This window comes from Juglans microcarpa x Juglans regia, chromosome 3S, assembly GCF_004785595.1.
Source record: "Juglans microcarpa x Juglans regia isolate MS1-56 chromosome 3S, Jm3101_v1.0, whole genome shotgun sequence".
Lineage (NCBI taxonomy): Eukaryota > Viridiplantae > Streptophyta > Magnoliopsida > Fagales > Juglandaceae > Juglans > Juglans microcarpa x Juglans regia.
In genome coordinates, this window is record NC_054599.1 from 27,000,733 (window position 1) to 27,142,392 (window position 141,660).

Sequence of the window (141,660 nt, forward strand, 5' to 3'; positions counted from 1 at the left end):
TTGAATTAAACTCAATTCATCTCAAATTAATTATTGATGTGATAATTTTAATTTTTCATAAAAAAAGTTAAACTGATCTCAACTTATTTTAATTTATACATTTCAACCTAAAAAATTAAACTCGTCTCAACCTTAACAAGTTAAGCACATCAATGGAATATATAAAATATTACTACTATTCACAACTCATTTCAACATCCAAACGCAACTGTTTGATTCGTCTCCATATGCGTACTAGTTAGTACCAGTATAGCCAAGATTGGTCTTACGGTCATAATGCATGCTTATATATATAGGCCATGATCGGAGAAGATTAGTAGTTGCATTCTCCATATTGGAGTTGTTGAGGACTAGGAGGGAAGAAGACAAATTAACAATTGATTATAGCTTACTGAAATATTCAGTGATGGTTTGGTGTAGTGCATGGGTTATAATATTGATACATCATACATGTATGTATGCATGTGTACGTGTGTGTATATATATATATATATATATAGAGAGAGAGAGAGAGAGAGAGAGAGAGAGAGAGAGAGAGAGAGAGAGAGAGTTTTTTCATTTGTGCTCCGACGAAGCACAATTTCATTCTTAATTATTTAGTAATTATTATGGACATCTTTTTGGGCCCGGGGAGGGGTTTATGGTTGTTGCTTTGTAAGATTTGAATGAAAACAACATGATCCAGTACTCTAGTGGCCCGGAAGGCCTATTTGAAGTTTCAACTAGCTCCTTCTGGACCAACTTTCCCGAGTTAACAAACCATGACATAATAAGTTCATAACAAAAGCATAATGAACGTGGATATTATGCAAGACGCGTGCATGGCACTATATATTAGGACTGCGCAATGTGTGACCACAATTCAGTCAGTCCATAATTAAAATCCATCTAACTTTTTTATAAATAATTAGTTGAAAATCAGTTCCCTGTAATTAACTCTGACGCGTAGTAGGGTTGCTTTTTTTCTTTTTTCTTTTTTTTTTTTTGATAGACGCGGGGTACGTGGGGCTAGTTCAAGGCAAATACACCCATATATATATATATATATATATATATATATATATATATATATATGTCTGCTCATTCACAAATTTATATAAAATAAAATATGTATTCTTTATAATCCTAACTCGAATCTTTCTTAATCTTTTTTAATCTCATGACGTCGTATGCCCTAAACTCTTTTTCTTCGATGCGCGCCTTTGTACGTACCATAAGCTAGCTCCAATTAATGTCTTGTTTTTTCGTCTCTTGATCTTCAGTATCTCCTGCGCCACAATTCCCATTTTCTTCTTCTTCTTCTTCTTTCTTTTTTCATCGATCTCATGCCTTATTACATATACTCACACTCTCACAGCTCTCTAGTATTTTCGTTTTCTTGATCAGTCATTTTTTGTTTGTCACATTTTTCGATTTTGTGTTTGATTTTTAATTAATTTGATCATTGATTTTTAATTATTATTAGTATATAGATTTGAAAATAACAAAACGAGGAGGCGCTTGTCCTAGTGCCGTCGGCAGCGCGCCGGGGGAGGGGCGGGAAGCACCATTAGTCATGGAAGGCTCAATAATTATTTTCCAAACCTCAAACCTTTTTTAATAAAAGAAGGAAAAAGTATTACATTCACGACATGACTTAGCTTACAACAAGAGTACTCAATTAAGGGTACTGATTTATTGGACTCTAATTAAACTTCACAACCACATGTTACAGATATATCTCATTACCAAAACAAGTTTGGCCACGTAACATGACACAGCTAGCTAGATACGGAGAATGTAAAACACATTTATAACTACCTGCAGTGCATTTTATGTAGTTCCAACAATCTGCAGTTAGCACCATATATATATATGTGTGTGTGTGTGTATAAGGCAGGCCTTTTATTTGGAACGACAATAATGGAGGATTACTGGTATTTGCTAGGAACATTCTTATGCCCCTCACCGGGACTTGGACCAGAGTGGTCAATTCCCCCCGAAGTTGGTGGGTATTTATATTTATGTTCTCCAACACTTGCGCTTAACCCTGTACTAGTCAGTTGCACCACCCCCTTAGATAATTCTTCAAAGACAGTACCGTCAGTCTCTGCAGCATGATCACCTGCAGGAAACTCTCCTCCATTCAGTACTGGCCGTACTGGTTCTGCAACATAAATGATGCAGCTCAACCAAAGGAGAACAAGCAGAATAAAGGGCAAGCTGGTGGTAGCTAGTTTGAATGCTTTAGCCATGCTTAGCTAGCTAGAGATGGATGTTAATTTGGAGCTACTCAGGCTTAGGAAATTGATATTATTCTGAGTGTGTATGTGCGCTGCGCTGCCTTTGAAAAGAATGCCTAGTTGGTGCTCTATTTATACTATTTTGATCAGGAGGTAGCTTGTTTCTGAAATATTGCAACGTCGCTTAAAGATATGTGTGAATATACTTATGTATTTGGAACTCATGAGATGTCTCCACCTGTAGTTCATGCTGGCTACCAAAAAAGGTAGACTCATCGCAAAAATGGAACTTGAAGGCGGACACATACGTAAAAGTCTATTTTCGAAAACGACAGCTCTATTAGTCGTTAGATTCGGGCAAGGTCTTTCTTGCTGCGTAAATCAGTTTGCCAGTGTTAACTTAAATTGCAAGTACCACGTCCGGCATCCATACATGCATACATATGCACACACACACACACACATATATATATATATATGTATTATATATACATACATACATACATATATATATATATATGCATATATTTGCCGCTACTAATTGTTGTCCGATCTGCCTCAAATCAAAGAAGAAATAAACCATAAAAACGATTGTACCTATACTCGGTTCAATCCATCGATCCAAACTCGGTTATCTAAGTTAATATATAAAAAAGGAGAAAAAAGCGTGAAGGTAATTAATTTAATAACCCAGGTAACGTTGGAACGACAGCTAGCATTATATCATAATATATGGTTTAGATGAAGTCCATAAATATTCTCAATCTATCAGCATGCATGCACCATGTTACAGTGTAAATCCAGCACAGAAATAGACGCCACTAAAGACTCTGCAGTCAACCACAGTGGAATGTGGCGTACCAAGAAATTGCTTAATTGAGTTGGTTCGTGCATGCATGTGACGTTGTGATCGAGCTAGCTGTGACTAAATGGGGTGACCCCAAACCATATACATATGTAAGCTATCGATCAGCTGCTGGATTTTTCAAGAATAATAGAGAATATTCATTGATCAAAAATCAATAATCAATCACATATATACTTTTCAATTTCTCATGGATCCCTCCTGGCCTCTATTATTCTAAATTTATTTGCTGTTTTCATTCATGGTTCAGCCAATATTCATGCATGATTTTTGAGCTAAAGTCTGTCACCGGCCTGATCAATATGGTCTGGTTGCTGAACTCTTGGAAACAAACCAAACGCAGTTTTATTTGGGTTTTTTGCATTTCTAAACGAATTCAAGACTTGGTACAAATTGCAATTGAGTATATTGGTCGATCCTCAAACTTCCCAGTAGACTTCCAATATCATGACTGCTGCAATGTACTATTTATAATTAATGCATGTATAGCCAATATCATGTTGATCAGGGATTAGATCAACATGAGCTAGTATAAATGTAAATGGCAAAAGCAGAGAAAAAGGATGCATGGAAGGCTTTTGGGTTATATATAATGGAACTGTACGAGGGGAGAAATTTCGAAGATCTTCGGGGCATACAGTATTGTTATAGATCATTTACCAATTCTATAGACTGGTAATGACTGGTGGACTTTTTGGAAAAAGAAATTAATGGGAAAGAAAAGAGGCTAAATCACGTTAGTGAGCCAACAAATTAATGTTAGTACTGTGCGTAAGGGGTAGTACTGCTCCAACCAACTATGACAATTTGGATCTTTAACAAATTTAGAAGCTAGGTGGTGGATCGAACATTTACATTGCGTATAAGCTAGCTATAGATCAGCCTAACAAATTGTGACTACTTTAATTTCTTCCCATCTTCAAATTACATTAATGAATTAGTACTGTGATTAGCCACTTGGCAGTCAACAAAAAATTGCATAAAATTTTATTTTCTTTGAGAATGATGCCATGGCATGGATATATTTTTGTAGTTTCTAGAAATATTCATTAATGGGCATCTAATATTGTCCTAAAAATTCAAGTAAATATATATATAGCAATAAAAATTACTACTGCTCCACTTAAGGTAAATTAATGATCGCTCTCTCTCTCTCTGTGCATAATCCTAATGTTCTTTAACAGACCTGTGCACTAGGTTATTCATCTTTTCTTTGAGACGATCATGGAACTAGCCAACTCGGGAGCTTCCAGGTTCACTGCATAGAAACCTCAGGCCCAGATCCCAAGCACATTAAGTATATATTGATCAAATGTGGTCTTATTTTCAACAGGGTTTTGTTCATTCTTTTTCTTGGATCGATCAGGTTTTGTTTGGAATGTGTTGCTTGGAAGTGGCATGGATAATGTGGGCCAGAGAAGCGACGTATTGGTTGCAAAAGTACTTAATCCGCTTCTAATTTTTGACGTATGGTTTTGATATTGAGAAGTCGTTCATTGGGAGGCTGAGCTTTGATAAAGATCATAACTCTCAATCCGGATTGTCTTTGAAGCTGTTTAATTAGCGATGGACCAATGGTGGAAATGAGAGAGCCCTGGCTCCAGAGCTTGTCTTTCTCCTTTCGAGGGATAGACTATTTTACGTCATGTTCACTTCTGGAAGAATGATGAAAATTGTGAGGTTTTTTGCAGGCTGGAGGTTACATGATTTAGATTAAGGCCCTCCAAGGAGGCCGGGGCGCCATGGGTTGGTTCTTCGTAACAATCTAGGTGTTATGATTTAGCAAATGCTTGGATTATCACATATTTCGCATGATGAGCATACAAATTGATATGTCATTGTCATCATGTCATGACAGTGAAACGCCAATTAATTCTTTTTTAAAATTTGAGAATCATGTATTGACCACTATAACATTATAATATTAACACGCACTAGCTAGCGTTGGTTTTGCAATGACAAAACCCAAGACATGCACGCATATTTACTGGGTTTACACTTTTTAGATTTCCAATTAGTCCAGAGACGTCTCAGTCCATTAGCTTTCACAAACGCAGGCACACTCATGCTTACCCTTTGTTGCTTTTGGGCCAGACCTTCTTCAAAGTTTTCTTAGCCATCTTTGTAACGGGCTTATAAAAAAATTTATTTTTTCTAATTTAATTAATTACTTTTCAACAACATTAAATAATAAATTCTTTAAATTTATTATTATTCTATTTAAATATCTATTTATAATTTTCATATATACAAATAGATAACAAATTCAATCCAACCCAAAGGGTTATCCTAGTTAATAAATTTAAACAATCCCAAATTGGAAACTATAAACTCATAGTTTTTAGTTTTATGCTAGTATTGAAATTCGATTCGAAATTGAAAAACATGACTGCTGGCATGCTGCCCAGTTGAATATTTATCAATAAGTCACAAACTTGTTTTTTTGAAAATAAAAATTAATATTGCAAGGTCTCTCAACAATTGTTTTTTTTTTTTTTTTTTTTATCCTTCCTGCAACAATTGAAATGGCTCAAACCGTGCGAAATGAGAGAGGCAGAAAGAAATAGTGGGAAAAATAAAATAATAAAAAAAATGTTTGGCCAGCCAGTTTCACTGGCTATATTTGGCCAGCCAAAAAGTGGCAAGCTAAATTTAATATTCGTTTACTTCATAAACTCATCTCAATTTATCATTACAATTTTTTCAAATTTCAATATAAAATATAATAAACAATTCAATTTTTTCAAATATCAAAATAATAATAATATTAAAAAAAATAATATTTTAATAATATTTTATCATCTCCACTCAACTCAACTAAACTCAACTCAACATTTAAATGCAATTTACTATAATTTTGTTGAATTTGTTATGGGATATGTTTTGTGCTGACTATTCAAGTTTTAGCTATATTTTATCTATGGCTAGCTCACTACGAGTGCTCCCAGGATTGTTTTCACTTTCCATTATTAATTTATTTTTCCCTCGAGTGGGTCCGTAGCCCCCTCTAAGGACGTGGATATAAAGTATATAAATATGCATATAAACAAATATATATTTGCTAATAGACAGATGGAGAAGGCAATAGTGGTGAAAGATGAGTTAAAATAAATGAAGGGGAGAGAGACAAGAGATGACTATAGGTACATTGCGGGAAGACAATGAGGTACATATATGGATAAGCTAGCAAATGCGTCTACGGTAATGGAATTACAATGACACGAAATGTATCTAGCTCTCCCCAAAAGAGAACACAAATGGATCCGAGAAAAAGGACCATTTAAAATGGAGTCATGTCATCTGTTGTTGCCTGCAACAGCAGAATTAGGACAAGAGTTCTCAGTCCTTCCCAGAGATTTGAAGGCTTTTAGGTCTGTGTCCTCCACCACCCGGGCTTGGCCCTGAGTTACTCGCTGCCTTGTAAAAGAAGCTACGTGACCTTGAGCTACTCAACGGCCGGGCTTCTGTTGCAGAATGCATAGAGCTCAGTAAGAGGTACAGAAAAAGAATATGAAAGAGGGTAATATTCTTCAGACCTCTACCCATGTTAGATATAAAGTATTGCAGTCGAGCTTAAGCTTAAAGGAACACTTTTTTTGGGTGTATTTTTTTCTATTTTCTGTGTGCTTGAGGAGAGAGTGAGGCGGTGGAGTTGTACTTATAGTGTCTCAGACCTTGAGGCAAGGAAGTTAGCTGGCTATCAAGGGAAGGTTAGGACCTTTTGACAAATGTACACACTACTGTTTAAAGGCATGCAGGAATTTAGAATTGTTGAGGTGCCGCCACCTTTAATTTGGTTCATGATATATAGTCACATACCATTATCATGGAATCAGCACATTGCAGGTTCTTTGGAGAGTGAGAGTTTGAGTGCAAACTCGAAGTTTGGTTGTTTCTAATAGTCAAATCGGGTTTTCTTTCAATAATGCTTCTGTAATAGGAATTGCTTGCTCCTAACGTCAAGTTAAAGGTCCAAATTAAGAATAAATTCAAAGAAAATATATTTTTAAGGAAAAAAAAGGAGAAATGTATGACTTAAGAAATCATGCATGTGTTATTGAAAACGATTTATTGGAATTCAACCGATGAATTGAGGGAAAATCAATCGTCCTGAGATTGGTTTTGAACCTAACCACAAAAAGCCATTTCCCAGTCTTGACATCATGTTGGCCTGCCAAATCGCACAGGGTGGAGGGGATCTACGACTTGTAGCAACCATTGAGGCGGCACGAAAGATATATAGTGACATCCACGTTAATTACATCTTTTTTTGGAAAGAATGAACATGGTTCATTTAATTTGTTCATGCAAATTAATAAGGGTGGGCCACAACATCAACATGGTACTAATGACTGAGCCATCGCCGTGAATAAATAGTATAACCTCTCTGTACAGGAATATTTTTTACTCAAATTCTTTTGGAACATTATGTTGAGAAATAATCTCACGTTGTCTATAGATAATGTCTTAGGTATGTTTATAAAGAATAAATAATCATCTATTGTAGAATATGTTTTATAAGATGAGTTAGGCTCATAAATTTTTTCTTGCTATCAGAACCTGCTACAGGATGAATGGGGGCCCACACTACTTATCTTATAACATTAATCAGGAAAAATATTAACCTGCATGTGAGGGAGGATGTTGAGGAATAATCTCACATTACCTGTGAACAAAGTCTTGGATATATTTATAAGGAATGAGTAATCATTTCTTATAGAATCGATTTTATGATATGAGTTAAAGCTCATAAGTTTCTTCATATTATTCTTAACCCAGAATTGGTACATGCATGAACTTCTCAACAGAACTGGTTGATATTTTTGGGTTTAGATGATTTTCCTCATGTTGTTAGTCCTCTTAAGGTCAGAGGATTGGACCTACATGCATGTTCCGGTCATCGATGAAACGACGAAAACATTATTCTCTTATGTATCCATTCCTCTTCTAGATTCACTGAAAATTGTTGTGGATACGTTAAAAGAAAGTTATTCAACAATGAGATTCCTCATAATCTCTCATCAAAATTAGATCGATATAAATTGCAGAGTAGGACTAATTATATAGTTCGTCGACAACCATTTCTATAGCCATCTCAATTCGAAAACAGCGACGTGGAGTAGATCATGACAATGAGAATAGGGATATTTGCTTACTGGTCGACCAATTATCTGCATGAATTTAATATCAGTTGTCGAAAAACTTGCTCTGTTTCTTCCAAACAACATAGTCATGTGGTTGGTTATAATTAACTCTTTTTGTGCTTCTTACACCAGCATAAGTTAACTGCATGCAAAGTTCATATCTCTGATTCACGTGATGTTTACCACCCCGAGCCTCTATGGATGCTTACTCCAAGGCATGTACATGAATTCATAAATTTAAAACTGATTTTATTAGCACATTTACCAAATTTTTTGCTAAAATGTATGCTACCCGAAGGAAGACCTTATACAAATCACGTGAGGGGAGCCTGATCAATTGGAGATCCTTTATATATTTCTTCATGGGACTTGCAAACTTGCACACTAGCTCTAGCTTCGCCTTATAAACTCTCTTCTGTTTTGCTTTTTTTTTTTCCTAATCTAAGAATTAGAATGATGTCATTTTGGATGCAACTTTTGACTTTTGTAACCTCTCATATTCTCATGAGTACAAGGCTATTGGGTAAACTTCAGATACTAGATCTGGGCCTTCCCTACCTTGACCTCGGTATCAATTTTAATTGCACCAAGTTGTCCACGAGCATTGTTGTAAACAATGATTTTCAAAATGCACCTGTTCACATCACATCAGGTAAGATTGTTCATCCAGGTCAGATTTTTTTCCGGCCCGGTCCGGAATCCGGATACCCAGATTCCAGTTCTTGGTCTGGTCCGGATGCTAGTGCTTAAAGCGGGTTCCAGATTGGAAATCCGGAACCCGCATTTATACGATTATGTACACTATTTTCATTTGATTTCACTCTGTTGTCACTCACTCACTCTCTCTCTCTCTCTCTCAATTTCTTTAGGTCATCGACTCATCGCCGTCCCCTCTCTCTCACTCTCTCTTCTCTTCAAGTTTCTGTTTCTCACTTGTGGCTCCGTCGTCTTCTTCTCTCTCTCTTTCTCTCTCGTGCTGAAACCCTACCTCTTGTCACTCTTTCTCTACCGATCGAAGATCTATTCCTCGTGGCCGTCGTCTTCTACTTGACAAAAACCAAATTATATTCTCTGTGTTAGTTCTTGACAAACTGAAGGTTCGTATTTACACTTCCGAATCTAATTTTTTTTTACAGTGTTTTAGATCTGTAAGCATGTGGGGTAGGATTAGGGTTTGTTTTTAAATGTGGGGTTTATTTATTTATTTGGGTCTGTTATATGCTGTTGTTTTGCTAGATCTGCTATTTTTTTCTGGTCTTGGCTTGATTTCTGCGACTGGGTTTTTGTTCTCGCTGTTATTTTTGGGTTTATTTTGATGTGAATGTTTGAATGGAGTAATCTTTGTGTAGTGTTTTTATAGGTTAGATCTCGATTTGTGAGACCTAGAAGGGAGAGGAGTGAAAATATCCATAACAACAGTCTCCTAATAATTTCTGGATCTGGGTTTGTGAGATCTAGATCCTGGGCATAAGTTTTCTTATAACAAATTTGATACTAAACTCGTATGTACTTTTAATTAAAATCATGATAACTCTTCCAATCATGATAATAGATTTTATTTAAAATGTATTGTTTTGTTATGATCTGTCGGCATGTTCCATGCCAGTAGAAGCTCCTTGTAGTCTGTCTCTAGATCCAACCAAATCACTATTCTATGTTTTAGGGTAACAAGAGTTGGTCAAATTAAAATTTTCAAGAAGATTCAAGAAGACATGTAATTGGGAACAACTTGGAGAGTCGATCACATCAATATTTAGCAGTTAGCTACTGTACAAAGGTATGCTTTGTAGATTATCTTAAAGAATGGAGAAGCAGAGTAGATTATAACAGAGTTTAGTAAAATGTTGTTATCTGTATAATATCATGTGATGGCCATGTTATAGGTCTTCAACATGGATCTATCATCTTTTATTCGACTGTTTTATGATCTTATTAAATGTTGCATATTCCTTGTGTCACCACTCATCCATCTTATCATAATCATATAGGTTGTATATTTTCTTAATAAATTATTTGTGATTGCCCAATACAATAATATTACATTATACTGCTTGGTGGATCATGTGAGATTTGGATAAGTGCTATTACATATTTGCATCTCTGCTATTACCCATATACTTGATTTTTATCATTTTGTACTGCATTGTTTGGCTTGATAAAAGAACCGGTGCAACCTATTTGTCAAAGGGTGGGTTTCTGCTCATTTTTGTGGAAAATGTTCTTTGAGAAGCATGATGACTACAAGGTATATGGAATGAAATATTTCTTTCGTTCCTGAAGACTTTTTGACTTGAAATTTTTTGTTTTTGCAGGATCTCTCAATCGAATCACTTGAAGTTGCTATTTGGTTTGAGATTAAATAACAAATAATGTAATAGGTAGTCAGATCACTTGAAGTTGCTACTTGCTGGAATTATTTTGTAATTCATATCTTGTAGTTTTGTATTTTGCAATGTAATGTAATGTGTAAATAACAAAATAGTGAAATATGTAGTGGATTGCATGCAATGCATTTTAGTTTTTCATTTTTATATATTTTTATTATTCTAGAAAATGTTAGTATTATGCTTTTTAATGATGACTCATAAACTTTTTTCATAAATATATGCTTTTATAAAAAATTATGATTTTCAACACTTTTTAAATTTTTTTTTAATAAATATAGAAGAATTATGCTTTTCAACATTTTAATTATAGGCTCTTATAAAAAAAAAATTATGCTTCTAAACCCTTTAAATGAAAAAAAAAAGGGTACAATCTGGGTTCCGGCCCGGGTCTGACCCGGACCAACCCGGTCCCGGTTCCGGCCCGAGTTTCGGTCCGGGTATACCCGGGTTGGAACCCGGATGAACACCCCTAACATCAGCATATAGTTACATATCACAGTAGACCTGTTTGGATACAGAAACGGTTTCATTTTATCTCATCTTATCCCATCTCATCATTATAACTTTTCTAAAGTTCTACACAAAATATAATAAATAATTCAATTTTTTTTAAATTCTAAAACAATAATAATATTAAAAAATAATATTATAACAATATTTTATTCAACTTTCATATAAAACTATCTTATCTCATCTCATTATCCAAACATGGATAAAAGATAATAAACTTTATTGACAGAATACTTAGCACCAAATCAACAACACCATGATTTTAGGAATTGTACATTCTTTCCATAATTTATTTGTTACCATAGACAGCTTAGCCTCATGTATCTATTTATTTGTGAATTCTTTCATTGTAAAAATATGTTCCAGAAATAAGAAAAGATTCATGTTTCAGAAACTTAACATGGTATCAGCATAACCACGATCATTTCTTTGCTACCTAGATGGCCTATTCTTCAAACCCTTACCACCCCTCTTCCTCCCTATACTTTCTACATCCCTCTGATTCTCCTAGTCTTATTCTTGTTTCTGCTCTTCTTACAGGGGATAATTTTCCAAAATGGTAGAAAACCATGACCGGTGCTCTCAACGCCAAGAACAAACTCAGTTTTGTTTATGGCACCCTTTCACTACTCGACCCCAACTCTGTTGACTACACCCAATGGAATCAAACAAAGGACATGATCCTTACCTGGCTTCTAAACTCTATCAGTCCCTTTATCGCCAATTCCCTTGAATTCCACACCAACCCTCGCGAAGTCTAGCTTGATCTTCAGCCTCGTTTTTGTCACGGCAACAATGCCTGTATCTATCATCTCAAACGTGAGTTGTCCTCTCGACATCAAAACACACACTTTGTTCATGAATATTACAACCAGATTAAACAAATCTGGGATGAACTCAACCATTTACAACAAAGTAATGATTGCAAAGAATTACAACAAGTAGAGGATGAACGAGTTTACCATTTTTTGCTTGGCTTCAATGATTCATTCTCACAACTCAAAACACAAATCCTTGCCATGGAACTTCTTCCCTCCATCACAAAATTTTTTTCTATTCTTTTTCAGGAAGAGCAACAACGTCTTCTTTATCTTTAGCCACCATCCACAGACTCGCTAGCCTTCGCCACACACGACCACAATCCCGTGAAGCCTGGCCTCCGATGCTCAGAATGTGGCAAACACAGCCACTTGTGCAACCGTTGCTAGCGGATCATCGATTATCCCTCAGGCCGAGACCCACAATCCAAGCCATGGTCCTCTCTACTTGGCAAACCACCCCCTGGTTTGTCGCCCACCGTGAACAACGCCTACATCTTCTCCTCCTCATCACCAGTGCTTGGTTTGTCGCCGGACCTCTACCAGAAGCTGCTCGACTTGCTCACTCCAACCACCTCCTTAACCAACTTCGTGGGTAGCGCTTTTTCCTCTCTTTTTTTGGACAGCTATCATGATTGGGTTGTGGACAGTGGTGCCAGCGACCACATGTGCCACGACTGAACACTTTTCACCTTTATTTCTTCATCTTCTCCCGAGTGCTGTGTCACATTACCTACCGGCCACACCCTTCAATGCATTGCCTCCCCAATCCGCAACCTCTTTGCTGTCATCGGTAAAGGCAGATCATATGCGGCAAAATGAAAAAACGTGGAAAAAATAAAGAAAGAAAGCAACGTCCCTCACATATCACACAGTCAAAGTAACAAGCTTAGAGTAGCTCCCAGTACATTACAGCTTGTATATAAAAGGACTCCAAGTGATCGTGAATAACCTCTGTAATTAATGCATTTTACCAGTTGTTGCACTGATCTACAAAATAAAATGGCTGGAAAATTTGGGTCTTTTTGTACTGTTGTTCTGATTCTTGTCTTCCGTAGCGTTGTCGTGTTTGGGAGACAACCTCATCCATTAATGAACATTACTTGGAAATTGGCTAGCTCGTTTAGAGCTGGGAGGGATCAGGGTGTTGTGGACAGATTGTCTCTTCAGATGATTAAGCATTCAGGACGACGCCAAAGAGGTGGAGGACACAAATCTCGTCATGCTCGAATCTTAGTAAGGATTGAAGACTCTGGTCCAAGCCCTGGTGAAGGACACAAGAATATTAGTCGCATCCACGAATAAACCTTTGCTAGTATTGAACGTTTTAACTTTCCTTTTCTTTCTCTAAGCGTCGTTTCTTTCCAACAAAATATTTGTGTAATAATGTTTGTTTTGCATTACTTCGATCTTCTGATGTGATGAGAATTCCTTGCTTGCTGTATAATCTGAAAACAATATTCTGGAGTCCGGACTAGAGCAGGCAACTTATATATGGAACGAAATCCAGTATCATCGTTCAACACCAAAATAATGATCTGCATGGATTATACTCTTTTTTCTTTTCCGATCGATCCTGATAGATTTTATTTTGAAACCACAATGATTCAGGGAAGAAAAACGAGGAAAACGTTTTAGCAACAAAATGTTCATATTTTACATTTGGAAAACGTTTTAGCAACAAAATGTTCGTATTTTCTATGATTGTTAGTAAACAGAATGGCAAGAAATTTGAAAGATTGATGAGACGTTCTATTAGGGCTGAGCACCGACAGTTTCGGAGTCGGAGTCGGATTTTTTGACTTTTTTTTTAAATTTTTTTTGAGCTTCATATTTGACCCACTTTAAAAAAAAATTGTGGTCTTTCAAATTTCAATTTTCTCAAAATTACAATCCAAACTTATTAAACTTTTGATTATAATAAAAAATACAACTAAATAAAACAAGTAACATACTAACATACATTCAAAAAATAAAAAGAAAGTCATATTTTTACATGTACTCCCATCGTCCATGATTTCATATCCACATCCAACTAATCACTACAATAAACAAAGGCACCGTATACGAAATGAAGATTAAAAAAAAAGCACTGTATAGTTACTATAGTATACTATTATAATTACTATGAATCTATTTTTAATTATATTATATATATGATATATATTATTATATATGAATATTAAAAAAAAAAAGCACCGTATATGAAATGAAGATTCAAAATATAGTATTACTATTTTATATATAATATAGTATTAATATATTATACTATTAGTCTATTACTATATCTTATAGTATAATTACTAATATTATAGTATCATACTATTAGTATGTTAGTGATTTAATATTATATATATTAAATCTCTAATCTCTTATACTTGATATATATATTAATATATATAAATATTAGTAATACACTAATAGTATTAGTATATTAATATTAGTATTAGTTATACTAGTAGTGACATTAGTTATACTAATAGTTATATTAGTATTAGTTATTATTAATACTATATATTATACTAATAGTGATATTAATACTATATATAGTTATAATGATTAGTATAACTATATTAGTTTTAGTTATAGTGATTTAACATAACTATATTAGTATAAGTTATATAGTGAATCAGTGATTTAGTGTAGGTATAATACTATAAGTTATAACTATAGTCTATAATAGTATTAGTATAAATATTAGTATTAGTTAAAGTGGATTACTAATAGTATTAGTATTAGACCATAAATCTAATTAATATACTAATGTATATTAGTATTACTAATATATTTATCAAAAGAAATATGTTGAGAATTTATTAAGTCAAAAAATATAATTAATACAAGATATTGTTATATAAAATTTATATGAATAATACTTTAGTTATTATTCATTAGTATTATATGTTATTCTAAATTTATAGATTAGTGTTTATCCATTAGTATTACATGTTGATGTTATTATGCACCTTAGTGTTTATAGTATATTATATATACATTAGTATTACATGTTATTATATTTATACATTAGTAATTTAGTGTTACAACTTACATGTAACATGGTGCTAATATTATAAATTTGTAATAGTATGATATTTACATATAGTCATATACTAAACTATTATTATTTATTAGTCAATTTAGTCTATATATTATAGTATAAATATATTATTTAACTAGTATATTATTGAGTTTAACTAACTATATAAGATATAGTTGTATAAAATTTAAATGATTAATATATAGAAAAACACATATATTTTTTATAAAATATATATAAAATCGGAGGCGGAGTCGGAGGACCATGTCGGAGGCGGAGGCGGATTGTCGGAGGCGGATCGGAGCGGAGTCGGAGTCGGTTTTTCAATGACTCTGACTCCGACTCCGACTCCGACTTCCGATAGGGAAAAAACTCCGACTCCGACCCCGACTTGTCGGAGTCGGAGCGGACTCGGAGCGGAACCGGAGCGGAGTCCGATTCGGAGTCGGATTGTCGAATTTTTGTTCAGCCCTACGTTCTATATTCATATATACCGTTAAGTAATTAACAGATAAAAAGATAATCAGTACTGTACAAAGATAAATTCTATTTCATTTGCTGGACTTTGACAGACGACGACAAGCCCATCTTAAGTCAAGAAACTCGTAAGAGCTCCCAACTTCAGCAGCCCATCCCGATCATCCAAAAAAAGAGTCCAAGACCTTTTCCCGAGGCCTAAACGCCCAACTTCACCAGACCTTCCCGATCATTAAAAAAACAAAAATGTAGAGAAGATCTCGGTTCAATTCTACCCAAATTAATAAGCTGTAATGGTGGTGAACCCCCATCATCGTCCAAAAGAGTCAGCCTCCTATTGACCGCCACCGTCCAACACTACTGCACCCAACAACTTTGGACCCTACATCTCGCGTCTTACTCAACTTGTGCTCAAAATTCGCCATAGCTAGCAAAAGACAATAACAACTACGATACCCCGATCGTAAACGGCGCCGCATTAGGAAAGAAAATCTCCTACAGCCTTGCTCCCAGTAAAAGCCAATGCCATTTGTTCCTGCAGGGTGCATGCAGATCAGTGTGTCGTTTTGATCTGAATTTTACTCCTCGCCCATCGTTTGCTGTGTACAAATCAGCCATTTTGTGTTGCTATATATGGGACATACTCCATGTGCATTGTGCTGATGAGGTATTGGGAACACCATTAATATTATATAGTTGTAGACCTTGAATTTTGATGGCATGCTTATAACAACTGCATGGAAATGTTATCTTCCTAGCTTGCTTAATTATGAGTACTTGCGCATAAGTGCCTGCGAACGTACGTGGCCCATATTGCATCGTTATCTTCTTATTTATATATACTTTTCTTCATCACGTACGCTTTAATTATTTGGTGGCGATCGATTTCATCATGCAGTAAAAGTTAAGGCTGTATTTAGATGTAATAGACTTATTACGTGAGATGTGAACGGTCGGAACCCTTATTATATATAGATCAGCTCAAGAGTTGATGCCTAATTAATTAAATTACAGATCGTCCTAATTACAATATTTCACTTCAGAAAGTATTAATCAAATACGGTAAAGAATTAGTACAGTAATTGCACCATATAATTGACAAAATAGCACTATATATATTTTGGACCGCATGCTTTTTATTAATCGAAACATTAATTTCACAAAACTATAGAAGTATATTATTTCTGTTCAAAAATCCCCCTTAATTGCCTTTAATTTATAAGAAAACGTTTGTTAGGGAAAAAAACCAATCAAGCACGTACAGAAAACGGAAAAGTCACCGGGCAAGTTGCTCTCGGTCTCGGGTAATGCGTCTTGAACTCTTTATTATTCACGAGCCGTGTCGAGGTACGTGTCCGTTTCTTCTTGCTACGTCCAATAAAGACACACCACCTATTCTTCTTTTACGTTGGAAGACAGACGATGTGACGTCACTCTAAACATGATTTTGACTGCGTGCTCCATCATCGTTTGAAAAAATTTCCAAATATCAAAAATCTTTAAAAAAAGAAAGAAAAAGAAACTTAGGTTGGGGGCTGGCTCACAATTACCCTCATCACGGGATGGATATACTAGCGTATGATGGTGGCTGACCTCGACAGGGGGTTTTGCAATGCATGGCCACGTACGGCACAACCCTAGCTGGCTTCTAATTGGGATGGCAAATTCACCCGCGCGTCCGTCTACCACTAGTGCGTGAGTTGCATGCGTTGTTATTGTTGTATGTCTTAGGTTTGTGTCCCACCAAACTTTCAATTATCTGTCTTATTTTTAATGATTTGTTAATATTTTTCCTAAGAAAAACATAAATTCGTAAGAAATGGATCCTGAAAATTTCATTGAAAGAGCTAATATATAATAATCAATTATATAATGCCCCTTCACTGGCTGGTAGTCCCAATGATAGCTTAACCTATTTTATGGACTACAACAACTGCTGTTAGAATTTTGTTTGAGACGTCCAACCCTCTTGAAAGATGCGTTGCTCGCTTTGACGGAGATCACGGAGTTGTAGTGCGGTAGAGGATCGATCATCGAAGTAGTGGATCCCATTCACCTACGACATCATCCGTCAGGTTGCTGAGACTTCATACCTAGCTACTAAGCTACTTTCTTATCTTTTGCTTTCACTTTTCGTTTTGTCCAATCTCACTCAATATATACACATACGCCGTTCAGGTTCCCCCTACTCTCTCTCTCTCTCTCTCTATCTCTCTCTCGTGTTGTCCTAGGAAAATGGCCCTTGAACCAGAGAGAACAACAACAGGATGGGCAGCCAGAGACGCTTCTGGGATTCTCTCACCTTATACTTACAGTCTAAGGTAATCTTAATCCCCTCTTTGATTTTCTTTTCCACAGATTTTACGGCACGTTCCTTTGATTGACCTCATTGTGGTTCCTTCCTGAAACGAAAATTCTGGCAGAAACACAGGCCCAGAAGATGTTTACGTCAAAGTACTCTGCTGCGGAGTTTGCCACACTGATATTCATCAGATCAAGAATGATCTTGGCATGTCCAACTATCCCATGGTTCCTGGGTAAACTATATATATCTATGCACCCCAACTTCTATCGTTTACTTTGAGTGCTAGTCACAATTATCTCTCAGCTCTCTCTCTCTCTCTAATATTTATTTTCTTTGCTTTAAATGTAACCATTATTTTGAAACAGGCACGAAGTGGTTGGTGAGGTGGTGGAGGTGGGATCAGCTGTGACCAAGTTCAAAGTAGGAGACACCGTGGGAGTCGGAGCGATCGTTGGATGCTGCAGAAACTGCCGCCCATGCAAAGCGGATATTGAGCAATACTGCAACAAGAAAATTTGGTCCTACAACGATGTTTACACTGATGGCAAACCCACCCAAGGTGGCTTTGCTGGCGCCATGGTGGTCGACCAAAAGTAACAACAAAATCAGAACTCTTCTAATTCTTTAACATGCTAGCTCTATGCCATATCCTGATCATATATCCTACAACATAAAATGGAATCCTTGAAAAGCCGAAGTTTACACTTTTAACACCATTATTTAAAAATATTCTATGACTGAGATTTCATCAATCAATATAATGAATCCACACTTGGGCTTCGAAATGAGCGATTCTATGGCTAAAATGTTTTCAAAACCGTTTTTTTTTTTCCCTCGCAAGTTGCAAAGCAAGACAAGAGTAAATACCTAAGCTTTTGCCTGTTTTGATAGAATTCTAATTAAGGCTCTTTCTGTTTGTTTATAGATTTGTGGTCAAGATACCGGAGGGGATGGCCCCAGAACAGGCAGCGCCGCTATTGTGTGCAGGGGTGACAGTATACAGTCCGCTGAGTCACTTCGGGTTGACCCAGAGGGGATTGAGGGGAGGGATATTGGGGATTGGAGGAGTAGGACACATGGGGGTGAAGATAGCTAAGGCCATGGGGCACCATGTGACTGTAATAAGCTCTTCAGAGAAGAAGAGAGAAGAGGCTATGGAGCATCTTGGGGCTGACGAGTACGTGGTCAGCTCGGACTCGACTCGGATGCAGGAAGCGGCTGACTCACTGGATTATATCATTGATACTGTGCCTGTGTTTCACCCTCTCGAGCCTTACCTTTCTTTGTTGAAGATGGATGGCAAGCTAATCTTGATGGGTGTTATAAATACTCCTCTGCAGTTTCTCACCCCCGTCGTTATGCTTGGTGACTCTCTCTATCTTTCTCGACTGCTCTATAAGTTTTGGTTTCAGTCCTATTCTTTTATTTGGTTTCCCTGGTTTTAACTCCATAATGTTATCTTTTATCTTCCATGAGTACTTTCTATTTGTTTACATGAGTAGTAGGATAGGTTTGCTGGCTATCTCCTTGGGCTTTTATATTATTTAGTCGGTTCTTATTTTCCAAACAATTAAATGCTACCATTGGTTGGTAAAACCATTTGTCAAGGGTTAATTTCTTCTGTTTTAATTAATGTTTTTGGAGGTGAGTCCTCTATTCTCTCTATCTCTCTAAATTCTGACTGAAAATTCTTCTCTGGTGTTTGGTTTCTCCGAATCTTCTGCTAATTGCGGGTGCTCTGCTGTTTCTGTTTCAATAGGGAGGAAGTCGATTACAGGGAGCTTCATAGGGAGCATGAAGGAAACGGAGGAGATGCTTGAGTTCTGCAAAGAGAAGGGCCTAAGTTCCATGATTGAAGTGGTGAAGATGGATTACGTTAACAAAGCTCTTGAAAGGTTGGAGAAGAATGACGTTCGATACAGATTCGTTGTGGATGTTGCCGGAAGCAAACTCGATCCGTGAAAAACCAGGGCACTCATGAAAGGCCTAATCCTATATTCCTATACTGTACTTTAAGATACATGCAGCTAAATGTCACTATTCGCTCCGAGTAGTGTTCAATGTTTTTCTCAAATGATAACAATCTGAGGTGGTGTTTAATTTCTTAAAGATATTGATGTTTTGTGTTCCGAATCTTATTCAGCAATTGTAAACGTGTTGCGCGCAATATGTTTGTTGTGCCGTGTGGCTTAAATGTTGGATTAGTAGCGACAATGTAAGCTTTAAATTTTATTATTTAATATTCGTATTTGTCATAGGATATATTTTAAATATGGCTATCACTTAAATAGGAAGTCCTATAATTTAAAACGCTTCTTTGGATGCTAAGGTGATAACATATAGTTTGTTGGCTGATTGGGCTCTGCTTTTAGTCTTTAGAACTTTAGAGATGGAGGTTCTTTTATTATATTAAAACGGTTTCATCTAATCTTATTATTATAATTTTTTTAAATTTTTATATAAAATATAAAAAATAATTTAATTTTTTCAAATTTTAAAATAATAATAATAATATTAAAATAATTTTTATTTAATTTTTATTTAAAATTATCTCATTTTATTTAACTGTTCAAACAGGCCTTATTTTATCAAATAATAGATAAGGTTCGTACAGCATCTTAGCCGAGTGTTGGTAAACGTCGTTCGTTTTTTGAAGACAGAGAGGGGAAGAAGTCTTAATTATCTGCCCAATAAATCATTTGATAAATCATCTGCCCGTCATCAAACGTTGGCCCCACTTCTATAATTCCTAGCCTTCTACTTTAATGGAAGGAAAATTCTCCTACTTTTTAATGAGATCGACACACGATTTTGCTCAAAAAAGAAGCCTTTTTCAACCACCACAGTTTTTAGGATACATACGAGAAAATTAGCTTTGATCATAAAAGTTCAATCACCTTTGCTATTAGCACCTAGTCCACGTGGTTGGTCTTTTATGGCCTTGAAAACGCAATATGATTTGGCTGATTAAACTCATCCCACCAACCTCATTAGAAAAATCAAAAAGTCTTGCCACTTTCCTGACTAAGCTTGAAAGGTTTTGTTCTTTAGTGTATGCAACCATGCTCGTGGGTTTAAAATTCAAACCGAGCAGTGGAATCAACCTGGCTAAATTTTGGTCAAATTTTAATTAGGTTACATAAAAATTAATTATAATAGACTTAATATATCTATAATATTTTTAATTAAAATTATTTTCACTGCCCAAATCTGACCCTCCCAAGTTGCTTTATTTTAGACATAAAAAAATTACTCTTTCCAATCATGCCTGCTATTCTGATTTCGATTTTACTTCTTCTCTTTAATTGGGTTGATGGTGATACTCTGTGTGGGAAATGAGTTTCTGGTTTCGATCATCTTCAATGGGTTTCTGGGTTTCGATCATCTTGGTCCAGATATATTCTTTTATCTTATAGTTTTCTCAATTGCTCTACGTATCTATATATTTTATTATTATGAGGCTCCATAAGTCGTAAATCTCAGTTGTGCTGAGATTGATAAGAAGTTTTGGTAATTGGTATGTTTGAGGAATCATCGTGTGAAGACCCATACATTGTGATCCATGTATTAAGAAATTGATAGATATTCCAATTACAATTAGAATTAAAATAATTGAAAATGTTAAAATTAATATTTTAATAGAATAGTGATAGATTTGGAGAGTTTGTTATTTGGTATTGTTGAAAAGTAACTAGTTAAATTTATAAAAGTGAATTTCCTAATTAAATTTTGACCAAACTTGACTAAGCCACTACTAATACTTTTAATACAAATAATTTTTAGAAGCCACATCCCAACGGTGAAAAACTGACGATTTATTAGATCCACGTTATACGAACCTGTTATATGAATTTGGAATTTAATCGGTTGAAAAATATGTTGTATTTACACGCTCTTCGAGACTTCGAGTTCCTCCGTAGTCCGTATCAATATTTTTTTCTTTGCCTCTTTCTTCGTTCATACATCATTTAGTACATTGAGATTGTAGGGGCGTCAGACGACGTAAACAAAGCATGGAGAGATGAAGATCTTCAACGAAGTTACTAATGATGAAAGTAACGGATCAATTAAGGCTCAGGATGCATGGTTATGAATGATGTCGGGGCACCTACTGGGTTGTTTGCTAACGCACAAGTAATCTTTTCAGAGCTTGGTTTCAACACTTTTTCAACTAGCTTGAATTGGCTGACTGTCATACTCCCCAAACCACCTACAATGGGTTACAAAGACAGTCATTGGCTTCTAATCAAATCTGAGCAACTCCAGATTCTTAAGAAAAACGAAATAAGCAGCTACCTTGAACATGATTTCCAAACACTAGATCGAGGAAGACACTTCTAAGCATGGGTAAAGTGAACTCTTGAATTTTTGAACCTATTATGATGGTAAACACGTGCCAATATGGGAAAAAAATCAATACATTCAACAGATCCATTGATCAATGTCCCCAATCACTAGATATACACTTAGCTGCCCTCCCTTCACTTGGTTCCAACTTGCATGTCGCAGTTGCAGCAGAAAGATTCCCAGAAAGAAAGCTACAACAGTTGCTCCATGCGGTGCAGCTGCTTTTCCTTTCACGTTTTCGTTAAACAGTCATAGCATTCATCGAAGCCTTCCGTGTGCTGCTGCGGTCCCTGAACTAGTCCTCAAACCTCATTATGTCTGTACCTAAGTGTTAACCTTACTGAATCATAAACGTTGACTGAAGTACAAGTTCATAAAATATCTTGAAGGATTGAAGCCACTCAAAATCACTGCAAATTAAAACAATTTGAATTAGCTGCAATATAATCCACGGGAAAACACAATCAGGCGTCACATTCAACACTTACAAATAGGAGAAAGGACAATGACAGCACCAATGGGATATAGAAAGAAAGTGGTCCTCTCCAGAAAGGGCAACACTGCAAAAGGACACCATATTAAGTTAATGAAGACAATTAACTCACCATATCTGAAACTGAAAGCCATATCCAGTCAAACAATTTACGGAAATCTAAAGGTCCAAATAAACTGGTTTGGGAAAATTGTACTTCACCCCCTCAAGCTACCAATCCTTTTGCACTACGGCCACCAAACTACCATTTTTTTAGAAGCAAAGACACCAACATTATTAAAGAGCGTTATGGGTGCAACCCATCTAATCAGAAAGTATACAAAGGAAAACACCTAGCTACAGTGAGCAGCAGAACAAGAATTCATAAAATCTACAACAGAAGAGAAGCAAGTGTTATTTGGGTGATTGTCCGCTCATACAGGGATTTGAGCATGGAGAAATTCAGTTCCATCAAATCTTTTTCAAGGAAGGAAGAAGCGTCTGGGAGCCAGCACCCCTTCAGGTCCTTCTCCATTATGCAGACGAGACAAAGGGTAAGCGGGGACATATCAAAGTCTTTCAATGGCAAGACCACACATTTGACCACTAAGCACCGCTTTATTCACCAAATACAATAAGGCCTGATGGTTCACAAAGAAAAGAACTTTACACCCAGTCTCCACTTTTTGACTAAATAGATCATGGCCAACAACGCCAGTAACCAAGGCACCAAGAACCCTCTCTATGATGGGACAAAGAAGAGTCTCTAACCACCAGCTGAACGATTACTTCCATTACTGACCCGAAGGACACTAAATTCACCTTTTATCACACAATCTCCAAAATTGTAGGAGTTCTTTTCCTTCTATATATTCCACGTCAAGCACAACAGTCATTGTTATACATCTGCATTCTATTTACTTCCTATTATAACTCCCCAAGCCACCAATAACTCAACCCCCTTTTGTGGCATCACCCAATTAATCTCGACGAGGTGGAAGATCATTGAAGCAGAAAGTGGTTGATAACTTACTTTCTGATTAATAAACTACATGCACAGAAAAATGCATAAATTGTCATCTATACCACATAATAATAAATTTTGATCAACAAACCGATCTGCTTTACATTTTTTGCATCGAAAATTTTTCATTTCACTCATAAAAACTTGTTCGATTTGAGGATCCAAGCCATACAGCCACAAGACCTGTTTTCACTGTGTTCAGAAGAGAAAAGAACAAAGTCCTGGGAAACTCCTGGGTTTTGCTTAAATTGCTATTAATAATATTTTTACTTATCAAAGAATAATATGGACCTGGATTCACTCCCACCCAAACACTCTTCTCCTTGCAAAAAAAAGAATGCTTAAAGCATACCAGTAAGAACAAAGAAGTTAGCTTACCATCATAACCTAGAAAGTTCAGATAATGGTAGTAAGAAGCCGCCGCCATGAAAAGCAAGTTTGACAGCAACATGGGAATGAAACCATGGGCTACCAAAAGTGGTGACAAAAAGTAATGCATGACTGCCACGAATAAAACACATAAGAACGTGCCATTAATCAAGGTTAAATCTAAAAATAAAAACACATACGGTAAAAGAGCAGTTACCATAAAGTAGAACAAAGATTGGGAAGAAAGAGTTGCAATGAACATCAAAAGCGTACAGCCTTCAAACGAAAAAAGTCAGCACGCTGAGTTATTTAGATGGTAAATACATAATAAAAGTAAAAATAGATCGCATTTATAAAGAAATTGAAAGACTAAAATTGGGAAAGCAACAAATACAATATTAGCAAAACACAACAATGAACACACATGAATATATAAAAATTTGATAAACTTTGTTCCAACTAAAACTTGGTTAAACTATAATAAGAATTCAACTTGTAATGAAGTGGGAAACAAAATTTTCCAGACTTGCCATTCAACTCGTTGCTCAACCACATGACTGTTGAAGGGAGCCTCTTCCCGAAGGTAAGAATTAGTCAGGAACCTGAATGGACAATAAGAAATATAAATTGTAATTACAATAATATACTGAACAACATCAGGTCAATCTATAGGGTGAAATAGAACATTGGTGGAGACACTAGAGTAAAAGCATTTCAGCCAAATAAAAAAAAAATTAAAACATCCATGTGGGCTCATTTTCATTGCAAACCATAAAATTACTTGAGATCTTAATTTAGAGTTCAAATAATGTGCAGATGGAGTGAAAAGGGTTACATAAAATAAGGAGCTGATAGTATTTTTATTTTTGTTTTTCTAATAGTATTTGAGATAGAACAATAAAATGGAATACACATAACTGACTCCAATTAGTGGATAAGGATCCAAGCAGCTGACCCAGTTTAAGTGGGATAAAGACATGATTGAATTGAGAATTATCTTAAATTCCATATTTTTTTAGAAATCATGGATGAAAGAAAGCCATTTGTCTGACTGCAAGTTGAGTTTGAGTAACTATATCATGGGGAAGAGCGTTTTGTGCCAATAATTTTCTTTTTCTTTTCAAGAAAACTAAAATTCAACATAGATGTCAAAACATCCTAGAGATACTGCCCCCACAATTAGTGTTTAGCCTGCAAACAGTAATCCATTTTATTATTTTCTTAGGCTAACAAACAATCTCACAATAGGAGTTGCATAAAAGAGAGATGTTCAGACTATGGATTTCGTCAATGTCCAAGGATCATAGTCTTTGCAATTAAAGCAGGAGCTGGACAGTTAATGCTATAGGTCCCATGAAAGACCTGTGCCAACCCATGCCATCCTCTGCAACAATTGCAAGGAATATCAGCGCAATAGCTAGTCCAGCCTTGCAGCAATATCCATTCCAGATTTGTACCTTCCATGACTTATTGAACAATTTAGTAGCAAAGCAGGTGCTCATACTGTTGGTCCCCAAGCAGGTGACTTCAAATTTCAAACTTAGTTCAGATAATAAAGTCATAAACCAGCGACATTGTTCTTGTTGGTAAATATGCAAACAACACAACTCGCAGCAAATTTAGAAGCACCAGCTACTCCCGCAGTTGTCCATCGTGCATGAGAAATTATAAAGCTCAGAAAGGCTGGCATGGTGGGCAATTTTACAGATGTCGGTATTACAATAAAGTACCCCAACAATAAGACAATTACGCAAGCATGATTTCATAGTTAGAAGGAAGTTGCTCTTACCAACAACTTGTAGCTATAACTACTCCAGTTATCAAAAAATGGAAAAGCAATACTGAGATAACTACATAAACAGCATGTGCAGCACTATGGTCATACCTGAAATAAAAGAAAGATAAGAAAACGAGAATCAATACAGATTTTTTTTATAAGTAGAATCAATACAGATTAAGGCTAGGCTTGGATACAAAAAGCATTTCATCTCATCTCATCTAATCATTACAACTTTCCCAAATTCCCACACAAAATACAATAAATAATTTAACTTTTTCAAATCCCAAAACAATAATAATATTAAAAAATAATATTCTAACAATATTTTATTCAACTTTCACCTCAACTCACTATCCAAACCTACCCTAAAGAACTCATGATGCACGACTTGAACAATCAAAAGTAATATATAAGGCAAATAAAATATTTAAATAGATATTGTGAGATGATAAATTACCTATCTGAGAGAGTAAAACAATAACTGAAATGTGTGCTTGCAGCTATTCAGCACCGGGATGAAATATGAGTATCAGATCTATATTAAAGGATCTCTCTCAGCTAGTTTTCATAATTTGCTTGTATCTATCTCTAGTGCCTAGTGGTTGTTAGGGGTATTCAGTGTATACTTCATCTGTACTTGAGCTATTTTCTATTAATAAAATCTTATTCTTACTTAATATATATATATATATATATATATATATATAAGCTCACTCAGCTGAGCATTGAGTAAACCAAACTTTTTGACACTGGTTTTGAAAATGGTACAACTATCACTATTTAGTAGTATTATAGCAGTAGCCATCAAGAGCGAGTATCTTAGAGACTTACGCAGCACAATAAGCCAAAGTTGCAACCATCAAAAGAATGCTGCAGATTACAACAAAAGCAGGATCGTCACGTGCCCATTGATTCTTAGTTTCTGAGACCAAAAACAAAGTAAAGCTTTCAAGTTTCATCTACAATTAGCAGCAAAATTTCATATTTCCATACATTTAATGAGTCTAGACTCCATGGCACTAACAACTAAGAAAGTATTGAGACTGCAAAATATGATTAATGTTTCTCCTTCTCTATTAGATTTTTTTTAATAAGTAATCAGAACTTTAATTGAATAGCACAAAGGCTTAGCCAAAGTACTCAGGATGTATACAAAAGAAACACCCAATTAGGAACAGAAAAAGATACAAGGAAATCATGAAAACCCATCCCCTTAAAATCTATAGCACCTGCTCAAAGAAAGAGAGTGTTGAAGAAGAAGGTTTTAAGCTCTTCCATTGTCCTTTCATGGTCCTCAAGATTTTATAATATTTTCCCTCCAAATACACCACAATAAGCATATAGGAGATATCTTCCAAGGAAAAAAGTTGCTATCTTGAGGTATGAGTACCTAGAATGAATGCCAAAGGGTCATATCTACACCTCTGAGACTTAATTTCGGACCTTCTAGAGATGATACTTTGAAACTTATAGGAAACACTATAACAATAAATTAAAATTACTCTTGGCCTTGGCTCATCTTCATACTTAGCCTGCTGAAGGCGACATCTTATTACAATCATTACAAACTGTTAGTGCGGTTGAAAGCTTTGTTAGTCAGAAAAAACAACAGCTACATGTGATAATCTAATTGTAACACCAGACAACAAATCAACAGCAACAATTACATAACAGTAGCAAATGATATCCAATGGAAAGTGGACTTACGCTTGTGATACTTGGTGTGCTGATAGCTACATCCATTTGAAAGTTCAACATGCAAAATACCTAATCAGTAATTAGCAAGTTTCCATATCTAAACTTGACAAATCTTGTCCATGGTAAAAAAATATAATTAAAATGAAATGAAAAGGTCTCCTCTTACAAGAGTGGGTAACTAATTTTTGTAGTAAGAATATTAATATCAGTAGGAAAACAAATAACAAAAACAAAAATATCTTTCTTGTTCACAAAAATTCAAAGGGTTGTGGATACTTACACAACTTTTGGCGAGGTGCATAGGTGAAGCATTTGCCAAAAGGTATATTCAACATCCATTTGTTGCCACTACAATGAACCAGCCACGAGCAGAAATGAATACACGAGAAAAAGATTTTTTTTTTTTAAATATAGGGCAAGTTGAGTGTGGGTTCAATCAAATTTCAAATTTCCTAAAAAAATTGACCCAAGTACACGGGACATGTACAAGAGCAACCAATGGAATCTATTACAATCAACCAATGGAATAAACAGGAGTAATTTTTTACCATTACGAAGGGAATGTCCAATATAGCAACGGCCAGAACAGCAAATAGTAAATGAGAGAGCGAGAAAATTGCAAAATCATATCAATAGACCACTTTACGCAATTTTATACCTTAGTACTGTTGCATTAGCATACAACATTATCGATGAGAGACAGATGCTCTTTTTCTCGGATTTTTTTTCCCGGGCAACAAGTCCGATACAGAATGTAAGAAAAAATAGTTAGACAATAAGTTCACCTAATCAAGATTACTAGCACATAGATAGCTAACATGTTTATGCTGATTTAGCAGTGGATGAACCGCTTGATCATCATCAACATCAATCGGGGACTTTTTACACGAATCGAGCAAATAAGCCAACAATGAAAATTTACCGAGAGTAGAAATTAACACTCAGTAAACTTCTAATTCTAGAACAATAAACCATACATCATTTCAAAGAACCAAATGTTCAGGTCATGATTGAATATAGAGTTGGCTCGCCAGAGTGTGTACAATAATACAATTCGTATATCGAGCTCGTGAACATGATGCATATTCAGATGATAATTGTGATAAGTTGGAAATTCGATTGGGATGGAAATCAGATCCACTGAGGAAAAAAAAACTTGAGAGAGAGGAACCTTGACTATTCGGCGGAGGTACTGAAAGAACATTGGGTTAGATCGAGATGTAGAGGACGACGAGCGCCCTTTCGATACTGTGGGCAACATCTCCTTCTACCCTTTCGACTTCGCAGATTCTTCTTCGATCGAGGAGCTCTGAATTTTCCACAGCCCTCGCTCTCAGATGGGAAGAAAACGTAAAAACGACGCCGGCTGGTGAGCCAGTTAGGCCGATAGATGGATTCTATCTTGGGCTTGGGAGGGACAAAATTTTGGTTCGGTCAAGTCGATGCGCCTAGCGCCACAGATGGATTCTATGTTGGGCTTCCCGTAGGGCCCAGGTTTTATTGCTTGAACTGCTTCTGTACACATGCAACCGTCGAAGGCCGACTGTAATGTCTGGCAATGATCCCCTGGTTGAAAGTGTAACGTTTGATCCGGAACATTTGTTAAATTCACAAAGTGATATAGTTTTATATAATATATTAAATCTATTTTATAATTTAACATATTACATCAAATTATGTCAGTCTTTAAATTTTATTTTACAGAATTTCTTTATAGTTAAAAACATCTTTCTTTATTCTACATTGTTCCTGTAGATGTATATCCTTTTATTTTACTTGTAAAAGTATTGGCATTAGATTTATTAAAGTCATTTTCAAAATTTAATAAAAAGTATATATTTTCTATAAATTTAAAACCTTTTTTTCCTTAACCCTACATTAGATTAGCTATTAGATTCATCAAAATAATAATATAGTATTATTTTTTTAATAATAATACTTTTATTTTTTTTTTCATATTTTACAATTACACTAACTATATGTACATTAATAATTTAATTTGATATTTAAATTATTGTTTCCCAACTAATGTATGTATATATTAAAGAGAAACTCTATTTGCAGTCCTAAGTGAATGATTGTGTGTGCAGTTTCATTTATGAATAGGGTAAAAAAAGAAAAATCATTATTTTAAAAAAATATATTATTATAATTTTAATTTTTTTTAAATATAATTGTATGAGCTTGCATGAGCAGTCCCAAATAAAGACTGTATATAAACTAACTCTATATTAAAACCGGGTATGCTCAACTAGATTTATCAATAGAAGTTGCTGTCATTCACAAAATACTATTCCAAGCATCAGTGATCAGCACACGATCATTCCATAACAATCCAACATTCAGATTTATCAATACAATGTGCTACCATTCACAAAATACAATAACACAAGTTATAGATCAGCCCACAAAAGGTTAATCTTTCCAAAATCAAGTCCCAATTCCAAAATACATTCAACCCAGAAAAAGTTAACATTTCCGACAAGTCACAATTTCAAAATACTTATAAAAATATATATATATATATATATATATATATATATATATATTTACCATTCATAGTGACTGCCCAGCCCCGTGCTTTATAAGGAAGTCTTGTCGCTGGGCGGCCCCTAAAAACTGGAAATCTATTAGTTTGGTTTACACGACAAAAATCCCTAACAAATACCGTATAGAATAATACTTTAAAACATGTTTGTGTAGGAAAATCCATTAGTTTGGTTCAATCCTTTACTGAGTCAAGAACAAATTAATTTTAAAGGGGAAACAAAAAGGACAAGAACCCATAAAACCCACTCTAATATTCAATAAATGCAATACACAGAGAATGAAACTCATAGAAGGGATTTATTATCGAGCCTTGCTAGGTACAAGCAATTTGGCACATCAAACTGCATATCAACGCTGACATGACTTTTTTTTATTGAAAAGAAAAAATAAAAGAAGAAAAATTTTGAGAGAAGAAGAATATCATCTGTCTCACGAAAATTATTTTCGTCTTCAATTCGCACAGTTTCATTAAACAGTTGCCTTATATGTCAATATTGGTGTGCGGTTTGGTACGCGAACTTGCTTGCAATAAGACTTTTCCTTTATCATAATTGTTTAGTGCAAAAGCCCCAAATGAGCTTGAAGTTCTATTTATTAATTTAGGGTTGCAAAAGAAAAAAAAAATAAAAACAGAGACAGAGGGAGGGAAAGAGACAAACCTACGGAGAAGAAGGTTGCGCGACCCAAGCTAGAGCACAATTCAAGAAGCCCGATTCTGCAATGTGAAAATTTGAGGAAGAGAGAAAGAGAAGCCCGATTCCATCACTGTGAAAACGAGAGGAAGAGAGAAAACACGCGGGGAGGAAATAAAGTGAGAGAGGGAAATGAAAAAAAGTTCATTGGGAGATTAAACCGTGAACAGTAACATTTCATAATTGAAGGAACACATCTATTTACTGTAATTCAAAATTTCTAACTCATTTTTTTAACTAATCTAATGCAGCTGTGTTTTGATAAAATTTATCATATTTTATATTTGATTAGACTTTTGATGAAACTAATATCAATGCTCTAATATATTCAGTGACAGGCTTTTCCATTTCTAGAAGAGAGTCCAGGATGAGAGAGTTTTCCACCCATTTCTTCCTACCTCGTATAGAAACAAGACAACCCAAGTGAAGTAACAGTCTCTTTTTTTTTAATCTATCATATATATATATATATATATATATATTAAAAAAAAGTAATGCTCTTTCACCCCTTTTAAAAACATTAGCAAATTTTGTTTTCTTTGAAATAACAAAAATGCTGGATATAGTCGATCCATATAGTCGGTGCATAAACGGTGCTAATGTGGAAAACACAAAACGCACCGTTTCGTTTAACAAAAACACCAAAACTGTTTTCCAAAACCACACCGTTCGAGGCATCCCCTCCTCATTTCCCTCTTTGTGATTCTTCTCTCTTTTACAAATTTTGAAACTAGGTGAATGCTGTAGGAGGAGAATAAAAACACCTAGAAGAAAACAAAAATTAAGAATGAATCCAAGGAGAATGAATAAACATTGAAAAGGGAAGCGTGATCACTATCTGTAAGATCTTAAAAAAAAAATCACTATCTGCAGGATACCCAAAACTAATTCCTATGAGGAAGTGCAGTGCCCATTAAATATAACTAAGTCCAAAGAAGCCAAAAGATTGAAGACTCACCAACTAACCAACCCACTGCACTCAAAGACTGTGGGAGTGATGGAATACTAAAATAAAGTCGCTCTGCACTTGAATCAAATCATAACAAAGAATAAGGGAGGCTTTAATAGGATGGGCGGCAAAGAACGTGAGCAGAGATTAAAAGGGGAACCAAAAGCTTACTACATATAAAATATGGGTTTTGGTGGAGGATTCACATACCAGAGATAGAGAGAGAAAGAGAGAGGTGATGATGACAAATGAATCTTTATACACGCATGCAAGTGCTTTTGGTGTTTTCTCTATCACATGTAAAAGGCTTGTGAGGACCCTGCCCCCTCCCCCCACTCCAACGGCAGCAACTTCAGATAGAAAGATCAAACGGTGTAAGGACACTCAAAGAAGCAGAATGGCATACGGATAGGTGATTTCGAAATCCAAAAATACTAATTTGAAGTCCAGAAATGGAATTTTGATGATTTGAAGCCGAAGACTCACACAAGGGAGATGACGGTGTCAAATGGGTGAGCACAAATTCACTTGAAAACCATAACGCAAGAAGCCAAAGACCACAACACCACGCAAGTAAATGATCTGAAAGGAACAATACCACGAATCAAGCTGAAGACGAGATTGATGAAAGCTTTTGACCAGAGCACCAAAGCGAGAACCCATTTCCTTAGAGTTCTGTTTTGTTTTTCCTTTTTTTTTTTTTTTTAATAATAATATCAGCTTACCGTTTATATGTGTCGATTGTATGTAGCAGTTTTGGTTAAAAAAATGTAAAATTTATTTTTAAAAACATGATTTTTTTTATATGTATTTCATATTTATTTTTATTTAAATGTATGAGATTTATATATTTTATGATTGTAACTATCATTTTTTTTGTATGAAATATTGTGATTATTCCTTAAAAAAATAATTATGATATTCATATTTTATGATCCGTTTTAAAATCAATTATAGTGCTAATTCCGTTCATAATATTATTATACACGTATAAGATTAAGAGTAACACTAGAGCCACCGCTAGGAGCTCTTGCTGGGGCCTATCGTTAGTGTATTTTATGTGTTTTTTTTTTCTTTTTTTACATACATTTTTTTAACACTTTTTAGTATTTTTTTTAAAATACAACTTCTTTAAAAAACTCTTCTTTAATCACGAAATAAGAAAAATAAAAAAAAAATCCCAATGGGAAGACTAGTATTGTTCACAGATTGATATAAAAGATAAAGCTAAGTTGTTTGATACCTATGTTCCAATGTCACCGATTAATATAGAGGATAAAGCTTTAAAAAAAGAGTAATTATACTCATTATCCTAACTATCATCATCATTTTATCATCTCATGATGTGACATTAGATAATTTGAAACTATTTATTATATTTTACTCGTAAACCTATCAACAGATTGGAGGCATGAGTATCGGTCACCCTTACAGCACCCTAATATCAAACATGAACACCTCCAAATTAACAAAACCTATCGTATCCATATATATAATTGCAAATAGGATTAGATAATTTGATTTTAGTAACCAACTTGCACAAAATACTTACAAATCCCCTTAAATATATAATATGATAAGTGATAATCATGATACGTGACATAATCTTATTGTTCTCGATCGTAATTTGCATCCCAAATTGCTTGTAACTATTATGACAATAAAATCGTTCCGTGTCACACTCTCTAGCTAGCCTACGTATCTTATTGCTTGTGTTGCTCAAACTTCAATTTGACTCTTCTTTTCCTTGTTTTTTTGGTCTAATCATATTTTCAGATGCACAGAATAGTAACCATTTGTCTTACTATATGAACAATGAAATCAGTAGGATTAGTTTTTTCTTTCTTCTTTCTCATGTCTTTCTTCTTATCATTAATTCTGATACCAAAAGCCAAAATATTTTGAGATTCCAATCAAGCAATCGTGGAACTTCGATCTTCTACTTACAAGCTGCCCCGATCGATGATGATTACTATGGTTTATCTCATATCAATACAATATATAAAAACATTTAAAGTTGAAGCTCGAGCTTTTATTTATTTTTATATAGGAATGGGGTTTGAATCTTGATTCTCTCGTTTTGGCGATCAGATCTTATACCATGGTCTATACCGTTTAAAAGACCTTCAATTCTATGAAACTAATGACATGCATTACTTACTATATAACACTTGAAAAAGAAAGCTCTATCTAGTTTCATATCCATCAAAGTAGTTAGGGACACGTATTATAACTTAAATCACAAACAAAAAACAAAAAAACATCCTCGATCGATCCTTCGACCACGTACAAATAATATTTTATTATTCACATGTTATTTTTTGTTCCCTACCTCCTTTTAGGAACATATGGTCCAACAAGCTGTATCAATTGTTGCTCATAGTTTGTTATTTTAACCTTAAAATATGATTAAAACCAGCATTTGATTGATTAATAATCAATGTCTATTATTCAAGATGTTCCGATTCATCCTTAGTACGGTGCCTAATGATCAAGGCCGCAACATGTGCTGTACCTAGGGAAAAGCAATATCCAAAATTCTCTAATTGAAAAACTTACTCTTTCTGCTAGTAACTCTCGTTAGAATATTATTAAATTATTTTTTTAAAAAAATTTTATTTAATAATTAAGTAAGTATTTTTTAATAATATTATAAATTAAAAAAATATTTAAAAATATTAAAAAAATACATTAAATAAAAAAAAAAAAAGAAGAGTAAAATCAACTAGTGAGATCTACCAGCTGTGGCACTAGAAGTCTAGAACCACCCTTTTCTAATTGGAAAAGAAAACTTCCTAGCTAGCTAGCTAGCTTATTCTCTAATCCACACCACGTGTGAATTTTTGCATGCTATTAATTCCTTGTTATTTAAATAGAATTCACATAGCTTGCACACTAAACTGATTTTAATATTGTTCTTCAACACGTGTGTGGCTGGCCCACTCACCCAACTTGAGAAATATTTGTAGATTGAAGTATAAAAGGCGGTTTCAATTAATATTTGTAATAAGCGCGGGGGCGTGTCCATGTAATTTAACCAATCTTCTTCCACGCAAACGCAGCTACACAGTACCGGAGCGCACATTCGAATCCTCAGGTGGCGCTAAAGGCACAGACACCACGAAACCGTCCCTCAAGACAATCAAAACCCTCGATCAAATTCTTCTTCCAAAACGAAATTTTGGGGTTCGGTAAGAAATTAGGGTTTTTTTTTTTTTGGGACAGCGAACATGCCTACGGCCAGACCCAAGGAACTTCAGGTGGTTGCTGCGGCGGTGGACAAGTCGGAGCCGTCGACTGGGTCTAATGCGCTTGCGGAGTATGTCCCGCCTACTTTTAAGGAGGAAGAGGAGGACCTGGAGATCAAGCTTCGGCGGATAATCGAGAACGTTCCTGTCCGTTTCAGCAACACCTCCGGTAGCGCCGCCGGTTCCGGCTCTGGCGACTTCCACCAGGTATAGTTTTGGAAAATCTCATTTTTTTCTTAAAAACTCTAAACTGGAAGTTGATGTACTAAATTAGGTGTTACCTTGCACTTAGGGGAATTGGTTCATTTGATTGCTTGCCATTGAGTTTTTTACAGTGCATTGATGAAGCAAGGGGCATGCATGAGTAATATAGAGATAGACTTGATCCTATCAATCTACAAGATAAGTTTATTATTACAGAGGATAAACACGATACAAAGGATAAGCACAAGTTGTTAACTAACTGATAAGGCTTGATCAACGGCAACAGAGTCTTGATAATGATTAGTATGCTGTTGACGTAGGCTGCCAGGATGATGAGGCTTGTCTGAAAATTGATCCAGGCATTGTTGGTCCTAGCATTGAATCCTGTTTGAGACAAGTGGCCGAGTAGCGAGTAACCTTATTAGTGAAGAGAAATGCTATCAGGAAGTCTTACACCACACACCTCCACTTAACTAACATGTGATTTGTCATTTTTTTCCTTCTATTTAAACACACACATATTTAAGTATTAAGATAGAAGGACAAAAATGACAAATCACATTTTGATTAGATGGATGTGTGTGGTGTAAAGCTTCCATATAGTATTTTTCATAAGTGAAAACTGACAAACTAGTTATATAAACAATAAAGAGTGCATTGGTAGGTTAGGCAAAGCCAAAAGTCTTTTTAGGTGTGGTTGGGAAAATATGAGGGCGAGTGGGTTCCTATTTTTGTTGTCAAAAAGATAGAAAGTGCAGGGGTAAGCTAGACCCTAAAGATATACCAAACTTGGGTTAAGCCCCTCTTTTTTGGAGACTAGAGAGTTTAAACTTGAGATGGACAAAATCTCTTATTGCAAAGTTGTTGTCGATGTGGGTGAGTGAAGGAGTTTGATGTCTCAAGCACATCAAATGGAGAAAATATGGTATAGGCTTGTCAGAACACATGGTGCTGGGAACAAGGGTGAAGAACACCGCCTATGGCTTTGATTGTAATAACTTTGCACATCCACATCCCCCCTGTCACAACATTAGATCTAGGGTTTGTGTGAATGAAGAAAGGGGGTTCAGGACAGAGGAAGTTTTGAGCAACTAGAAGATAACTCACTTGGCTTTCTGTCAAATACTTGAGTTTAACTGAAGTGAATGAGTTGAAGCTGGGCAGGGCTCACAGGCCAATGGGCTTATATGGTCCAAGACTATGTTTAGTTCTTATTTTCAGTTCTTGTTATTTTCTTTTATATGGGCCAGGCCGAATGTAGGCCGGTTGTTGCATTTCTCTTTTATGCCGATTGTTTAAGTAGACTTAGGACCTGTTTGGGAACTGTTCTCTGATATTCTCATACTACTTCACTACTATTCTCAAACTATTCACAAATTATTTCACTACTATTCACTGATCATCTTAGATACTTTTAGTATCCAAACGGGCCCTTAATGGCCCATTATTCAGGGTACGTAGGATTTCCTTAGGGTATATGTGTACCCAAGCACGATGCGTTGTAAGCCATTCTGGAACTTTATAGAATTTTCTTTTCCAATCACTCTTCTCTCTATTTCCTTTCCCCGTTTCACAAGGAGGAGCTCCTCTTGAAGAGAACAGTCCCATTCTTACATTTTGTCAAACATTCACACCCAACCCCGAACCCACCCCCCCCCCCCCCCCCCCCCCCCCAAAAAAAAAAAAAAAAAAAAAAACTCTATTTTATATGTGTGGAACTGAAATGGCTGTAGATTGGTATTCATTTTCTTGCTTGAACCATCTAGCTTACATTGGACCTAGCTACATGCTGACCTCATAGATTATGGAATTTGTGACCCACTCTAATTTTTTGCATCCTTTGTTCTTTCAAGTATAACCACTTACATAAATGTAAATACATGCACAAGTTGTGAGAGCTGTAAAGTGTTAAGCTTTTAACGGAGATCTGATGTTCAATATGATTCTTAATGCCTGACATATAACCTATTGGCTGAAAAAGGAAAACACCATTGGCTGATGGAATTTTTGACAATGCACAAAATTATTAAACAATTTGTTGTGTGTTTTAAAAATTAGCAATTTAGCACACAATCTGGAGCCTTCATCGCCCCTGCATTGATGAAGGCTCCAGTTAGAGTACGTTAAGTTTCACATTCTCCCTCTCTCTCTCTCTCTCTCTGGCTAAAAGTTTCGCATTCTCTTTGTTGCAATAACTCTCTCCCCTCTCAAATACCACATCAACTATGAATTAGGGTCTTTGTTTACCTATCAAAATAAAATGAATTAGGGTCTCTGTTACGTGGAGAAACCTTCTTAGATCAACTTGATGAAAGAAGGGATATGCTTGGGAAAAAATAATATGGAGCTTTATTCTTTTCATCATTACTTTTAGTCCAATGATGAATTAATTCAAAACATGTTGATATCATGCCTCATAAGATATTGTTATCTTCTTGGACGTTGACTGTTTGCATGACATGTGGATATATGAGTGGTTATGACTAGTTGGAGAAGCTTGCTGACATATTGTATTTTCATATATCATATTTTGTTCTTCCTTGAATTGCTGGTACAACAATATCGCCAAACGAGACGGAAAGAACAAGATCGGCTTGCTAGGATGGATGTTGACTAACAGAGAAGGAAAGAATTGGCTGAATTCCACATGAGAAGGGAGGAAAGAATGAAAGCTGCCAAGGAACGGACAGCGAAGAAGCGTTTGAAACGTCAAAAGAAAAAACAAAGAAAAAAAGAAGAAAAGCAAATTGAATGAAGGAGAAGAGCATCATAGAGAAGATTCTTCAGACGATGAAGGGAACTCTGATGATGGTGAGGATGCAGCAAAATGAATGAACAAGCTCCTGCCAAAGTCTTGTTTTCCAGGCTTGGTCCAAAGATTTTACGTAAGCAGCATCTTCAAGTGAGAAAGACTACGGGGCTCGCCTTAATTGGGATTTCGGTTGCTGTATTCTACTTTTTATCATTGGCGTGAGCTGAAGTTTCCTGTAGAGTAATTTTATATATAATCGTGAAATGTGTAAATATCGTGTAGTTATTTTGAAAAAGAGTGAGGTTCATTATTAAAAAATTAATTTTTTTTCGTGGAGGTTTTATATTTTATTTTATTTTTTAAAACGATTACATAACGGTTACATAATTCACGGTGACAAATATTTTTGTTCTTATTTTATTAAACAAATTTTTGTTATCCTTCTTGCTTATGTACCATTTCTCTTCATTGCACACCTCAATGTCGATTCCTGATGGTTCACGTTACATTCACTTTGCTGCTCTAAATGGCATAGTCCGAATCAGAATAAAGTTGTTAATTTCACCATCACGAAAGGGAAACCCTAAAAAAAAAAAAAAAAAAAAGAAGGAAGAAGAAGAAGAAGAAGAAGAAACGTTCATGTTCTCAAGATTTGAATATTGCTCCACATAGTATGATCTGAGTAACGATATACATCACTCTTATCCTATTTTAATCATACTAAGTAGTATGTGACACATTTATTACTATTAGATGATAAAAAAAATATGTAATAAATGATCATTTAATAGTGATAAATATGTCACATCATACTTAGTGAAATGAAAGTAGGATGGTAGTATGGTGTATAAAATTTTCCTTGTTCCAATTAAACTAATTTTTTTTTATAAGTAATAATGATTTTATTTATACGAATGAAATAGGCATCACTCATGTATACAGGAAGTATACAAAAGAAAACACCTAATTACATTCTAACTAAGGAAAGAAAGTCATGAATATTATTTCCATCAAATACAATGGCTAAAAACCATAGTATTAAAGTGCTTATAAAAAAATTCTGCAACTCCTTCTCATGCCTCAAGTACAATGGCTGAAAACCATGGCATTAATTCTGCAATTAAACTAATTTATAACATCCTTATCAGTTAATGCCTTTCCAAGTAGCATCAAATGTTCAGGTTCTCAAGATCTGAATATTGCTCCAAGTAGTATGTTCTCAAGATCTTAGTAATGATTTATATTATATTCATCCTATTTTGATCATACTAAATAGTATATGATACATTCATCACTATTAGATGATAAAGAAACATATAATAAATAATTATTTAATGATGATAAATATGCCACATCATACTTAGTGGGATGAAAATAAGATGTTTGTATTGTGTATAAAATTTTTCTTGCTCCAATTAAACTAATTTATAACATCCTTATCAGTTAATGCCTTTCCAAAATTACATGGAGATGAAGTTTTAGGATGCGTTTGGTTATCAAACTCATCTCAACTCATCATTACAACTTTTTCAAATCCCAATATAAAATATAATAAATAATTCAACTTTTTCAAATTTTAAAATAATAATAATATTAAAAAATAATATTATAACAATATTTTATCACCACAACTCAATTCAGCTCAACTCACTTTAATATCTAAACACACCCTTAAAATTAATTGCAGTAACGCCATCACCGCGAGGGAAAAATAGAGAAGGCATGCGGTAACAATAAATCATAATCATTTTTGCGGCATGCGGAAGCAAGATTTTGGTCGCTGCAATAACGATTGAGACTATAAAACGGTTAGCATTTACAAGTGGCTCAATGCGCAAACGGGAAACTCGCCTGGAAGTCTGAAGCCCCTTCCCTTTGTACGTTTCTATTTCTCGTCTGCCCGTTCCCTCTTGTATCTTCACACTCTCCCTCCCTACTCTCCTCTATCTCTGTGTCTTGTTCTCTGTGTGAATCCCTAAGATTAGCGTCATGGTCGACGTTCATCGGGCTCTCGGCGGTGGTTCAGGTTCTCTTCCGCCCCTCTCTCCCTACGTACATATATTCATACATATTCGTCGTTCTAGTATTCGCATTCATTCACGTATATATACATATATACATATCTATAGGCCCGCTATTTGCTCATCCGTCGATCGGGTTCCTCATATGTTGCATTGCTCTCTTAGTGATAGTTGGCGGAATTCCTTATTTGGCATCAATTCCGTAACCTCCGTCCATTGAGCGATTCTCGTTTCTCCTTTTTGATACAAAATTTTGGAGTAATTTCATTTGTATAATGATTAATGAACCAATCAACCAATTAGGTATTGAGTTAGCTAATTACTTAACTAATTATATGCATTTGGGTTTTTCATTATGATAGTTGCCGATGTGCTGCTGTGGAAGAAATGCCATGGAGGGGTTTTGGTGCTAATCTCTGCCACAATATTCTGGTGCCTCTTTGAATTAGCTGGCTATAACCTTCTATCATTCGTGGCTAATGTTCTATTGCTTCTGGTTGTCATTCTCTTTTTTTGGGGAAAATCTGCTTCTCTTCTCAACAGGTATTTTCCTTTTTGTATATATTTATGGTGCGTATATGTTACTTTGGTTATCTCTGATATCTTGGTAACTTTGCAAGGTTCTCGTTGCATTAATGGAAGATGTTCTTACTGAGAAAAATATTTCAAGGAAAATGATAACTCTAGACTATGAAGGGATTATTTATCGATATGTCCTGAAACCTCTTTGACTTAAAGAGATTAGTATCACAGATTCATGGGAACCATCCCGAACGATAATATTTTGGTTGAACCAGATACAGAGGCATGTGAAAGATTAAAATTTCTGCTGAATGATTCTACTGAAGTAACTACAAGGATAAATGGAGCAATGGAAAGAAAATGGAGTTATGGTTCCCATGGAACAGTTTATTGTGATGCATGATGCTATCTTAGGCCTTGGATTAGTGAACAAAAATTTACCCTTTTGCGTGGTTTTTGTTTTTCAAAAATAAATCCTATGTGATTCAGGCCTCTGCCTCCCCTTCCTGATATGGAGATTTCTGAGGAATCTGTTGTGAAGGCGTCTGAAGCACTCCAAGTGTGGATCAATCCTGCATTGTCAATTGCACATGACATTGCGCATGGGCGGAACTTAAAACTTTTTCTCAAGGTTGAGTGCTGTTGACTCCAAGTCGCCATTTTTTCAACTTTGCCTAATTACAAATGGTTTGCATCTGTTAAGTTGGGGTTTGGGGTTTCAGGTTGCTATTGGCTTGTGGATAGTATCTTTTATTGGTAGTCTCTTCAACTTCCTCACTCTGGTCTATATTGGTGAGCTGCTTTGTTGCCCATCATTATGATTTTTAATTATTGTTAATAAATGTGTACTTCTTAAAAGAGTTCCTTGACCGTCAATTTAATTTCTGCAGGGGTTCTTCTTAGTCTTTCAGTTCCTTTGGCGTATGACAAGTACCAGGACAGCATTAATCCAAAGCTGTTCAGGATGCATGAAATCTTGCAGAAGCCATATAGGAAAATTAGTGATAATCTTCTAAAAAAGATTCCAATTTTAAACAAGGAAAAGAAGATAGACTAGGTAAACATAATCTCTCTCTCTCTCTCTCTCTCTCTCTCTCTCTGTGACACTCAGAGTTGTGTAAATAGTGCATTGTGGATTGTAATATGCATACTACTCCAAGAAATTCCTTCATGGTTTCCTAATGAACGTAATTTTAATCCACATGCAGTTCATTGATTTAGTCACAATGATTATAGGAAAATCCTGCAAAGATAAGAGTTACAGCAGAATGGATTAAAAAACCATATAATGTTTTATACTGTCATCTTTTTTTATTTTCTTGATTTTAAAATTTAAAATTCATTTATCTAGACAGGAAATATGTTGTTGGGGATTTCTAGATTAGATGATATAGATGGTTGCTGCTAAAATGGCGATCCATGATCTAACTAGTTTGTGCTCCCTTGTAATGAATACTAGCATATCAATTCCAATTAGTATATGGATAACTTTTTGCCAGCGCTGATATAGTTTTTTTTTGTCTCCACTGTTGATATTATAATTAAGGAAGATAAGTGCAATGAGGTCCACTAGAGGTGGCTTTATCCATTTGAAATCAAAAGTACATCAGTGATGGCAAATTATGTCATAGATTAGGACCCCTATTTCTGTCGGAGATAATTGTACCGCTAGAACTTTTAGCAAATTGCCCTTCGTTTTGAATTGTATCCTATCTGATTAGAAACTTTGCGTTTCCTGGCCTTTCTCAAATGACACTTACATTTTTTTAAGGAGCCAGCTAGGATGTTTCATTACCTCTTCTTTCACAAATCTCACTTTTCTGTGAATACCATTCAGCACAGCATCAAAAGGTAAAATCACTCGGGTGTTTCGTAGAGTACAAGGACTAGCATACTGTGTTATTGCTGTCTTGTGGCATCCGTCTTGTAGTGTTATATCAAATGAAGACCTCTTATCTTTCCCACAATTTGTCATTACCATTTTTTTTCGAGTTGGTACTTCCGAGTTATATTTTTGTACTTCATTTGAAATCTTGTGTAATTTAGGGGGTTTTTTTTTTTTTGGTGCAGGATATCGAGGAGTTCAGCAAAGATTCATTAGGAGCGTAGAAATGGGTTTTGCAGGGATCCTGTCAATTCGTAGTAAGTGCTGGCATGATTCAAAATCTTCTAACTTCCAGTTATCATAACAATCAACCAGGAACAAGGGTCACACCAATAGATTTGGTAGTGTTCAAAAAATTTTTTTTCCATAGTTGATCATTTTTGGAGTACGGTTATTTGATTATGCCTTTTGTGTTGATCTGCTCTGTATGAATTGCCCCATATGGCAAGGGGAAAACTTCCGCTTGTTAATGGAAGGTAGAATTTTTAGGTTCCCTGTCATGCTTCCTGCATTCTATTTTCTCAATAGCTTGTCTTCCTGTTGATCGAGGCCTATTACTTGTAATCATCAGATACCACCGTCCAAGGATCTTTTAATTATGGTGGGTGGAGGGTTCTCGACTGACCAGCTAACTTTGTACAATTTTGCTCTGTATTCCTTGTGAGGTGGGTTAGGGTTTACACTTATGAGTTTCATCCACTTAGCTTCTTCTTAATCACGTCTTAACACTACGTATTAGTAAACGGGAATTGAATCGATGCAATTTAGATCAAGTAAATGGGATTTTGGGTTAAGGGTGTTGAATTTAATTGAATGGGAACAAAGAAAATGTGCTACTTTATTCTAGTTTACTTGCAATTTGAGCGATTATTGCCAGTAGAGTGAACGCAAGCAAACCAGTTAGACGATTTCTAGGGCAACATGTTGAGGGTTGTGGCAACTTCATAAGTTGCATTGCATGTGTCTTTTCCCTGGAAGAGCCCTTCATACAGATATTGGAAATAGGCCATCAACTTTATGTAACGACGTACCCCATCACTTAGAAGCTCTAAATTCTTCCCACGAATTGGAATTACAGGTTTTTTGTGAATAATTATTTGTAATTAGAAAGAGTGGTTGCAAGATCTTGGAATGGAAATGCATATAACTTTTGAGTTACCACACAGAAAAGTGAATATCTAGCATGAATATCCATGGCAACAAAAACACGATGTCGCTTCCAACTTTAAAATACCTTGTGTCGGCTACCTAAACGACAGCTTATGCAACCCTAGGAACTGGAATGCTTTCAGAAGGTGGTAATGTCACTGATCGCAACAACTCTAATGAGAAAACAAGCCCCAAGAAATGCGAAAGGATGGTGTTTGCTGATGCCTGCAAATAGAATAAACGGTTGAGGATGGTAAAAAAAGCATTCAATACTAACCTAAATGTCTCCAAACTATTCAAAAGAGTAGCTTGACATGTTAATATCCTCCAATCAAATATGAGATTTTACTGATCCAAAGCGCCAATGAAATTCTATATGGGGAAAGTTGAATGAAAACCTTTTAACTTGACAAGTTAAAACTCCAATTCCAGGATTTCAAAACTCATCATTACAGAGTAGAAAACAGGCAACTCGTGTTGCAGGCATCAGCAAACACCATCCATACACGCTTATGTGAATTTTTATTTGAATGTTTCATTTTCTCCATGGTGTTAAAGTCTGTTGCTGTTATACTTCTTTCTGAAATTAGGAAGAACATTGTCTGACAAGCCAACAGCAGCAGAAAGAGCTACTTCTTTCAAAACATCATTGGTTTTTTTTATTGGAAACTTATAATTAAGTCAAACGAGTACCTGCACCAGGAATACGTCCAGTGCCAGAACAGGACTGTACCCAGGAGCAAGTCCTTGGGAGTAAGGGTTCACTGAGGATGTAAGAGCTTTGGCAACCAGCAATCCGACTGTGGCTTGCATACCAAGAATGGCAGCACCCAATCCAAGTAAGTTTACTACTATGCCATTTTTTAAGCTTTTGATGACATCTGCACGAGGAGGAGCCTGATAATCACAAGCAATTAATAGAACACAGAAACTTAGAAGGTCTCATGAGCAAAATACTAAAACATACGTTCCTTGGAAGCAAACCTAGGCAACAATCATTGATCCAAGCTAGGTCAAGCTTTTAACTTGGTAGACATAATAAAACGAAGAATCCAAAAAACACGAGCAATCTGTCCATGGCTATTGTAACAAAACTTCAGCAGAATTTAAGCAACAAAAGAAAAGATTAAATGTGTAATTTGTCATTGGACATGATAAACTCGGATTCTACAAAATTACATCGTCTTATGCAAATGTATATTAAAACACGAATGTCTAATCAATTTGAAGAAGGTAGAATTGATCCAAAAACAGCGCTTTCACCATCGAAAAACGAAGTCCAACGAGGCTTATACAATTTAGTTAGAAATCCATTCATTTTCACAGCTGATGTCATATGCAGTACTACAATAACTTCAAGTATCACAGCGAAATCACAGCTAAAACTAAAAGTATCAAGCCTTACTTTTGAAGGTTCATTGGCAGTTCTTCGAAGATTATCTGAAAGCCGAACATAACCAAATGACCAAAATACTGAAATGAACGCCGCGGCAATGCCAGCAGCAGTAGCATAAAAAGTAGCCGGCGACGTTATCTTCCCAGTAACGACGACTGAAAACGAAAGAATCACAGCGGCCACAACGGTGCACACAAGCTGTGCCCAAAATCCAATACTACCAAATCTCTTGAACTGCCTTGAAGTGTTCGCTAATCTTTTTGCCACCTACAACATCATCAAAATTACTTATCTTCGGCGCCCATCAAAGTGGGAAACCCTAATGCTCCGAAACGGCAGCAACTTCTATACACATCCTATGTTAAAATTATCGACTTCGATTTAGAAACATTTCCAAAAACCTATTTGGGCAAAAGAAAAAAGAAAGTGCAAATGACATAAACTGAGTAATTAAAAAGAAGTTTTTCTTTTTATTTGTTTCGCTACATCTTATCAGCAACCAAACAGCGCATATTTGAAGTTTAAACAAGGTTAAAAGGAAAACTAAGGGAGAAAGAAAGAGAACCTGAGCGAGCTTTTCCTTTTCGGCCTCAGCGTTTGGGGAAGAGAAAGGTGGGGAGGAGCTTTCAGAAGCTCTTACAGTGAAGGAGAGCTTCTGCCGAATGTGATTCGGAGCAGAGTAAGAAGGCGAAGGAAAAGAAAAGGGTGGTTGGAAGGTTTTGGAGGAAGCAGAGTGAGAATTTACAAGTGGGAGAGAAAAATAAGAGACGTGGAAGGCCGGGGTTGGCCGTCTGGGGAGGAGAGAAGTGAAGTAAGATCCCGCTGACACCGCCGTCGCCGGCAGCAGTAGCGTTTGCATAGTTGGATCTTGGAAGTTGGAAGAGTCCGAGTACGGAGAAGAGAGGCCGGGAGAGTCGAATGTCGATAACTAGCTGAGCAGCCTGAGCTGAGCTGGTACCTCTTTAAACGTTTCACGTGGCTGGCTACCATATCAAATACAAATCCTTTTTTTTTTTTTTTTTTTCTTTTTTTTTTTTCCTAACTGGGAACAATAAAAAGTTAAATAAAATTAGAAACTCAACAGATGTCAGAAATCAAGGAAATAATTTATTTACAATCTTCTTTTTTAATATACTTGATACATTATTTAAGTGGATTTTGTGTTGACCCACCAAAGTTGATACAAAAACACCACAAACTAGTACAAAAATTTATAAAAAAAAAAAAAGAAAAAGAAAAATTGAGTTTCCATTTATTAAAGATACGTTTGGTTATCAAACTCATCTTAACTCATCATTATAATTTTTTTAAATTTCAATACAAAATATAATAAATAATTCAACTTTTTTAAATTTTAAAATGATAATAATATTAAAAAAATATTCTAATAATATTTTATCAACTCAATTCAATTCAATATCCAAATACAGCCTAAAACTTTAACTGCTTTCAGGAAAGAAACGCCTAGAGGGTAAGGTATCACCGTGTGACTAGGAAGTGAAGGAAAGAAAGGGCATCCCAAAAAGGCAAAGAGATCTTCTCTAGGACATCTCTTACCATTCTGCAGATAAAGATGCACCAATCTTGGACCTCTATTGTACAGCGATCGTACCATTGAAGTTATATAAACATTAGTGTCTGGAAATTTTAATTGTGTCGCTTGGACATCAGGGCAGCAGAGCCACTTGTTTGTGCTTGGCAAATTTTTCCCATTTCCGAAATATGTCCCGTCTCCAGATGAAGCTATCCTTGGGTCATGTTCTGCCTTCCCCCAAGTTCTTCATCAGACTTGGTAACTACTCATTCTATTAACTTCTGTTTTCACTTGGTAACTACTCATTCTATTAACATCTATTTTTTTTTTTTTTTGAAATAAATCTGTAATTTCATTCAGTGTATACACTTCTTTTGGACACTCTTCTATCCATACTTTCTCTTCCTCACCCGTAAAACCTAGTTTGGCTAACTGATGAGCTATAATGTTACCCTCTCTTTGTATATACTGTATATTCCACCTGTTTCTGCTCTGAAGGACTCTCTTTACATCTTCTATCAATTGCTCATACCTCATATTCCTTGTTAATAGCCTTTATCGCCTCTAAAGCATCCCCTTCAAAAAGAACAAAAGAACAGATGAGATATTAAGTTCAGCACAAAGTGACATTGCCCTCCATAGCGCCAAGGTTTCTGCAATTAAAGGGTGTGATACATAGTGCTTATTCATGCACAAAGAAGCTAAGATCTCCCCCTTTGAATCTCTGATCATCACTCCTCCACCCATCTTCTGGTTTTTTGACTCAAATGCCGCATCCCAATTCACTTTAATGCTACTACCGATTGGAGGTTTCCATCTTACCATGCTTCTGTCTCTTCGCACCATAATCTCGGGTCCCTCAGAATTACTTTGTATCCCCCGGAATTCTTCAAGGCTATCTCTAGCTTGTTTCACCACCACCCTGGGACCGGAAAAAACTTTTCAAAAATAAACTTCTTCTAGTCCATAGCCTTCTCATTATGGTTGCCACAACCTCCAAATCCTCCTGCTGCAAGTTCTGAGTAAGCTTTACCCACATCTTGAGTATATCGTCTTCATTGCAAGACCATTTTTGGATAGGACTCAACAACCCTGCCCATACATCAGATGCAGCTGCACAGCTCCACAGGATATGGCATATTGATTCCTCCTCTCCTTCACATATCGGACATCTAGCATCTTCTATAATTTTCCTCTTCATTAGGTTCACTCTTGTAGGCAAGCTATCATTTAGAGCTTTCCAAATGAAAGTCTTGACCACTCTAGGCGTGTTCATACTCCAAATAGCTTTTCAGCTCTCCCTATCCCCTGAGCAAACTGAGGCTTCGCCAAACTCTCTTCTTCTAATACTCATTTCCAAATGATATGCATTCTTAACATTAAATTGATCAATCTTTGTGTACCTCCAGATTAGCCTATTCTTTGTGTACCAAGCAAAAGATTTTTCCAACATCTCAATCTCCCTCTTCTTATGGATGACAGACTTTATATGCTTTCCAGCGAGTCTGCGATGCCACTCTTGAGCTTTTATTGCTGTGACCAAACCACTTCAATATAGATAAAACCATAGAAAATTCCCAATTACATGACCCAAAAAATAGGGAATTTGGTTCAACTCCAATGCTGAAAGTGAAAGCTCTTTTTCTTCGAAGTTTTGTCTCGTTCCTTGTATATTTGACTATATTCAACGTATGTGCATCACATTTTAATAACCAAAACATGAACTCGTGACTATGATCAAAAGTACACGTCCTTTGCCCCCTTTAGGGCTCGTTTTGATACATAAATCATCTCATCATTACAACTTTATCAAATTTTCACACAACATATAATAAATAATTGAACTTTTTCAAATCTCAAAACGATAATAATATTAAAAAAATATTCTAACAATATTTTATTCAACTCATTTAAAATTATCTCATCTCATCTCATCTCAGTCTAATCTTTCCACTTGTCTACTGATGTGGGTTATTTTTTGTTTTACAGTCAAGTCTATTTTATCCCTTATCAAATACAATTCAGAAAAATAGGATACCGAGTACACATGGGATATGGTCCATATATTGAACTCTAGCACCAGTAATAAAATGGGGAATGAGATCCACTTAGAAAGTTGAGAGAAACCAAAGTACAGAGGCTTTATTGGTTTGTGGCCCCCTTAATGAGATGTTGGTCATTCATCTGTTACATGTAACCAAAAAGAGAGCAGAATATAGAAGGTAATTGTGAAGGAATTGCTAAATGCAGTGCATTCTGCCTAATGAAAGGAAAAACTGGAAACTATGTATAAACCCACGAGAGGTAGAGAGGCAGGGAATAAAAATTGAGAAGTACTGACTACAAAAAACGATTTCATAAACATAAATTTAAAAATTAATATATTTTTATATGATACGATCGATCAAAATACTTTTATAATCGAATGCAGTAAATCTATAAATTTACTTTGCGGGGAGTGAATTAAAAATTTCGGGTCAATACTCCATAGCACATTAGACTTCGTTCTTGGCAACATGATATGGGTGCCAACTCACTTGGGCGTCTTGTAGCAGAAATGAGATTCCTCTCTGTTTTACCTGCCTGACTCGTGAGTACACAGATAGTAAACGGAGAGGGTTTGCAGAGGCAGTACAACTGTCCCCATTAAAATTATATTTCCCATGTTCAGGAAAGTTCTCCATTCATTATTATTCACAGAGTTACACCGCCCGTTTTTGCTCTCTGCATCTTTCTGCAACTCAACAACTTTTCCTCCATTCTCTTGTACTAATCTTATACAAATTACTAACTGCTATTTTTCTCTCTACACTTGACTTCAGAGTCGGTGTCTTTTAGCATATCACACCTAGTTTTCCTCCATTTTCACTCGCTTATACTCCCAATTAAAGATTTGGTCACCAAAACAACTTAACCATAGTTGGTCACCATATCCCTCCTTCTCTGTCTCTGACTCTATTTCTTCACCATGACCTTGAAGCTACGGTGCTGAACTAGTTCAACAAATCATGAGTTGCAACACCAAGAACCTCCATTTCTGGTGGAGAATCACTGCCTCTGTTCTCCTTCTACTTCCCTCATTCGCTCTCAACTCGGATGGGATCCTCTTGCTTTCCTTGAGATACTCAATCCTCAGTGACCCACTATCAGTCTTGGAGAGCTGGAATTACAACGACGAAACACCATGCTCATGGACCGGAGTCACCTGCACGCCGGATACGTTTAGGGTCACCAGCTTAGTCCTCCCCAACAGCCAGCTTCTGGGTTCAGTCCCCGCCGACCTCGGCATGATCCAACACCTTCGCCATCTCGATCTCTCCAGCAATTTCTTCAATGGGTCTCTGCCCAATTCAATCTTCAAGGCGTCAGAGCTTCAGGTGCTTTCCCTTTCAAACAATGTCATCACCGGTGACCTACCAGCTGAGCTTATAGGTGGGTTAAGAAGCTTACAGTTGCTGAATCTTTCTGATAATGCACTTTCCGGGAAGATACCTCAAAATCTCACTCCTTTGCAGAATCTGACCGTTGTTTCTTTGAGGAGTAATTACTTTTCCGGTAGTGTTCCAAGTGGTTTCAACTCGGTTGAAGTTTTAGATTTGTCTTCGAATCTGCTTAATGGCTCTTTGCCTCTTGGTTTTGGTGGAGGTAATTTGCGCTACTTGAACCTCTCTTACAATAAGATTTCAGGCAAAATCCCACCCGAGTTTTCAGAACAAATACCGCAAAATTCTACAATCGATCTCTCATTCAACAACCTAACCGGACCTATTCCGGATTCTCTGGCTTCGCTCAACCAGAAAAACGAGTTCTTTGCAGGGAACACGGACCTCTGTGGCAAACCTCTGAAGAACCTTTGCTCGATTCCTTCTACTTTGTCTAATCCTCCCAATGCCACATCCACTTCTCCAGCAATTGCGGTCATACCCAAAGTCGTTGGCTCAACCCCAGTAACAGGCTCACCTAACACACCAAATGGGGCCGATCAGAACTCAGCACAAGGAGGTCTAAAGCCCGGGACCATAGCCGGAATAGCTCTCGGAGACTTGGCCGGTATAGGCCTCCTTGCAATGCTCGTTTTCTATGTCTACCATCTGAGAAAGAAAAACAACATTCTCGAACCAAAACATGCGGCAACGAAGTCAGAAAAGAAAGTAGAAGCGAGCATCAAACACGACACGGTTCACAGAAACCCCATGACTTGGTCCTGCCTAGGCGAAGAGACTTCAGAAGCAACCAATTCTGATAGTGACCCTGATATTAAACGCAAAGTCGGAAACGTCCATCCAAGCGGGGATCATGATCAGAAAGGTGAGCTTGTGACAGTGGACGGAGAGACAGAGCTGGAGCTGGAGACTTTACTCAAGGCGTCGGCATATATGCTGGGAGCCAGCGGGGCGAGCATTGTTTACAAGGCGGTACTTGAGGATGGGACTGCGTTGGCCGTGAGAAGGATAGGAGAGAGCGGGGTTGAGAGGATGAGGGACTTTGAGAACCAGGTCAGGGCCATAGCTAAGCTGCGCCACCCCAACTTGGTACGGATTCGTGGGTTCTACTGGAGAGAGGATGAGAAACTCGTTATCTATGACTATGTTTCTAATGGCAGCCTTGGGAGCACCAGCTACAGTAAGCTCCCTCTTCAATATCTTTTTTTTCTTTTTATGTATATTTGCAATTCTCCGTTTTATTTTCCAATGGCACGCATGATTGTCACTGTACTGAACAGTCGAAAAAATAATAATAGAACATTAAACAGTAATAAAAAATAGATAAATAAATAATAATAAAATTAGATAAAAAATAATAATAAGAGTATTTGAGTTAATTGAAGTAATATCGTTAGCAAAACCTAGAATCTAAGCTCAGACTTTAATATCGGTCCTCGCAATTGACTCGATGCTCTAGGCAGAGTTAGCATGGTGCTCCTCTCTACTGGGCCCAAGTTAACGATGGATATCAAAAAGTTAAAATATACACCAACTACTTCTTAACAACCTGTGTACAACTCTGATTTAAAATAATATATTTTTTAAAATTTTAATCCAACTTTTATTTTTATATAATATTTTAAAAATTATATTTTATTATGAATTGTGATAGAGTTGTATCCCTGTCACTACTCATAAAAAAAGAGAGAAGGAAAGAAACTGATCTAGTAAAAATTGAGTTTATCCCTATATCTATTTATGTAAATAGAAAAATTAAAGAAACCATTGATCTATTTACTAATGTCTTTGAGCTAGTATTTTTGTGCATAATTTTCTCGAGCCATTTGGAATGGGATTTCGTATATTCAACTCACATTTTCTGCATGAATGGCTGCAATTACAGCTAAATAAAACAAATTTTCATGTTCTTTGTTTTAATTTCCTGATATTCAGGAAAATCAGGCTCATCACCAAGTACTCATCTCTCTCTTGAGGTCCGGCTGAAGATTGCAAGAGGAGTAGCCCGGGGACTGGCCTACATCCACGAGAAGAAACACGTGCATGGCAACATTAAACCCAGCAACATCCTCTTGAACTCTGACATGGAGCCGATAATCGGAGACTTTGGGCTGGAGCGCCTCGTCTTGGGCAACATGAGCAGTCACAAAGCGATCGGTTCAGCCCGGTTTTTTGGAAGCCATGGCCAAAGACCCGCAACAACCATTCGCGAGGGCATGCCAGATTTCCCCATCACTGGTGCCAGCCCCCACACACCTGCGGGAACGTCAGTGGGAAGCAGTGCATCTCCTTATCAAGCACCCGAGTCCCTCGAGAACCTGAAACCCCATCCCAAGTGGGACGTGTACTCATTTGGGATAGTTTTGCTTGAACTTCTGACTGGGAGGGTGTTCTCAGAGGGGGAACTGGAACAGTGGACCGCGGCCGGTTCAGTTGTAGAGGATAAAAACCGGGTTTCGAGAATGGCTGATGCGTCAATCAGGAATGAAGTGGAGGGCAGGGAGGATGTCATGTTCACGTGCTTCAAACTATGTTTTAGCTGCGCTTCTCCTGTCCCCCATAAGAGACCCACCATGAAAGAAGCCCTTCAAGTCCTAGAGAGGACGACCCCATACTATGCTTAATTAGTGATGTATTTAGGACCCACGAAAGGTTTCTTGGGTTGTTTTGTGTGTTCGTGTTTTGTTGAGTTGGAGGTTGGACAAAGAGCTAACATGTGTGAGTAATATTAATTAGAATTTAAGTGTTGTATGTTTGGCTGATTAATATTAATTAGAATTTTCTACGTATAAGATACATCTTTGTGATGATTATAGCATGGTTTTTAATATATATATTAATTCACATTGATTTGTAAAGAAATTGATTTTTATAATTCTCTTTATAGATCAAAATATCTCAACAAAATTTAAAAACTACATGGATTCACAGACAAACTGTAGACTGAATATACAATATTGACATGATTTAAAAAATTTCCTACCATTGTTTCAAGCAAAAGACATCGCCCATATCCCATACAAAAACTTCGTGTAATATTTATTATTAGTGTAGCAAGTATTTCAACATCTATCACATCCATTATAAAAAAGATTAGTTAAGTTGGTATTAAGATTGTTGGCTTGGCCTCAATGCTCGTGTGTACATTTGGATTATTTCAAACTTTTGCAAATATAAATGAAATTGTATGTCAATAATAATAAAATAGTTTGAGTTAAGATATTTTTTGCGTTTTAAAAAATGAAAGAAAAAAAGTTGAATAAAAATATTATAAAATTAACAAATTGTTTGAATATTATTTTTGAATGGTATTTTTATTTTGAAGTTTGAAAAATTGTATTTTTTTTAATTAGTTTTGAAGTCTGTAAAAATTGTAATTATTATAAAAAATGGAATATTTAAAATTAAAAAATATTTTGTATTTACTTGATGGTTGAAAATGAAGTTTTGATGAATTTTGAAATTTTTTTATTTCATCTCATTGTAACTAAGGCTTGTTTGGAAATAAATTTTATCCAAAAATTCTTATCTCATCTCATCTCATTCCCAAACACAATTTAAATAAAAATATTTTTAAACTAATTATTACAATTTTTCAAACTTTCAAACACAAAATAAAAAATAATTCAACTTTTTCAAATCCTCAAACAAAAAAAATATTATAAAATTATATTCTAACAATATTTTAATTTTATAATATCTTTTATTCAATTTTTTCTCTTTTCTTTCCCAAAACTCAAAAAATATTCAACTCAAACTATCCCACTACTATTCACAAACTATTTTACTATTATTCATAAAATTTTCATCACATCTCATCTCACTACCCAAACGCTATTGGGGGTGTATGTGGAGATTAATTTTGGACCTGAGAATCGAGAAACAAAGTGTTTGATTGATGTGCGCTCAACGTGCGCTCAAGCGAAGCTCAACCCATGAGTTCACTCGAGTCTCGTGCAATAGTGAGTTCGAGCAAGACACAAACTTTAATGTTTGCTCGAATCCCGCTCGACACTCTGCTCAAGCCAATGTTGATTTGGTCATTTGCTCGATACGCGCTCTACATTCCACTCGAGCGAATAACACAGATTTTTCTAGATTAGGATTTCTATCGCCGTTTGATATATATATATATATATATATATTTCTTCAATTATTGGAAGCTATCATTTGATATATATATATATATATATATATATATGTGTGTGTGTCATATTTGACTTGTTTTGTACGACTTTCAGCATATTTTGAGAGAGAACAATTGTTTAGTAAGTGCATATTATGTGAGAGAGTAAAAAGTCCTAGAGAGTGTGAGTTGAGATTGAGTCTGGTTAATAAGATTTCTACAGCTCTGTGGATAAAGGCAATTTGTCGAACTACGTATATTATGCGTCGTGTGCTTGATTGTGATTGTTTTTACTTTATTTGTCATCGTTGGTGTGTATGTTTTGCACAACATTACACAACAACCGGTATCAAGAGGTAATGCCAAATCTGAAAGAGAATGATGGCTGGAGATAAAGTGAACGCACCTGGGATTGAGAAGTTCGACAACACTGATTGTGAGTACTGGAAGATGCAGATCGAGAATTATCTCTATGGAAAAAGGCTCCACCTTCCACTGTTGAGAAAGAAGCCGAAGAGCATGGATGATGCTGAGTGGACCCTGTTAGATCGACAGGTTCTAGGGCTTGTTCGGCTAATCTTGTCTAGAACAGTGGCACACAATGTCAATAAGGAGAGAATCATGGTGGATCTCATGACAACTTTGTCAAGTATGTATGAAAAGCCGTTGGCGAACAATAAGGTGCACTTAATAAAAAAATAAAGAAATTGTTCAATCTGAAAATGTCAGAAGGTATGTATGTAGCCCAACACTTAAATGAATTTAATATAATCACAAATTAATTGTCTTCTGTAGAGATTGAGTTTGATGATGAGATCAGAGCGCTGATTCTGCTGGCATCACTACCAAATAGTTGGGAGACCATGAGGATGTCTATGGGTAGTTCAGTTGGTAAAATGAAACAAAACTACGATGACATACGTGAAATGGTCCTTGCTGAAGAGGTACGTAAGAGAGACTCGGGTGAGATCTTGGGTTTAGGATCTGCCCTGAATATTGACAATCGGGGCATAGGACATGACAAGTCAAGCTCCCAGAGTAGGGAAGAGCAAGATGAGATCTGGGCAGCAGATCACGTGCTGAAGTTGTGGCAAGCCGGGCTACATCAAGAAAAACTGCATGAATCAAGAAAGTGCTGAGGATAATGCGGTGAATGTAGTGGTAGAAGAAATTCATTATGCCTTACTTCTTGCAATGCACAGTTCGATTGATGATTGGGTGTTGGATTCAAGGGCTTCGTTTTATAGCACATCACATTGAGAAATCATGCAGAATTATGTTGTTGGTGAATTTGGGAAAATGTATGCGGCTGATGGAGAGACACTGGATGTAATGGAAGTGAGTGATGTGCGCATTACACTTTCAACCAGGAGCGTGTGGACTCTACAGCAAGTCAGACATATTCTAGATCTAAAGAAAAACCTTATCTTTGTGGGACAGCTTGATGACAGCGGTTATGCAGTAGTGTTCTCTGGAGGAGCATGGAAGATCACTAAGGGTGCGCTGGTCTTAGCGCATGGTAAGAGATCTAACTCATTGTATTTAACATCAGGGTCTAGTGATGTGTAGGAAAATACAAGAGTGCAAAAAGACAGGCTTGATTGCGCGAAACATGTGAGGAAGCCAAAAGAAGTCAGCTTTGTTGTTCCTCATGAAAGCCTGGGAAAGTTGGCTAAGGTTGCCAAGATCGGTTCAAGACTAAATACTCCTAGTGTAGTGGGAGTTGTGAGTCATCATGCGGATGTGCTGACTAAGGGCGATATATGTGAAAGACTGAAGTCGGGCTTGACTTTAGTGTGTCTTCTGGCTAGAAGACTGGAACTGTGAGTTGCAGAGATGATAAAGATTGGCTGGAAACAGTGGCTGGCATGTGGAGACCTAAGCTCCAAGTGGGAGATTGTTGAGGTGTATGTGAAAATTAGTTTTAGAGCTGAAAATCGAGAAACAGAGTATTTGCTTTATATGCACTCGACATGCACTCGAACGAAACTCAACCAATGAGTTCGCTCAAGTCCTCTGTGACAATGAGCTTGAGCGAGACACAAACCCTAGTGTTCGCTCAAGTCTCGCTCGAGCCAATATTGATTTGGTTATTTGCTCGATGCATGCTTAACACTCCGCTCGATCGAATAACGTAGATTTCGTCAGATAAGGATTTCCAGCGCCGTTTGATATATACGTTATATTTGACTTGTTTTGTACGACTTTATGTATATTTTGATTAAAAAAAAACAATTGTCTAGTGAGTACATATTGTGTGAGAGAGCAAAAAGTCCTAGAGAGCGTGAGTTGAGATTGAGTGATTATAATCTCTTTTAGTTAATAAGATTTTTGCAGCTCAGTGAATGTAGGCAATTTGTCGAATCATGTATATTGTGCGTCGTGTACTTGATTGTGATTGTTTTTACTTTATTTTTCATCGTTGATGTGTGTGTTTTTGTTTTGCACATTATTACACAACAAACATAACCTCTAAACAAGCTTAAGGTTGTGTTTGGGTAGTGAGGTGATCTCAGATATTCTGTAAATGATAGTAAAAAAGTAATAAAAAATAACGATAGAATATTGAATAATAATGAAAAAATAATAAAAAATAATGATAAAATATTTAATAGTAGTGAATAATAGTGAATAATAATAAAAAATAAATATAAAATAATAATAAAATAATAAATAGCACCTAAACTAGCCCTAAGTAATAAGAAATTTTGTCCTCAACTAATCCTTGTATTACAGTAGGATTATTGATGGGTTTGGTTTGTCGTTGGATCATAATGGATTAAGTTGGTGTTGGTTCTTCCTGAAGACATCAAACCAACTCCTAGAAGATCCCACAAGTACAACGGAGTAGAACAGAACTAATCTATTAGTTTAAAGGAGGCCCATAGGGACCAGTACCACAATTCGCACACTGTTGGAATTATTTGGATAGATAACTTGCCGACAAATTTCTCATGCGTTTTGCTACTGTGTCAAGTTACCCAATGCCTAATAAAAGATGTATTGACTATTGAGTGCCATTGGCCCAATTTGCATAAAGAAAATAGTGCCTACCCCAACCCAATTACGACATCCCATGTGGCGTTTTATTTTTATTTTTTAATATATATATATCACTGAATATGCTTTCTACTCACTAATCATATTTCTTACCTCACACGATAATATTTTAATTGAAAATTTTATCTTTCAAATTAAATAATTTAATTGAAATCAATAGTGTAGAAAATGTGTTATACACTGATTATAAATAAAAATTTGTAGGGGATGATATGATGCGTGCACAATTTTCATCATGTACAATGGAAGAAGTATCTAGTTTGAATTTGAACAGAAACAAGATCAAATATTCATGGATATACGGAGATCCTTGTAGTCCAAGTGAAAGTGATTGCCATTTCTTCTATTTTCAAACCCCCACCAACCCATAAAGCATATGCCATTTCCATTTGGGTATTACACATATTGATGCTGCCTTTAATGCAGAAATTTGCTGCTGTTGTGACCGTTCCTACCACTCACTCGACTAGATGGGCGTGGTGGATGCATCCCCAAATATTGTTCACCAACCATTTAGGATGGAATTCAGCTTCTCTTTGAATTTTTATATTTGATTTAGGACTTACGCCAACTATTTAGGTAGTTAGACAGTGAGATGAGATGAAATGATTTTAAATAAAATATTTTTAGAATATTTTTTTAATATTATTATTCTTTTAAAATTTAAAAAAATTAAATTATTTATTATATTTTATGTGAAAATTTATAAAAATTATAATGATAGATTGAGATGATTTTAGTATCTAAATTAAGTCAAATCTTATTTAGATTCAGAGATGAGTTAAGATAGTTTTAGATGAGTTAAATAAAATATTATTAGAATATTATTTTTAATATTATTATTATTTTAAAATTTAAAAAAATTGAATTATTTATTATATTTTATATAAAAATTTTAAAAAAAAATTATAATAATAAAATAGAATGAATTAATACAAATGAACTAATTGTGCCGCGAATCTCACATCATTCGTAAAAATAAAAAAGAATTATAAATAACATCACCTCAACCAATGTGATCAAGCATAATCAAGGCTGCGAGCCTGCGGTTGGTAGCTTACCCACTCGGGACCCCACGGAATTTGTAATTTTGTACGCAAGATGAGCCTACCTACCCAATTAACCGAGCCACCCGGTTTGAGAATAAGGTGGGATTCCTGCCCCTGGATCTAGTTGCCGGTGAATCACTGGGCAAAAAGCAGATTTTGGAGAGATTATTTCGTCGATCTAATAGCAAGTGAATCACTTGATCAAAGCGCCAGTAGCCGTTTAATGATTTGGTGGGATCTACAGATATCTTGCCTTGTGTCTTGACTCACAGTCTGGCAACCATTTTCGACCCCAACTCTCACCATCGGGAGCGCGTGTGGAACTACAATTTTCTCACTCAAGCTATAAATTCTAGCCAAGTTCCAACCATGCCAGTTCGGATCTGTCTCAGGCTCTAATAAAACACATTCATAGTCCTGCGTAAGCGTAACCCCTGTCAATCTCACCTCACGTTCCTTATAGGAAGTAGGAACCCAGCGAATCTTATTTACTCCCCAAACCAAACCAGCCCCCCGACGGCGCAAGTTAGCCAACCTCGTATTACCCCCCCCCCCCCCCCCCCCCCAAAAAAACCGGCCTGTACTTCCCCACCACCGGTTATGGCTACCTCCTCATCCCAAACCCTCCGGACCCCATTTCTCAAGACGCCGTCTCTTAACACTAAACTACCGCTCTACTCCGCGTTTTCAGTTGCGATCCATCCCACCCGCAGGTCAGTCAAGCCGCTCGTGGTGGTTGTCTCCGCGGCGGCTCTTGGCGGCAAGCCGACCGTGCTGGTGGCAGAGAAGTTGGGAGATGCCGGAATTGAGTTGCTGAAGGAGTTTGCCAACGTGGATTGCGCCTATAACCTGAGCCCCGAGGAGCTGTGCACCAAGATCTCGCTCTGCGACGCGCTGATCGTCCGGAGCGGGACCAAGGTGAGCCGCGAGGTGTTCGAGTCCTCGGCCGGGCGGCTCAAGGTCGTCGGGAGGGCCGGCGTGGGCATCGACAATGTCGATCTAGCCGCAGCGACCGAGCACGGATGTTTGGTGGTCAACGCCCCCACCGCTAACACTGTTGCCGCCGCCGAGCACGGTATCGCGCTCTTGGCTGCCATGGCCAGGAACGTTGCTCAAGCCGATGCTTCTGTTAAAGCTGGTCAGTCTATATATTACCCTTTTTTTACAAGGGTACTTGAATTGAATTTCTTCTGGACATTTCGTCGATTTGTTTTTTCGGTACAATTAGGAAACGGGTTTGAAACCATTTTTTTAGTGAGTAGTTAGTTGTGTTTGGAATCTGGATGGCATTTGTTTGAGTTCTTTTGCTTTGAAAAGCAGGGGAAATTAGTTTAGAAATGCATTTCTCATACAGATCTGCTTTCTTGCATTTTAGATTCTTTAATTTGTGGGGTTTTTGACAACGAGCTTAAAAAATAAAAGCACGTCTACATGGTGAAAAATAGAAGATTTTTGGCGACCTTTTTATTTTCTCTGAGATCTTTGGATGAAAAATCGATGCTTTTTAGGTGAAGGAAGGGATTTCACTAATCGTTGAGGTTCCCTAACTTGCTTATATTGATACCGGTTATTCTATAGATTGTTTTACTGTATTATAATATGTTTGTTTGTCAAGTAAAGATAAGTAATCAAAAATATTTTTAAGATATTGGCTTCAGTTTCTGGTCTAGAAACATAAATACCTATAAATTACACAAGTTTTTTATTCCAGGAAAATGGCAGCGGAATAAATATGTAGGAGTCTCACTTGTTGGAAAAACACTTGCTGTGATGGGGTTTGGAAAGGTTGGATCAGAAGTTGCCCGACGTGCGAAGGGGCTTGGTATGCATGTGATTGCGCATGATCCATATGCCCCATCAGACCGTGCTCGGGCAATAGGAGTAGACCTTGTGAGTTTTGACGAAGCCTTAGCAACTGCAGATTTCATCTCTTTGCACATGCCTCTTACTCCTGCTACATCAAAGATTCTCAATGATGAAACTTTTGCAAAGATGAAGAAAGGAGTTCGGATTGTCAATGTTGCTCGTGGGGGAGTTATTGATGAAGAAGCTCTAGTGAGGGCACTGGATGCTGGAATTGTTGCTCAGGTTCTTACATTCTCATGCTTGAAGAACAAATTCTTATTGTTGAGAAAGGTTTATAACATGGTCTATTTGTTATAGGCGGCACTTGATGTTTTCACACAGGAGCCACCACCAAAAGACAGCAAGTTGGTTCAGCACGAGAGAGTTACTGTGACCCCTCATCTTGGTGCCAGCACAATGGAAGCTCAAGTGTGTTGAATGACTAGTATTTTTTATATTCGCTAGCTTTTTCTTTGACCAAGTTAACGTATATGTGGGTTTATGTGCAGGAAGGGGTGGCCATTGAAGTAGCAGAAGCTGTTGTGGGAGCCCTGAAAGGGGAGCTTGCTGCTACTGCAGTCAATGCCCCAATGGTTCCTGCAGAGGTATTTATTTGTGTCATCTTTCTTTGCTTTCAGTGTCAAGATCCAGTGCTTTATTTAAATCTCACTTTAGAATTTAATGTGGCCTCTGTCTCATTTCTTTTGTTTTATTGAAAAACATCCTGGAGTTATACGTGTATTGCATGGGCAGATTAGTTTTTGATACTGAACAAGGTGTAATGCGGGTATTAAGTAGACATTTTCTTCGCTGTGTGAGTTTTCTGTAGTTATTTTTTCTGAAAGTAAGGCCAATAGACTATAACAGTTTTAGTTTTATTTGGCAAAGGAGAAATCTACATCTTGCATCCTCGAGCTATCTTCATTTTCTTAATTTGCATCCTAAACTACCGAATTTTGATAAGTTGCCAATTTGTTGAAAATGGATAGCATATTGCAACCATGGTCAGTATTCTGGGTCTGTACATATAAAGGTTGCAGATAAACCATTACATGTGATGCATAAACTAGATTTCATTCAGTTACTTAGATTTCACAATTTTATCATTCCTTATCAACTGCAGGTGTTAACAGAACTGAAACCATATGTTGAACTTGCCGAGAAACTGGGTAGACTTGCTGTTCAATTGGTAGCTGGAGGAAGTGGCATGAAAACTGTTAAAGTGACCTATGCTTCTGCTAGAGGCCCCGATGATCTTGACACCAGGCTTCTTCGTGCCATGATCATCAAGGGTCTCATTGAGCCCATATCCAGTGTATTTGTGAATTTGGTTAATGCTGATTTCACTGCTAAGCAGAGAGGTCTCAAGATAACTGAGGAGAGAATCAATCTAGATGGATCGCCTGAGAGTCCACTTGATTTCATCCAAGTCCAGATTGCCAACGTGGAATCCAGATTTGCCAGTTCTATATCTGAGTATGGGGAGATTAAGGTTGAGGGACGCGTGAAAGATGGGATTCCCCATTTGACAAAGGTAGGATCTTTCGACGTTGATGTCACTTTGGAAGGTAGTATTATACTCTGCAGGCAGGTCGATCAGCCAGGTATGATTGGAACGGTTGGGAGCATTTTGGGTGAGGAGAATGTGAATGTCAACTTTATGAGTGTTGGAAGGATTGCCCCCAGAAAACAAGCTGTAATGGCAATTGGGGTGGACGATCAACCTAGCAAGGAAGCTTTGAAGAAAATAGGCGATGTTCCAGCCATTGAAGAGTTTGTTTTCCTCAAGTTGTAGTGTCATCAATATTCCATCTTTCTTCCCTATGGCCCGCTGATGCGAATCACATAACCACATCCTACTGCCGATTTTGAGGATTTTTTGTGTTGTAGCTTTGAGGAGAAGAGAACATTAGTTCTGCTTTGCAATTAAAAATTTTGTGTTTTAACGAGTTAGTAATTTCCTTTAATGAAAGTTTCTGTTACAATATTTGTAGCTGTAATTGTATTAATTGATAGGTGCATGTGGTGCTCAGGGCGCAGTCAGTTGAAACAATTGGATTGGGGTCAAATATCCGCCTGTCCGGAAAACTGACCCAACTTTCCATGCAAAATCCCGGTGGCTGTGACCTCGAGGATAGTGTTAGTAGCGTTCACGTCGGTTGGTAAAAATTTAGTTAAGTTTTACACGTGAGTTAAAATAAGATGAGTGAAGATAAAAATTAAATAAAATATTATTAAAATAATATTTTTTAATATTATTATTTTTTTGTAATTTAAAAAAATTAAATTATTTATTATATTTTGTGTAAAAATTTAAAAAAAATTATAATGATTAGATGAAATAAGTTGAAATGAATTCAAACTGAATTTTAGTCAAAAAAATATTTTTTCTATTACAAGTAAATATTCTTTTCTTTTAAAAAATACTGCATAACTATATCTATTCTTTTTAGTTTGTACCATTCCGTTTAGTTAATATATTTTAGCAATCAGATTCTTGAAAATTTATCTGTTTTAAATTATCAAATTTGGAAAAACGTATTTTTTTAGATAAATAGAAGATTTTTCTTTCTAATTATTATTCAACTCAACTTGAATGAAAGACAGTTTTTATACGAGGAAATGAAAATTTATATTTTATTTGAGTGGAGAGAAGGTGAAGAAGAGAAAAACAGGTTTAACTTAGGGAAATGATATTTCCACCTTCAAATCTTACCGAGGATTTATACCGATTATTATTTTTAATTAATGGTTGGTGATGTATTTTTTAATGAATTTATAATTTCTTTAAAAAAGTTTAAGGAATTTAAAAAATGCGTGAAAACAAAGTTTGCACTGCAAGTACGTGTCCTTGCCGACGAATGTCTGCCTTGCAAAATCAAAACATGGATTTCAACCCTTAATAAGAAAACTTTCACATCCTATCTCATTTCATTTCATCATTATAATTTTTATAAATTTTTACATAAAATATAATAAATAAATCAACTTTTTAAATCCCAAAATAATAATAATATTAAAAAATAATATTTTAAAAATATTTTATTCAACTTTTAACTTTCATCTCAACTCATCCTCACTATCCAAACCTAACTATTCGACTCCCATTTCTCATTGAAGTCACCAGAATGCTAATGTTTGGAGCACGAGATCTAAACAATCTGGGTTGTCTTGTATGGTAACTATGATGTTGATGTAACCTAGGTTTGGGGAAAAAAAAGAAAGATCTATACAATCTAAATGATTCTTTTTCAACTTTTCATCATCTGAGTATCCTATTATCAAACTTCATCTATGATCTATTTGCCATTCACTAGATTAATGCACACTGCCAAATTTTGTTACTGCGTTGCTTGATGCCAAGGAAACGTCCTGGCGAAAGCTGGAACCTCTGCTGTTGAAGTCGTGGACAGGGAGATTGGGAGGTTATGTATTGCTAGGTAAGCACCAATTCCAGCAACATAGCCTGCAAAAGCAAAAGCGCTCACCTGCACAGAGGACAACGACTTCTTTTTACTAGAAAGAATAATATAATTTGGTTAGAAAAGAGTGTCTTCATAAAAACAAATCCATACCTTCCGCAGGTACCAAAAGAAATCGACCTTTTCCATCCCCATGAATGCAACTCCAGCTGACGAGCCAATAACTAGCATGGATCCACCAGTGCCAGCACAATACGCAATCATCTGCCAAAACACAGAATCTTGGGGAAAAGTGGAGAGATCATACATTCCCATTGCTGCCGCAACCAGTGGAACATTGTCTATAATTGCTGACACAACTCCTATTGCACAAGCAATCACTTCAGTACTAGGAATATGAGCATCAAGGTTATTTGCCAATTGCCGAAGAATCCCTGCAGCCTCAAGGCTAGAAATTGAAAACTCAAATTTGTTATAGTGCACTAGTAGTAACTTCAGGATGTTTCTAGTGCGTGTGTGCACCCACAATAGGTAGCAGATACATGTTTTTCTAAAGTCATAATCATATACCATACACTATGTATCAGTTTATTGTGTAGCATAAAAACCAGTAAACGAAACGTACTCACCTGCTAATGGACAAAAGGGTTCCAAGTATGAAAAGAGCTCCTTGATAGTCAATCCGTGATAAAGCTTCTGGTACTTTTAAATTTTGCCTTTCAGATTCACCATTGTGGATAGCATCAGTCAGAATCCAAAGAACTCCAAGTCCAAGTAGCATACCCATGTAGGGAGGCAAACCAGTTACGACCTTGAAAACTGGAACAAAAAACAAAGCTCCAATACCTACTGAGAAAACAAGCTGTCCTCGAGGAGCCATCTGTTCAGATGCCAAAACATTGAAAAAGTCCTGTTCCTTCCCATTAATGTTACTGCATGGAAGAAGAGACACTCATATCATTTCATCTGTAATCCAACAATTCAAATCCAACCTTTCAAGACTCAAATTCCCTGGCTTTGCTTTGACAACTCAGGACGAGTACCTAGTCAGGGAAATAAGTGCCAGAGGGACAGCTAGAGAAACGACTGAAGGAACAAACAAGTCCTGTCAGAATAGAAAATGCTAGTTAAAACATCATCTAGTCAAAACGGTGCTTTTGTAATTGAAACAAGCCCAGTCATTGTAATTGAACAGGTATATCTCAAGTGATTGAAGAATCTAATTAAAGAGGCCCAGCAAGGGAGTTGGTAAACCTCATGCTTTATGAGATTTTCTTATCGCAAACAAAAACCCCGGTTCAGGTCAGTAAATCTAATATTTAGCTATGTACACACATACATATTCAGGTCAGTAAATCTATATGCTTGCTTTTAATTTCTATTAACTTTGTCTTTTAATGACCCAAGGCCGGGAAGGCAAATTAGCTAATCCAGATGTTTTAATTGGACCGCCTAAGTCTCCAACAAACAGATATACGAACATACAAAATAAGAGCAAGCATATTCTTTCATGGGATCAGTCTTTTAGGACGATGTTAAAAGACCTTCATTGTCTGTAAAGTGGATAGTTGACCATGTATCCACAGCATAGTAGTGGTAACATCACCAATAGGCGTCCATGCACCACCTGCATTTGCCGCTATCACTACAACAGCTCCTAAAAGCCTGCCAATAAAATCCAAATAAGAAAGGAAGATTTACCAATCAAATTAATATCTATAAAAGAAAAATCAGAAACAGCTATATGATAATTTAGTAGATATAAGATAGCAAGTGGGCATCCTTTGTTTTCTTTCTTTCTTTCATTCTTTTTTTTTTTTTTTTTTTTTTTTTTTTTTGAGGGGGGGGGGGGGGGGGGGGGGGGGGGGGGGGGGGTTATGTTATGCATCCGGTTTTAATGTGAGAGGGACCTCCTTAAAGACATTAAGCCAATCTATTTGAACACTTCAGCAGATAGAGGTTTCTGAAAATCATACGAGTATACTGATCTCATCATCTGCACTTCAACATGTACCCATAAAGATTCTTAGCAAAGGTGAGGTTCATGACTGTTATGTATGAAGGCATTAACTCCTCGAAAGTGTGCTTCTTCTTGTTCTTGATTTTTGACAGAAATCAAAAGTTGATAGAAATTCTCAATAACCTTCTAAACACTCATGGTCATTTAAGAGATAGTGGTTCAGATACGGTTAATGCATTGGTTGGAAATGCAGTGATCAAATCAAAAGCCATCTATTTAGAAGATTATGAGAATCTTAGAAGAATGGAAAATCCTCGAACGTACAGATCAAGAGCAGGATCTTTATCTTTCTTGCCAATGGTGACAGCAGACTCCACAATCCACATACTTGACAATTGCCATGATTTTCTGCTTTAGTAGGTATAAGGGTGTTGGAAAATATGAATAAAAGGAATCAAACGTCCTGATCTATCAGTTTAACTCTTTAAGTAATTAGTTTGTTAACATGGTTAAATATCCTGATACGAGTGAAATATACAAGCAATAAAATAGGCCCCCCTTGGGAATATGCTGGATTTAAAATATCAACTATTAATGCAATGCAAATTCCAAAAGGCATTCTCAAGAATACCTTTCAAGCAACCATGGCCTTCAACTCTAGGCAATATTATATATATTATAATAATATACAAGTTATTTATAATAACTTGTATATTATTATAAATAATTTTATTTGAATGGACTAATCCAAGAGAAAATAGTAGAGTAGTAACATGCAAAACTCTTGATGATATCAAAACTTATTAGACAATTGAATAATAATCAGAACATACCTGCGAAATTCTGATGGAGGTACTAGTTTCCGCAATAATGACACCATGACAACAGTAGATGTCAGGTTGTCAAGAACAGAACTAAGTAAAAATGTCACAAAGCCAACCTGCAATTTTCATGACTGTGTCAAGTGCCATCGTGATAAAGTAAATATAATGGAGAAAAATAGGGCTGATACTGCAAACTCAAACTAAAAAAATATCAAATATAATCTCTAAGGTTCCCTGCAGTGAAATGCATAGTTTCGGAATTTTTTCTAAAGAGGGACCAAACATCATTATTACGACAGACAATTGACAAAATAACAGGAATGTTAAGAGTCTATCTAAATAGAGTAATATTACATATAATAGTGAAATACACAAGTGCCGTATAATCGTTTTGAAAAAAAGTGAGGTCTATTATTAAAAAATTAATTAATTTTTCATGTGGGTCTCATAATTATTCACTTTTTTTTAAAGTGATTGTACGACGCTTGTATATTCATGACTGCAATTATCATTTCTCGTCCAAATAACAAGAATCTTGAGACTTTAGTAACGACAAATGATTTATATAGTTTTACAATTGAGTTTTATTACAAATCAGCAACTGTTCACATCACACATCCCACATCTAGAGCTTTTTCTTAGGGTGTAGGGGTAGGGCTGTAAATGAATCAATCTGTTCGATAGCCCACTCGGTACTCGCTCGATTAAACTCAAATTGAACTCGACTCGTGAAAGAAAAAAATTTGTTCGTGAAAGCAGATACCTGCTCAATTTGTAAATGATATATACTCGACAAAACTAGACTCGATTAAAACTCATTCATATATTGATAAATATATACATATATATATATAAATATGTATTAGCTAATAATATAAGCATGTCACTTTTATAATTAAATATATAATATGTAATCTAATTACATATGTCTATATAGTGAATATACTTCATAGGTATATTTTATAATTTGTATAATAATTAGTCAATAAAATTTAATAATTTCATATACTAGTATGTGAGAACCATATATGAAATAGATATATGTTATCATATTAAGTATATGTATTAATAATATATGTAGGCATATAGTATATTGTTATTTTGGATAAATATCAACTAGTTAGATATTAATTATTTATAAATTTTTTAAAATTTTATAATTTAATAGAGGTTTTACTTGTTAGTTGTATAATTCAATATTAGATTTTTTATTTATTTAATTTATTAATTATTAAGTCTTATTCAAGAAATAAAAACATAAACAATTCGAGCTCAAGCTCGGCTCAACTCGACTCGAATTCGTTCCTCGACTCAAATTCGTTTGTGGAACGAACTCGAGCTCGAGTTGAGAGTTTAGCTTATCAAGTTGAGGTTGAACAAAACAAAAAAAAAAATCTCGAACTCGAGCTCAAGTATTTTGAGTCGAGCCGAGAACGGCAAGCCAAAGACTGATTCGGCTCAGTTCGATTACAGCCCTATGTAGGGGTGTTTTTTATAGGGTGTATGAGTATTTTTCATAAGGTGTGAGATGGTGAATAGTGGTTGATGAGAAAAAATTTTCTTTAGAATTTGCAAGCCTAGCCGTAATCTTTTTTAAAAAGTAGATAAATATGAAATCTACATAAAAAAATCTATTTTTTTCAAAGAGAGTATAAAACTTGCACAATCTAAGATTGTACCTAGTCATTACTGATAGGTAACCAAAAAACCGACTAAAAGCATTCTCATTGACTTGATCAAAATTCAATGATAGCTAAATTTTAGCCAATATGTGCCAAAAAATCACCACATTAGATTGGGGATCTCTACAAAATTTTAGACTTCTACTACAGTGATTCTCTAAATTTGCAGGTGAACAGTAGATTAGCCAAATATTAAAATATTCAATTCTCACTCCTCTCACAAAATATGTAGATATTTTTTGTAATTAAGAAATTTGGTTCGATTTATTATTATTAAATATAAAATGTGATAAAAATAAATTAATTAGTTAATATTAATTAGAATATTAATTATTAAGTTAATTATAATATAATAATAATTATTATTAATATTTAATATTAATTTAATATTTAATAAATGTGATAAATATTAATATTAATTTAATTAGAATATAATTAATATTTAATGTTAATTTAATATTTAATAAATGTAATAAATATTAATTTAATTTAATTAGAATATAATTATTATTAATATTAAATTGATAGAATTATAAAATGTGATACAAATAAATTAAATACACAAATTATTAAATTAATAATATTTTATTATTATATAAAGAGTAAATGGCTAATCTAATGTAGAAAATAAATTTAAATAAAATATATAAATATAAAAAAATGTGATATTGATTAAATTTTAAAGATAAATTTAATCAAACCAATAAAAATGATATAACATGACGACTTTATATGACATTGGACCATAGGCAACAACTGTTATATAGACTCCAATAATAAACCTGATAAATAAAACTCCTACAGAAATCGAGATTGTCACAATACCCAAAAAGAAACAGACTACTCACCAACCAGAGGAGAATCCTTGGCTTTCGAGTGGTTATATTGTCAGTAATTAACTTAAAACCTTGATGAGCATTAATTATCTCTACAATGGTCATGGCGCCAAGCAAGAAAAACACAATTTCGCTGACTTCTGCAAACGCATGTGTTAGCTCTGAAACGGCTATCTCAGTTGAAGGAGCCTGAACAAGTCAAAACACCCAAAGCATACTGCATAAAGTAAGTTAAACGGGTACAAGGACTTGAACCAATATTTAGCCACGTCTGTATAGTAACAGTCGTTGAGACAATGGGTTGTTGTATCACAGGATGCTGAGAGCAACTTGCCCTAAAACCACTGGAGGTAAGTGAATCAAATATATACAATAACTACATTAAAGAATACGGCTTACGAGGAAACCTATTACTTAGACCCTACTAAACATATGGAAAAAGGTGTATTCTAAGGAAAAAAAACCACCTTCAACTCTCAGTAGAACAACACTCCCAACATCCTGTTACATCAAAATTATGGTTATAGACAAATTAAAAACTATTTCAGCACCCCTAATATCTGTAGCTAATGATTAACAATGTTTTTCAACAGCTTGATATGATTTCACCCAATCTAAAGCTAAATACATATGATTTTTTTTTTTTAACAGTTTGATCTGATTTCAAACCTTTAGCAGCTATTTTTGTCAAGGTCCGGTATAAGAGTCGGTCAGCACAAGGCACCTTTGGTTTATAAATCCCAATATCAAAGACAACAAACTCGGCAATGATGTCACCAAATGAACTTATCATGGACGCTATAAATCCTGTTGAAACTTAGAAATCAGATTAGGGAAAAATGCCATAAACGTCATTTTGTTCTAAATTTACTTTACTATGCCAAGAAAACTTGTTGGACTTGGAACACGATGTAAACAAAAGTCAAGCACGAACTAAAGCCCACCAGGATATAATATGAACCCTTCATTGCCAGCAAAACTTACACAATTTTTCTATATACAATCGTTAGATACAATCGGTATGCAATCGTCCATCTCACGTCATATGTATTTTATTTTTTTTCTCCTTTCTCTAAACACACATGTTCTTTCTCATTAGCTCTCTCTCATTAGCACGCTCTCTCTCTTATCAACTTTTTCTATCTCTCGCTACTCGGGTCATTTGGGTTGTCTCTCTCTCATCAGCTCTCTCTCTCATTAGCTCGATCTTTCTCTCTCATTAGCTCGGTCTCTCTCTCATCAACTCTCTCTCACAACCCAATAGTATTTCAAATTCGGGAGGTTTGGAATGAGTGGTTTCCACGTTAAATCCGTTTGCACGCCGTTTACACCAGGCGCTTGAAACAAGTATTTTTCAAACCTATATCACAGGAGAAGAAACAGTATAGAGGTTGTGCCTGGACAATTTGTCCGGCAATTTCAAGTAACAAATTATGATCTTACCCCGATGCTACGCACAACCCATAAGCTCACGGCCATCAGTAATCCTATTCCACTTTTATTGAAGGCCAGAGAATGTTCAAAAATGATGCCTGCATAACCTATTCCAAATAGCAATGCCATCGCAACATCCTACAGTGCAAGATTTGATCACATCATCAGAGGTTAGTACTCAACGTCCATAAATCCCCTTTCTCCTTAAAGGCATGTAATTATCGTGGGAAACCCACCAAAAAAAAGCTTACCTCGATTCTATACACAACCCGGAAGCTCGCGGCCATCGGCAAGCCTACTCCACTTTGATTGAAGGCCATAGATTCTTCAATAATGATGCCTGCATAACTTATTCCGAATAGCAATGCTATAGCAACATCCTATAGCATTAGTAGTGGGAGACGAGCCAAAGTAAGGAAGCAGCGACGAAACCACGGGGGGAGCCAGGGGCCCCCAAAGATCTATAAAGACATTGAGCTTACTTTTCCTGTATCCCTTTGGCTTATCCCCTCTAAAATAGTTAGCATCCGTGCTAACAAGTTAAAAAGAATGACATTTTTCTTTAAGCACGAATTTGCCTTTTCTTCCTCATATTAATTTCCTTAATTCACACATTTTCTATGTCTTTTTATAAATTGGCCATTACGATAATGGCTTCGTTCCTGCGAGGAGTAGGGATTGGGTCTGAAGGACATTCGTACGAAGAGATGAAAGAGAGAAGTAATCGCTTGTTGATATTTTGGATTAGGTACAGGCGGACCCCAACCGAGAGTGGACAGTGGACACATCGGAGCTTTGCTTCTCAAGGCGACATACTTAAAATGAAGTAGAGAACGAAGAAGGTGGAGGAGGGGCTGGCTTTGGGCGTGTTTGGCTGAGTACATAGTTATTGATCAATGATATTGTCGTGAGAATAACTTATAACCGATGTCTCCTACAAGTGCTTATTATCAGAGACTAATGAGGATATGCCACGTAAGGAATTTTGAAAACACCGGTGTCTCAGCGTTACAGGGAATCCTTTGTGCATTCCCCCATCCCTTCTCTCTCTCTGCTCTTTCTCTCTCCTGATCCTTCCATATGCAAAAATCCCTCTTTCACTCTCTTCTTCCCTCTCTTTTTCTCTGTAATCACCAGCTATCAGGCCATGGCCGACTCGAACTCCTTCGTTTTTAGAACATTACCAGCTTCTTCTTCTTCTTTTTCTTGCGGTAATCGTCTCTCTCTCAAACACACACTTGCTACTGATCCAACTAATTATAATAGCATTTTTACAATTTTCCCACGATCATGAACAGTTGATGTCAAAGCAGGGGCGGAACTAAGATTTGGTATCTGGGGGGGCGATCGGAAAAGTGTATGGTATGTGTCAGCATAAGTAATATGTACTTTTTGCACGTAATTATATACAAAAATAATCATACGTCATAAAATTATACAATTATTCTCGGCTTACTCATTTTTTTAAGTTTTAAGAAAAATTTATAGATCAAGAAAAAACTTGAAAAAGTATCTAATAATATAAAAGTCGTTAGAATTTTATTATATAATTGTATTATTATTAATAAGTGAACAGAAAAAAGTATGTGAATAACTAATAAATTCTTCACAAAAGAATATAATTTATTCACATACTCTCTCTATCTCTCTAGAAACGTCTCATCAATCATTTAACTAGATAAATCTGTTGCCTCTCATATGCAAGAATCTTCCAGATTTGTTTTAACTATTAGATAAATTCTCTTGAAACTTCTAGCTAGTTAAATGATTAATATGTGATTAAAAATATATCAAAGGTTGTAAAGTAAGATTATGTACAGGTGATAGGCAAGAAACTCAACTAAGTTGAGAATGACCCAGATCAGAAAAAAAAAATTAAAAAAAATGAGAAAAAAAATTAAAAAAAAATCATGTAACTATGTAAGCTTAGAAAGATGAGAAAAATTTATATGATATCATTGATATGAAACTAAACAAATCGCACAATGCACAAAAAAAAAAAGTAAAGAGAGATAGAGATGTCAAATCAATGCTATTATATTAATGGAATTAAGGATATTTGAATGATATATATTGTGTTTGAGTGTTGGGGGACAATCTTAAATATTTTAATAATATTTACACTTAAAATTGTAATTATACAATATATATATAAGCCTAATTTTTAAAACTTTTTTTTTTTTGGGGGGGGGGGGGGGGGAGTAGCCCCCAAGCTACAACATAGTTCCGCCCCTGTGTCAAAGCCAAACTCCGCCCTCGAAGTCGTATAATCGTGGTGAAGGGTGGTAGGAATCGCTGCTTGGAGTCGAATTTCCTTGCTCCGATTTCTTCCGGATTGCAGTCTTCTAACACTATGAATTCGACGGTGTTTTGCATTATCATTGTCTACAAATGCTAAACCAATCACTGTGCCTGGTGGATGTGATCATCTTGTTCGTGGATCGAACCTCTGGTTCTTTCATGTGTATGTGTGTATTTCGTTTCATACACAGTACATCCAAGTTAATTTGTCTAATAATATTCCACTATCTTTTTAAAAAAATTGATTTAGATAAAAAGGTCATGCCATTGAGCTCAGATCATGCAGATAATTCATAGAAAGACACTCAACCCAATCAGCAAGCAATTCAGAAAGAGATCGAGACGATTCCAAAAATGGAAGAAATTTCTGAATCTGTTTTGTCTCCATGTTTACCACTGATACCCATTTCGCAAATTCTGAAAGGCATCATCCCTCACAATCCTCATCATTTGTTGTCAGATTTCATGTTAGGATTTTCGTGAAGGAGAGAGAGAGAGAGAGAGAGAGAGAGAGAGATTTCTGGTAATGGAAGGTTCGGGAGAGAGAGAGAGAGGGGGGGTGGGGGTATGCACAAGGATCTCCTACAGCGCAGAGAGGACAATATCTTATCAACCCCTTACGTGGCATATCTCCATTGGTCTATTGGTCTCCGTTAATAAGCACTTGTAAGAGACATCGGTCCGAATCGTTTCTCTATTGTCGTTGCTACTTGCATGGGAATTAAGCCGAATGGTTTGTGTGGAAAGTCTGGAAATAGTTGAGAGTCTGTTGCACGGTCAGTGACAGTACTGTAACATTAAATTTGTCGTGGTTTGATGATGCTAATTAAGAACGGTAACGAGACGTTTACGATTTATCTACTGTCCATCTACCACTTCAGTCCACGTAACATTTTTTTTTGTTACTTTTTTTTATCTGCTTTTTCCACTGAATTTCAAAAGGCATGTTAGTGTCCAAAATCTCTCTCCTCTTGGCGGCGACGAGCACCCTCTCCCCACTGTTCAACGGCGGCGTCTCGTGACGAGATGCACTTTCCCACACAATCTCTCTCTCTCTCTCTCTCTCTCTCACACACACACAGAAGCCCTCCTCGCGTCACACCTCCCTCCTGCAACCTCCAAAAAATCCTCATTTTCATCACTCTCAAAACAGCATTATTTTTCACTGAGCTATGTGGGCTTTTTGGGTTTCTTATCTCATTAATTTCTCTACATCAAATCAATATACCAAAACAACATCACATAAGTTGAAATTACCTAAACAAAAACAGAAAAAAGAGGGGCAATTCGTCGAACCTTTTTATCACTACACTACCGACAAGAATGTCAAAGCCAATCCAATCCACTATGGCAAAATGCCACAATTCAAAAGACTTGTAAAATACTTCAATCTCAGAACCTACGGCCAGGTTGAAGGAACTTTCGCGGCAGGCCAGCTAATTAGAGCATCCTTAATTATTAGTCAAAATTAAAAGACATTTTTGATAAATATAAAAAAAATTTAATTTTTATTATTCCATTCACATAAATCTCCACATTATAATAACTATTTTTTTATTATATAACAATAAAATAATATAAGATGAATTTAGTTTTGATTATTCACATCAAATCTCTACACTGAATTATCTATTTATTCATTATATAGTAATGAATAACTAATAATTTTAAAACTATTTAATTTTTTTAATTATTAATTTAATTTATTTTATTATTCTACCTATTATATATTAATTAATAATCATATTCTAATTAAATTAATATATCACTAATTCAAATTAATATATCAATTGTGATAAAATATGTAATAAAAAGAAAGGGAGAGAGAAATAAGTGATAAAATATATACTTGATGTACGTACAGTAACCTTCAAATTTAGAAAAACTTTTGAAAGTCACTGTAACTAAATTCCAATTATTTAGAATTTAACTAATCCATTGTGACTTGTGAGCATATTTTGCTCTCTAATAGCTAAATATTCAATAGATTTAACTTTTATCTAATCCATTGAGGATGCTCTAAGGATTCGTTTCTTTTCACAATTCCTCTTAATTCAATTCAACTCATCTTATCTAATCATTACTTCTTTTTTAAATTCTCATATAAAATAAAATAAATAATTTAACTTTTTTAAATTTCAAAATAAAAATAATATTAAACAGATATATTCTAATAATATTTTATTCAATTTTTAATTTTAATCTCAACTCATCTCATCTCATCTACGAAAACAAATGAGGCTTAAATTGACTAGGTACAATCTTTTAAACCTATTACTGATAATAAGGGAATAGATAAAGTTAAGAGATAAGTCAAGAAAGAGACAAACCAAAAGAAGTTGGTTCAAATTTCTAAAAGAAAAAAAGTTTCACAAGACAAGTTAGACTTAATTACTCCAAGAAAAAAAAACTTCTATATAAGGAGGGGACTCTTCATAGATTGAGAGAAGCACTGTGTCTCTTTTTATTTATTTTTATTTATTTATTTATTATTATTTTATGGATAAATTATGGGTGTACAGGAACCTACCAAACTGGCCGCAATCGACAAGAACCGATGAAGAATCGGCTGGCATGCAGAGAATATTTGCTCAAATCGAAGTTGGTTGGTTTGGTCCCAGTTTGAACCACTGTCAAACTGCCGAACCGGCCAATGGTATATATAAGTTTCAGTTTTATATATGAAACTACGATGTTCCACTTAAGTTTAAATAGAACGGCATTGTTTATGTCTGTAGTTGTGTTTTAAACACAACTAAAACAACACCGTTTGGTATTAAACTAAAAGTCATCGCTCGTTTCATCCTTAACAAAAAAAAAAAAAAAAAAAAGTGGAACGACACTACTTGATTCGATATTATATCGTCTTCTTCCCTCCCTCATTCTTCCCCGATTGAATCTAAACGCGAGTCTCTTGATTGTGAAAAAATATTTTTTGAAAATTTTTATGAGATCTCTTGACTGTACAGCGTTGCACATAGCTAAATCTAATTTATTGGATGTTCCCAGGCGGCAGAGTACTTGGGAATTGGATGATGTGTAAGACATTTCACACTTTTGAGACGAACTAGACAGCTTAAGTTCCACCGATATGGCAGAAATGTGCAAGGAATTGCACTTCTTCATCAACACTCCAAGCTTTTTTTCAGCTTTGTTCCTCTCTGCAAGCAATCTCCCTCTCAGGCACTCACAGTTCTCGAGCCGGCCGCCTCTCCTCCTGCTAGCACTATTTCAGATCACAATGTAATATTTAAGAAAGAAAAAAAGATAAGATGCTAAGAAATTTGGTTTTTCTTCCCCTTTCCTGACTTGTGTAGATAGAGAATGTGCAAAAACAAAAAATGATGCTATATTTTTTCTGTTTTTTTAATTCTGTTTTATCTGGAGATAGGTGGACCACTTCAGTGTAAAAATAAATACTGGTACACAATCAATAGCATTTACGCACACACTTTTAACTCATCTTTGAGGAAAAAAAAAAAACTAGCCAACTTTGTGCATGCCCTCGATTATAAAAAAGAAAAGAGGGATTAATTTTAATAAATCTGGGCTAATTTAGACACCTGTAAGTGTATTTAATAAAAAGATGAATTGTGATGGTTTTAGATGAGTTAAATAAAATATTATTTTAAAATTATTTTTTAATATTATTAATATTTTAAAACTTGAAAAACTTGAATTATTTATTTATTTTATATAAAAATTTAAAAAAAATATAATTATAAGATGAGATGAATTAAAATCACATCCCAATCCAAACCCATCTTATTATTTTCCTTTTAACAACCTTACCAAAAAGAAAATCTTACCTATGATTTACGCAACATTGTTGATGTGATGTGTATAGATTAATTATTAAAAAACTAATTTACTGAAAAATATATTTTGCATTATGCATTCAGATCATTTCTTTCGAGAAAAGTACGTAAATTTAAGATAATCAATTTTATTTTTTAAAAAAAAAAAGTGAAAAGAACTAAAATTATATTTAAAATTATTCTAATTTATTTACTTGTTTTGATCTCTTTGGCTTAATTTTCTTTTTCAAATATAAATTATAATGTCAATAAATTATAATTTTAAATTATAAATTATTTAAAAGTGATACTATATTGACAGATAATATTTAAAAGCTGAAATTAGGAAATAATTTTAGTATTGACAAATAATTGATATTGTAATCAATTAAGGAAAAAAAAACATTGTCGCTAGTTCTGTCCAAACCTTGTTGCCTCTCATATTTCAAAAAAATAAAATGTTCCAATACCACCCAAATTCTGAAGTAGGTATGGTACACGTGTCACGTTCCCATCTCCGCATACTGAATAGTTGTCATCTATCAGTTCTATCTTCACAAAGCTCACTTCATTTCGATTGCAGCCGAGAGGCGAACTCCGTGGCGCCACTGTCAACTCCTCTCCAATGGCCTTTGTAGCTCCAATCTCAGCGTCTCTCTCCCTTTCCTTTAGCGGTAACTCTCTCTCTCTCTTCCCCTCTCCCTTCGGGTTCTAGAGTTCCCATTTGTCTGGGATAATAATGGTAGATATTGTGGCAGATGTTCGTGCTTTTAGCTCTGCCATGGCCAAAGCCCCTGCTGCAACTCCTCGGCTTCCTCTTTCTAAATGCTCACCAACTGGGTCTTCCTTCTCTACCGGTTCTCCGCTATGTAAGGATTCTAATGCTTTTTCCCCCATTTCATCCAGTTTTTCTTATTGAGATATTATATACGTCTCTAAAAACGAAATTTTGAAATGTTGCACAACTAGTTGGAACCCAAAACTTCTTGTGAAAAAAATCACTTTTAAAAGGCGAATATGCAAGCACCCTCAAGGTTTTATAATGAAAGAAATTACTGCACAAACAAGTATCTTATATGGGCTGGAATGATTATCTTAATTTAAAACTTACGACATACTACCGAGGCTGTATGTGCGGCTGTTGTCGGTACAACTTGTTCAATAGAACAAAATTGCAACCTTGTGAGTTACTGCCCATTATGCTTAAGCGGGTAAGCAGTACTTCCCCTCTCTTCACAACTATCTTTGGGAAAAAGAAGTCGCAGTTTCAGTATAATTTGCTTAATTTTGTGACATATTTACGTATGGCCGGGATTCTGTTGACTCACTTTAAATTGAGTATCCGTTTCCTTCTTTTCCTGCTAGGATTTGAAATCTTGTATTTTACACATCCATGCGATCGAGTCTTACATGTCATGGTTTTAGCACTAACCCAGTAGATCTAAGTTTTCAAGAGAGTGCTTTGGATATTAGTCTTGTTCATTTTCCCTTAAAGTTGCTTGGTTTGACGTATTTTTATACGTGTAAGTTGTACTTGTCAAAAATCTGTGCTTTATATTTGGAAGACCAAGAAAGTGCTTTCAAAACGCATAAATTACATCCTACCTCCTAGAACGTGTGACATATTTACGTATGGCCGGGATTCTGTTGACTCACTTTAAATTGAGTATCCGTTTCCTTCTTTTCCTGCTAGGATTTGAAATCTTGTATTTTACACATCCATGCGATCGAGTCTTACATGTCATGGTTTTAGCACTAACCCAGTAGATCTAAGTTTTCAAGAGAGTGCTTTGGATATTAGTCTTGTTCATTTTCCCTTAAAGTTGCTTGGTTTGACGTATTTTTATACGTGTAAGTTGTACTTGTCAAAAATCTGTGCTTTATATTTGGAAGACCAAGAAAGTGCTTTCAAAACGCATAAATTACATCCTACCTCCTAGAACGTGTGACATATTTACGTATGGCCGGGATTCTGTTGACTCACTTTAAATTGAGTATCCGTTTCCTTCTTTTCCTGCTAGGATTTGAAATCTTGTATTTTACACATCCATGCGATCGAGTCTTACATGTCATGGTTTTAGCACTAACCCAGTAGATCTAAGTTTTCAAGAGAGTGCTTTGGATATTAGTCTTGTTCATTTTCCCTTAAAGTTGCTTGGTTTGACGTATTTTTATACGTGTAAGTTGTACTTGTCAAAAATCTGTGCTTTATATTTGGAAGACCAAGAAAGTGCTTTCAAAACGCATAAATTACATCCTACCTCCTAGAACGTGTGACATATTTACGTATGGCCGGGATTCTGTTGACTCACTTTAAATTGAGTATCCGTTTCCTTCTTTTCCTGCTAGGATTTGAAATCTTGTATTTTACACATCCATGCGATCGAGTCTTACATGTCATGGTTTTAGCACTAACCCAGTAGATCTAAGTTTTCAAGAGAGTGCTTTGGATATTAGTCTTGTTCATTTTCCCTTAAAGTTGCTTGGTTTGACGTATTTTTATATGTGTAAGTTGTACTTGTCAAAAATCTGTGCTTTATATTTGGAAGACCAAGAAAGTGCTTTCAAAACGCATAAATTACATGCTACCTCCTAGAACGTGTTGTCATGTTAGTCATCTTCTCTCCTTAAGAATCTACTCCTTTGTCCTAGTTCTTATGAGCTCATGAGCTTAATTTGGTTTTGAATGCTTTCTTGACACTCTACAGATTTAATTTTATTAGAGTTTCATTGCTCTGAAAGCTTAAGAGTGCATATATGTCATCAACATTCCTGTCTAAACTTGGTCATTCTTCCCCTTCTTTAATTTTTTTCTTTCTTTCTCTCAAATGGTACTCCGGTTTTCTATTCCCAATCCCCTTAGTTTCTGTATGGATGCTATATATATAAGACAACATGCAAATAGAAAAGTTTGAACTATTTGTAAGTTTAGTGCCAAATTTTCCCCTTTAGTCTTGGAGACTGAGGGATCATTTTCTTAACTTTTAAGTTAAGCGGGTGGGAGCTGATGCTTGCTTCCATCTGTAGTGATACGAAGAACTTATTGTCAAAAGAAGCCTGCCCTCAAAGCTATGCGGCCATTTTCCATCAGATGTGAGCAAAGTAGCAAGGAGGCAAACAGTACTGTGGATGTATGGCTAGGCCGGCTTGCAATGGTTGGCTTTGCAGCGGCTATTAGTGTTGAAATAGCAACAGGCAAGGGACTCCTGGAGGTATGTTACGTACAATAATTGGCTTTGCTGAGGCTCTTAGTTTAATTTCAAGCCTTGTTATTATTGCCATTTGTCAGTGTGTTAGTGAGCTGGGATACAACTTGCAGTTTTATATATAAAGCCCAATCAACAAAAGTATCACAGCATTAAATTTGTTTAGAAATTAAAATGAGTGGACTGTCCAATGATAAATATTTAACATAGGATCGTGCTACGTCCACCGCTCCCAGCTACCACTGGGAGCTACCGTTAGTATAATTGTTCTTCTTCTTTTTGTTGTCTTTTTTTACATGTATTTTTTTATACTTTTAAATATTTTTTAAAAAAAATAAAAAAAATCACTATATTATTAAAAAATATTTCTTTAATTACTAAGTAAAAAGAAAAATTTAAAAAAAAAAAAATTCCAGCAGTAACACCAAGCTGTAAAAATCAGTGGTGAGAGTATCATTTTCTTGGTTCCTGCTAGTTATTTTGATATGTTTTTTTTTTTTTGCTTTTTTTTACATGTATTTTTTTATCACTTTTAAATATATATTTTTTAAAAAAAATTCACAACATCATTAAAGAATAATTCTTTAATCATAAAGTAAAAACAAAAAAACAAAAAACAAAATAAATGCTAGCGGTAGCTCCTAGCGGGAGCAGGGAGCGGAACGCTTAGCATTTTCCTTTAACATATGCTGAAAAAGTTTAATAAATGCGCTATATATGGTGTTCCATATTACATTAATTTACATAAGCTCATAAAATTCTAGCTAAGTTGCTTCAATCTATTAACCACTCGTAGGAGACAGCAATGATTATCTTTGCTTCTGTCATCAGAAGTTTCATTTATAAGTTATTTGTTTAAATTAAAAACTGAAGAAAAAACTGGTTTAATCATTTGAGGGAAGTGATCTCAATAATCAAACACCGATAACCCATCCCTCAAAAAGAAAGATACACTGTCCATCTCTGATTGAAATCCTATTAATTAGGATTGCCTTAGACATTCGATGATGCCTGAGCTATTTTCAGTGCTGTAGTCCTGTTTTTCCGGTCTTGGGAGCCTTCCAGCCAGGAGGCTTACAAAGGAGATTTTACAGATATTCAAATACTTTCTAATTTATTATAAAAGAGTCCTAAAGCAGTAATCAATAAGACTTCTAATCTTGATCTACTCCTATTCAAATAGTAGATAAGATCAACCACTAACAAGTAATCTAAAACCATCCTGACTGTATTGATTCTCCATAATTACTTACATACCTAGCTAACAGGTTTCTAGCTCTAGTCCTAAACAAGTGTTTTATATAATCCTAATATCCTATGATTGATCTGTAACCAGAAATGCTATTGCATCTAGTCCCATTAAATTATTGCCATATCCATAATTGGAGATATGGGACACGCTGCGGAAACGTGAAGTGCTGAAACGCCGCGTAATCATTTTGAAAAAGAGTGAGGTCTACTATTAAAAAAATAATTTTTTTCATGTAGGTCTTATGTTTTATTCACTTTTTTCTAAGTGATTACGCAGCGGTTGCACTATTTATTGTTGCAAATATCTTTTCTCTAAAATTGAAACTCCCACCCTTCTCTCTTCCTTTGTCTTTCTGTAGGGAGAAAAACAAGCACACAAAACCATTTTTTAAGTTTTTAAGTTTGATTTGCTTATCAAATATTAAGAGAACAATGCAACTGTCATAAACAATTATTTTATAAAATGCTTGTATGTCTTATTATTATTATTATTATTATTTTTACAGAATTTTGGGCTCACATCTCCCCTGCCTACAGTAGCCTTGGCAGTTACCGGATTGGTGGTCATTTTAACTGCAATTTTTATCTTCCAGTCTGCTTCAAAAGATTGATCGCGTTTCAGCTAGGTTGCTTCATTTTGTAAAGTTTCTAATTCTCTGTTCTTAAAAATCTACTAGATTGCGATTTTCTTCTTTTGTTATGAAACTGTATGCAAAGGCCAGTGCTTTATTCCATGTATTTACTATTTTCCAATGCAATACTGAACGTTTTGTCCAAATTTATGTTCTCTTTAGAAAAAATATTTGTTAGAATAGTGTCATTTTAACTATAGTACTCTTATTCAATAAAATTAAAATACCGAACTTTTTTTTTTTAATCTTTTTTAAAAAAAACAATTCCTCTACAGACAGGTTACTTTGCGTAGGAGAGCTGCACAGGATGCCATGTCAGCGTGTTTTAGAAAAATAAAAAACAAAATAAAAAATAGAAAAAGCATAGGAAATACATGAAAAAGAAACACACGAGAGAAAGATGCAGTTCTCGTTCTCCATTGCGCGTCTAGCATATTTTACCGCAACATTTCATGGTCGTAGGTCATCGTCGACATTATCTCTGGCAATTTTGAACACTTCATCTCTATCAATCTTCATCATCATCATCATCTGTGATAAGTGGGTTCATTTCTCAAAAAAAAAAAAAAAAAAAAATCCTCTCCGTTTCTCTCATTGTAAAAAAAACCCCCCATATGTCCGTCTTTGTTTCTCTCTCCCAACCAAAAATCCTCACGAATTCTAAGCAACGGTTCTCTGTCATGGACTTATCGTCGGGTAATTCTTTCTTCTCACTTACAAATTTTTTCTTCGGTTTGTGATATTGGGTTTTCTTTTATGATAAAAACCAAGCTCATGATGGTTTCTTGGTCATTCAGTGCATGGGACCTGGGTCTCTGAGAAGAAGGTGGAGTTGGGGGAATGCGTGGAGCTAATGTAGGATGATGCGGTGAGGCTAGGTGGCTCTAGCAGAGTCTATAGGCAACATTGGATTCCTATGATCCCTGCATATGATTTGGAAAATCCATTCGTGCCACCCGAGTTGCATGTATCCATGACTAAGGAGAAAGCAGAGGAAACTTATCAGGCCTCACAGCCTCTCTTGGCTTTACTATCACTACCCAATGAAGGAAATGAAGATAACTGTACAGTAGAACAAACCCATCACGGGGCGTGACATGGAGGAGAGGAGGAGGGAGATGGAGGGGGATCACGAGATGGGTTTCAAAAATTGGGAGGGGAAAGTAAAATTCTAAAGCGCACCGTATTGATTTCCACGTAGATCTCTCGTGTTTATTCGTGCGCATCCCTACGCCAACTCTCCTCGGTTTTCCTTAAAAAAATATAGTGCTCTTATCCTTGTGCTAGTGCATGAAACAACATACGAAAAATTGGATAGGAGGAGACAAAACTGACGAGATGAACATTGATTTTCGGATTTGATAAAAACAAGTGCTCGTATAAAAGATTCAAACAATAAAAATCTTCTATCGAGCGAGAGGATTCCTGCTTTTAGTCATTAAAAATTGGTGATTGTATAAACAATTTGTACGTCAATTTTGAAACTTGGGTGTTTTTTTTTTTTTTTTTCAAATAAACTAGATGGTTGGATTGAATCTCTCAAATTAGTCTCAATTGCAAACTCAAAGAAGCAGAAAACCTTGATCTGAAATCCTTATTTTATCTTGTTCAAAAGATTCAAAACGATCCGATCTCCCTCTCTCACCGTTGCTAGCCGCAATCAACTTTGATCACCGCACTGATTCATCCCATCTGGTCTCCCTCTCCTATCTATGGCATGGACAGCCTTTGCAGCTTCCTTTCCTGATCACCATCTCCAATACAATCCCACAGCTAAAACTATCTACTTTAGAGGTGACGGACGGACGATCGCACGGATCGAACACTCAGCCATGTAACCGTGTATCCTCTCATACTTGAGAAGCTTGAGTTGTTTGATTCACCTCTATTTCGTAGTTTAACAGGCCAACAAAAGATGTTTAAAGATTTGACATCACGGTGAAAACTCCACTACAATGTAGTGCCATTTAGATAGTGAGTTGAGATGAGAAAAAAATTAAATAAAATATTATTTTTTAATATTATTATTAGGAAAATGCTACAGACACTATTCCCCCTTCTCCTTTTTGCTTCCCGCTTGATGTGGGTATGCCCTGTGGCATGTTTTTTTTTTTTTTTTTCATGTTGCCCATTTAGATAAAAAAGGAAGCAAAAACAAATAAAAAAAAATGCAGAGAGAAAATGGATACCTGGGATTCTAGAAGACGGCGTGGAAAGACTAAATGGAATGGGGAAAAAGGAATGAAATGGGGAAGATGACGTAGGAAGGGGGAAAAAAGAAAAAAAAAAAAAACATGCCACGAGAAGGGGATACGGTGTCTGTAGCATTATCCTTATTATTATTTTAAAATTTGAAAAAGTAAAATTATTTATTATATTTTATATAAAAATTTGAAAAAGTTATAATTATAAAATGATATGAAACATTTTCACCATCCAAACGAGAGGAATGTTCTTGGACACCAAATCATGTTTACATCAAATTAAACGCCTTTCTATTTCATTTTCTAATATGAGATTACCCGGATAATGCATGTAATTTGATTGGTTTTTATTAATTTATAGCAGCAGGTACATCCAGACTAGTCCTGCCATATCCGGCCAAAGACTATTTACGAAGGACTATTCAAAATCATTTCTATCAAGCCTGGTTCTTGACCAATGTCTCTTACAATAATAGGACTGTTTAGTTTTAAGACATGGAAAATCCTACCAAATGCGCGGCCTTGGTCTACTTCAGGACCGACGAAAAATTATAACTTTCTTTGAATGGTACTCTTGATCCAATAAAAGAAAGAGAAAAACTAAACTGGTTAGACAAATGATATCAATAGAAAATAGATACGAAACAAGCCCAGTAGATAGGTTAACAAGGTGAGCACATCTCACATTCAGAATGTGCAAATTCGAATGTTGAAGGCAGAAGAGTCCAATATGGACAACACAGAAGCAGAACAGCAGAAGCTTATCTTTTAGATCACACGACCATCGATTGGGGTCCATCTATAGACTTAATTTTCTTTCCCTTTCTCTTCTTTCCTCCGTTTTTGTTACTCCTTTTCTCTGGCTTCTCATCTACAATCGGTTGTGTGCTTTGTAGGTGTTGATGAATGGCGGCAAGGGGATCTGACTGGAATGCAGGATGGCTAAGAACCATGCTTAAGTGTTTTCCTTCCTTCAAGCTGATCGCGATGAACCCATCATACATTAAGAAAGACTTTAGCACATAGTATAAGGAGTCAAGGACTAATTAAACCTTACAACTTGATGTATATCATGGAAGTCGAGAGCTCACATTAACTTTTGCCTGGATTTACAATTCAGCTTTAACTCAGTTGGTTGCCTCTGGGACTTCAACTCAGGAAGGAACTCAGAGAGAGAAGAGAGATCATATGCTTTTAATTTCTTCTGCCGGCTTCGAAGTTTCTTTTTCTGACAGAACATAGAATGGACTATTACATAATATAGAGTACCAACACCATTCAAATATGTTTTGCAAGTGCCACTACCTATAAGTTGAGGGTTTGAAACAGAAAAGGAAAAAAAAATCATATATATCAAATAAAAGTGTGTAACTTTAGTATGCCATTGCGACTAACAAGTTCGGAACTTGAGGAACATGATACAGTACAAAGATTATCCCCAAAAGATCAGTTTGCTCAACAAAAGGTTGTAAGGATCTATTACCTTACCAATGGACTTCTGAGCACTCAAGGAAGCAACAGTCTCTCTAACCTCTGCATATTTTCAGGAAAAAACTGAACTAAATATATAGGAGAAAAAAAGGGGTTTAAATATGGATATGAATTTAAACGATCCTAATAAACGATCTCAACGGTACCAATACCAGCCAAATTAATTCACCAAATGATCATTTACTGACAAGGAAACAAAAGGAATCTATATTCCTTTAGAAAAAAAAGGCAACGAAAAAGTCCCACAACACCAAACAAGAGTATCTATCATGGTAAAATACAAGCTCTGAAACTACCATCAACCATGGTATTTCAGTCTCCTTAGATACTAACCGAACGTTATTTTTACTCCAGAGCTCATGATTGACAACACTGAGAGCAATATTGATTAGTAATTGCAACTACTATCGCACGCACACACAATACAACATAGCAGGAAAAAGAGAACTTGTTGTTTCGTGATATAAAAGGAATCCAGACTTACTGCCATAGAACTGGCGCTTCTTCTCGAATTTGAGGTCCGCTTTAGACATTGATTGCGGTCTGCGTTATATTTCACCATTACAGTTTACAGAGCAATATTTTTATCAGAGAAAAAAATAAAGCAGATAATTATGATGAACCAAGTACGGATTGAACAAAAAAAGAAACGAAATTAAACGAGTGCCAATGTGATAAATATCCTTACAGCGAGCGTGACTTCCCCATGACTGAAGACAGGCGAATTAAACTGGGAGAGACCTAGTAAACGGTGAGAGAGAGGGATACGGACGGAGAGGGCCTACAGCGTGTGGTGTTCGCAACGTCGGGGATCGTCGCGGCACGAACCCGGGACAGACGGCGTGAGTCTGTGCGCTGCGGAACATCATTAGAGGATGAGAGAGAGAGAGAGAGACGGGATAGAGCGAGAAATAGAGGCACGGACTGAGAGAGAAAGAGAGAGACTTACCGGCTTCGGAGACGAAAACTAGGGACGGAGGGCGTCAGCGTGAGGAGTCCAACGGGAAAAAGATCGCGGAGAAGGGAGAGAGAGAGAGAGAGAGAGAGAGAGAGAGAGGGACGGAGAGGAAGGGGGAATTACCGGCGCTGGTGCATTCTGGACGGTCGAAGAGGAATAGAGGCGTCTCAGCAAGAGAGAGCGCGGCGTAGACGAGCTGGCGAGAGGGAGAGACGGAAGAGAGACAGAGAGGGGCGAGAGGGAGAGGGAGAGAGAGCGAGAGACGTCGGCCTGTGGGAAGAACAGGGGAAGAAAAAGACCTTCTGCGCCTCCTTTTGTGTTTTCACTGGTGACCTGGGTTTTGGTTTTAGAAAAGGATATTGGGCCTGGGACCTACGGGCCCGGACATTACAAGTAGGCTTCAATATTTATAAGTAAAAGGCTTAAGCCTAGATGACCCAAATTCACTTAACCGGGCCTACTGATAAGTCAATTTCGTGTTATTAGGGAGAGCACGCCTCTTTCGTTTTATGATTGAAAAATGTTCAATTTATAACTCTTTTATTACTATTTCATAATGAGTATATGACTTAGGGTTTGCCAAATTAATTCACCAAAGAAAAAAACTACTTTGCCTCTCAATTGTACCGCTCAATTTGACTGCTTGACAATTTTTTTTTTTTTTTTTACTTAGTAATTAAGAAAGTGATTTTTAAATGTATTGAAATATTTTTTATAAAAAGATCAATATTCAGGAATTGCCCACGCGACCCCTCATCCATTAGTGCATCCATTAAGTCAGAAATGCTGTATTCAGAACCTCGTAAATCAAAGCCTTACTAGACTAGATAGGGGGCAAAGAGGAGCTGTGAAATCATTTATCTTTTTTCCTTTTAGCTCCAGAAGCATCCCTGCCTTAAGAAACCTACGCAGTGCTTCGTCGTAGGCTCCAAGTGTGGCTGCTCTTTGAAGTTCCTCGTAGACAAACCTGACGTAGTCAGGGTCCTCCTCGTAGGACAAGTAATGGGCCAATAGGGCCTCCTCAGAAGGAGTGGCCGCATAAGCGGTTGTTATCCCCCATTTAAGGGATAACCAAAGGACTAGGAAAGATGGTCCGAAGAATCTCGATAGTAGTTCCATGAACAATCCTTTGCGGGATTGGTTATTTTTTTAAAATATTTAAATATATTAAAAAAATATGAAAAAAAAATTTAAAAGAAAACAAGCTGTCAATTTGAGCGGACGGCAGAGTAGCCCGACTCATTTACCAAATGATCATTTACTGACAAGGTAAAAAAGGGAGCAATATTCCTCTAAAAAAAGAAAAGGCAACGAAAAAGTCCCACTATACCAAACAAAAGTATCTATCATAGTAAAATACAAGCTCTAAAACTCCAACAAATATGATATTTCGATCTCCTTAAATACTTGAATTTTATTTTTAGGGTTATCATATGCTCAAGTTGATGTATAAAATGTACCATCCACATTATTTAAATAATAATATTTAATTTATCAATTCTAAATTTTAAATTTATCTTCCAATTTAAATTATGTTGTATAAATATTTTATTAAATATAATATCTATACCGATTTATAAATATAGTTTTTCTTATTTTTACTCCAATGGGACTCATTACTGGCAACACTGAAAGCAATGTAAATTTCACTAAATGGTGAAACGGGTTACTGGGAGTTGCATAAAATAAAATAGATGAAAATGATTTGTCCTAGTACGCATAAAAATTAGTAATTGCAACTAGGGTTATTGGTAAAGGCATTGAGTTTAGAAAATATATTTGCATCAGCCAATAGCCGCAGCTCGCGCAAGCTGCTGCGGTAAAAAAAAAAAATATATATATATATATATATACATATATATATTGTGAGGTGTGTTGTGGCTATAGGCTAATGCGTTTAAGAGTATGTTTTTTTAAGTGTAAAGTTTAAATATTTTTGAATGCAAACAATTTTTAAAATTCATCAAAATGAGAGTTTTTTTTTTAAATTATCTAAGATACACGCAAAAAATTGACTCTTTATAAATAAAAAATACTTTAATTATACAAAATTAATCTCACACACTCACGCATATTTCGAATTTTATTTTATAAACCAAATATTTTTGCTTAATGTTCCACCCTCGCGTGAATATATTATTGTTTCTCGAAAATGGCCTTGGGTGGAGAGTCGGAGACTAGAGAGTGGGCATCATACGTACCCCTCCGAAAAACCCACTGAGAACCTCCGAAAAGAAGAAACAAAGCAAGGAAAAACGGCGAACATGGACGGAGGAGTGACGTACCAGCGTTTCCCGAAGCTGAAGATCCGAGAGATGAGGGACGACGTCGTGAAGTTCGAGCTGCGGGAGACAGACGCCAGCATGGCGAACGCTCTGAGGCGCGTCATGATCGCGGAGGTGCCCACCGTGGCCATCGACCTAGTCGAGATCGAGGTCAACTCCACGGTCCTCAACGATGAGTTCATCGCCCACCGCCTTGGACTCATCCCCCTCACCAGCGACCGCGCCATGAGCATGCGCTTCTCCCGAGACTGCGACGCCTGCGATGGCGACGGACAGTGCGAGTTCTGCTCTGTCGAGTTCCACCTCCGTGCCAAGTGCCTCACTGACCAAACCCTCGACGTCACCAGCAAGGACCTCTACAGCTCCGACCACACCGTCGTTCCTGTCGATTTCTCCGATCCCAATGAGCCCGGCGAGCAGAGGTTAGGAAAAACCTCATTTTTTTCTTGGGGGGTTCAAGAATTTATCCTAATGATCTTACTATTATACCCCTAAATTTGTTAAATTTCAAATTTTAAATTTTTTTCTCAGAGATTGTGATGGAGCTATTTTGTGGTCTTTCGGGTTATTCTCTGTAATTTTAGCAAGTGATTTTGTAAAGATGATAAAGTTTTCTTAGAGTGAAAAATTGGGTTTTTAGTAATTATCTATAACATATAAGAGGGTCTTCTTCTAGGGCTGGTGGAGCTCGGTTTTTATGTCTGGCCAAATTGCAACTGTGTACTATAGATGACCGCATTTCTTAATTAGCGATGTGCCATGTGGTTTCTGAGAATGTCCAGCAAAGGAAAATGAAAGTTTGAGGATTTGTATTGCTCGTTGTTTTATGTATGTATTGTGCAATTGGAAAATGCTAAATGTATTTAAAAAAAACTTATTTCTCTACGTGTCAGTTATTGATATGCTGAAATTTATGAAATTTGAAATTAAAAAAAAACTAATAAAATAAGTCTTGTAATTAAAATTGTAAGTAAGAGTGCAAGTACATTTAGCACTACTCTTGTGCAATTAGAGGACTTTTTGCAGGTTTTTTGTCGGAATAATATATACACCGAATTTCTTTACTCAGTTTCTTGGTATCCTACAAAGTCTTGAACACTTGGTGAATTGTAATTTTAGTTTTCATCTTCTTCTACTTATGTTTTATTGATTTTCTGCTGCAACAGAAGTTTTGCTGTTCTTTAATCTAATAGCTTTTCATTCACCATAACAGTAGGGCACAGCCGTTATTTACAATTAAGGATTTGAAGATTGTTATATTTGAGTTAATTTATATTGTCTTTAGGGGGATTATCATTGTGAAGTTACGTCGTGGACAAGAGCTCAGGCTGAGAGCTATAGCCAGAAAAGGGATTGGTAAAGATCATGCAAAATGGTCGCCTGCTGCTACTGTCACATTCATGTATGAACCAATGATTAGAATTAATGAAGACTTGATGGAAAATTTATCGCTGGAGGATAAAAGAAGTTGGGTTGAGAGCAGTCCTACCAAAGTGTTTGACATCGACCCTGTTACCCAACAGGTTGGTTGTTTTCAAATCTGAAGCTTTAAATGTGCATTTGTATATGTTCTTCCATAAAGTGATTGCCTTGGTGGACTTTTTTTGTTAAGGACACCATAATTCACTTCAATTACTTTACTTTCTTGTATGGAATTATCAAGTTGCTGTCCCTAGAGAAGAAAGGAGATCAGAAGGGAAGGTGGCATAGATGGTGCTAGCTATTAGCTCAAGTATGTATAAATAGAGTTCTATTAATAGTTAGATATAGTGGCCTTTGGTTGGATGATGTTGGCTCTGAAGGAGCAGAAATGAGTATATTTTGGAGATATGCTCTAATGTTCGGACCAAGTTATGGAAAGTCAACATATAAACTGTAGTTTCAAAACCCTAAGACTTCAGGTTGGCATATCTCAATGTCTCCAGTTAAATGTGTGTAGCAGTTATTAGTCGCATGTGCTTTTGTGTCTTCTCCTCCTTGGATCATGGTGTAGGACAAACTAAATGTAACTATATAATTGGACTAATTAATCCATGTTATGGGAACTTTGGATGAAGAAAAACTGCTGCTGTTAACTGGGCGAAGAAAATTTTGATTGCGGAATAGCTCTGGTAAGCATGTGTAACAATATGGGGAAAGCACTGGTTACACTTGCGTTATAACCCCAAAAAGACTAGTCAGCTTGAAGCTTCTCTAGAATCACTTGTGGCCCAATTTCGCCTAGCAAGTAGCCAATCTGAGACTTTGCACTCATGGCTACTTTTATGACATACCCACTCCATGTGGGTTACTCATCTTCTCAGTGCAGAACTAGCGGGTTACAAGTATGCATGGTCTAGCGAGACTAAGTTGACTAATGAGATCTAGTTTCTTGGCATCTACCACCTTGCAATTTCTATGATGTGCAATTATCTTTAGACAGTAGAATTTGGTGTACGTTTTCTGATTTTCATGAGATAATTGGTGGCTTGTTATAGTTTTGCTATGTGTCCTATGCTAAAACTAAACACTCTTCTTGAAGAAAGAGGTGGAATTTTAAAAGAACAAAAAAGTTTTGAAATAAAGTGTGAAGACTTAGAAAAAAGGGAAGATCTTTTAGTTATTGATGTTTGAGATTTTTTCATGGGGATTATAGCCTGCATTGGATAAGATATTTCTTTGGTCAATTGTAGTTTTGGGTCCTAACTCAAACGGTGTATTAGGTCAGGTTATACCACCAATGTGGCACTATGCTTTCAACTTCTTATATATACATATATGGGGGGACTTCTTTCATATATTTATGGCCTTGACTGTATTGAAGTGTGCACTGCTCAATTATAGGACATAACCCCTAGGGGTTGGCTCAAGTGGTAAAGGCGTGATATGCTCCTTCTAGGTCTAAGGTTCAAATCCTCTTGGGTGCAAACAATTTCTAGGGTCCATTAAACTGGGGAACTTCCTCTTGAATTACCCTAGGTGCACTTGCAGGAAATTCCTTGTCGAGGGCCTGGGCCTGTGCATCCGAGGGATTAGTCAGGACTTTGTTCTTGGACACCTGGTGCCAATAAAAAAAAAAAATTATAGGACATGCTCAAACTGAATAGACTTCTTTCTTGTATGAGAATGGTTAGGTGGCTCATGTAATAATGGATTGTTTGATAGATTTGCATTTGTAGAAATGATGCATGTCTATACAGATACCCATACAATGAGCATGGAATTTTATTTTAATAATTATTGGCCCGGTTCACTTGGATTTGACAATCTATGTTGTTTGGGCTAGTTACAACTTTCCTCACCTTTTGGAAACCATCAACAAACCATTGGAATTAACCCCATCCATAAAGAGGCAGTTCAAAATTACCCCTTGTCATATTCTGATTTCTTTCTGCACTATCTGATGTGTCCTTTCATTGGATGCATTGTTTTTCATCGTAACAGGCTTTTACTTCTTTTTTTTTTTTTATTAGGTTTTAGTGGTTGATCCTGAGGCATACACTTATGATGATGAAGTGATCAAGAAAGCGGAGGCTATGGGGAAGCCAGGGCTTGTGGAGATTGAAGCCAAGGAAGATAGTTTTATATTCACTGTAGAATCTACTGGTGCAATCAAAGCTTCTCAGTTGGTACTCAATGCTATAGAAATCCTGAAACAAAAGCTGGATGCAGTTCGTCTGTCAGATGATACTGTAGAAGCTGATGATCAGTTTGGCGAACTGGGTGCTCATATGCGAGGAGGATGATCCAGTTGTTGAAAGAGGAATAATCAAATGATCCTTGCAGATTCTAGGATATCAATTGAATTCCATGCACTTTGTGGGACTTGGCAATAGTACTAACTGCTTCTTCCTTCTTTAATTTTTGCTGTGGATGCTGCTCACCAGAAGAGAGGGGAGGGGGGGAATGCTGTGGAAGCTTGATCTGTTTCTCTATCAAAATATGCCCTTGGATCTTTTGAGACATCAACTTGTGTTTTTTTTGTGAACTTGCGTCCCATTGCACGTTACCTACTAGCAAGACATAAATACAGCATGGTTAATCTAATTCAATATAATTTCTATCTGCTTTTGGAAATCGAAAAACTTCAAATTTTTTTTTTTTAGTTGTCCTTGGAGATTTATGGTTGTCGTTACTATACGCACTCATGTTTCGGCTGAGTCCGGATGATTCTGTGGCAATGTAATTGAAAACTTAGGGCCAAATCATATCTTGTTGCTGATATCTACAACCCCATTTGGACTTGGATTTGGACGGTCAGGCATGGTTGAATGGGCCTGAGTTGCAACTTGCGAATACAGTTATTTTCTAAATCAAGAAGCGTGCTTGGTTATCAAGATACGTATTGTACCTACGAAACGGTATGGAAACCTCCACTTATCTTGTGTTTGGACGCTACAGTAAACTGTATTCAGCACAATATTATGCAATTAACTAATTTAAGCCATAGCACGCCACCATTTTAGTTTAGGAACCATTTGTGGGAGTTGGTTTCCTGCAAATATTACTCCTAGGTATTCAATTCAATTATTGTTCCTACATCTCAAGTTGAAATGAAATAACAGTCCCAAAACTTCACCAAATCCTAGCCATTTTTTTTTTATCTCCCCCTTCCTCCACCCCTTAAATGTGATAGATGCATGATCTTGTTCACCTGTGTACTAGGAACAATTCACGGGTTCTGTCTCTATAGAACGTGTGGACCAATTTATATTATCTTATCTCCATTCTGGCTGCAGCTAGGGCGTGGTCTAAAGCCATGCAGGGCCACTTGCGACAGTATAGAAGTTGTGAAAGATCAAAAAGAATAAAACTTAATTCTGTGGTTGCCCTGATGATCAATAACAAGGCCTGAAGTCCTCCAGGATTAGATTTAAAAGTTAAAACCATGAAAATTATGACGTCACCATCATGATCTACATCCTCATTTGCAATTCTAGTGGTGCCCTATCTCTTCGGACTGACCAGCTAACACAAGGGTCCTCGACTCATAGTGTACGTAGTGGTCCTCATGAAGTGTTGGCCAGGAAAGTAATTTCATCCTGTAATATTGAGGTGAGGTTGTGGATTTTGACAACTGGAGTCGTAAATGCCTGAAAACCATTTGCAGAAGAGGACAGTCCCATACAAAGATGATTTGTACATGATCGATCGTGGAGTATTATCCGCAGTATAAGGACAGATATAGCAAGCACATGAATAGATCCCTTCCCCCCAAAGAAAATGCATGCATGGGAGAAGTCTTAAAGAACAATGAGATCAGTAAAAATATGGTCTGGTTTATGTGATATACTTTCCATTCCTAATTAAAGTGAATTAATCAAAATGTTAATACTGCGCACCTGAAACATAGGTCTTGTATTAAATCCCTCCTACTTTAAATATATGTGGGTTTTAGTTTTACTTCTCACGTAGCAATTAACAGTACCCCTTCATCTTCAAGATCCTGTTAAAAATCATAAACATTTTTTTTTAGACATTTGTTGTTGACGATAGGGGTTGGGTCATTCTAGCCTGTCAAAAAGATACCCAAATCTTTGTCTGCGAAGCGAGTCATGCTTGCAGGTGGGCAACCAATTAAGTTTCACAGATTTTGGACATGCCATGGCTGAAACATCTAAAACTTCAATCGTCTTTTTCTTTCTGACTCTCTGAATTGACCCTTGAGGCCTAAAAGGCATTCTACTTGGGATAGAAATAAATCTCACAGGAAAAGTGAGTTTTAATAAAAGAGACCTATCATCTTCGATCGCATTTAACACACCCTGCAGGGAGGCAAGGACCACATAAACGCAACATGCACTGGCTTTGCAAAAAGAGTTCATTTCAGTGTACGTATATGTAATTTTAATACTACTGATAGAATTGTAGTTTTTTGTACGTTTTATAAGAAGATAAATAGTTATATGAAGTCCCTCTTGAAGCTCTTGGGGAGTGAGATATTTTATTGCACTTCTATATTTATTAATTTTAAATACGATATATCGATGCCATTCAAGTTAATTAGGTAAATTATAAGCCCTGTTGCTCATAAACAGACAGAACTCAGTTCACTAATTAGTTTGTTTGCTGATTGATCGCCCTTGCTTATCAACTACACAGAGTCAAAAACTCACCAATCAACAGCTATATATTACGTATTTGCACAAGTACTGGTCGGATCAGGCCGTAGTTTGTCGAAGTCACTGCTGGCTACTTAATAAAAGAACCTAATAATGGTCAATGGTTGATCAGTCAACACTGGGCTTATAAATTGGTTCAGTCAGTTAGCTGGTACAATAAGCAGGCTTGATCGTGCAGCGTGGAAGAAGAAGAATCTTAATTTCTAAATCATCACTGGGTGTCAGTTGGCAACAAATTGATAATTGGTGCTAAACTTGGGCAATTAAGTTGCTTGGATATAAACGTACGGTTTTTCTGTCATATACTATATCTAGTCATGTACTATATATATATATATATATATATATATATTAATGAAGTCGAACATACATTTATGTCAAGTTTTTATGGAGATGATCACTTGATCATTTAAGATTAAAAGCAAGTACATCTAGCTAGCTAGCTAGGGCAGATATGTCTATGCTAGCTCGTGATTATTAAATTTTTGATTGTACAAGAAGAAGGCAAGTTTTTTTGTAGACACACTTGTGGCTAAGAGTTGTATGTTTTTGGCATTGCATGAGATGGTGACCACTTCAGAAGAAAGGGATCGATCCATAAGCAAAGGCAGCGCATTGGATGCCGATCGATAGCTAGCTAGCGTTTGTATGAAATATTTTTAACTATTTACAGACAAGAAGAAGAGAGAAGCTTGGATCAATAATTTGAATCACGCATCAGACATGCACTGCAGGCTAGCTACTTGACAGTCACCCCCTCCGTCCCCAATTCTGATTTGATCTGTGGGGGCCATTCATGCAGGGAACGTCAGCTCCCTGGAGCTAGCTGGCCCTTGCATGCATGTGGTTTCTGGGACCATCCGACCGTGTATATATATATATATATATATGGATATTGGATAGTTCATGTTCATGGGAGTTTTTTTAATTAGGGCATGCACATAATAATTGACGAGGCACTAGCGCTAGAAGGTTCTATCTTGTAAGACATTACCCCTTTTATATGTTTCAGAGAATAACATTTTTACCATTTGAGTGATTGGGCCCTAAACTAATTAATCCCTAAAATATTGGATAATAATAAATTAAAGAACTAATATTAATGAATAGTTGACATGATATATTAATATATCATGTTGGACCCAAATCCGGTAGCAGTGTACGTACGTACACTTTTGGGGTATCATATTATATATGCAGATACTCTAATAATCCACTTTGGATTTTTATTTTCTCAAGCAAAAATTCACTTCCCTAATAATATACCCTATCATTTAAAGATCGATGCAAGAAAGCAAATCATTTGTTTTCTGCTAGCTAGGTCTACTTAATTAATTCCCACGTCAAGTTCATATTTTGAGGACATGTTATTGAAATTAGTTGGGATCATCAGATATAAGAAAGCTACATCTTATTGTTATATCTAATTAAATTACATACATATATATATATATCATTTATTTGAAATGATTACATGAATCTTAATTAGCTCTATGGATTGCAGATATGCACACCTTGTCATTCCCGTCCTGCATGATGTTTCCATCTTCCACAAACAAGCAACCCCTTTATAAATATCGGCTGCATGGGACTTAAATGTACGCGCGCGAGAGCTACATCCTCAAATGGTCCTCGTCTTTGTCGTCCTTTACTTTACAGTTGTAAGCAATAAAAAGGTATAAGCTGAAAACTACTCGCAGTTTGGTTCGTATTTGATTTCTTGTGACTTTTTTGATGAACGAAAGACACCCAACAATGACATGAAATCGGACCATGCACCCAGCTTTTTGGCAAAAATTAATAATTAACAAAAATTACAGATCAAGACCCAGTTAAACCCCAATTAACAATCAATATTATTATTCTAACTATCGGCATGGGGACAGACTGAGCTTTGGTCCTTGGGAGCAAGCTAGCTGTTTCCCTTTGAAAAAACAGTCTCTCTCTCTCTCTCATGATCCATGATCACGAGCATGAATATAGCCACCTATACTCTACCAACCTTAAAGTAGAAAACAAAAGGACCAAAGACAATCTTCCTACAAATCCAAAGATCCTTGCTTGTCTCCCAATTTCAATATGTATCCACCCACTTTTTCTCTTTTTCACCTTTGTTAAGTTGAGTGCTCTATCAAATGAGACCGAAACCGAAAAACCAAAATCTCTCTCTCTCTCTCTCTCTGCCAGCTTTCCCTTGTGGGAAGACTTTTTGATTCTTAGGTGAAATGTCATTTCTTCCGGGACTAGGGTTTGTGTTAATTATTTTTATTACACATCATGCAGGATAATGATACTCATTATTAATTATGTCTTTCTAGCTAGCTAACTGCCATGCACCACTTCTTTTTTCAAAGACATATATATATATATATATATATATATATATATCAATATGAGAAATTCTTCCCATGTCATGTGCGTTCGCATGCATGCAGCTAATTTGAAGTTGATTAATTGGCAAACAAAAGAATTCCTGATCAAAGCCATGTGAAATATGGGGTGAATAGGCGCACGTATGTGACCGCGGTGGCATGGCTCGAACATTAATTATAGATGAGAATTTTTAGGCCTAATTATTTGGATTATAGAGCTTCGTCGATTTTAATAAAAAATAACATTAGATATAACACCTGAAAAAAGCTCAGGAACCTTTTTTAATTGGGCTAAAAAAAAGGGAAAAGGAGGGGAAAAAAAAAAAAAAGGCAAAGAAAACAAGCCAAAGGAGGGTAGGCATGCTCGATTTATAAGAATCCACTAAAACCAGCATCATGAATCTCCACGCAATACAGAGAATTAAAAAAAGGAAGGAATGGACAAAGTCACAAGAGGCTGCATGTACAGAACTAACTTTATATATACGTTATTAATGCATGGGGTATGCCCTTTTCACATTTACGTACTCATTTACAATGGAAAGATTTAGTCTAATCCAATAATTAACCATACATATACATACATACATACATACATACATACATACATATATACATATATACATATACATATATATATAAAAAAGAGAATTAATGATTGGACAGAGTAAAGTCAGCAATATATACATGATCATCATCATCGACGATCAGTAGTTAAAAGTGGAGGTGGTAGTAAATTAAAGCAATTGCAGTACTATATATATATATATATATAATATATTCGCATTCTTCATGATAGTGCTGTATATATATATGTATGACCAGTGGTAACATGCACTCATCATCATAGAAAAAAAGTGCGTGCCCTACACATGATAAGAGCAGATCGATCGAGTAATCATCAGCTAGACGTTAACACAAGCATAGTACGGTTTTTTTTTTTCTTTTTAATTTTTTGAGCTAGCATGAATGCATGGAGCTTGCTAATGCGGGCGAGATCTCTAGGAGATCATAGAAGCAGCACCGATCTTTATTGCCATTATTTAACTATATATATGCATTCTTTGGTTTATATAATAAGTTCATTAAGTAGTCTGATCTTCTTTCATGAATATAATCATAGACCTCATTTATGTTTATTTTTGTTAGCTATATCATCGGAAAAACTGTGATTATTTAGAAAAATCGATCCTGCATGAATTTTTAATTTTTAAATATAAAATGAATCTCAACAATAAATATATGTATATGTTGAGGATGTGTTTCACTGTTATGCACTCCCGATCTCCTACAACAAAAAAGTAAGAGGGCTTGGGGGTTGAAGGGGACCTCTCCGATGTCTAAGTCAGTAATGATATAAGTAGTCTTAGAGTCAATTGTTCGAGAGAGTTTCATTAGCGTACCTGGATCCTTTAAATAGAGTGTTTGTCTTCTTAAGATCACCTAGACTAATTGTCTTGCTCACTATTTGAAATTTGAATCTCGATTCCTTCAAGCTATCCACTTGTTTTGAATAAGTGAAAATATCCTAACGGTTCCAGTATAAGTAGGCGGGTGTTCCCTTAACGAACTGACATGAGGCCTATTGGGTCAGGGGGACGTTTAGGCCTTGAGTGACTTGTTGGGCCCTCATGGCCTAGGCCTAAGGTGGCACCCTACGAGTCCTTATGGTGGTATTAAAGCCTTCCCAGTTATCCCGTGAAGTCTTATTACATATGGTATGATGGCATTTTTATATTAAGTGTCTTTGAACCCTCTCGGTATATGATTGTAGGGGAAGCAAGCATATATATTTATATATATATATATATATATATATATATCACCTGTCTATCCACTACTTTCCCAAGTGGGAAACAGTTTTGCTGCGGAAATTAAAAATATTTTAGCTATACTGTTATATAATGATGATCGATGCAGCAAAATTAATGTCTCTATATACGTACCAACTAATAAAAATTAATTAAGTACCAAATCCTGGCCGTTGGCACCGGCCTAATCATATATAGATACTGCCATTCTAGTGTTAGTCGACCGTCATGATTTTAATCTGAAATCCCCTCTTTGTCATGAAATACATGATTATGCAACTAAAAAGAGAAATGACTTTTAATTTTTACTCTATCGATATCCGTACGTACGTATGAAGTAATTAATATATCCGAGAACTCTATAGATCATAGCATTAGCACACGTCCATGCTCAATTGCTTGGCATCGTCGAATGTATTGTGGGCATACTCCTCGGCGCGCAAAGACGACAAACCTGAGATCGTAGAAACATAAGCATATGATTTGGCTCCTGCATGCACTTAATGCCAAAAATCCAGAAAATCTACTGAGATGGAGTAATGTGAAGTGAAATCAGTTCATTCGTTGATTTACTTTTGAATCTGATCTGGCTACCGGCGAACTTCCGACGTTGGGTGGTTTTTTTCATGTTCGAGATTAAATTATAATTTATTACCTACGGTCGCTCAATCGTTCACCAAAAAGGAAGGAGTGCGGCTCGTATAACGAGGTCAAACCCCCACTATCAAAAAGTCTCCTATAAACCAAACCCTCCGAAATCCCACTTGCCGACAGCCTGTAATTTCTTCCTTCCGCATGATGCATGCAGTCAAATCTATTCCCCCCGTTGAATTTGTTTCTGCCAGAACAGTTCATATATATATATATATATATATATATATACATGGTTAATTGGTACATAACGTTGGATTAGATTCAAATCAAGGACAGTACCTCTCTTAATGTCCGAGCGTACGTACGTAAAACTAGCAAAGGCTTCTAAGCAAATGAGAAGTGATCGGAGATCATATATGAAAAATAGTCATGATTTTATAATAGAATTAATATCATATAAATTATTTAATTCTGTCCAGACAAAATATGTCTAACGAGGAGGCTTCCAGAAAGAGAAGAGAGTGCCAAAAACATATACACGAATATACTTATTATCTTCAATGTCACTGATCTTGTCCCTTCTTTTCCTGCAAAGTGCCATCCATCTCCATAGCTGCATGTGTTTCCTCTCCAAGACGTACGTGCATGCATGAATATATGCTTGACATTGTTGGAAATGCAAAGATGGACTGGAAGCTGGCACGGCCTCTCCTCTTTTTTCTTTAATATTTTTTTCTTTTTTCTTCTCCCTTATAAGCGGAATGCACTCTAACTTCGTTTTTGGGGTGGTGGGGGCCTGGGGGGAGGGAGACAGGGATTATGGATGGCTGCTAACAATGCCAACGGTGACCCGTTTGAATGTTGATAATTTCGTTTGATGTTCATGGGTTCTGCTCTTCTTGAACAGAGGCTCTGACGATGAATATACCGAGGAGGCCGACCCCACAGCGCAAGAATTGTTGGAGCTATCAGAGGTAAAAAGGGCATCAAGTACACCATTTGGGCTGCCAGAATTAGAAATTTCTTCATGCTTGCGCTTGTGAGGGTTGTTGTGTCCGCAATTATAGGCCTTTGATAGCTCAGTGATCATGACATTATAGCAGTCATTCACTTTTTCCTGTTACAATGCAGTTCGTAATCATAGCTCAAATAATGTGTATTAATATCTTCACGTTTGAACTTAAATCTGGACAAACATTAAAGAAAAGAAAAGAAAGTCATATATATAATATGGGCGCCAGAGATATACCTTGCTTATTTTAAGGACGCCCAGAAGCTGGTTTTTGTATTCTATGGGATTGCACGGTTCAACTTGATCTATAACGTGCATCATAGTGGCAGCAGCCAAAACAGAAGGAAGATAACGGACGAATCTTGAACCTACAATATTTGACAAAACGTAAACTAACTGGAAGTCAAGGGTCTCTTTCTTTGTTTTTTGTTCTCTGCGATTTCAATTTTTCTATAAAATTTAATTATTTTATACTTAAATATTATTATCATTTTTATATTATAGCCTCATGTTAATGGCTCGCTTAAGGCCACAAAATATATTGATCAGCCGCCCCAGCTGGAAAGTACTAAGCTTTCGTATGTCATTGATACTGCCCGGAGAAGAAGACCGGTGGAGGTCATGGAAGTGGAGGTGGTGGTGTTGTTAATGATAGTTTAAAGGGTAGTGAAAAATATATGCCAAGCAGGAGGAGATGCTTACCCGAAACCACAGACAGGAGGAGATGCTCACAGCGTCTGAGGAATTCCCAGTGGAGATGTGACTTCATTCCAAGCCTCCTTATGATGTGGTCAAGAAATGAGAGTGGGGTCACAGGGTGCATCTTCCATTGAAGAGTGGAGAGCACCAGGAGCTCCATTCTTTGAATAGTTTTGGCCTCAAAAACATAATTTGTATCCTCCACCTGAAACGAAACAAAACCCAGATTTGTTCCTGAATCAACAAAAAGACACCAACGTAGTACTTATGATACATGTGTTGGCTGTGGTTGAACGTACTTGTAGGTCTAAGAGAACGGGTACTTGGGTCTCTTCTACTTTTGCAGCCAAAGAGAGACAAGCCACAGCCACAAGTTGGATCATCCACGGTTTCTCTCTCTGAAAATGAAGGCTTGTGAGGAACCGATCGAGATAGTTAATGGCTAGGGTTGCTGTGAGAGCCGAGAACCCATAATGGACATTAACTTTGAGCATCCACTCTACAGCCTCACGACGAGCCACAGAGATAGCAGAGTCTGTTTCCGCAATGCTGTTATCAAGATGAGCTTCTTCTTGTTCTTTGCAGAAGAGAGAAACAAGCTCTTCATCTTCCCAGAACAAATCTTGCTCCAACATGAGCAAAGGAACAAGAGAAGTACTGTTATTAACATTAATGTTTTTGCTGCTATATATCCTACTCTCAGTACTCTCCCCTTCTAAAACTTGCTCGATTTCTTCCTCCTCCTCCCATGTCTCTTCCTCGCAGTACAGAGCATCCAGCAAGGATGAAGGGTTTTGTTCTTGTTGTTGTTCTATTTGTTGCTCGTTTTGTAGTTGAATTGCCATCTTCTTCTCAGAAGAAGAGGTTTCAGTCCTCTATTCGTTGTGAAAAAAAAAGGTCTGTATCGCCCCCATCTCTCTCTCTCTCTCTCTCACTCAATTCTCTGTGGTTGGAGTGCAGAGACCAGAGAGAGAAGCTTAAAGCAGAGAGGGAAAAGGTGAGAAGGAATTGATTTTTAGCAGAGTGGGTTTCACGCTTGTCTTTATTTACATTATATATAGATATATGTATCATGTATGTATGTATATGTATTGGGGTTTGGAATTCTTTTGTGCTTTCGGTGTGTTTCGTTGGCGGGCAGAAATGAAACGGCACACACACCAAGCCGGACCCCATGAAAACAACCTCTTAATGGAAGCTAAATAAAGAGACACTGTGGATTGGCTGTGGAAAAATAAATCAGAGAGAGAGAGAGAGAGAGATAGAGTTGTTTGAATAGGGTTTTCAGTTTTGTTCGAATAGCGTGTCTTGTGTCATGTTACTACGTTAGATGTATCAATGTGTCTGGATTCGTGCGGATAAGACATACATTAACAGCCAACAATTTGTTAGATGTTTCTGTTAACATGTAATAAATAAATTTGTTAGATTCGTATATGATTTTTTTTTTTTTTGGTAGGGTATATGATATATGATATGTCGTTCTCTGTCGTGAGATTTAAACATAACTTTAAAAAAATTCCGATACGATTTTCTGATCTTGTAATTTATTTCTGTTTTCTTTTTCTAATTTACGTATTTTTACTTTTTCATGGGACTCGTGGACCCGACACACTTGGTTTATGCCATCTTTAGCTTTCCTGATCTCTATTTCTTTTTCTCGATTGCAAAAATCCTTAAGCTCATCATCATGTGCCGTGTGTTAATCTTGTTTCACTCTACGAATCAATAAAAACATTAATATCAATGTTGGTGTTTGCCTTTCAAACTCTTTAGATAACTCTTTAAAAAAAAGGGCCGGTATTTTTTAGTATTGAGGTTCATATTTAATCTATATTCCCATATAAGTTAGGTATGCATCATGATTACAATGTATGCTCTCTGTTTCCGTAATTTACTTTTTGATCATATTATAATATAATGTTATCTAGTAGCTATAAAATTCAGGGAATTACAAGACCTCTTTCTGGAACTGTCGACGTCTGTCATTATAATGAAAGTTGATGGATTTTAGATAACGGCATTCCCTTTCCAACTAAGAATTTAGTTTTACTGAAAAAAGAACTAAGAATTTAGTATAGTCAAGGTTTCCCTTCCAAATTATAATTATAAAATGAGAAAAAACAAATGAGAATAAGCTGGAAGATCAGTTTTTATTTTATTTTTGTAAGTAACAAAAGCATGAGAATATAAAAGAGACTGAAGAAGATCCAATGAAAGATGAAGAAAAATCACCCGTTATAACTTTAGAAAAATGAAAAAAAGAAACATATTTTGACTTTTGGACAATGCTAAATTTTGGGAACATAAGCCAATTTGTTAAATTTTGGGTTAATTCTTGAGATTTTAACTAAAACCTGAATATAGATTTTTTTTTAATGATCTCGTACAGGTTATCTTAAGGAAAAGAGCATTAAAATATAGAATTTTAAGCTTCCATATACAAGGCCAGAAACCAGTTTTGGCCCAGTAACAATCGATGGACTTTCCACCCTCAAAAATAAAAAGGAGGTCCATGACTCTTCCGGGCATCTACCAAGCCAATATTAAAAAATAAATAAATAAATAAAGTGTGAAAAGTGAATCCATGTAGCTAGTAATATGTGGAGGTAAAGAAAAAGAGGTAATTTAAAGTGGTAAAGCGTTATGTCCAATTGGCTTCCTCTGTATAAAATAAAAACACAACAGGATAATACAAATAATTTTGTTTTATCATATGCACATATAATTTTGCTGTGTTATTAACATGTTACAGTTTTTGTTGTTCATCGGAAAGTAATAAAACAAATTCACTATTTTGAGTCCCATGATATAAAAACACTTCTCATGTCTAGCCAATTTTTTACATGACAACACAAAACACCAGAACCAGACGTATCACATTACCAAGGAAACTAAGGGATTGAACACGACCTCGTAATAAGCAATTGGTGCATTTACAAGCCATGTTATGTACAGATCATTTGAGTCCGAGGCAACAATGTATACCTGTGGTTTACTCACTTTCGTAGTCCTCATCATCTCCAAATGTGAAAACAGAAGCATCAGCTGCCATTGCCTTGAATTCACTTTCTGTGTTGGGCACCTCAAGGACTGAGACAGCTCCGGCGACAGCATCACTCTTACTCTGCCCATCAACATGCATCTGTGTGGAGCCAGCAGTGTTCCCCAGAGATATATGTTCGGTTGCATGACTCACACTTGCAATTTGATCTGAATTTGTCTTCGTCTCAGAACTGGAGATGGTATTGGTGACAGTTCCTCCTTCTGCAGAAGCAGCTTCTGCTTGCCTGCTCTTCGAGGAACCAGTTTCCTCTGCCTCACTATCTGAAAAGACATCATCTTTATCTTTCTTTTGGTTTGGTCTGGGTGCACCCTTATCAACTGATGCAGTAGTAGTGCCCGAGCTTTCATCCGTTTTCTTAGCAATAGTTTCAGTGTTAGGTGTTGTAGGGACAGTGCCGTTATAATCTACAAGCACAACCTCAACCTGAAATCCGGGGGAAGGAAGTTTCCTCTACAGAAAGTACAATAAAGAAATATTAAATGGCATAACATGCCAATCAACAAGAAAGCTAATAATGCAGTAATACTAATGAGGGGAACCAACTCTTTCAGAATTAATATAACTACATCTTGTGGAGAAAAGCATGTAAGTGCTAGGATCTAAGTGCTGTATGTGCAGATCACCACATGATAAATGTTTTATTTTTACCTTGTCAAACCCGTCGAGATCATTTGTGTTTAAAACTTTTCTATTTTCTGTCATTGTTGTGTTTAACCAACTGAAAACCAAAGAATAAACAAATTTCAGTTTCACATGAAAAGTGTTTGACAAAGTGATTTGCTAGGAAGAAGCTGGATTACAGACAAGTAGAAATCGCCTTGGCGGTCGTGAAAATGGACTTTGAAGTCCCCAGCCAGCTCTGTAAGGCCAGGCTCCCCTGGCAAAGTGAAGACCATTACCCCCTTCTTGGGTGCATTAAACCAAAAATCTTCTGGCTGCAGGAAATAGAAAAGGGGCATGTAATCTCAAATTAGTATAGTACTCCAAATCCCAAACGTAAAAATGGAATATCATCAAGACCTTTTCTTTAGATTCCTAACTAGTTGCTAGCAAACAGTAAAAAAGACCTACCGAAAGATCCTTGGTTCGTGGATGACTTTTTGAGGAAAAGAGAACACCTATGCATTGAAAAAGCATATCAAAGCAAATCCATACAGTAGGCATTAGGGAAAAATATAAAGCAAAATCAGTGAGCAAGAATAATGATATTTTATTTAAAAATAAGTTTTGACGCCATGCAGTGCTTCAGAGATACCAATTCATGACTAAGAAGAATTACACCAATTGTCCCTTAAACCTATCAACTGAGTCCATTAAGCATACCAATGCATGATTAAGAAGAATCCGTAACAAGTCAAGTCGTTAACAGCATGAAAACTCAGAAGACTCAGGGGGGGGGGGGGGGGGGGGGGGGGGGGGGGGGGGGGGGGGGGGGGGGGGGGGGAAAGTGACTTCAAGAACCAGTAGCACAAATTCCCACACTATATTATGAGATTGCATAGAACTCTTTTTGGAAATTAGCATACAATAGTCTATGGTGATCTTCAGATGTTGGTTCCTTTCAAGTAAAAGCATGTCTAAGTAAAATAATTAGTGAGCTAAGATTTTCAAAGAAAGGAATAAAATTGATAAAGGTTGTAAAATGGGAGGTTCGGCCCCAGGACAGGGCGGTATACAGGAGAAAAAAAATCTGGAAAATGAAGAAAGAACGAAGTAAGAGAAGAAACAGCTACCTCCTAGATTCGAACAGCTCTAAGAAATCAAGAAGAGAAAGAGCAGCAATTACTTGCATCCATTTGGTCTATAAAACAAAAGCTTAAAATTCTAAGCATTCTTCTGACCTCTCCCCAGATGCACCACATAGGACAGGAAAGTGCAGTCTCACAAATATCACCACACATTTCATGCAGAACATCAATGTCCGTACCTATAAACCCAAACAAATGGTTCTCATTGGCAAAAGTGTAAAAAATGTGCCACCCATCTGCATCAATGAGCTATCAGTGCCAGGACATGCCAATGAGTTCTTGCTCAATTTGTCTGGTGCTGTAAGGTTATGGAATACGGCCTTGAATCAACTTGGTAAAATTCTTCTAGACACCCACAAACTTAGGTTGTACAACAACAATTAAAACAATGCTCCAGAGTATGTCAAAAGAAGAATATTAAAAAAAAAAAAAAAAGTATAGAACCAATATGTGTATAGGTAAGTTTGTATACATGCATGTATATGCACAAGCACTGATGAATATCAGGGGGAAAAACATAAGGAAGGTATGGCAAATAAACGTCAGTATAATATAAATATCATAGAAGAGTGGAGGGAAGGGAGGAAAACTTTCAAACAGAAAAGGTATGCCACAACGAACCATTATGATCAGAAACAGTAATGGAGGGCCTGATCCAATAGGGACATCTGTGAATTCGAAATCCCCTAAGCATGCACCTGCACCAGATGTGATGTCAATGCCCTTGTAAAAACCTGAAGATGCTACAAACAGATACGAAGTCAGAAGTATACCTACGCCCAGGAGGGGTTTCACCATTGAAGTATGTTAAAATACGCTCAAAATACTTGACGTACCTCTGAAGAATTAAAAGGAAAAAAAAAACATATACCTATCAAGTAGAATGTAAAGAAGCTCGGCAATAGATAAGATATAAGATCAAAAAAATATCACAGAGAAATGAAAAACTAACAATCTGACTTGGCAGAACAAGCCCTTTTCCATCGAAACATCTTTTCTGATTGTAGTAGTCAATTGACTCCTCAGCAGTTGGGAAGAACTGCAAAGAGATTAAAAGCCCATGTTGAAACAAGCCATGAATTAAAAAAAAAAAAAAAAAAGTGATTAAAACTTCCACCGTGATCATCATCACATAATTCAGTAACAAAATGAATCCTTGCCTTCAAGAATAGAAGAAGACTGGAAATCATCAACCCTGTTCTTGCCATTCCAGCCTTGCAATGCACAACCACAACATTCTCGATATCCTCCTTCAACCATGAGTAAGCACTTTGGCAAAATGATATTATCAGTTGAATTGGGGGGCAATTATGGTCATTAAACGGGAAACAAGCCACCTGTAGAAACATTTTGATATATAAAATATAAGTAGCAGTCAACTTTTTTCAAATGCTTTTGTGTCAACCATTGTCATTTGTTTTACCATGTAGGACCACCTAGTGGGGAGTCATCTTTTTGTCATGACAAATGTAAAATATGCTTTCTTCACTAGCTGTCACTTGAGAGCTATGTGCAATACCTTGCGAAGCTCAATCAGAGACAAGGCAAACATGCGAATGGCCCAATACACTAAGGTCTATGATGTACAAGGAATGTAACCCTATATTTTCCACCTAGTAAATTAAGTAACAAATTATGACACACCTTTCCTTCAAATAAGGACGCATCATACAGCCTCTCAGAACAAAGATTGTACACTTTGTACTTGTCCTGCAAATGGAACAAGTAATACAATTTATTCCAATACATAGCAATAAGACAATGAAAAAATTTCAGAGTACAAAAATAGCATTTAATTTATATTATACAATTGCAACAACAATGATAACAGATAAGGCCAGAACCTGCATACTGTATCCAATGGACAAACTAACAAGCTGAAAAGTAGGCTTACAAAATGTTTACACTTAAACCAAAGAAGGTCAAAACAAATTCGATTTACATATTTATTTTTTAAAAAAAGCCATATCCAGTCCACTCTAATCTTGACAGAATAGATGAAGAACTTTCTTTTTCCATTTCTTAGTTCATTGGTGTTGGATATTCCACCACAATTAGCTATAATTATTAAAAAAGAACCGTGACCTAGCTGAATCCAAGTAAAATGAAATGAAAGCCAAACACTTCCAATACACAAATTTGAATAACAATACCGCTCTATGACAATCTCATAGTCAGGAAAACAATTGCTATATAATTTACAAGAACCAAACTATATGGTAATGACACAACAATATTGGGTACCGGAACTTTGGAATAAAATCTACACTAACAATGAAGCATTCAAGAGTATTATGTATCTTTATTCTACAAGGAAGCATTCTAAAAATATTAACATGCAGAGATGTAATTAAAATGTCAATAATCAATAAAATGTAGTTGTAGTTACCTTGTGATGAGTTTCAAAGAATTTGATTACTTCTTCCATGTGGTTTCGGTAGAACCCCTGATCACATATCAAGATAGTTTGAAAACTCGTGTATAATTGAACAGGACGTGGAGACTCAGCTGTGCAGTTCAGATGAATTGTTTACCTCAACATAACCGAAAAATCCAGAGCTCATATCACCAGCAGGGAACCCCATTGCAATTATATTCTCAGTGATATAAGTCATATCCAGATCAAATCCTCCTTCCTGAAGAAAGGTACACCAGTCAAGGTTATAATCACATTAGACAAATACATTTTTTTGATAGGTAATAAGAGATTTTATTCCAAGTAAATAGGCATAGCCCAAGTACACCAGAAGTATACATGAGAATACACCTAAATACAAACTAAAGCAAAATAGAAGACAGACAAATACATTACAGATAAATGAACATAAAATATAGCCAAAACTGCAAAAAATTACACATTTAGGATTGATCCCCAAATAAATTACAAATATGGGTAAAAACCAAGGATAAAAGTCAAATAACACTAGGAACCCACCTGGTATCTTCGTTTATTTTGAGAGACAACATGCCGAGCCTTCACCTGTACAGCCTTTACTGCATTCTTAGAAGAATCTACTAATCCTTTTGTAACAGTTCCAATAAAACCAGGTTGTGCAGTCATTGAAGTTCCGTCAGAACTATGGTCTGAAGAAGGGGCTTTTGGAGACAAGCGCAATCCTAATCCACTGGTAAAACGTGCAAATGTTGACTTTCCAGCATTTCCAGTTGGAGACTCAACTTGTGTGGCAGCCAATGGCTGAGGAATTTTCAAACTTTTGGCCCATGCAGATATTGCAGAAGGAGACAATTTAGATGGTACAACACGGGGCGAATTATCTAGTCCAGAATCAGCAGCAGCTGGAGTTTGTATAGAAGCTGGGGGTGGTGGGTCAGGAGCTTTAAGAGGAGGTGAAGCTGATGAATCGGCAGATTCTGAATCCATTCCACAACCACTAAGGTTTTGACAGATACCGTTGATAGATGTTCAATGTCCCAACATAAAAGGTGTCTATAGCATCTTGCAATTAAAGCTGCAACTAAAGAATAACAATGAATGAATGGATAATTTAGGAACATCCTAATAAATCAAGTTTCCTAACACTTAAAAAAAAATTCAAGTTTCCTAACTTTCCTATATCTGCATCAATGTAGATCACAGGTTTCCTATTCAAAAACAGCTATTAAGATAGCAACATTCATATATATGATTTTATAAGGACTTTGGTTTTGGGATTTATGTAACCCCCAAAGCTCTTCCACTGCTTGTAAAACGTATTCCTCCGCCATAATAGATGGTTGTCAATAAAATTTGGGTTACCATCTCTCTTCTAAAAAATAAAAAATAAAGATAGCAACATTCATCAGGATCAACCCTGCAATTACATCACCGCATTGGTAGACCTAAGAGAAGAAACTGACCTCAAATCATTCTTCTGAGACGACCAAAAAACCTCCCTAAATTCTATGCCGAAATGGTTAAAAGAGTCCAGGCCAAAGTGGACAACAAGTGCCCAAAAAAACATAATACAGGCATCAAGGACTATGCTCCCGTTAAGAAAAAAAAAAAAAAAACTTTCTCAGAGCAAAATGAAAACAAATTTCGCTTCGAATGACAGAGCTTTGAGAATCCACTCGCATACAATGTTGCCAATCAATTCAATTCAACTCCCTGACACAGCCAATCTCCCTTATGCCACAGCTAGTTACAAATAATTTATAAATTAGCAATGGAATTAAAAACCGCATTCAATCGTTAAAATTAAGCCAAAAATATATATATATAAGAAATAAATTATTTGAAAAATGAACCAAAGCTTTCTAGATCCATGGGCATGAAATTTTGATTAGGCGAAGTTTAAATATCTTACCGAGATAGGAAGGCGAGCCTATGGAGTTTCGAAAGCTAGTTAGGGTTCGAGAGAGAGAGAGAGAGAGAGAGAATAATCGGACGGTAATGAAGATGATGGAGATGGGAAGAGTAGCCTCACGTGGAGCTTCGGTTGGTCAACCCATCGGAAGGCGGTGATTTCGGGAGCGATTGCCATGAGATTTTTAGATGGTAATCGAACGGTGGTCAAGATTCAGGGTTTCCACGATGAAGCTCGAGGCAAGCACACTATTATTCTTGGTACCTCTTAGAGCATCCCATTGCGTTCCCTAAAATTACTTTTTTCTTATAATTTAAGAAAAAAATAGGAAATACTCTCAAAACTTCCTTCCATCAATTCCCATTTTAGGGAAAAGATTTAGAGAATAAATAGTGTTTGGGAAACTACTATTCATTCCCTAAATCACTTTTATTAATATTTTATTCATTTTAATTAAATTAATTCTTCTTCCAATTATCTATACTTTTTCTCGTACTCATATTTATTGTAATTTTAAATAATAGTTTTAAAAATAATTTAAATAACTACGAAAATATAAAAAATAATAATTTTAAAAATATTAAAAATAATTTAAATTTTTATTTAAAATATTCACTAGAGTAATAGTTTAAAACAATAAAAAAAATATTGAGTATTTAAATTTGTAAATGAAAGTGAGAAAAAAGTAATAAAGAAATAGTAGAGAAATATTATTTTAAAAGAATAGAGAATGAGATGTAGAAGGTTTTTGAAAGATGAGTAAAATTTAAGAAAAAATTTTAAGAAATATATTTTTTAACTAAATTATAAAAAATTTTATATGAAACTCAATGTGAATGCTCTTATTACATACAAGTGACGGTAAACGCCTATTTTCAATATATTTTTCTTTCTGTTTTATTAATATTCTTCTATCGTTTATTTTTTTGGGGGGTATATTTTTTTAGAGCTCTTTTATTTATCATTTCTACACATCACATTTTTTTTAAAAAAAATTATAATTTTTTTTAGTTTTATTCTTTCTAAACTAATTGAATTATTTTACTCATCATCTATACACCACACATTTTGTAAAAAAAATAAAAAATAAAAAAATTATGTATAATATATAATGTGAGTAGAATTTTTCATTTTTCTATAGTTAGTCCAAATGAAAACCTTATTTTTAATAAAACTAAAATTAATCGCAATGTAAGAGACAAATAACTTCTTGGGTCAAGATCAGGAATAACGTCGTCTTCCTCGAAAAAAAACAAACAACGGGTGGCTTGAAAATTTAATAATGTATTCTCATTTTTCTGTGGCAACATATGCTAAACAAGATGGAGTTTCTTAGATAAAAATGTCGTAGGATGTTATGATCCGTCGGATCTCTAGTGACAATAATGGCGGGTTGCTCATTACTCAATCCACATGACCACACTTGTACCATTTTAGGGGTTGTTTGTATTTTAAGGAGTAATTTATAATTTTTTATTATCCACTTACACAAAACTCAATGAAAGATCAAAAACATATCTTAAAATCTTTTCCGAGAATTTCTCAAAATTTCCTGTAACCAGTCATGCCCCTACACCGAGACTGTCAGCCACATAAGCACATCAGCATTTAAAGACTCAGCGCTTGGATTTCTTTTTAAAAGGTTCGCCGGCTGCTGAAATATAAGCTTCAGCATTGATATTCTCAACCAATTTTTGCTTTCCAAACGCCTTAGCCTTTTCCTGTAGAGCAGGGAATTACATTAAAATTGAAAAGTCTCAAAACGTAAGACGCCTGAATCTCATGGTCTGGCAATCTTATATTACCTTTAGAGACATGGCTATGGACGCCACATATTTGGTATCATCCTCAGATTTTGTATCCTGGATTCTCGGCTCCTGAGATTGCCATGACCAAATTGTTCAGTCATTGGAATAAAAGATGAAATCAACCATGAATCAAGATGACAATAAAGTGACAAAGGAGTGAAACCGCTTCAGAATCTGACCTCCGGGGGAATAAATGCAGCTTCTCTTTTTCTTTTGTTTTCTGTGGTTTTCTGTGCCTGCTGCTCCTGCTTCTCTTGCCACTTCTTCGCCGATTTCTTTTTCTGAGACATGAAGAATTCTCCACTTGCCAATTGTTCATCGATCTGAAAAATACGATAGAAATTGCATATCATATATACTAATACTATCTTTTAGGCAAGACAACAAATTAGATAAACTCATAAAAGAGACATAGCATAGGAAGGAGTCTCGGTGCTCTAAAAATAAGCAAGGAACCCACAGAAAAATATTTCACCCAACCAATTTAGCAAGTAAATCCATGTCTCCACTCACAAATCGACAACCAAGCAAAGCACAAGGAAAAGAAAATTTGACATCTTTTTTATTCTGCGTACCAAACCTATGGTTAAACCTTGGAAAGATACACATCTTTGCAGCCACCTTGTTCGTATTAAATACAGATAAAAACCAATAGTCACAAACACCATATTCAAAGGTGCATATAATCAAATTGTGCAATATAATCACAGACAGTAATAATCACTAAACAATTAAAAATTCATAATAACTGCTGAAATTTGTATCTTTATCACATGCAGAAGAAATTATTGTTCTAGGGGTTTTCAGACCTAAGATATCAAAATTGAAAGAAAAGGGTTCTCGCCTTTGGTGGCAATGATGGAATAGTGATGATGATAACAATACATTAAAGCATTGAATATCTTGCAGAAATCTAAAACGTGTAGATACTAGAAGCAGTTCTCTCACCTTCCTAGGCTGTTGTGGAGGAGGGAAAGGCGTATATGGTTTCTTCTCTTTAGTCTTAACCTTCTTTTGTTTAACATTTTTCCTGTGTGAGTTATAGAAGTAATGTATACAAGAATTATATACAGCAGAAGAGATTGAAAAGAATAGATTATGTCCATAAACAACAAATAATGTAGTAGATTCTGTACTTCTTGAATTTGGGAAGAAACCTATCCCAGTTTTCATGTGCAAGTGCAGGATCCTTTTCAAGTTCTTTCTTCATCATAAGAACCTACTCAGAAAAGAGAGTTTGAGAATGTTTTTTTTTTTTTTTTATAAGTAAGAGATCAATATTATATATATGAGTGAAGAAAACATAGCCCTTGTACACACAGGAAGTATACAGAATGACCCCTAATTACACTCTAAGAGCAATAAATTAAAGACAATAAATCATGCACATTATCTCCATGCAATACAATAGCATAAAACCAGCACATTAAAGTGTGGAGAAAAAAATTCTTCAAATCGGCCATTGTGCATTCCTTATCTTCAAAGCATCGCGCATTCCTTTCTGACCAAATGCACCACATAATGCACAAAGGAATCACTTTCCACACTGCACCAACTTGATGACAGCCTTGCATCTTCCTCCAACAACCCAACAAATCCACCACCCTCCTAGGCATAACCCATGCAACATCAACCCTTTGAAAAGTCTCATCCCACAACACCCTTGTTACCTCATTGTGTAATAAGAGATGGTCCACAAATTCTCTATTTTTTTTACACATATAACACCAATCCATCACTACACATCCTCTCTTCCTCAGATTGTCCATGGTCACTATCTTCCCAAGAGCAGCATTTCAAACAAAAAAAGCTACTTTAGAAGGCACACAAATCCTCCAAATATTCTTCGAGGGAAACAGAGTATACTCTTGTGTTGTCAAGATGTTATAATATGCCTTCACTGTACATATCTTGTGACCATAAGCCCTCCACATCAATCTATCTCTCGGCGCCCTATAAGTCCCCATAGAATGTAATAGGCTAAAAAAATCTGAAACAATAGATAATTCCCAGTCATGGAAATCTCTAATAAAAAGAATGTTCCACTGATGCGCCCCATGAGCAAATGACCGCACATCCGCCACTGAAGCCTCCCTATTACCTGCAATACGATATAGAGCCGGAAAAACCCTTTCCAATGCTTGATCTCCACACCACACATCCCTCCGAAAACTGATTTGATTGCCCTCACTAACAACAAAGCGAATTTGATTTACAAAACTTGGCCATCCCTTCCTTATAAATTTCTATACACCCACACCATACCCCCCCTCTCACTTCGTTAGAACACCACCCACCCCCAGCGACACCATATCTAGCGTCAAGTTTGAGAATGTTTACATATCCTCAAGGATAAATAACTATAATCGTAATAGAGGACTAGTCAATTCACCTTGATATGGTATACAGGATGCATTCTATTTAGTATGCAGTCTTCCACAATCCTCCTGACTTGCTTCAAACCTTTAAATGAACCCATAGCACAACTGTATTGCCCTATGCATTCACAATCAACAAGAAAAGGAATTCATTTCATGACTCTCCACTTTGCCCAAGGAACAACAAATAGCAGCAATTGACCTCCAAACTTAACAAAGAACGGTAACAATCACCTGAACTTACTTATCAAAAAAAAAAAAAAAAAATCACCTGAACTAGAATATAGCAGCCAGTCAGTATTTCGAGTGCCTGTACTGTCACAGTTATCATAGTTAATAAGCTACTGGAAAAGAACTTAAAAACTCTAGTATGAATAAAAGAGAAAAAAAATCTGACAGCATACAATGTCAAAGCATGCCAGCCAATTAGCTAAACACTGTTGTTTTTCCTTTCTTTTTCTTTTTTTTCTTTTTTTTAAATTCAAGCTGCAGGAGATTATCAAATGTAACCACCATACACACCTTTGTTTTTTTTATAAGAACCACCATACACACCTTTAAAGTAGAAGAATTAGGACCAACAAGATGTTGCCTTCGTTTCACAAATCGCTCCTGCACACAATTTCAAAAATTAGACCAGCCCTAAACTTGTAAATCCTAAGCATTACAGTCTCCGAGAAGGGATTGACTTGTAAACAATAATCTTCATTTTTTTTTTTTTCCAAAACTTGAAATTGATATAGTTGCGTGCTTGCACGGTGAAGTTTATGTTTAATTAAAAAACAATCATGCATTAAAAAAACGTACCAGCCAGTATGCACCTAAATTAAGTATTTCTCACAGTTTCAAAATATATGAACATTGGCATTTCACTCCCAAATCTTTCTTGATAGGAGACAATTTTTTTCATGTTTACAACAGCCAAAATATACCACTTTATAAACTATTGGCAAATATCATTAACTAACTTCTTTCCAAATAGATAAAAGTTTGGACTTCTTTGTACACTATTCCTCACGTAGTCATGTTAAAAAAAGAGAGAGAGAGAGAGAGAGAGAGAGAGAAAAGAAGAGAGGTATTAAACAACTCTCCAACTTGATAAATCAAAGTTCATCAAGCACTATAGTAACATACATTGTGTAACTTGTTTTCATCAAATTTTAATATTTCAATACCGCCATATCATTTGTATGATTCCACATACATTCATGTAAAGTATATGATCCCACACATTATATGGGTTAAAACATGCATATATTGAACTATCATGATAATGGAATTTGATGATACTAAATTCCTGCCAGAATACAGGTTTTCACACTACATGTACATGAATGTCCATCAATGAAGTGCTAAACTCTCTTACAATAAGCACTCATGCACAGAGTCCTTCTTGTAGCATTAGTATTAGGATTCCTAATTTGACTAGTAATAGTAAACGAAAAATCTAATAAAACCAAACTTGGACTCAAAAATAAAAATAAAAAAGACTAAAACCAAGATATTTAGAAAATTCTCCAAAACTCTAGACTCAATGCAATGGCCAAGATATCTTAATAGCAACAATGGCAAAAATTACGCCACAAATGGGAAAGTTACAGATTTTTCCGAGGAGAATACTAATAAAAATCCAATTGAGAACACATTTAACACAAATCCTAGTGACTTGACCTTAAAACTTACTCTTTTCATCCAATATCATACATGCATTGCACGCATGAAAAAATTTCAGTCACCAAAAATGAAAATTAGTGTAAAAGTAGAAAACACAGCAACTTGATCTTTCTTCAACGGCTATACCACATACCTTATTGCGGACCAAGTTGGTAATCTTGATGATGTCACATTGTATTTCATCATCAAGAATTTTTATTGCCTGCCACCAAAATGTTGTATAACAACAAAAAATTAGGCAATTAATGAAACCTGCTCACAACAGAGAGCTACTAAGGTAGTTTCAATGAAGACAGTTAAGCACATGAATTAATTGAATATCACTCTGTGCATCCTTTTCATCAAGAGCTAATAGTATAAGGAAAAAACCAATACCTTGGTCACACCCTTCTTGTGCTGCAGAAAATTCATACAAAATAGGCAAGAAAACGACATTGAAAGGAGAACTCAAAATTGTACCTGATGAACAGGAACACTTCTTGACAAAAGCTTAATAAGTTCCCTAGCCTTAACGATAATATATGGGTCCCTAGTCTTTCTGGTTGTTGATACTGTCATGAAACCCTCAATCTGACCAGCAATAAATCATACAACGAATAAATACAAAAATATAAACATCCGGCCATCAAGAACAGAAATAAATTGCTGAAAAACAAAATTGTTGAAGAAATCCCACAATTTGAAGTTCCAGCTACTAGCAAAATGGAAATGGGCAATGGGTACTTAAGAAGCTAATAAAGGTGAAACCAGCAAACCAAAGAAATGACAGATGACTGCCAGTGGAAAAAAATAAAATAAAATCTGGATAACCTAGTTCGGAAATGTTTGATATAACTGGATTGGTGACACCCACATGTGCACCCTATTTTCTTCTAGAGTGGCACAAAACCTGATATGAGTCATAGTTGGTAAAGCTTTCTTTTTAAAATTTTCTATTAAAAGATTTGCTAAAATGTCATGAAACGCGGTATAAATCCAAATTACATAGATGGGACGAGAGCAATCTGATACAACAAAGAAAATTTCAATCGGATTCTACTACTCTCTTTCCAGCGCACTTCTTGCTCCTCTTCTGCAGATTTATCCAACCATTTCCTTTTTTTTACTAGTTTTACACCCAAATTGACACAATAACTCATTAGAATCGCTTCCCAATTATTCCTCAATCGCAACAACACGCCTTTTCTGCCATAAACCCTAAACTGACCAGTCCCGAACCACCACCCTAAGCGAGTACACTCCAGCTTCATTTCGCAATAACAAGGTAATCAAAAATCAGTTTTCATGTAAATAAAAAATCAGTAATCCGTTCACGAAAAAGAAATTGATGGAAACTCACCAGATTAAGTTCACACGAAATACAATACTCTTTCAAAGCGGATTTCACATTGGGCCAAACCTCTTGCAAGTATTTTTCTGAACAAATTAATTGAAGAATCAATTCAGAAATCTCAAATCAACTAAAAATGCCCAAAAGAACTGGGGTTTTAATTACCTCTGTATTGAGGGAAGAGCGTGGAGAAGGAGCTGACTTCGAGCAAACCGGATTCATTCCAGGAGGGTTCGAACTTGTCGATCTTCCAGTGGTCGATGTTGGGGTCTTCGTCCCATGGCTTCGGCTTGTCGTGCTTCCCCCTGTGCTTATTCAACTTCTGGGCCACCAAAGCGTCGCCGTCGTTGTCGTTCTCCATCGCCCACTTGGATATTGAGCAATAGACAGGAACGCTTGTCGGCGATTCGAAGCCGAGGTTTAATTATAAACCCTGGATAGAACGAGAGAGAGAGAGAGAGAGAGGGGATTGTGAAGCAGAAGGGTTTTACAGACCGTTACACAAACACAACGGAGCTGGAGTCAAAGATAGAGCCGTTAATTACCTAACTTCATTTGGATTCATTGTGCTCATAATTTTAGGCTAATCGAAGAAGGATGGGCTCCGCATATAACTATGAGACCAAATCTAACCCAACAAAAATACAAGGCCCATATAACGTTTCCAAAGCCCAAAATATCAATACCGGTTGATGGATGAGGATTGAGATCCATTATAAATGCTGTACTGTAAAGATCTAAATCCTAATAGATTTTATCGAATTTAGGTCTCGTTTGTTTTCAGGAAACATTTTATCTCATCTCATTTTTTTTTATTATTATAATTTTCTTAAATTTTCACATAAAATAAAATAAATAATTCAACTTTTTCAAATCTCAAAACAAAAATAATATTAAAAAATATATTCTAACAATATTTTATTCAACTTTTTAACTTTAATCTCAACTCATCTCATCTCTAAAAACAAACGAGCCCTAAATTGATTTTGTAAAAGGGAAAAGAGATGAGAGTTTATATAGTATCAAATTTCAAATTATCATGGTTTAATTAAATTGTACTATAAACTGTAAAATTTAGCAATTGACACCTAGACTTTCTAAATTTTTACAATTTATGCATATATGCTTAAGATGGGATTGACAGATTGTGTCACATGCATGTCCTATTTGTTATTGATCTCAACAATTGTATCTTTAACGGATCAGATAAATTGTCAAAATTAGATAGTTTAGTGTGTCATGAGTTGTCAATTTTGATAGCTTATATCGTGTAATTTTTTTTTTTTTTTTTTTAAAAAAAAGTGATATTTCAAAGGTGTAAAATGCAATTCGTCCCAACATTTAATTTTAAAAGATATGGGAGGAGTAAGATTAGATTGTGATCTTGTAAGTACAAAAGAAGCGTAAGATAAAGGAGTTGTACTTTATATGAAGAGTAACATATATATATATATATATATAATGTAGATTAAAATAAAGAAAAAGCTTGTAGACCATGCAGAGCCTTTTAAAAGTTGAACGGCAATCCTTGAAAAAAGGAAGGCTTCCCACCTAAAAAAGCTTTGTGAAGTACTTTATGATGACCATCCGAAACATTTAATTGGGATAAAATCAAAAGGCTTTACATTTGCTTTTGCTTCTTTTTTTTAATGGGACGGAAGCTGCATGCATGCAGCTTTAATCTAAAAAAAACTCCGACAACATTAAATGACCACACATGATATATGGAGATTATCCACCAATTGTAGATGCATGCATGGGACCGAATCAAATCATCAGCATGCAAAACATCAGCATACTTCCTTTTGATCTACTTTCAACGTCGACGATCCTAAGTTAATATAGATGCATTTTTTTAGAAATATTTGTTTTAAATTGTTCATATGTTTTTTTTTTTTCACATATTCAATAATTAATATGCCACTTTTTTCCTGGTTGCGGTTGCTGCCATTTTAAGCCTCATCAAGCTCGACCACCGTCCTGGCCGACCTCGGTCTTTGAGACGTTGGTTAATTTTAGTGCATGGCGAAAATGGCCGGAGGTGTTCGTACGTAGATGCACTTGAAACACACGATTTCTATTTTGTCCGAGATTGATCGCACTGATCTGATACTCAAACTTCGAGTACTCTTCCAGAACGTACCCGGCCCGATCGATCGGATTTTTGGAGTCCAAGTACAAAAACAAAAACGTCCCTAATTCGAAGGAAAGCAATAACATCATGGCCAGCTAGCTGCATATTATTTTACTATAAGATTCCCAAAAGCCAGGCCACATGGGGTTATGTTTGTTTTTATTTTGATGGGGCAAAGGGTATTTTGTTTTTGTAACATGGTCTATGTCATGCATCGAAATGGAACGAATAAACAATCCCTAGTACTGATCTCCTCTCCCTCTGGCCTCTAATATTTGTATCAACTTTATCCTATATTTTGAAACATGTTTTTTAATTTGTGATGATTTCAAATATGTCCCGCAATAATTGTCATATGAGTCCAAATTTATAAGAAGAGCAAAGAATTCCACTGTCCATTCAATCATGTACACGTCATTGGGCTGTCGGATGCAGTACCCAAGGTATAGACTGATCATTGTAGAGTTGCCATCGAGAAGTTTGGTGCCTTACCCAAGGGGTAAAGTAAAAATATTTACTTTTGGAAGGGCCAAATTAATTGGCTCGATAAGAAACAGGTCAAAAATTATAAATAAATCTCATTAGTCATATTTAGATTATATATATATATATATATTGCGAGAGGTTGAGATCCCAACAACTTTTCCAAAAAAATGAAACAAAGAGAGAGTCGTATCTTGTAATTAGCTCATGTAGAAATGGACATGCATCTTGATAAGTGGTTGAAATATCAATGGCGGCGAATGTAAGAATCTCAAATTGTTTAGATTGGCTGCAAATATCAGATATCCATTAAATTAAGGCTTGTATAAAAAGTACGGTGTCTTGTATATAATTATAATACTGCATGTATGAAATTATTAAGTAGTTTAATTATTAGCTAGTTAATTGGACCACAAATGGACACAAAGTCTGAATTATTTGTCTCATTAATGCTGAGCTCGCTCTAGTTTGTTCAAATAATTATATATATATAGAGTAGGTGATATCCTTTCAATTTAAAACTTCTATATTTATATAATATTGGTAAAAATAAAAAATAAAAAACCTCTGTTTGGTACCCTCGGCGGGAGCCCCGGTGCCTATCTTCTATTTTTCAACATTTATATATATATATATATATATGTATGTTTTGCTTAGCCGTGCTGATCTTCAATTATGTTAGGTTTTCTTAGATGTTGAAATGAGATGAAAAATCAATTAGTGATAATGAAATAATTTATGAATGATAATAAAATAATTTAAGTTTAAGATATTTTATGAAATTTTAAAAGATTATAAAAAATATATAAATAAAATTAATACGGCAGATAAAGTTCTAGATTTGTCTTTTGCCTTGGCAATCAATCAAATTGCAGACTATTGTTCGAGGGAGGGGGGCCATTGAGCATAGACTTTTATGATTGTAAGTACAAAAAGTAGCAAAATTTTGCCGCTGCACCAAGTTAATTGAAGAATTTTACTGATGTTTAGTCCAATTCCTGTGAAATATTGAGAACTGGAATCCATGCGATCAGCAGCAAGTGGAGTTCCACGCCAAAATCCAGGACCTACCAAAATTCTTTTTTTATTTTTATTTTTTTAAAAAAAGGAGGGAGGAAGCTAGGAACCTGTGAAAAACAGTACGGAAAAAGTATGTGGGGTAACAGCAATGACAAGAAAGTGTTTCACTAGTGAAAATGAGAGGGCAACTATACGCGGCCTCTAACCCGGACAAACTTTTCCAGCAGTGCTATCTGTTTTGCCCGTGAATGGAAGAGAATACCTCTATGACTTTTCTCCATGCAGTCTACGCCGCTCCCTCTATATAACATTACCTTGAACTAATCTACTGATCTTGAGAGTCCCTAGCTAGCTAACTTGCACAGAGAGATCAGAGATGGTCACCCTCTCGTTTTGTGTTCCATTTCTTTTGCTATCGACATGCTTACTTCATCAATGTTTGCACTACGAGGTGGCTGCTGCTGATCCTGTCGTTGGGTCCAATAGAGAAGCATTGGAGATAATCATAGGTGGTGGTGGAGGTGGCAATTATCCTGCTCCTTCTCCTGAATATGTAGACTGTCCTCCTCCCCCGCCGCCCCCATCGCCACCTCCTCCATCTCCGCCACCGCCCCCATCGCCACCTCCTCCATCTCCATCTCCACCTCCTCCATCTCCGCCACCGCCCCCATCGCCACCTCCTCCATCTCCATCTCCACCTCCTCCATCTCCACCACCACCATCGCCCCCGCCCCCATCGCCACCTCCTCCATCTCCACCACCACCATCGCCCCCGCCCCCATCGCCACCTCCTCCATCTCCACCACCCCCGCTATCGCGACTTGAACTAGTCAAACCCGTTCTTCGAAGATTTCAAAGGATGGCTACCTCAGACCCACAGGGCATTTTCAAGACATGGACGGGCAACAACATATGCAAGTGGAAGGGCTTATTTTGTGACACACGTCCGGACTTCAATCAACCAGCTCTTGCTGCAGTGGACTTCAATGGCTACAAGCTTGGCCGTAAGGACGGCGGCAGCCTCCCTCTCACTGGCTTCATGGACGAGTTACCAGATATAACCGTGTTCCACGCAAACTCCAACAATTTCACCGGCGGCGTCCCCAAGAAGATCATGACACTAAAGTACTTCTTTGAGCTTGATCTGAGCAACAACAAGTTATCCGGCCAGTTTCCAATGGAAGTTCTTGGAGCCACACAATTGACGTTCTTGGACCTTCGGTTTAACTCCTTGTGCGGAACAGTTCCACCTGGAGTGTTCAACCTAGACGTGGACGTGATCTTCATCAATAACAACAACTTTGTGCAAAGGCTTCCTGACAATCTTGGCTCCACACCAGCTCTTTATCTCACTTTTGCCCACAACAAGTTCACGGGGCAAATCCCACGAAGCATAGGCACTGGCAAGACTTCAGAAAACCTCATTGAGGTGCTCTTCTTGAACAACCAGCTCTCGGGATGCTTGCCACCCGAGATTGGCCGCTTGAAACGGGCAACCGTGTTTGATGTGAGCATTAACTGGTTGACAGGTCCAATACCCCAGTCATTTCAGTGCCTGACGAAAATAGCATTGCTTAATTTGGCTCAGAACCAATTCTATGGGGCGATCCCGGAGGCCATCTGCAAGCTACCTGACCTGTCTAAATTCACGTTATCACACAACTACATCACCGAAGTCGGCCCCGAATGCAGGAAGTTGATAGGAAAGGGCATTCTTGATGTTCGAATGAATTGCATTATAGATCTTCCAGAACAGAGATCAAAGAAGGAATGTGCTAATTTTTTCACCAAGACGGCCAAGTTCCACACCTGCCCCAACGATAAGATGTACCTGTCTTACATTCCATGCAAGCGTAAGTATTATTCAGGTTCGGATCATCAACCAACGGTTGCAGCCACTTCGCCATTGTCCTATGACGCTCTTACGCCGCATGGGTCGTGATTTTCACGCTCTTTAAATTGACCAGCTCGATTAACGAAGATGGGGGTCATCGGGGGTGCCAGCTTTGCTCTTTAGTAATTACGTGTGTCTATATATATATATCATTGTCAGTAATTGAAAAACAATAAGTTCGTGAATAAGCAGTACTACTTTAATTACCATAATTATTTGGCATCTTGATCATGAGCAGATGCTAAATTGTATTCCTCATGAGCAATGTTTTCCGATAATGTATGAATGAAATATAATTAGCTGGTAAATGCCATGGTTACGATTCCTTTGCTTCTCGATCGTTGAGTGGGACAACGACTTTTCTTCTCCATAATGAAAATATCTAGTAGCTAGGGATATAAAAAAGACAGCATCCCACGAGCATGGGCTAGGCTGTACTGCATCGCCCACTGCCCATGCAAATGTACACGGGAAATGTTTGGAAACTATCCATCAATTATTAAAAAAATGATTACCAATAAATTTAAGTATTTTTTAAAAAATATTTAAATATATTTAAAAAAAAAATTACAACTACGCTAAGGGCATATTTGATAGATATATTTAATTTCGATTTAAATTAAAAATTCATCTCAACTTATCTTATATCATCTCATCTTTACAATTTTTATTAAATTTTTACACAAAATATAATTAACAATTCAATTTTTTTAAATTTTAAAATAATAATAATATTAAAAATTAATATTTTAATAATATTTTATTTAATTTATCTAAAATCATTTTAACTAATTTCAACTATATCTAGATTCAAACGAGCCTATAGTCATCCTACTATTGTCCATATATATAGGATCCTCACCTCCTTTATTTTAATTCTCTTTAGTCTTTACATTTCTAATTTCTTTATTAAGGGAGTTGATTTATTGAATAATGATAAGATTATTATCCTATTAGTATTCATGTACTATTCTTCTTTTATTCGATTTTTTTTAATTTTTAATTTTATTTAATGATTAAGGAAGTGAATATTAATATAATTATATATTTTTTTAATTTTTTCTTATATTGATAGTTATATAATAGATTGATAGTTATATAACTTAAAATACACTTAAAGTTATATATCACTACCCTTATTTTTTTAAGACAATTGAAAGCACGTAGTCAGAAAAAGAAACTTCGAGGAAGCGCACTTTAGGTCAGGAAAGACGGGGGATAAAATAGGAAGGTGGGTCTATGGAAGTAGGTTGACAGTGTTGAAAACGATAAAACAGCGTCTAATCTGGCACTGACTATCAAATTCATTTTTCTTTCCCTTTTTTAAGTATATATTTAGTTTGTATTTGTTCCTATAAAAAATACGAAGATCATTACGCTTGGATTGTCTGAGATGTGTGCCACTAAGGTCAGTGCATTTATGTCTAGGTCCCAGCGTTTGAAGGATATCATTGTCATTTCACATCTATTAATCATGGGTTTTCAACGCGGTGTGCACGTTAAGTTTTGTAAGGTCTGTCTGTTGCACGTCTATCCTACCACTAACAAAAGTTAATAGCGGACAGATGAAATGACACCTTCCACATTCTCTATTGCTGTTTTATTATTGAGGTTTTTTTTTTCAATTTTGTTCTTTAAATTTATACTTAAAATTTTAGAACATTCTTATATAATTTAAAAGAAAATAAATTTAATCAATCAATAAAATCATATAATTTTATTAAAAATAAATTTTATTTTATAAAAATCAACTAAAATTAAATTTATTTTTAATTAAATTACATGATTACATTAGTTGATTAAATATTTTTTTCTAAAATATACAAAAAATATAATGATCTGAGATAATTCAAATTCAAAAAATAAAAAAATAAAAAAATATCTAAATAATAAAAAAGTAATGAAGAAGGTGTTGCCTTTTGATCAATACTGATTACTTAGTACTTGGTTTCTCCTTCCTGATTGGTTTCTTCAACCTTAATTTGTTTGAAGAAATGGGTTCAATCATTAATGTCTCTTTTCTTAAAAGGAACTAAACCAATAATTAATTTGAACTCTCTAATACTAAACTTAGAAAAATAATTGACCCCTGGCTCACGTTACTCCTTTTTATTTTTCCTCCTTCATATTAATCATCGCATGCGACCAATTCATCTTCACTTTTGTCGGGAAAAAAGATAATCATTATCGATGGTTTCTTCTTAAAATAGTTTTTAGAAAAAAGAAAAAAGAGAATCATATCACTTTGCAATGCTCGATCTCTTGTCATTCCCTTGTTTCCTGGTCTGATGTTGCATGTTCACCACACGCAATAGGCCAGAGCATACCCATCATGCTTCAAATTTACAATTGGACTCAAATAGTCAAATGATAATGAGAACTGCTACATATCAGCCTTTAGAGCATTGGCAATGAACTAACTAAATGTCAATGTAAGTCTAAACTTTAACTAGATGTGAGAAAAAACTTATACATTAGACTATCTAATGGTCCAAAACTTAAGACTTTATGAATAGTAAATCTTAAATTCTCTCCAAACATAACTAGCTACTATTCACATTATTTCTACTAATTGATAGAGTAGAAATATTATTTCTACAAAGCATGAAGATCTAAGAAATATATAAATTGTATTTATAAAAAAAAATTAAAAATAAAATAAAAAATAAAATATTATATTATTATTTTAACTTTATAATGGCTAGTCCAATGTAGACTCACATAGTCAAAAGTTTATATTATAACCAAAAGTTAAGATTCTAGCCAAACTTTAGACTAGACCATTGCCAATGCTCTTATCCTGCAAGCATGCTACGATAATCGAAAATGCATTCCGAATAAACATTCCGAATAGATTATTTTATTTTATTATTATTATTCTTTTATATTTTTTTTAATCATCATAAATATTTAAAAAAAAATAAAAAATTCATAATATCATTAAAAAATATTTTCTTAATCATTAAATAAAAAAAATTGATTCGAAACACAAATTCGACCGTTTTCGTGACAAAAAGTATTTCATAATTTTTTTTTTTTTAATCTTTTTATCACACCCATCACATCTATCTAATTTCAGTCTCTCCCCTCAATCTCTTTCACTAAATCCTATTTCTCTCTCATCGACCTCTCTTTCTCCTCAAGCTCTCTCTCTCACCAAGTCGGCTCTCTCCTGCAGCTCTCTTTCTCTCCTCGAGCTCAGTTTTAGGTTGATTTGATTTTCAATTCTTTTTTTTAGCAGCACCACACTTTCCCAAAAAAATCCCGAATACACTTCTCAAAAACGGCACATTTCACTTTTTTTTTCATATATTTTTTTAATCTTCGTAAATATATTTTAAAAAATTAAAAAATTCACAATATTATTAAAAAAATAATTCATTAATTATTTTAAAAAAAATCATTTAAAACACTTTTTGAGTCCGGGATGTTTAGTATTTCTCTTTTTTTTAATCAAATTTTTTACATGCAAAGCAAAAAACACTAGTAAAAAATAAATGAAAAAAAATATTTACAAACCTGTTTATTAATATGAGAAACATGCGTGGAGTTTAATTAAATAAAATAGAGCTTAGAATTAAAATTTAAACTAAAGAAAAGTAGTGGCCTGGGGCACATAACGCCTGAACATCTTGTTCTGCTAGATACTAGGCTTTCTTCAGAGTTGGGTCAGGCCTAAAACGGTGTTTGTTGGGATGAAAGAGGGCTCTCACAAAGAAGAAACGAACGCAGACGTCAAAACAAAATAAAGGGCCTGCAACTAGGCAGATTAAATTCAATATGATCTCGCTTGTACAAAGAAATGCTCCTTTCCATTTTTTGGAATTTAATGATAAGTACAATAATTAGATGCGATTTCAATTCTATATTATCTTAAATAAAGTCTTGGACCTTGTTTACATTTAAAATTCATATCAATTCATCTCATCTCATCTTATCATTATAATTTTTTCAAACTCTCACACAAAATATAATAAACAATTCAATTTTTTCAAATTTCAAAATAACTTTTTCAAATTTTTACATAAAATATAATAAATAACTCAATTTTTATTCTACTATTTACAAACTATCTCACACATTTTAACTCATTTTTAAATCTAAACAACTCCTTAGAATTTCCACCCCCGACCCATTTATAATTTCAAAATTATGCTTTTTTTAGCCTCCCATTAAAAGACAATTAGTATTTTTTTTTTTTTTTTACCTCACTAGTGTATGTGTCATTTCACAAGTAATAAAATTCACATATACAGGCTAGATATACAAGTAATAAAATTCATTATAGAATTAAAAAATTATTTGAAATATTTGTTTACTATTAGTTTTATCTTAAATTTTGAAAAAAAAATAATTTTATTTTTTGTATTTTAATTGAGAGTTCGAGAAAATTTAATGATTAAGTAATAGTTAGAAAAAAAAATTAAAAACATTTTATATTTAAGTAATATTTAAGAAGTAAGTTATGCGATTCACATGCCAGATTGGTACGTTAGCGTAGTAGATCAGAACGATACTAATATGATATTTATCAGAAAGAAATGAAATTATAAATATTTTTTATAACAATGTTAGACTTTCCTAGTAATTGCCGTGTAGTTGTCGTGTGGCAAATTGGAAAGAGAATTTCTCAATATTTCTCTTAAATAAATCTGAGTGGAAGACCTCTGTTGACTTTTCTTCTACATGAATGTAGGATTGTTGCTTACGCTCCCTCTATTTAACAGCCCTATCCTTGATCTATGTACCATTAAAGAGTAGAGTCCTTAGCAGGAAGAGATCAGAGATGAGGAGCATCACCTTCTCTGTTTCATTCTTGCTATCTACTTTCCTGCTTCATCTATGTTTGTACCATGAGGTGGCTTCCGGTGATCAAATTATTGGGTCCGATAGGAAAGCATTAGAAATAATCACAGGTGGTTATGGTGGCGGCTATTACCCTGCTTCACCTCCACCCCCCGAGCATTGTTCTCCTCCTCCTCCCCCTCCTAAACCCATTTGCACCACACTGCAACCTCCTCCTCCTCCTCCTCCTCCACCACCGCCGCCGCCTCCTCCGCCTCCAAAGCCCACATGTCCCCCACCACCACCACCTCCACCTCCACCTCCAGAGCCCACATGTCCCCCACCACCCCCACCCCCACCCCCACCACCACCCCCACCCCCACCCCCACCTCCACCACCACCCCCACCTCCACCACCTCCACCCCCACCTCCACCCCCACCTCCAGAGCCCACATGTCCCCCACCACCCCCACCCCCACCACCACCCCCACCACCACCACCACCCCCACCTCCACCCCCACCTCCACCACCACCCCCACCTCCTCCACCCCCACCGCCATCGCGACTTGAACTTGTCAAACCCGTTCTTCGAAAATTTCAAAGCATTGCCACCTCAGACCCAGAGGGCAAATTCAAGACATGGAAGGGCGACGACATATGCAAGTGGGAGGGCTTATTTTGTGACACACATCCGGACTTCGATCAACCAGCTCTTGCTGCAGTGGACTTCAATGGCTTCAAGCTTGGCCGTAAGGACGGCGGCAGCCTCCCTCTCAATGGCTTCATTGACGAGTTACCAGATATAACCGTGTTCCACGCAAACTCCAACAATTTCACCGGCGGCGTCCCCAAGAAGATCATGACCCTAAAGTACTTCTTTGAGCTTGATCTGAGCAACAACAAGTTATCCGGCCAGTTTCCAATGGAAGTTCTTGGAGCCACACAATTGACGTTCTTGGACCTTCGGTTTAACTCCTTGTGCGGAACAGTTCCACCTGGAGTGTTCAACCTAGACGTGGACGTGATCTTCATCAATAACAACAACTTTGTGCAAAAGCTTCCTGACAATCTTGGCTCCACGCCAGCTCTTTATCTCACTTTTGCCAACAACAAGTTCACGGGGCCAATCCCACGAAGCATTGGCACTGGCAACACTTCAAAAAACCTCATTGAGGTGCTCTTCTTGAACAACCAGCTCTCGGGATGCTTGCCACCTGAGATTGGCCGCTTGAAACGGGCAACCGTGTTTGATGTGAGCATTAACTGGTTGACTGGTCCAATACCCGTGTCATTTCAGTGCCTGGCCAAAATAGCATTGCTTAATTTGGCTCATAACCAATTCTATGGTGCGATCCCGGAGGCCATCTGCAAGCTACCTAACTTGTCTAAATTCACGTTATCATACAACTACATCACCGAAGTTGGCCCCGATTGCAGGAATTTGATAGAAAAGGGCGTTCTTGATGTTAGAATGAATTGCATTATAGATCTTCCAAATCAGAGATCAAAGGAAGAATGTGCTAAATTTTTTAACAAGACCAAGTACCACAGCTGCCCCAACGATAAGACGTATTCTTACTACATTCCATGCAAGAATAAGCATTATTCAGGTTCCGATCATCAACCAACGGTTGCAGCCACTTCGCCATTGTCCTATGATGCTCTTACACCGCATAAGTTGTGATTTTCATGCCCGAAGTTGACTCATTGACAGATGGGTCATCGGGGTGTCTTTCTTTATTTTACGTCTAAATTGTTATTTTATGTACAAGCAGGGTAAATCTTGAACAGATGTTAATGCAAATCCTGTACCCCTCAGTATTGCCACTTGCCGTTGCTGTTAGGGAAATCTTGCTTCTTCTGATCCGTTAGCTTATCCTTGACTCTGCTAGCTAGCTAATAATGTACATTTAATGCTGACCCTACTACTTATTTCGTTAAGTTAAAAATTAAAAATTTTATCTTTAATGGAAAATTTTATTTAAAATACGTAAAACTTGTGTTGGGAAAATATTTTGTAGAGATGACAATGAAACAGGAAAATGTCATAACAATCCTTTTATCCAAATCAGAAAATTAAAAATGAAATATCTGAAGATGAAAATAGGTGTCGGTAGGCTGGCCCACTGCCATGGAAATAGCCTCTTTTATTTTTTGTTATTTTTAATACTTTTTGTATTTACTTTTTTGTGGTTGCTTTATACTCCCACCGGAATATTTTAGGCCCTCCGGTTCTGTCGTGCTTTTGATAAAAGATGAGATAGAAATTTAAAGAGGGCGGGGTCCCTGGTTGTTTTGCCGACATTTAGATATCCAATAAATAATAAACACGATATGGAATCTCCCAATACTTTATAGTGCTTAATAAAATATTGTACGATCAGAGTATTGTGAGGTAAGGTATCATTGTCATTTCTATTTTTCTCCATTGAGTAGGAAAATAAGCGAATGCTTTAAAAAATAAAGATCGAGTACTACGTTAAAGGTTGGAAAATGACTTGGGCTAAGAACCACGTCTCCCATTTTCCATTTTCACGCTCTCTCTCTATCTCCTCAATTATCGTTCATTTTCATGGCACATGAACGCTGAATTGCATTCAATTTCGGCAGTCGTACTCACTTCTGTTACAACAACCGAAGAAGTGGTCACGAGTCACGCTTATTATTTACTAGATTAGATATTCCCCTTTTAGTACATTTTTTAAAATAATATCAAATTAATAATTAATATTTTATTTATTTATTTTTTTAATTATTAAATTACTTTAATTTGATATTATTTTGATTAGATTTTATCAATTCAATAATTCAATTTGATAATATATTGATTTGATTTTTATAGATATTATTTTTATTTGATTTTCATAATGTTTATCTTATCTTATCCCATCCCAATGTAATTTTTCTATAAATAAAAATGTATGTCTTGTATTCAATAATAATTAAGAAAATAAAAATGTAGCCCTAACAAATATGGCCCCCTCTTTCCACTTCCACCATATTCTTTTATATTATATTTTATTTTCTATCACTCACAAGTCAGATGGCAGATAATCACAAGACTATTCAATAGAATGAATAGCATTAGTATTTATTTTATCAAAGTCATCTCCAAAATTTAGGTAAAAGTATATATTTTTTATAAATCCAAAATCATTCAAGCCATAACCTCATATTGGGCTAATCAAAATAATAATATAATATTAATTTTTTTAATAATATTCTTTTAATTTTGTTTCCTACACTAACCATATATTAATTAATAATCACTAAATATTACTTAAATTATTGTTTCCCAACAAATTTTTTTCCTTAACCTAATTATTCAACAAACACATTTTAGAATAAAATTGAGAAATATTAAAGTAGTTGGGACTAATATTTTAGAATAAAATATTACTTTTAAAGATGAATAGTACATATTCAAATATGAAGAAATACTTAGGCTCGGTTTGGTTTGCCAGGTGAGATGAAACTATCTCATGTGGTCTATACGGATGAGATAGTTTTGTCTACTAAACAGTTAATTTCACATCTCTATATCATCTCTAAGTTTTCAAACGCATCTCATTACTTTTTGACATAAACAGTAAAAAGAATCCCACACATTAAAAAAAATTATTTTGTGATTAAAATAGAATAATCAATAAGTCATTATTAGAATAATATATTTTCACAAAGAAATTGATAATTTTGTGAGTATTGAATAGAAGTGCATTTTGGGGTTTTATTAGAAAATTATTAAATTATTTAAAACAAATCTACAACATAATTCATATACTTATTTATTACAATAATCAAAATTATTATATATAGAAAAATAAATAGATAAAAGTATTTTTTAAAAAAGAGAAATTATAAATTTCGGCTAACAACTTCCTAATATATTTTGGGATTTAAATTATTTTTCAGAATAATAATATCTTTAAGAATAATATCTTTAAAAAAGAGAAATTATTTTTTGAAATTATAGAGTAATTTCGGCTAACAACTTCCCAATATATTTTGAGATTTAAATTTATTTATGATAGATTTTTTAATTACTTATAAATATTATTTTTTATTATTATATTTATAATTATTACTTGATTATTAGTGAGATCCACCCCTTTATCAAAGAGTGATTCTATACTCACACATGAATCCCCGTCCATTGTGTTTCTTCTTCTTCTTTTTCATGCATTTCTTTTATTATTTTTAAATATTTTTTTATAAAAAAAATTACAACATCAATAAAAAATATTTACTTAATCATTAAATAAAGATAATAAATAATAAACCCGATATGGAATCTCCCAATACCTTAAATGCTTAATAAATTATTGTACGATCAGAATATTGTAAAGGTATCATTATCATTTCTAATTTTCTCCAATAAGTAGGAAAATAAGCGAATGTTTTAAAAAATAAAGACCGAGTACTACGTTCGGTGGGAAAATGACTTGGGCCAACAACAACGTCTCCCTGTCGAGATCTTCATTCGCGTCCTCTCTCTCTCTCTCTTTCCTCAATTATCGTTCATTTTCATGGCACATCCACGCAGAATTGCAATTTCGGCTGTCTTACTCGGTTCTGTCACACTAGCCGAAGAAGTGGCCACGACTCACAATAACAATTATGGAAAAAGCTACCTCCACCGCTCTAACATCCCGCTCCCAGCTCCCGCTTGACGTGGCTATAGCATGGAATAAGTAAAAAAATTAAAAATCAAATAACACTTTCGATTTCCTCTCTTGATTAGATATCGATTTGATATTATATTAATTTTCATAATTATTAAATCATTTTAATTTTGATATTATTTTAATTTAATTTTGATAATGTTTACCTTATCTTATCACAATGTAAATTTTTTTATAAATAGAGATATATGTCTTGTATTCAATAGCAATTGAGAAAATAAAAATGTAGCCCTCAAAATTATATTTCCCTCTTTCTCATTTCTCCATATTCTTTTATATTTTATTTTTTATCACGGAGCGCATTGGCATTGAATCGATCATCTCATTCTTCAAAATTTGACTAATATGTAACTTTTTTCATTTTAACTAATCATTCAAAACTTGAAGTCTACGTTGGATTAGCCATCACACTTTTTATAATAATAAAATATTATTATTTTTATATTTCTTTAATTATTTTTTATATTTTAATTATATTTTCATAATCTTCAATAATCATTTTCATTTTTATAATTTAATAATCTATAATATAACAATCTCATGTGTAAATAAAAATGTCATATGTACAATCCAAGATTTAGACCAAGACCATGTCATAAAACCGACCTCTGGAGCTCTCTTTATTAGGCTCTACAGTTTTTTACTTCAAAACCGAAACCAAAATACACAATTGATAAGGTTGCATAAATGTGCTTACAATATCTTATCCACAATATCTCATCCACACCAAAAAAAAAGTGTACGGCACGGCAAGACTATTCAGCAGAATATGGCAGAATGCAGAGCCATTTATTTATTATATTTGGGTCTCAAAAAAAGTAAATCAGCGAAAAACTAATCTCTCGCAACTCTGGTTGAAAAATACATATTTTTTCATGAAAGGTAAAGAGAGGGAGATTTCTTTTCAAAACGGTGTGCGTTGAGGACCAATATCAATGTACATTTAAATTAGTAGTGTAGCACAAAGGTATTTTTACATTTCCTTTGCATAATTTGATGGAGAGGGTTTTTTGAGACAACCCATTTATCCGGACAATTATCGTTTCTTGTTTATTGATTTGTTTGAAAGACCGGCTCCTTCTTTGGCTCATGGTTGGGTCCTTTTTCAGAAGTCGGTCGTTGAAAGATCAGACCATTTTGAATAGATTAGTCAAAATTAAAAGATATTTTTAAAAAATTATAAGAAAAATTTAACTTTTAACTATTTTATTTACATAAATTTTTATATTAAAATAATTATTTTTTCATTATATAACAATAAATTAATATAAGATGAATTTAGTTTTAGTTATTTACATCAAATCTTCACATTAAATTATCTATTTATTCATTATATAGTAATAAATAACTAATAATTTAAAAATTATTTAATTATTAATTTATTTAAGTTTATCATATTTTATTATTCTACTTGTTATATATTAATTAATAATCATATTCTAATTAAATTAATATATCACTAACTCAAATTAATATATTAATTATGATCAAATATGTGACAGAAAAAAATAAAGAGAAAAATAATTAATAAAATATATATTTAATGTATGTACAATAACTTTTAAATTTAAAAAAAATTTTGAAAGTCACTTTAGAATTTAGCTAATCCATTATGAGCATATTTTTACTTTTTAATAATTAAATATTCAATAAATTTAATTTTTAACTAATTCATTAAGAATACTCTTAGTCGGCCGGAGAACAAACGGTAAAAAAAAAAAAAAAAAAAAGGAAAGCTTACGGAGGGTTTTTTCAGTCCACGCTGATGAAGAAACGAACAAGGATGCCGACATAAGAGCACTAGTGTTAATTTTTCTACTTATATACGTAAAATCATATTTTTTTGAGATTAATTTTATATATAAAAAATAATTTTCATATTGAATTATGCATCTTTGAGTTAAATAAAAAAAATTATTATTTATTATTTTTTTAAAAAAAATGGTTATTTTTTGATATTTTATAATTAACATCACTGTAAATTCTATCATTTAGGGTGCGTTGGGTTACCAAACTCACCTCAATTCATCTCAACTCATCATTACAATTTTTTCAAATCTCAATACAAAATATAATAAATAATTCAACTTTTTCAAATTTTAAAATAATAATAATATTAAAAAATAATATTTTAACAATATTTTATCATCATAACTCAACTCATTTCAATATCCAAACACATTCTTAGTATCTATTAGAATTCTTTTCGTAAAATTATATAGATAGAGAGAGAATGAGGGAAGGAGTGAGAAAAAAAAATTTGGAGAATCAACCGTATATTTTTAAATTTATTCTTTAAAAACAATATTTTTAAATTTATTTTTAAATTTATTCTTCAGCCACATGGGGCTTCTGACAGTATTTTTTTTTAATGTATATTTTTAAATATATTCTTTAAAAAAATTATAATATTATTAACAAATATTTTCTTAATTATTAAATAAAACCCATACGAATCCCTCGTAGCAGCATTTCTCATAAATAAAACAAGAAAAAGCTCAAAAAACAATATTAGTACACCGCGTGTCATGGTAATTGGTATATCCATTCCAGAAAGTTTTTAATTTAAAAAAAAAAAAAAAAAAAAAAACTCAAATTACAGAATATGGTCCTATAGATATTGTGCGAGTACTTCACTTCCAGTATCGCCACAAATAAGATCTCATATATCCGAGTGTCAAATTTGACACAACGACAAATCAGAAATCTAATGGCTGTCTTTTCCTCTGCCGTAATTACGCATTACTCACGTGTACCACCTGACAACGCCACAGTTACAACGTCAGAAAGAAGTCCATGCCCTGTCGTAGCTTTGCCTCATCAATCGTACAAAACGCTCCGAAGTTTCTAACCTTCACGCGCCGCAACTGACCAACCAAGGTACGCGTTTCCAATCGCACAATATTACTCTCAAGTAGTAACTCGTGTCATGATATGTAAATCCAACATAAAAATAATATAAAATTAACAAATTTAGATCCAAATAAATTAATTTGTTAAGACACGATTTATAGATAGATCAATTTTCTTAATATGAAATCACAACTTATTTTGAATTTATTTTAAAATTAAAATTTTATTATTGTTAATTTATAAAGTTGTTGTTTCTCTGCATACTTATATTTTGATTGTTTTTATTATAATTTTAGACTTATGCTCATTGTAAGAAATTTTCTCTCCTTTATCTTAGCGGGCTTGAAAAGGGTAATTAAGGGGACACGAACCAAAGCATAGCCCAAAACAAATAGAATCTTTGACCTGACCCACGGGTAGGCTCTTCTGAACGCTACATGCATGAGGGAACATACTGCAAGAGGATGAGACTCACTGACCTGGAGATCACTCAAATAGTGTCCAGCTCTTGAGTGCTTGTCTGCGTAATGGGTGGAAAGTACGAGAGACTCTCGATCCTTTGACATGGGAGGCATCAACGGACCACCAAGGTCGCCAACAGGATGAGGCAGATCGAAGAACCACATCACATTAATGACGTTGTTGCAGAGCCACGTCGCATTAAATAACTCTGACAAAAGTAACACTACGAAGGACACGTACTCCATTAGGGAACACACGATTTGTCCCCCTAGACTTATGGTATAAATAGCAAGTCTCAAGTACGAGAAACTCTCTCTCTGATCTCTAGACTCTTTCACTTATTAATAAACTTCTAGGATAATTTATTGACTTTGGTATTGGAGACTCCATGACCCTAAGGCCGCCCTTTCCCAGTTGTCTTCTTCTCTATTTTTGTAGGCCCAAGTTCTGAAGACTTAAATTTGTGGAACCTGGCCCAAAAGTATGCAAAACACGACGTTAACAGTGGTGCCGTCTATGGGTTCATTTTAAATCTTACGTGTACTTCGTATGCCTGCGACAATTCGTTCTAGACAACTTAGAAGAGATACGAAGGAGGCCATGGAGGCAAGACTGAAAACTATAGAGGAATGGGTGATGAAGCTAACTGACAAGAACCAGATGCTTCGCAAAGAGAATGAAGAGCTCATGAAGCCTTAACGAGGATAGGACGAGGAGGCAAAGTCCAACGACATCGAGTACATGGGGTCTCGCAACACAGGGGCTGGAGCAAATAGGGAGGAATGGAGGAAGAATATGCAGGACGAGCATCACAATCTCAGAGGAAAGTACAAGGAGATTGCAATGAAGGTGGGTATGTTGTCATCGGTGAACCAACTGCTCACGAGCACTGGTCTACCCTACACAGAAGAAGTGATGGTCGTGTACTTACCGCCAAAGTTCAAAATCACATCCATGGAGATGTACAGCGGAAGGAGAGACCCCCTCGAGCACTTACAAACCATCATGGCTCACACGATGCCGCATGGCTTCCTAGGCGAGGTGGCATGCAGAGTGTTCCAGCTGACCTTGAAGGGCTCGACATGAGTGTGTTTCAGGTCTCTGACGCCTAGATTCGTAGATAGTTTTGGAGAACTGGCTAGACTTTTTCTGACCCAGTTCATGTCGAGTCGGAGAAGGTGGTTCCCAGTAGTGTACATCCTCACCATCAAGTAGGGAGATGAGGAGAGCCTAAAGTCATATATGACTCGTTTCAACAAAGAACGCATGATCACTGATAACCATAATGAGAAAATAGCATTGGAGGTGCTTTTAGGAGGGGTCTGACCATGATCCTAGTTTGTGGCTGAGCTAATAAGGAGGACCCTCGTGTTGCTGTGAGAGTTTATGGATCATGCCGAAAACTTCATCAACATTGAGGACACTTTTTAGGCCTTGACGGAGCTAAGAAAGAAGGAGTTAGAGCGAGCAGAGAGGAATACGAAGGCCCCGGCTAGGGCTAAGGTCCACTAGAAGCCAGAGAAGAGTTCCCAACACAAAAAGAGAGAGGAAGCTTCGACAAGGGGACTAGGACCTCCGTTCGGCCGGCCTACATTCACCATCCACAAGGTCGACACCTCTGCTGCCTGCGAATATGATGACTGAGGTTTTGCACACCACTACTGCATATACCACGGGTTCACCTCGTATAACACCGAGAATTTGCTTCTCCCAGCAAGGGAGAAATGAACATGCAGAGCGGACAAGGCAACGCTATCCCCCGGCCGAAAGATTGGAGCAGGAAAGAAGGGAAAAGTCGAGAGAAATGAGGGGAAGGTTGAATCGACCGGCACAGAAGGGAAGAAAACCCCTAGAGATGACCTCCACTCTGGGAAATCTGAACCATAGCGAGAGGATTCACGGGTGGGAACACTTCCTTGTCAAGTAAGAAAGCACATGCCAGGCAAGCCTGGTACCAGGAGGTGTACTTGGCAGATTACCATCCCGCCAAGCACCGAAGGGGTGAACCAACCCCGGTCATCTCCTTTTCGGAGGCTAACGAGAAATGAGTCCTGTATCCCCACAACGATGTGCTGGTGGTGATTATGCTAGTCGCCAACTTCACCACCCGCAGAATCTTTATTAACAATGGAAGTTCTGCCGACATCCTGTTCTGGGGGATCAGCGCCTGCTTAACCCAACACTTACCTTTCCTGCAATATCAACGAGCAGGAGCAGGTTCAGTCTCAAACTGTTCGGACAACGTACCTCTTGTGGGAATAAAGGTGAGGGACATTGGCCTCGTAAAAAAAAGTCGCTAAAAACCTCAAGAGAATGACTACTTGCCAAAGGTGGACAAAAACAATACGGGAAGGAGAGCTGTCGGCCTGCGGGGTCTTTTAGAATAGGCTAGGCGCTGGCGGGGTGGATCGTAAGGCCCTGTATGGCAACAACACCCCTCGCCTAACACCATAGGAAAACACGCAAAGACAAATAGCTAGACTCAATCAATAAAGGGTAATATCATTAATCATCGCAAGTTACAACATGAAGTCGCAAAGAAAACGTGTTGCAGGGGATGAGACTTGCCGATGAAGAGACCCATCGAATAGTGTCTAGCTTTTGAGTGCTTGTCCGCGTAATGGGTGGAAAGTACAGGAAACCCTTGATCCTCTAACATGAGATGCATCAATGGACCGCCAAGGACCCCAAAGAGGTGAAGCAAATCAGGAAACCGTGCGGCATTAATTGTACCACTACCTGGGCTATACGTCACATTAATGACGCCGTTTCAAAGTCATGCCGTATTAAATGACTTTGACAAAAGAACAATACGAAGGACACAAACTCCATGAGGGCAAACAGGATCTGTCCCTCCAGAGTCATGGTATAAATAGCAAATATTAGATATGAGAGTTTAGATTTTAGCTTTTAACCAGGCTAAGGTCTCACACTTATTTACAAACATCAAAGAGAATTTATCGACTTTGGTATTGAAGACTGCCCGGGCCAAAGGCCACCCTCTCCTGGTTGCATTATTCTTTATTTTCACAGGCCCAAGTTCTGAAGAATTGAGTTACTGGAATCTAGCCCATAGACGTACGAAAGACGACGTTAACACTCATATTTGTTATTGTATGATTTATAATATTGATTTTATTATATGTTAAAAATTAAAAAATATTGGTATATATTTTTTAAGATATTATGGTTATTAATAAATATAATTTAACTTTTATATGAAATTATGTTAATCAATTCAAATAAATTATACGTTTTAATTCAACTCATTTATATAAAATAAATAGATTTAAATGTGTTGTAATGTATTAATATATTTTTAATTAATTATTAAACAAATCAAAATAAATACAACAATTGTTGTTTAAATAAATTGAATTAAAATTTAAAAATTTGATACATTTAGGCCTCGTTTATTTTTAAGAAACATCTCATCTCATCTCACTTCATCATTATAATTTTTTTAAATTCTTACATAAAATAAAATAAATAATTCAACTTTTTTAAATTTTAAAATAAAAATAATATTAAAAAATATATTTTAATAATATTTTATTAAATTTTTTAATTTTAATCTCATCTCATTTTTGAAAACAAACAAAGACTTAGTTTAACAATTTAGATTAAGATTAACTTATATAAATTTCATGACTTGACAACTAACAAGATCGAATCTCGATTTGCCACCCTAATCTGTCTCTTCTACAGTTCTAAGGTCCGAAATTCAAACAATCCCAATCACCGTTAGTCCGTTACCGACAATCTACGTATCCATATGATACAGCACAGGGCCCTTTTCTCCAGAAATGAATGAAACTAATTTTTTTAACGAAACGGTTTTAGAAACGGGATCGAATCCGTTTCGTTTACCGGTTTACGTGTTTTTGGGTTTAATGAAATGAAAATTTTAATTATTTAAGTATTGATTTATCATTTTAAATTTTAATCTGTTGATATGATCAAATCTTCAGCAGAGTAAATAATTAATGGAATCCCCGTTTAGATTTTTTTTTCTCAGCTCCTCCGTTGGAGATTCAATCACTATCATCGATCAAATTCTGCTCTTTTCCCACCGTTTCTCGGCAATGCATACTTTCAGATACCCAGGACGCAATCTTTATCTTTGTTTTTGAAACACTTGGATGCTGAAAAACTGAGCACCTATAAAATTATATAACATTTTATATGTTAAAAGGATAATTTCAAAAAACGAAACAAATATTAATCATTGATCGTCTTCGTCATCTCCTAATGATAAAGAAGCTAAACCGACGATGGCATTAATGTTGATGAGGAAGAATTCGAATTTGTACAGAACTGAAAGCTGTTCTCCTCCATTCTCGCCACCACAAAATGCCCCAACAAATCAACAGTTTCAACCATATTCTCTTCGCACAAGAATTCATCGCTGCAATTCCGTTCGACCTCTCGGTCGAAGTCGTGCACGAACACATGGGTGCGGGACCGACCGTCGCTTCTGCTCCTCGCCAGCACGCTCGCCGTGAATATAGCAGACATCCTACCGGGAGCATTTGGGAAGTACCCACGTGGGCCATCGACCAGAATAACGTCCCAAGGCACGTCGTAAATGTGGTTGGGAAGGTCGTTGATTCCGAGAATGCATTCCGAGAACAAGAGGTTCTGCACAGGTCTGCACTCGTTGCGGACCAGGGATTTGGTTTCTTTGATGAGCTCCGTCATGTCGGAGACCTTGGTGGAGTACCACACGTCGTAGGCTTCGATTCCCGGGTGAGACTGTTCGAACCTGGAGACCAGGAACTCGCTCTCGTCCAAATAGACTGTGCGGCCGTTGAAGTTGAGGGCGTGCCAGAGGATGGACTCGTGGGTGAGACCAAACGCCAAAAAGTTGCAGCGGGGAGAGCAGAGGCTAAGAGCGGTGGCTATGGAGGTGAGCTCGGCGGAAGACATGTGAGGAGAGTTAGTCGAGTTCGGGATCGTGGAGGCGTAGTGGAGGAGGGCGTCGGAGATGGAGAAAGGGAGTGGAGTGGAAACGGAGGCAGAGGTTAAGCTTGGGGATCTGGCGGAGTTGATGAGGGTGAGGGTGAAGGTTAAGGCGAAGAACGTGGTGAGGAAAAGGAGCCAGAGACGGTGGGAGTTTGAGAAGGAGGAGGCAACGGCGCCGTTCTGTCTGTGAATTAGAATGAGCTTGCTGCTCTTCATTTTTGTTTTTGCAGGGAAGAGGGATAGAGTGAGGCGTGAGGAACCGGAGACTTGAAGATCTTTCATTCTGTTAATGACTCATTTGGTTGAGCAATGGCCGGATTGATTACTCGTTTGATTGAGAGACAGAGAGAGGGGGGCCAGAGTAATCGCGGAGGGCATTCAAAAAGAGCGATGAGATTTCACGAAGACCGAGGGATGTGAGTGGTGGAGATGACGTGCCCTCTGAATATTGCACTAAATATTCGAGGAGGGAAGGGAAGGGAAGAGGATGACCGACGGCTTTTAGTAGGCACTAATTATTGCATTAATTTTACACTAAATATTTTCTACCCGCTGTATCTTTAAATTAAGTGGGATGATAACCATCATCTCATACTATATATTTTATATATTTTAATTAATTAATTAAATTATTCTACTCATCATTTATAGTATCTTACATCTCATAGTTATTATAGAAAAAAAATTAAAAAAATATGGTATATATTGTGTGAAATGTTGAGTATAAGAATTTTTCATGATCTTTAAAATGCTAAAAACAGAAACTTGATACTCTAATTTAATTAAATTAATTAAGATAATTGAGATGAGTGAAAAAGGAAATTTTTATAACGAAGAGTTTAATGTGTTAATTTCAAACTTAACATATTTGAAATTGATGAGGAAAAGTTATGGAAGTACCTTTCGCGGAGCTCACTAAATTCCTGCATAATCCGCAAGAAATCGGGCATAAATTTTAGGGATGTGGAAGGATCACGCTGTAGGTATTGAACTTTTGGGATCCGTTGGAGTGGATGAGTCCACGTGAGAAGAATAATGCAGAGAGATGCCACCTAGCTTGTTTGTTTGTTGTTTCTGCACCCCCCACAGAATCGACATCAAATTTAAAGAAGATCCACGTAAAGCCCATGCAATAAATGATGTCTATCTTTACAGAGTCTAACACAAATATATACAATATATTTAACAGTATTCACATTTTGGATATATCTCGGTAAAAACAGTACAACACAAGTCATGAAATCCTTCAATATTTTGAATGATCTGCACAACCTTAAGTAGGAATAATTTTTAAATTTTAATACAAAATATAATAAAT

The 141,660-nt window shown here is 35.8% G+C and overlaps 16 protein-coding genes and 2 pseudogenes across 21 annotated transcripts; 9 read left to right on the forward strand and 9 right to left on the reverse strand.

Moving 5' to 3' along the window:
• The first annotated feature begins 17,064 nt into the window (after positions 1-17,064).
• LOC121257023 (cinnamyl alcohol dehydrogenase 1-like) lies at positions 17,065-19,926 on the forward strand. 2 transcript variants are annotated; one of them, XM_041157881.1, is made up of 6 exons: positions 17,065-17,535; positions 17,639-17,781; positions 17,884-17,997; positions 18,131-18,358; positions 18,691-19,130; positions 19,525-19,926. In XM_041157881.1, the coding sequence occupies exons 2-6, from the start codon at positions 17,696-17,698 to the stop codon at positions 19,725-19,727; spliced, it is 1,071 nt and encodes a 356-aa protein (XP_041013815.1). In that variant the 5' UTR covers positions 17,065-17,535; positions 17,639-17,695; the 3' UTR covers positions 19,728-19,926. The 2 variants fall into 2 exon arrangements, with proteins under 2 accessions (XP_041013815.1, XP_041013816.1); XM_041157882.1 differs by lacking the exon at positions 17,065-17,535 and having other exon boundaries at positions 17,596-17,781.
• Positions 19,927-22,113: 2,187 nt separating this feature from the next.
• On the reverse strand, positions 22,114-28,849 carry LOC121257024 (protein unc-50 homolog). Of its 2 annotated transcripts, none has more exons than XM_041157883.1 (10): positions 28,627-28,849; positions 27,736-27,803; positions 27,465-27,490; positions 26,589-26,679; positions 25,767-25,862; positions 24,508-24,579; positions 24,195-24,253; positions 23,987-24,109; positions 22,601-22,672; positions 22,114-22,522 (listed from the first exon to the last, which is right to left on the reverse strand). In XM_041157883.1, exons 1-10 carry the CDS (start codon positions 28,714-28,716, stop codon positions 22,458-22,460), a joined length of 762 nt encoding a protein of 253 aa, XP_041013817.1. In that variant the 5' UTR covers positions 28,717-28,849; the 3' UTR covers positions 22,114-22,457. The 2 variants fall into 2 exon arrangements, with proteins under 2 accessions (XP_041013817.1, XP_041013818.1); XM_041157884.1 differs by having other exon boundaries at positions 27,465-27,524; positions 28,627-28,784.
• Positions 28,850-34,876: 6,027 nt separating this feature from the next.
• LOC121257025 lies at positions 34,877-37,957 on the forward strand (annotated as a pseudogene).
• Positions 37,958-39,621: 1,664 nt separating this feature from the next.
• LOC121257027 (reticulon-like protein B11) lies at positions 39,622-42,771 on the forward strand. The gene is made up of 6 exons (XM_041157886.1): positions 39,622-39,876; positions 40,234-40,414; positions 40,883-41,019; positions 41,111-41,185; positions 41,284-41,450; positions 42,464-42,771. Exons 1-5 carry the CDS (start codon positions 39,840-39,842, stop codon positions 41,448-41,450), a joined length of 597 nt encoding a protein of 198 aa, XP_041013820.1. The 5' UTR covers positions 39,622-39,839; the 3' UTR covers positions 42,464-42,771.
• A 631-nt stretch (positions 42,772-43,402) lies between these two features.
• Positions 43,403-45,786, reverse strand: LOC121257026 (protein TIC 21, chloroplastic-like). Its single transcript, XM_041157885.1, has 4 exons — positions 45,389-45,786; positions 44,833-45,090; positions 44,121-44,324; positions 43,403-43,652 (listed from the first exon to the last, which is right to left on the reverse strand). The coding sequence occupies exons 1-4, from the start codon at positions 45,680-45,682 to the stop codon at positions 43,539-43,541; spliced, it is 870 nt and encodes a 289-aa protein (XP_041013819.1). The 5' UTR covers positions 45,683-45,786; the 3' UTR covers positions 43,403-43,538.
• Positions 45,787-46,921: 1,135 nt separating this feature from the next.
• On the reverse strand, positions 46,922-47,633 carry LOC121258849. The gene is made up of 2 exons (XM_041160377.1): positions 47,329-47,633; positions 46,922-47,279 (listed from the first exon to the last, which is right to left on the reverse strand). Exons 1-2 carry the CDS (start codon positions 47,631-47,633, stop codon positions 46,922-46,924), a joined length of 663 nt encoding a protein of 220 aa, XP_041016311.1.
• Positions 47,634-48,939: 1,306 nt separating this feature from the next.
• LOC121257028 (probable LRR receptor-like serine/threonine-protein kinase At4g37250) lies at positions 48,940-52,549 on the forward strand. The gene is made up of 2 exons (XM_041157887.1): positions 48,940-50,980; positions 51,736-52,549. Exons 1-2 carry the CDS (start codon positions 49,366-49,368, stop codon positions 52,422-52,424), a joined length of 2,304 nt encoding a protein of 767 aa, XP_041013821.1. The 5' UTR covers positions 48,940-49,365; the 3' UTR covers positions 52,425-52,549.
• A 5,865-nt stretch (positions 52,550-58,414) lies between these two features.
• On the forward strand, positions 58,415-61,867 carry LOC121257029 (D-3-phosphoglycerate dehydrogenase 1, chloroplastic-like). Its single transcript, XM_041157888.1, has 5 exons — positions 58,415-59,173; positions 59,747-60,123; positions 60,199-60,309; positions 60,390-60,485; positions 61,004-61,867. The coding sequence occupies exons 1-5, from the start codon at positions 58,636-58,638 to the stop codon at positions 61,673-61,675; spliced, it is 1,794 nt and encodes a 597-aa protein (XP_041013822.1). The 5' UTR covers positions 58,415-58,635; the 3' UTR covers positions 61,676-61,867.
• Positions 61,868-62,962: 1,095 nt separating this feature from the next.
• LOC121257030 (sodium/proton antiporter 1-like) lies at positions 62,963-70,431 on the reverse strand. Of its 2 annotated transcripts, XM_041157890.1 has the most exons (10): positions 70,290-70,431; positions 70,048-70,176; positions 68,617-68,793; positions 66,096-66,202; positions 65,587-65,670; positions 64,847-64,967; positions 64,346-64,407; positions 63,932-64,234; positions 63,456-63,750; positions 62,963-63,368 (listed from the first exon to the last, which is right to left on the reverse strand). In XM_041157890.1, the coding sequence occupies exons 1-10, from the start codon at positions 70,356-70,358 to the stop codon at positions 63,222-63,224; spliced, it is 1,494 nt and encodes a 497-aa protein (XP_041013824.1). In that variant the 5' UTR covers positions 70,359-70,431; the 3' UTR covers positions 62,963-63,221. The 2 variants fall into 2 exon arrangements, with proteins under 2 accessions (XP_041013824.1, XP_041013825.1); XM_041157891.1 differs by lacking the exon at positions 65,587-65,670.
• Positions 70,432-76,637: 6,206 nt separating this feature from the next.
• LOC121257031 (stress enhanced protein 1, chloroplastic-like) lies at positions 76,638-81,406 on the forward strand. The gene is made up of 4 exons (XM_041157892.1): positions 76,638-76,810; positions 76,895-77,005; positions 79,164-79,348; positions 81,100-81,406. The coding sequence occupies exons 1-4, from the start codon at positions 76,762-76,764 to the stop codon at positions 81,202-81,204; spliced, it is 450 nt and encodes a 149-aa protein (XP_041013826.1). The 5' UTR covers positions 76,638-76,761; the 3' UTR covers positions 81,205-81,406.
• Positions 81,407-84,038: 2,632 nt separating this feature from the next.
• Positions 84,039-86,201, reverse strand: LOC121257032. Its single transcript, XM_041157893.1, has 6 exons — positions 85,870-86,201; positions 85,609-85,775; positions 85,405-85,463; positions 84,913-84,962; positions 84,521-84,657; positions 84,039-84,407 (listed from the first exon to the last, which is right to left on the reverse strand). Exons 2-6 carry the CDS (start codon positions 85,626-85,628, stop codon positions 84,203-84,205), a joined length of 471 nt encoding a protein of 156 aa, XP_041013827.1. The 5' UTR covers positions 85,629-85,775; positions 85,870-86,201; the 3' UTR covers positions 84,039-84,202.
• Positions 86,202-87,995: 1,794 nt separating this feature from the next.
• On the forward strand, positions 87,996-92,219 carry LOC121257033 (DNA-directed RNA polymerases II, IV and V subunit 3-like). Its single transcript, XM_041157894.1, has 3 exons — positions 87,996-88,585; positions 89,449-89,686; positions 91,616-92,219. The coding sequence occupies exons 1-3, from the start codon at positions 88,143-88,145 to the stop codon at positions 91,886-91,888; spliced, it is 954 nt and encodes a 317-aa protein (XP_041013828.1). The 5' UTR covers positions 87,996-88,142; the 3' UTR covers positions 91,889-92,219.
• A 7,254-nt stretch (positions 92,220-99,473) lies between these two features.
• Positions 99,474-101,801, reverse strand: LOC121257034 (cyclin-D3-1-like). Its single transcript, XM_041157895.1, has 4 exons — positions 101,052-101,801; positions 100,756-100,957; positions 100,291-100,421; positions 99,474-100,158 (listed from the first exon to the last, which is right to left on the reverse strand). The coding sequence occupies exons 1-4, from the start codon at positions 101,595-101,597 to the stop codon at positions 99,859-99,861; spliced, it is 1,179 nt and encodes a 392-aa protein (XP_041013829.1). The 5' UTR covers positions 101,598-101,801; the 3' UTR covers positions 99,474-99,858.
• A 1,673-nt stretch (positions 101,802-103,474) lies between these two features.
• On the reverse strand, positions 103,475-110,116 carry LOC121257035 (phosphatidylinositol 3,4,5-trisphosphate 3-phosphatase and protein-tyrosine-phosphatase PTEN2A-like). 3 transcript variants are annotated; one of them, XM_041157898.1, is made up of 13 exons: positions 109,875-110,116; positions 108,503-109,037; positions 108,102-108,203; positions 107,957-108,013; positions 107,212-107,277; positions 106,728-106,904; positions 106,520-106,606; positions 106,341-106,405; positions 106,189-106,265; positions 104,891-104,937; positions 104,624-104,754; positions 104,468-104,537; positions 103,475-104,269 (listed from the first exon to the last, which is right to left on the reverse strand). In XM_041157898.1, exons 2-13 carry the CDS (start codon positions 108,947-108,949, stop codon positions 103,748-103,750), a joined length of 1,848 nt encoding a protein of 615 aa, XP_041013832.1. In that variant the 5' UTR covers positions 108,950-109,037; positions 109,875-110,116; the 3' UTR covers positions 103,475-103,747. The 3 variants fall into 3 exon arrangements, with proteins under 3 accessions (XP_041013832.1, XP_041013830.1, XP_041013833.1); XM_041157896.1 differs by having other exon boundaries at positions 108,503-109,043; XM_041157899.1 differs by lacking the exon at positions 109,875-110,116 and adding an exon at positions 109,556-109,718.
• A 1,184-nt stretch (positions 110,117-111,300) lies between these two features.
• On the reverse strand, positions 111,301-117,582 carry LOC121257036 (KRR1 small subunit processome component-like). Its single transcript, XM_041157900.1, is given in 13 exon segments — positions 111,301-111,595; positions 111,680-111,751; positions 111,862-112,005; positions 112,631-112,712; positions 112,819-112,901; positions 114,075-114,166; positions 114,169-114,178; positions 114,332-114,370; positions 114,616-114,672; positions 115,868-115,936; positions 116,194-116,304; positions 117,074-117,150; positions 117,230-117,582. Coding segments are annotated over 13 exon segments (1,137 nt in total). The 5' UTR covers positions 117,426-117,582; the 3' UTR covers positions 111,301-111,490.
• A 3,363-nt stretch (positions 117,583-120,945) lies between these two features.
• Positions 120,946-122,903, forward strand: LOC121257037 (uncharacterized protein At4g06744-like). Its single transcript, XM_041157901.1, has one exon. It carries the CDS (start codon positions 121,078-121,080, stop codon positions 122,641-122,643), a length of 1,566 nt encoding a protein of 521 aa, XP_041013835.1. The 5' UTR covers positions 120,946-121,077; the 3' UTR covers positions 122,644-122,903.
• Positions 122,904-127,297: 4,394 nt separating this feature from the next.
• LOC121257038 (uncharacterized protein At4g06744-like) lies at positions 127,298-129,223 on the forward strand. The gene is made up of 2 exons (XM_041157902.1): positions 127,298-127,600; positions 127,874-129,223. Exons 1-2 carry the CDS (start codon positions 127,382-127,384, stop codon positions 129,062-129,064), a joined length of 1,410 nt encoding a protein of 469 aa, XP_041013836.1. The 5' UTR covers positions 127,298-127,381; the 3' UTR covers positions 129,065-129,223.
• A 10,280-nt stretch (positions 129,224-139,503) lies between these two features.
• Positions 139,504-140,838, reverse strand: LOC121257039 (annotated as a pseudogene).
• Between the last annotated feature and the right edge of the window lie 822 nt (positions 140,839-141,660).

Excerpts from the sequence above, each read along its gene's own strand:
- LOC121257034 (XM_041157895.1), bottom strand. The coding sequence starts at position 101,597 with ATGGCAATTCAACTACAAAACGAGCAACAAATAGAACAACAACAAGAA. Across the intron at positions 100,958-101,051 it reads CCGTTCTCTTAGACCTACAA|GTGGAGGATACAAATTATGT; the intron begins GTACGTTCAACC and ends GTTTCGTTTCAG. Across the intron at positions 100,422-100,755 it reads CCTCCTGTCTGTGGTTTCGG|GTTCAAGATTCGTCCGTTAT; the intron begins GTAAGCATCTCC and ends CAAATATTGTAG.
- LOC121257023 (XM_041157881.1), top strand. The coding sequence starts at position 17,696 with ATGGCCCTTGAACCAGAGAGAACAACAACAGGATGGGCAGCCAGAGAC. Across the intron at positions 17,782-17,883 it reads CCTTATACTTACAGTCTAAG|AAACACAGGCCCAGAAGATG; the intron begins GTAATCTTAATC and ends AAATTCTGGCAG. Across the intron at positions 17,998-18,130 it reads AACTATCCCATGGTTCCTGG|GCACGAAGTGGTTGGTGAGG; the intron begins GTAAACTATATA and ends ATTTTGAAACAG.
- LOC121257024 (XM_041157883.1), bottom strand. The coding sequence starts at position 28,716 with ATGTTGCCCACAGTATCGAAAGGGCGCTCGTCGTCCTCTACATCTCGA. Across the intron at positions 26,680-27,464 it reads GCACACCAAGTATCACAAGC|AAACTAAGAATCAATGGGCA; the intron begins GTAAGTCCACTT and ends TTTTGGTCTCAG. Across the intron at positions 25,863-26,588 it reads ACTTTGGCTTATTGTGCTGC|GTATGACCATAGTGCTGCAC; the intron begins GTAAGTCTCTAA and ends CTTTTATTTCAG.
- LOC121257027 (XM_041157886.1), top strand. The coding sequence starts at position 39,840 with ATGGTCGACGTTCATCGGGCTCTCGGCGGTGGTTCAG. Across the intron at positions 40,415-40,882 it reads TCTGCTTCTCTTCTCAACAG|GCCTCTGCCTCCCCTTCCTG; the intron begins GTATTTTCCTTT and ends TATGTGATTCAG. Across the intron at positions 41,020-41,110 it reads GCGGAACTTAAAACTTTTTC|TTCAGGTTGCTATTGGCTTG; the intron begins TCAAGGTTGAGT and ends GGGGTTTGGGGT.
- LOC121257033 (XM_041157894.1), top strand. The coding sequence starts at position 88,143 with ATGGACGGAGGAGTGACGTACCAGCGTTTCCCGAAGCTGAAGATCCGA. Across the intron at positions 88,586-89,448 it reads AATGAGCCCGGCGAGCAGAG|GGGGATTATCATTGTGAAGT; the intron begins GTTAGGAAAAAC and ends TATTGTCTTTAG. Across the intron at positions 89,687-91,615 it reads TCGACCCTGTTACCCAACAG|GTTTTAGTGGTTGATCCTGA; the intron begins GTTGGTTGTTTT and ends TTTTTTTATTAG.
- LOC121257037 (XM_041157901.1), top strand. The coding sequence starts at position 121,078 with ATGGTCACCCTCTCGTTTTGTGTTCCATTTCTTTTGCTATCGACATGC.
- LOC121257028 (XM_041157887.1), top strand. The coding sequence starts at position 49,366 with ATGAGTTGCAACACCAAGAACCTCCATTTCTGGTGGAGAATCACTGCC. Across the intron at positions 50,981-51,735 it reads CCTTGGGAGCACCAGCTACA|GAAAATCAGGCTCATCACCA; the intron begins GTAAGCTCCCTC and ends CCTGATATTCAG.
- LOC121257030 (XM_041157890.1), bottom strand. The coding sequence starts at position 70,358 with ATGGCCTTCAATCAAAGTGGAGTAGGCTTGCCGATGGCCGCGAGCTTC. Across the intron at positions 70,177-70,289 it reads GGGTTGTGTATAGAATCGAG|GATGTTGCGATGGCATTGCT; the intron begins GTAAGCTTTTTT and ends CTTGCACTGTAG. Across the intron at positions 66,203-68,616 it reads CAAGGATTCTCCTCTGGTTG|GTTGGCTTTGTGACATTTTT; the intron begins GTGAGTAGTCTG and ends TGAAAATTGCAG.
- LOC121257035 (XM_041157898.1), bottom strand. The coding sequence starts at position 108,949 with ATGGATTCAGAATCTGCCGATTCATCAGCTTCACCTCCTCTTAAAGCT. Across the intron at positions 108,014-108,101 it reads GATTTTTCGGTTATGTTGAG|GGGTTCTACCGAAACCACAT; the intron begins GTAAACAATTCA and ends ATATGTGATCAG. Across the intron at positions 104,270-104,467 it reads ATCTCGACGGGTTTGACAAG|AGGAAACTTCCTTCCCCCGG; the intron begins GTAAAAATAAAA and ends TACTTTCTGTAG.
- LOC121258849 (XM_041160377.1), bottom strand. The coding sequence starts at position 47,633 with ATGAACACGCCTAGAGTGGTCAAGACTTTCATTTGGAAAGCTCTAAAT. Across the intron at positions 47,280-47,328 it reads GTGGCAACCATAATGAGAAG|GGTGGTGGTGAAACAAGCTA; the intron begins GCTATGGACTAG and ends TTCCGGTCCCAG.
- LOC121257026 (XM_041157885.1), bottom strand. The coding sequence starts at position 45,682 with ATGCAAACGCTACTGCTGCCGGCGACGGCGGTGTCAGCGGGATCTTAC. Across the intron at positions 45,091-45,388 it reads AAAAGGAAAAGCTCGCTCAG|GTGGCAAAAAGATTAGCGAA; the intron begins GTTCTCTTTCTT and ends ATGATGTTGTAG. Across the intron at positions 43,653-44,120 it reads TGGACGTATTCCTGGTGCAG|GCATCAGCAAACACCATCCT; the intron begins GTACTCGTTTGA and ends TTCTATTTGCAG.
- LOC121257032 (XM_041157893.1), bottom strand. The coding sequence starts at position 85,628 with ATGGGGAAGTCACGCTCGCT. Across the intron at positions 84,658-84,912 it reads CTCAGAAGTCCATTGGTAAG|AAAAAGAAACTTCGAAGCCG; the intron begins GTAATAGATCCT and ends ATGTTCTGTCAG. Across the intron at positions 84,408-84,520 it reads AAATCCAGGCAAAAGTTAAT|CTTGAAGGAAGGAAAACACT; the intron begins GTGAGCTCTCGA and ends CATCGCGATCAG.
- LOC121257031 (XM_041157892.1), top strand. The coding sequence starts at position 76,762 with ATGGCCTTTGTAGCTCCAATCTCAGCGTCTCTCTCCCTTTCCTTTAGC. Across the intron at positions 76,811-76,894 it reads TCTCTCCCTTTCCTTTAGCG|ATGTTCGTGCTTTTAGCTCT; the intron begins GTAACTCTCTCT and ends ATATTGTGGCAG. Across the intron at positions 77,006-79,163 it reads CTCTACCGGTTCTCCGCTAT|TGATACGAAGAACTTATTGT; the intron begins GTAAGGATTCTA and ends TTCCATCTGTAG.
- LOC121257038 (XM_041157902.1), top strand. The coding sequence starts at position 127,382 with ATGAGGAGCATCACCTTCTCTGTTTCATTCTTGCTATCTACTTTCCTG. Across the intron at positions 127,601-127,873 it reads CTCCTAAACCCATTTGCACC|CCACCACCACCCCCACCTCC; the intron begins ACACTGCAACCT and ends CCACCCCCACCA.
- LOC121257029 (XM_041157888.1), top strand. The coding sequence starts at position 58,636 with ATGGCTACCTCCTCATCCCAAACCCTCCGGACCCCATTTCTCAAGACG. Across the intron at positions 60,310-60,389 it reads CCAGCACAATGGAAGCTCAA|GAAGGGGTGGCCATTGAAGT; the intron begins GTGTGTTGAATG and ends GTTTATGTGCAG. Across the intron at positions 60,486-61,003 it reads CCCCAATGGTTCCTGCAGAG|GTGTTAACAGAACTGAAACC; the intron begins GTATTTATTTGT and ends TATCAACTGCAG.